Raw genomic sequence first — 117,589 nt, forward strand, 5'->3', positions numbered from 1 at the left:
ACTAAAAACACCCCTATTAACTCGGACGCCTGGAGGTGACATCAAGTGTCAACTAGGTTGTCTACGGGTAAGGATCAATTTAAGTGGGGTAGAATTTCTAGCAGACCTAGTAGTACTTAAGTCTAAGGGAATAGACGTGATCCTTGGAATAGACTGGTTAAGCCTACACAATGATCTCATAGGTTGTACTGACAAGGTGGTACACCTAACGAACCCAGAGGGAGTACGAGTGACCTGCCATACCCGGGGAAGTGGACCAGACCCGATGGTGTTTAGCATGGAAGCCAAGTCCTTGGAAGAAGTCCCGGTAGTAAACGAATACCCAGATGTTTTCCCTGAAGAACTTCCCGGAATGCCACCAGATAGGGATATAGAGTTTGTCATCGACTTTGTCCCTGGAACCTCTCCTATAGCCAAGAGACTCTATAGGATGGCAGCCTCTGGATTGGCAGAATTAAAGAAGCAACTGGAAGAACAGCAACTAATTGGCTTCATCAGACCAAGCTCGTCGCCTTAGGGAGACCCAATCCTATTTGTCAAGAAGAAGCAGGGGAGTATGAGGTTGTGTGTAGATTACCGGGCACCGAATGAGGTTACCATCAAGAATAAGTACCCCCTCCCCAGGATTGATGACCTTTTCGATCAACTAAAAGGAGCCAAATACTTCTCCAAGATTGATATGAGGTCAAGATATTTTCAGCTCAAGATTAGAGAAAGTGACATTCCAAAGACAGCTTTTGTCACCCGTTACGGGCAGTTTGAGTTTACGGTGATGTCTTTTGGACTCACCAATGCACCTGTTTATTTCATGAATCTCATGAACAAAGTGTTTATGGATGAGTTAGATAAGTTTGTCGTAGTCTTTATCGACGACATACTTATTTACTCCAAGAGTGTTCAGGAACACGAGCAACATCTGCGGGTAGTATTGGAAAAGCTGAGAGTACATAAGCTATATGCCAAATTCAGCAAATGTGAATTCTGGCTTGAGAAAGTAACTTTCCTTGGTCATATTATGACCGTAGAAGAAGCAACAGAGGACCCTGAGAAGGTCGAAGCAGTCTTCAACTGGCAGCAACTGACTAATGTTAGTGAAATCAAAAGCTTTCTTGGATTAGCTGAGTATTATCGAAGATTCATTGAAGGATTTTCCAAGATAGCCCGGCCCATGACAGAGCTGCTTAAGAAGTAAAAGAAGTTTGTTTGGACGGAGTCCTGCGAGAGGAGTTTCCAGGAATTGAAGAGAAGGTTGACAACCGCCCCAGTACTAACCCTACCAGATATTCATCGGGATTTTGTCATTTATTGTGACGCATCCCGACAAGGATTGGGTTGCGTACTCATGCAAGATGGGAAGGTAGTAGGTTATGCTTCCCGACTGCTCAGGCTTCATGAGCAGAATTACCCAACCCATGATCTGGAGTTTCTAGCCGTAGTGCATGCCCTCAAGATTTGGAGACATTATCTAATTGGAAATAAGTGTGAGATCTACACCGACCATAAGAGTTTGAAGTATATTTTCACCCAACCAGATTTGAACTTAAGGCAAAGAAGATGGTTAGAACTGGTTAAAGATTATAATGTGGAAATTCATTACCACCCTGGCAAAGCTAATGTGGTCACTGATTGTAATGACTCGGCCCGGGATAACGGTTAAGATCTAATATGTATGTTGAGTAAACCACACCTGCTAAATAACTCTCTTGTGCTTTCGTCCTCGCTATTTAAGCTGGTTCGATTCCCACTCAGATTTCAGTCTGGGACTAAAGGAAAACTGTGTCGCGTTGCTACAGTAGCGCATCGCTACAGTAACCCCGCGCTACAGTGGCCGGGAAAGTGGTCCGGCCCATCTAGCCCATGGGCCGTTCTGTTACACTGATGCCTTAAGCCGGAAATCTTATGGACCCAAGAATGCCCATCTATTGGAAGATGTCCATTGGGGATATCAAGCCGGAAGAGGTGCATGAAGGCAATGATCAAGGGGGAGGACCTTCCTCATCTACACCAAGCACCTCCACGGCGCCCCAAGTGGATGAAGATCAAGAAAAAGATGATCCACTACCTCAAGAAGATGTGCCAACACCAACACCCCAAGTCCAAGAACAAGAAGAGCAAAGTCTTCCACCACAAGCACAAGTCACCCATGATCCACCCCAACAAGCATCCACGCAAATACCGCTAGTGAAGCATGGTCGCATCTCCAAGGATTATCCAATTGGTCAAATCATTGGTAGTCCTTCCAAGGGAGTAAGAACTCGCTCTAAGCATGCTTCATTTTGCGAACATCACTCGTTTGTTTCTTGTATTGAACCCACTAGCATAGAGGAAGCTCTTGAGGACTCGGATTGGGTGATGGCTATGCAAGAAGAGTTGAACAGCTTCACCCGCAATGAAGTATGGGTCCTCGAAGTTCCTCCAAAAGACAAGAACATCATTGGCACAAAGTGGGTCTTTCGAAACAAGCAAGATGAACATGGGGTGGTGATACACAACAAAGCAAGACTTGTGGCAAAAGGGTTCTCTCAAGTCGAAGGTTTGGATTTTGGTGAAACTTTTGCTCCGGTCGCAAGACTTGAAGCTATCCGTATCCTTCTTGCTTACTCTTCACATCATAACATTAAGTTGTATCAAATGGATGTGAAAAGTGCATTCTTAAATGGCATTATTAACGAACTTATTTATATTGAGCAACCTCCCGGGTTTGAAGATCCGAGGAATCCTAACCATGTTTATAGGTTGCACAAGGCACTCTATGGGCTCAAACAAGCTCCAAGGGCTTGGTATGAGAGGCTTCGTGACTTCCTAATCATGCAAGGCTTCAAGATCGGGAGGGTGGACACCACGTTGTTTACAAAAGACGTCAACGGGGATCTTTTCATTTGTCAAATTTATGTTGACGATATTATCTTTGGCTCAACTAATGATTTACTAAGCCATGAGTTTGCTACCATGATGTCTAGGGAATTCGAGATGTCCATGATTGGCGAATTGACCTTCTTCCTTGGTTTTCAAGTCAAACAAATGAAGGAAGGGACATTCATCCATCAAGAAAAATATACTAAAGATATCTTGAAGAAATTCAAGATGGATGAGTGCAAGCCAATCAAGACACCCATGGCAACCAATGGGCATCTCGACTTGGATGTGGACGGTAAACCGATTGATCAATCCCTCTATCGTTCAATGATAGGGTCTTTGCTTTACCTTACCGCATCTAGGCCCGATATAATGTTTACTGTGTGCTTGTGTGCCCGCTTTCAAGATAACCCAAAGGAATCACACCTCTCGGCTGTGAATAGGATCCTTCGGTATCTCAAGCACACCCCTAGCATAGGCTTGTGGTACACCAAAGGCGCTAGCTTAGATCTCTTGGGATACTCGGATTCGGACTTTGCCAGAAGCCGTGTGGATCGCAAGAGTACCTCCGGGGGTTGCCACTTGCTTGGGCGTTCTCTAGTTTCTTGGTCGAGTAAGAAGCAAAATTCCGTGGCTTTGTCCACCGCGGAAGCGGAATATATAGCGGCCGGTGCATGTTGTGCCCAAATTCTATATATGAAGCAAACCCTTTTGGACTTTGGTGTAAAACTAGATAGGATACCACTCCTTTGTGACAATGAAAGTGCCGTAAAAATTGCCAAGAATCCGGTTCAACACTCTCGCACAAAGCACATTGATATTCGCCATCACTTCTTGCGTGATCACGAAGCCAAAGGAGACATATCTCTTCAAGGTGTGAGATCCGAGGAGCAATTGGCGGATATCTTCACAAAACCATTAGACGAGAGTACTTTTGTAAGGCTAAGGAATGAGCTTAATGTGTTAGATGCGGCAAACGTCATGTAAGTTGCCATGTCATATAGAAAAATGCATACATATAGGACACTTGTCTAACCATGGTAAGATAGTGATGAGCAAGGGTTTAGCTAGAGGTGGTGGTCCACTTATTTTCCTCTAGGCTTGTAGAAAGGCTCATCATGAAGAAGCTTCCCGTGGGTTCAAACTTGACCAGTAGAATTTAAATTCTTGCTATGCAATTCTTGTCATATTGATGTGCACTTCATGTTTACCTTACTTTCACATGTGGTTGTAACTTGCATTATCATTGCATGCATAAAGGTCACAAAGGAGATCACTTGATGAAAATGAGACTTATTTCATATACAAGATCTTAATTCATGAAAAGTGAAAAGAGCAAAGTGTTAGGTGCGTTATTTGCCTAGTGAGCAATGTCATGATGAGTTTGAAGCTTTCTATCTTCAATATTCCTATGACATGGCTCATACATTTTATTTGGCGCTTTGTTTCGCTTTGCGGCTTTTCCTTGTGTTTGAAAAGAAATTTATTTAAGCTAGTGAGCTATCCTATTTATTTTGAGGGGTAAAGTCGCCTATGCAAGTCCATTAACTTGAGTTTATTTGAATTTTATAAGTTTATTGGACTTAGCATAGAAGAGTGAGCTGAGTGAGGGGTTTTTGGCTTCACCGGTTAAACCGACGCTCAACGGATCTATACCCATCGGTTTAACCGGCGTTACTAAGTTGTGTCTCAGCTCAGACAGTTTCAGGCGTTCAACCGGCGTATACAAAAGTGACAGCATCGGATCAACCGGTGAACGTAACACAGATCAGTCCAAACAATCAACCGGTGTTAGCATCAATCAATCGGCACGAACAATTTGCACATCATCGGTTCAACCGGCGTTCAGATGGATCTCCGCAGAAGTCTCGGGTGAACTAAACCGACGCAATCAACCGGCGTTCAAACCCTATGCGTCGGATCAACCGGCGTTAAAGAAAATCGCGGGCCCACATGTCATATATGTCTCGTGCCCGCGCTGCCGGCCTCTGTTTCCTTTTTCCCTCTTCACGCCGCCGCGCCCCCGCTCGACTCCGCAGCCGCCAACGCTGATCTCCCACCGCCGCTCGTCCACCTTGCCGTCGCCGCTTCGCACCGTTGCTCCACGCGCCACACGCCATACTCGCCGCCGGCCAAGGGCGCCGCCACTCAGCCTACGCCACCACCCGCGCACGCGCTCACGCCGCCCGCGCTGCTCGTGCACCGCCGTCCGAGTGCCTCTGCGCCGCCACCACTGCTACTCCACGCCGTCGCCGCATTCTGAGCTGCCGCTCCCACACGCCTTGCCGCCCACGCAGCCGCGCCTCCACGCCATTCACGCCGCAGCCGCAGCCGATCAGTGCACGCCAAGTGTTCGATAGTTTGTCTGATCAAGATGGGTCGCGAGAAGAGGAAGGGAAAGGAGGTAGTTGTGGAGAAGCCAGTCCGCAAGAGGACTCGCGCAGAGAGAGAGAGGCTGAGAGGGCCGAGATGGTGGCCAAGGCCGCCGAGGAGCAGGCGTCAGGCCGTGCTCGCCCGTTCGGGATCAGGGATCCGCCAGCCAGGGGCAGGGCCAGAGGCCGAGGTATGGGCCGTGTCAGAGGTGCCAGGGCCACCAGAGCCACGACGGAGGCAGCAGCAGCAGAGTCAGATCAATCAGATACAGCTGCAGATTCAGATTCAGAGGCAGAGCAGTCTGAGCAGTCTCAGGGGCAGAGCACACATGAGTCACCGACTCTACGACGGTCAGGCCGCACACGGCAGACGTCCCCAGCAGTAGAGACTTCGCCAATGACCGAGCGTCGCACTGGACCAAGGACGCGAGGAGGTCACCAGCCATAGGAGCCTCGCAGGTCCGCAGCAGCAGTAGCAGCAGCAGATCGTAGAGCCGAGGCCCTAGAGGCCGAGCGCGCAGTGTTCCGTATGGACATTGTTGTGCGTCTGGAGCCAGGTGTGCTGCTCCAGAACTTGACCAAGGCCAATGCGGCGAAGGTCAAGAGGCTCAGGTGGAGTGTTCAGGAGGAGGACTGGTTCCCCATGACCTGTGACAGCAGGGTCGACCGTAGGTTCTGGACGCTTCTTCAGGCCAGTTTCTACGAGACCTACCAGAGGCGGGGCCACATGATTTTCTCGCACAGAGTGCTTGACTGGGTGTCACTGAGGACAGCTGCAGGGGGAGCAGACGTCAGAGAGCACTTCGCTCACTTCAGGGGCCTGCCCAGGTTACTCCAGATTGAGCAGAACAGATATATCGAGGACTGGGTCAGAGTCTTCTATGCCACGGCCTGGATAGCTCCCGAGCGTAGAGCAGTACACTTTGTTTTTGGAGGCCAGGTCTTTGGTCTGTCGAGAGCGACGATAGCAGGGATACTTGGTGTTGACATGGTTGACGTATCCCTGCACGAGATGGTATACGGAGACGCAGATCCACCGCGCAGAGCTATGATTGGCGGGATTGCACCTTCACACGAGGCGATCTCTCAGTGCTTCCGCTAGCCGTTTCCAGCGTCGTATGCCAGAGTGCCCAACTTGCTGACCCCGGAGGCGTACGCAGTTCACATGGCCCTCCGGAGGACGTTGTTGCCGAGGAGTGGCTACCCAGAGGGGTTTACTGGTTTGCAGCAGCTGTTACTTCTTCACATCCTCACTCACGAGCTGTTCGATATTGTTGACTTTATACTGGCTGAGATCGAGGATGTGATCACTGACGGGATGGGGGTCGTGAGGCAGTTCCCCTATGCACACTGGATCAGCTATATTTGTTCGATGATCGTGCCAGCTGAGTCACCCGTCAGTGCCGTCTACCGTCAGGACGAGGCTCCCCGGTTCCCAGTTTACCGTCCGACAGCACCACAGGACCGGAGGAGAGGCAGACATGCCGATAGAGCTGCCATGGCACAGTTGTCACCAGAGGCACATGCCCGTGTGGCACAGGAGGACGAGGCACTGCTAGCCGCCGAGGCACAGCTTCCCGGAGGAGAGGATGAGATACACTGGTCTGAGCTTGAGTCAGACTCCTCCGAGGACGTGGAGTACTTCCCTGCAGCAGCCCCAGCTAGTCACGACCACGATGCAGGGGGGTCCAGAGAGCCAGCCCCAGAGTCAGCCACTGCTGCTACAGTCTCTGAGTCCCAGGTGTCTCAGCCGTCCGAGCTCACCGCACTACTACAGCAGCTCGTGACTCAGCAGAGAGATGACCGGCTTGCACAGGAGGAGGCCAGGAGAGCCCATGAGGCTCAGCTTGCTGCTATATAGAGGGAGGCCGCCCGAGAGCGGGCTGCGACCGAGGAGCGTTTTGTCGGGCTTATTGACAGAGTCTCAGAGGATAGACGCTCAGTTCCAGCAGATGCAGCAGGGCATGATGGCGATGTTCGGGATGATCTCACAGCTTTACTCTCACACCGGACTCGCCCCCGCAGCAGCCAGGATAGCCAGGCCTTCAGGGTGTTGGAGCACCTCAGCTTGCCGTTACACCAGCTCCAGCCCCTACTGCAGCTCCAGCTACCTCAGCGACACCGGAGACCACGTTCTCGATGTCAGCACTTCTTGGGTCTGCTGGTCGTCCACTGTTCTCGCCACTGCCAGCGACCACACTCTTCCAGGACTCACCGTCGACAGTCGCTCTCCCCGTCTTTCCACAGACACTACCTTTAGGGGGAGGAGGAGAGGGGTCCTTACTTCAGCAGTCGACACAGCCGGCAGCTTCAGCACTCACTACGTCAGATGTTGACACTTCTTCTGCTGAGCCGGTTACCACGTCTATGGATCCTCTCCCAGGCAGTGCTAGCACGAGAGCCTCTACCACAGCTACACCCCCAGTCACTTCAGATTCAGCAGGCGGTTCTGACCAGCAGCTCCCGTCCGTCACCGAGGGTTCACCGTCCGACGATGACGACGATGACGATGACCCGGACCACTTCCTCGCCGTGCCGCGACAGCCGGACCAGTAGCTCGCATTTTTGGTGCTTTGATGCCAAAGGGGGAGAGGGAGTGTTGGAGTCAGGGGGGTAGAGTTAGAGAGAGCTCGTAGTTATCAGGACTTTGATATTTTGTATCACATTTGGTGTTAGTTCATGGATATGTACATTTGTCGCTTGAGTATGCCGTGCTTTGAGACATATCTATGGATTTCGTTTGAGCCGTTGAGCTCTTTGGTCCTTCTTTCGAGTTTGCTTGTGTTTATCCTGTTTTATCTTTCTCGCTCTCTCGTTATTTATATTTGTGTTGTCATCAATCACCAAAAAGGGGGAGATTGTAAGCATCTAGGCCCTCAAGGTATGTTTCGGTGATTAATGACAACCATTATTGTGACTAATGAGTTTGTGCAGCTTAATAGATCATTATTGCTCATTTGGTCATATGACAAAAGAGGCTCCTCAATTTCGTTATCCAAAAAGGCGATCTCGGTATTCAACTTATATATATATGTCAAGACTAAGGATCTTTCTAGTCCTAAGTGTCATAAGGTTGAGAAGGACACTTAGGTTAGTATAGGTTTTATAGTTTTGTAGTGATCGCACTATTAAGAGGGGTTAAGGCTAAGTAACTTGAGCATGGACATGGTCATTTGAAAATGGATGCACACTATGGTCACTCAGGTTTCTAGAAGTTCAAATAAGTGGTTCTCAACTTATATCTCAAGAATATTTGGATTTCATTCAAGACTCAAATCAGAAAAGGCAAAATCAGAAAAAGTCTTTAACACCGGTTTAACCGACGATTCCAAATTTCTATACGTCGGTTAAACAAAGTCAGCAGAGTCTGGACAAGTCAATACACCGGTTAAACCGACGTGTTTGAATTTAACGTCGGTGCAGTAGTCCAGAGTTGGTTTTTCCAGGGTATTTCAAGTTCTATACACCGGTTAAACCGACGATGTTTGAAATGGGACTTCGGTGCAATTGACCAGTGAGATGGTTTTTCTAAGGATTTCAGAAGTTGTACTCACCGGTTAAACCGACGAAAGGTTTGAGTTAACGTCGGTGCAGTTGTCCAGAGACTTGGTTTTTCAGTTGATCAGTGGACAACTACACTCACCGGTTAAACCGATGATATGTCGGTTAATCTGCCCAAGTTGTAACGGCTAGTTTTCAGAAAGGGCAGTTTACATTCATCGGTTAAACCGACGATGACTATTGGAGGTACGTCGGATTAACCGGCGCTACGCAGTTTTCTGGCAGCTTTTCTCCAACGGCTCTATTCGTGTGAGCTGCCTATATATACCCCTCCAATGGGTCATTTTGCTACTCTTGACACCAGGCAATATCCAAACACTCATACTATAGTCAAGAGCCACCTTGAGCTTTATCATTTCACATACTTGTTCATTCAATCAATCAAGAAGCAAGATTTAGGACTTGAGTAGAGAGAAGCTTGTGTGCATCCGTTCTTGGTGATCGGTTCTTACTCAAGTGAAGGCCTTAGCTTGTTACTCTTGGTGATTGGCATCACCTAGGCGATCTTGGTGATCGAGGTGTTTCTCGCGGAGCTTGCCAAGGATTGTGGGAGCCCGGAGAAGAAGATTGTACATGGCTTGATCTCCACCACGCCGGGATGGTGAACGGAGACTCTTAGTGAGCGCCCTCGTCTCGGTGACTTGGGAGGTGACCAGACTCTTTGTGAGTGTCACAACGTGGATTAGGGGTGTGTACCAACACATCGATACCACGGGAAAAAATCCGGTCGTCTCTTGTCCACTCTCTTTATTCAAGCATTTTCTTTCATGCAATTTATTCATGTGCTTGACTTAGAGATCATAACTTAGCTCTACCTTGCTAGGCTTTACTTCTCTTTTTATCTCTCTTAGCTTGTGTAGGTAGCTTAGTTATCCGGTTGGTGAATTGGTGCCTTACTAGCATTGCATAGGTTAAGATTGCTTTACTTTGTTTTAGAAATTGAAAAAGGCCCAATTCACCCCCCTCTTGGTCCATCGATCCTTACAAGGGTACTCGAGACAGAACACGTGACAATAGAAGCGATAGATTTGTGGCCAGACCTGCGATACTAGGAAATACCGGTCAAGATACTGGACAGTTTCACTAGGAGGACAAGAAACTCCGAAGTACGGATTTGCAGAGTTCAGTGGGGCAGATACGGAATAGAAGAAGCTACATGGGAGAGTGAAGATGCTCTGAAGAAGGAGTTTCCCCACCTCTTTAGAAGCCAGTCGAATCTCGAGGACGAGATTCATTTTAAGTGGGGTAGGTTTGTAACAGCCCGAAAATTTACCAAAATAAATCACGCGCTAAAAATGTTTTTCAAAATCTTTCCATCGCTGAGCTCAAATTTTTTATGGCGGTTCGCCGTCCTGGCACCAAAACTCAATTTCCGTTCCAATACCAAAAATCAAATCTCCGTCCCGACACCAAAATCAATCATCGTCTAATTTTCCTGTTCTCCTCGACGCCACAAATTCCGCCGACGCCTCTTTTTCTTTTTCTCCTTTTCCTTTTTTTCCCTTTTCTCCTTTTCTTTTTCCCTTCTCCTTTCTTCCTTCTTTTCCTTCTTTCCCAGCCCACGCACGTCCCTGCTCCCTGCCCACGCGCGCACGCGTGCCCCTGCTGCCCACGCGCTCCACGAGCCCGGATGCTCGCCACGCTGCCCGTCGTTCAGCACAGCGCTGCCCGCCCCTGGCCGACCTGTCCCATCGCCACGCCGCCCGTCGCAGTCGTACCACCTCGACGCTTGCGCTTGCCATGAACCGAGCCCGCACAGCACGCGCCGCAGTAGCAGTGGAGCCAAGCTCGCACAGCACGCGCCGAGCAGCACAGCGCCGAAGCCGCCCCTTCCTTGCGCCGCAACTCACCTGGACGAGCCTCTCCCGCTACGCGCCACCACCTTTGCACGGCTGTCACCTTGCCCTCGACGCTCACGCCGCTCAGCGACGACCGCAAGTGGCCGCACGGCCACAGCGTCGCCATTGATGGCGAGCGGAGGAGCGTTGGCACAGCACGCCCCCTTCGGCCTATAAAGGGCGACGCCGAGCTGCTCTCCATCGCCATCCCCAGCTCGCTGAGCCACGCCGCTCCGCCAGCTCCTTGTCACTCTCAATTTCTCTCTCCGCTCCACGAAACAGAGCCACCAACGCCATCGTCGATCTCCTCTGCGAGGCCATCACAGCTCGATTGCTTCGACGGTGAGCAGCCCCACACCCTCCTCTACCTCTCCCAAGCTGCGCCTATCGCTATCGTTGCCTGAGCAGAGCTCCCCACGAGCTCCCGGGACAGCAACCATGGCCGCCCGTCGCGGACCACCTTCCAGCCCCTCTCTCATGCCCGGAGTCACCGAAACGGAACCCCCTAATCCTCCTCTCTCTCCCCATGCCCTCGGATTTGGAAACGGTGGACTACAGCTCGATTCCGGCGACGCTCCGGCGAGCTACCACTGTGGGAGCCGGCGGCGCTTCTGTTCGTCGTCTGCCCCGTGCGCCCTCTTCCATCCGTTCCCTGGCTGGGCCGCGAAATAAACAAAAACCAGTAACCCATCTGCTGGTCCGAGAGGCCCAAGGAAATCAACCAGCCCAAAAACAACCATGTGCAGCTCCTTTCATTTTAATTGATCCATTTTCGGAATTAATTAGCATCCAAACTCTGTACAGCCATATCTCAATCAATTCAACTCCGTTTCATCTGATTCTTTTTCCTAAATTCCTAAAAACTCATATACTATCCATTGTACCTATTTTCTAGGGCAGCCTTGACACTTCCAGAAATTCTAATCAAAGCCTTATTACTCTCAAAAATATTTAGAAGGTCCCGAGATCCTTGTTTAGCCCCTAAACACCTCTCTTTAACCTATCATTTCATGTGTCACACATTCCCCGTTTTCCCTGAAACTTTACCACGCCATTCCTAACATAATTTCAGCCGTGCCATTAGAAGACCACCCAAAAATATTACTCCTATCTCTTATCTTAGTTGTGTCCGATTCGAGCTCAACGATAAAACCTTTATTTTCTTTTTATTTATTGTGTGCTTGTTGTGTGCATCGTAGATCACGGTGTGAACGAGGGAGAACCCGTCGACGAGCAGTATCGCGAGGACCAGTTCCGCGACCCCGAACCCGAAGGACAACACCTCGATTAGGACTTCCCGGAAGACTTTGAGAATGACAAGTTTTATGCATATTGGCCTGTTTTACATATTTGTCCCAGTTTTATAAACACCTTTGATGCATATTTGTCCCAGTTTTATAAACACAATCTATTGGCCTGTTTTACAAAACTGCATATGTTTTGACTGCTGAAAACATGATTGGATGGCCACCCCTTGATTTGTTATAACCATTCCTTGACCACCTAGATTAATGTCTGAATATGATTTATTCTATTTGGATGTTAATCGCTGCTAGAACGCTTAGGACCTCAAACACGGTATCACTTGTTTGATAAAGGAAAAATGTGTGTGTGTGGGAAGGGAAAAATGTGGAATTTCGAAAGATGAGTTTAGACGGTATGGATGACACTTCTGTGTGAATTGCCGAATGGTGTGCTCGTACCTGTGTGGTAGAGCAAAGTAGGGAGATATCCATCTTATCACAATTAAGGACCGAGTTCGTGTGTCATCTTGCCTAACTCTACTATCGTGCAAACCACTCGACCGTTGTATGGGCAACGGCTTAGCATAAACCCCACTAGTTAGTCTGATAACCATCAGGAGAGCTGAGAGCAACGGGTGATCAAGGAGAAAGAATAAGCTTTGTGTGACTTATGCCCCGGTTAAACATCGGTGATAGGTCGACGACCCTTTGGTGGATCCCGTGGTGGCTAGTCAGGTCTAGCCAAGGTGGGTAATGGCTTTGTTGGGATCTGCACCGACACTAAGGTGATCGTGCTATGGTACCCCGCTTGTGGGTAAAGTTGCACACCTCTGCAGAGTTAAAATCTATTCGAATAGCTGTGCCCACGATACTGGGCGAGTTACGGTTTGGTCACACAACTAGTGTTTCTTCTGGGAATGGATGGGTTGGCGTGAGTTGTTTTAAGTGTCCGGCAGTTGTGCCGTGTGCTACGGCGGATGAGGAGTCCGGTAGCAATCTAAAACTTGGATCCTGTGTGGGTCAACCCTACGAGTTACTCAGTGCAAGATAATGACTTTTGAAAACCCCTTTCTTTCAAATAAACCCATGCATAAAAAAATTAGCTTTTCGCAAATTAAATCATACCCTTATCCTTGATTTACCTTGTGCATTATATTCTGTTTATACCCTCCCCGTGGGTGTGGTTGGACTTGCTGACTACGTTTGTACTCACCCCTTTCCTAATTTTTACAGAGGAAGACCCAGACTTCGTTCCCGAAGACGTTGAGTAGGGGTTCCGTCCTGCACCCAACCTTGTCTGTGGATAGGGTCACCCGCAGGAAGCTCCGTATGGCGCAAGACTCTGATGACCTTTTCGTAGTTAATATCGTTGTGTGGGTTTTAGTTGTTATTCTCGCGATAGTGGCGCTTCACTGCCCATTACCGCGTAGAGTTGTACGGTGATGTACCATCTGATGTAATAAATGTGTTATCAGCCTCCTGGAACTGATATTTGTATCATATTTAAGTCTTTTTTTATGAGGGGACGCTTCATGGAGCCATCTTTGTGTGAACTGAAGTAACTGTGTCTCCCTTAGTTGTGTCTCTTTTGATGTTCAATGATTGCTGTAATTAAATATGGCTATGGTAAAATGTGTGATATTTTATTGCTTGATAATCAACTTGGGCTGCTGAGGTTTTTTTTGCCAAAAGAGAGATTGAGACTAGTAGTTTCGTTTGTTGTGTTATTTTTGCTTTTTTGAATCATATATATGGGTCCGCCCCTGGGGGTAGATTGGTTGCTTAGGGCAATTCAAACCCTTAGTGTCCATGAGTAGTGTCTAAATTGTCATATCATCAAGACACCATTTTTATAAACTACACTTTACAACCCATGATGTCTTGGTGTGGATTCCTAGTAAACTATATCACTTTTCTCCACCAATCAATTTGTTCTCCATTTATTATTAAGACACTAACTAACTCCTAAGGCCAATCCCAATGGGTGGTTTCATTTTGTTGTTTTCAAGAGTGCCACATCACCAAAACACAAATAAAACCATGGATGATACCCACCCCCATAATGCATTGTTTCATGTTTGCTATTTTATAGGTTCTCATCTTATTTGATTTTAAGACTCATCAAGCACTGGTAACTGTGCATACATGGTTTCATCTAGATGAAACTCATTTCATCTCTCTCCTTATTAAACCAGTGCCACATCATCTAAAATGATGATATGACACCCTATTTAATGTGCATGAAACTCTCATGAAACCTCCATTGGGAGTGGCCTAATGCACAATTTGTAGTGTCTAGTGTATTGGTTTATGTGTTAACACTAGGTCTTGCATGAGGTCTAATTTCTTCCTTCTTCACTCTCTCCCATTTATTATGATGCCACATAAATAAAAAGTTTTATGTGATAGCATATTTAATACTATGGACATCATCCTACGTGGAGTGTTGTGATGCCCTTACGAGCTCAAGCTCCAAAGAAAATCAACATGCGTGGATACGATAGGATACTACTCCATACGTCTAGAAATATAAGATATTTTGATTTGTTATAAGTCAAATCATTTTATGTTTGACCAAATTTATAGAAAAATGACTAAATGTATAGAAAAGAGTAATAATATTTTGAATATCAAATTAGAATAATAGACCTATTATGAAATATATTTTCATAATTTAGTTATTCGATATGTTAGTTGCTACTATTCTTCTCTATAAATTTAATTAGATTTGGGCTACTTTCATTTAGGATAAAATAAAATATCTTATATTTTTAGGAAGGTGGAAGTAGATAATTAATGATTTGTGGGGGAGAGAGAGAGAGTCAGTCTTGCTTTCACATTTAACTCGCACCCTTCCAAATTTCAAGATTACGATGGCGGCCGTGTAAAGAGGGCTAGATGAATTTAAGCGCTTACTTTGACCCAGGCGTCAAACTTTCTCAACCACTTGCTCCAAGTATTTTAGACCTAGGATACACGGCAATGTACACTTGAGATATGTTACAGTATATTTCTTTGCTCCGTGCTTCCTAATTAATCAGATCAGGTCTTATCAAATGGAGACCGTATTATCCGCATTTCTGGGTGAGATTGCCCAAAGATCAGTATCTTTCTTCATCGGCAAACTCTCCAAGGAGGCAACCTCTTTACCCTCTGACGAGAACCTGCACCGCAAGCTGCTGAGGATTTGCATCATTGTCGAGGAAGCCGAGGGCCGGCAAATTAGGAACCAAGCCATGCTAGAGCAACTCAAGGTTCTGCGAGCAGGGATGTACAGAGGCTACTACGCGCTGGTGTCACACCCTGAAATTTTTGAATTTCAGGATGTGATTAAAATTAAAAATAAAACAACAATTTTCTCATAATTTTAAAATTTTCTCAACATTTATTTTTCTTCACAGAGAATTTAGTGTAAAAGAAAATAAATATTGGTTGTTTTTCAAATTAAATGATGTTGTTCTTCTGGTGATGCATTCATGTCACATGCATAGTGTTGTTGAGTGTAACAACCTTTCAAAACGTGTTCTATCATCAAAAATTCTTCCCGGGAATTTTCCGGATTTTTCTGGATTCTTTTCCCATTTTCCCTAGAGCAAACTCTAATTTTTAGAGGCTCTTCCAAATCTTCTCATGAGCTCCAAATATTTTATTTGAGTTCGTTTGGTCCCAATATATTTCTAGGATTTTTCCTAGAATTTTCGGGCCATTTGGAATATTTTTCGGACTTTAAATATGAATTCTAGATTTTTCTAGAATTATTTTAATTTCGAAAATAATTAATTCCGAAATTTTAAATGGGCTAAGTCTATCAAAAGTGCATAAATCCCTAATGGACCTCAAGGGCCCATTCATGTGTTCCCTAATGGGCTAAAGGCACGTAAAGCCCATTAGCATGGGAGGGAGGTTTAGTACCACATTGCTAGTTGATGTGGGATGGCGAGACTTTTCTCTCTATATATTAAACCAACCTCTCATGGCAATTCCACACAAAAATATAGACTACCCGTAGGGAGGCTCCTTGTTTGGGAATCCCTAAAATAATCTTTTCCCCAGAATCCCACCATCCTCCGCATCCGTGCATCTCCGGTGAAATCCGACGCCACCCCAGTTCTCAGCTCGTTGTCCTCTTCGTCGTGGTGTCTTCCTTCTCGTGAGTCGTCGCCATTTCGCCGTCGACCCCGTGCCTTCTTCCTCGACTCCGACGATTTTCTTCTTCTCCGGTGAGCAACTTCCTCCGTCTTTTCTTCCCTCTCTCTCGCTCTGCTCCGCTCGGTCTTGTTCGCCGTCGCCGCCATCCGCCATGCGCCGCCGCGAGCTCCGCTCCGCCCGCTCTAGCTCTGCGCCGCCGCCAGCCCACCCCAATCCACTCCCGCCGTCCGATTTAGATCCAGCGGCCCAGATCTAATATGACCCGAGTCAACTAAACCAAATACCGTTCAACCGTGGTCATTTTTGCAAATAAACCCCTCCGTTTTTCCAAAATCAACCCTCCGTGCATCGCAGTTCAAAACTATTTCTGTTTTAGTCCAAATCTTTACAGAAAACACCCTGAGCTTTTCCAAAATAGAACCCACCATCCTTAGTGCGTTGTTTTGCAAGCTAGCCCCTGTATCTTACGTTAAATCTCGTTTTAGTCCCTAGTTTCTTTAGAGCTAGCCCCTGAAAGTTTAAATCTATTGCAAACAAGTCCCTAGAATCTTGTTTTAGCCATATCTTCTTCGTTTTAGCTCCATTTTTTTTATCGATTCTTGCGCTCACGTGATCCTTGCAACGTGTGCGATAGCTTTGTGACCTTGTTATCCTCTGTGAGCACAGTTTTCTGTGTCTTGCAAATCTTTCCGCTAGCTCTTAACTCTTTAGTTAATCGCGACTAGATCTCTGAAGCACCGTATATTCTGAAGAATCGCCGTTTTAGTTCCGTTTTCCGCGTTTCTTGCGCTCTCGTAACCATAGCAACGAGCCCTATCCTTTAGTGCGTTCTTTCAAAGCTTTTATCTTGTTTGGTGTATTGTTCTTAGTTGTATCTTTTTGTTTGCTTTGTATGGTTGCTCGTTGATTGCTCCGAGTAGAAGTATCGATGTTCGAAGTTTGAAGGTCAAGTTTTCCATGCAAGCAAGAGCTGAAGAGCAGTAAGAGTAGCTTTTCGTTGGAGAAAGGCAAGTGACCCTAACCATCTTTCTATCTATGCTTTATTCACAAGATGATATGATTTAATTGGAACATGGAGAACCACCCAAGAAAACCGTACAACCACAATACTAATGGGCTCTAGTCTTGGCTAAGTAATTAGATGAACTATATGTTGTGTTGGGGTTGTTCCGCTTGGTGGTTATGAGTTTGTGTTGTGGAGCGGGTGAAGGAAGCTGCGTCTTCTGAGGGACCGCACGGCAGGGACCAACACATACATATAGGAATTCTTTGTAAAGGCCTCGTAGCGTCCCTATGAAATCACACCTCGGAAGTGTGGTATTGTGCCTGATCAGCACATATGCGTGGTTGGGTTCAAAGTTCTTCGGAACTTTTACGCGAATTGTGGTGAAAGTGTACAACCTCTGCAGAGTTAAAACTAACCGGTTAGCCGTGCTCACGGTCAAGAGCGGCTTGGACCCTCACATGATTAATAAACTTAAAGATGGATATAAATCACATTCTGGTTATTTCTTGTGGCCTTGCTGAGTACCAACCATAAGTGTACTCACCCTTGCTTACTGCTGCTCAGAAGAGAAAGCTGTTGTGAAGAATTTTGAAGATGATGCTGAGTTCTAGGCGTACGCAACCCCCAGTCGATTGCCTGTGAAGTTTGGAGCCTTCGTTTCCAGGATAAGCCGTATAACTCTGATAGTCTTTTAATTGTTTTAGTTTCTCTTTTTCGTGATACTGTTGCTGATTATTCACTTATGATGTCTCTATATGTATGAAACTTGATCCTGGCATACATATAGTTATGCATTCGGTTTTGTCCTTAAAACCGGGTGTGACAGAAGTGGTATCAGAGCTGTATCGACTGTAGGACGTAAGCTTAGATAGCAACGGTCGCTTCCTAAGATCTATTTTGTCACAAAAGCAATTCTTATTTTACCCTTGACCTCTTTGGTGAACATTCTCACTCCTTATCTATTTTCATTTCTAAATCAACCTTGATAATTCACCTTCCTCACCTGACTCTCTTTTCATTTGCACTTCATTATTTTGCAAATGTTAGATCCTCAACCCTTGACTATTTATTTAATTTTCTGGATCGTTCCTTGATTTTGATCATACCGCTCTCTTGATGTATGATTTTCCAAATTTCATCCAGCTCACTTCCTTTTGACACGCTGGTGAAATTGCTCCTTGAATTTTTTTTCTTACCTTTCTGGACCTATCTCGCCTTGCTTTATTTTTTTAAGTATCTAGTTTCTCCCTTATGCCTCTCCTTTCTTTCTAAATAAATGTCACTTTGGATTCGCCCCTTGACTTGGATTCCAAAGTATCTCTTCTGTTTCAAAATTATTTAGATTCGTGCCACGTATCCTAATGCACGTCCAAGTCATCTGAAGGTTTGAGCTGCCAGTTCATCATGAGGAGTCAAGTCGAAGCGATTGAAAATAATACCATCTGCTCACATTCCTGCTCATGTTGGATGGAGAATTCAAAGCACTACCAAAGAATCAAGCCTGAGCCACATGGTGGCACTCTCACCACTACTGCAATCAGGATGGTGGAGTCAATGCTAGACAAGTTGAAGGAGGCATGTGTCATCACCAATGAAGCTGGAAGATATAACCATGTTTATGAGTACCCCCTTATAGCTCTATTAACAACGTTTAGCATCGTTTTGACTTTATTGACTGGTGGAATTCAGTGTTTGCATGATGATGTTGTCTTTATGACCTTGTCTGTTTCGTTTCTTTGTAATGATTGTCGGTGTATTGTGGGTCTTCTACCTACAATAACATCGGTTGCCTAGATGGGTTCTTATGTACCTCCCACCTCCTTGTTATCTTCTATCTTTCTACCTAATCATTTAAAGGATGTCAAGAAAGAAGTTCATGGCAACACTAGTCTACAATGATCAACAAATGAAAGAAACTGAAGACAAGAATGCTCTCTTTCCCTTTTTGTTACCCCCATGTCTTCCCCCCTCTACCTTGATTTATTTAAGTTGCGACCACCAAGAGTTGGTGAAAAGGATGATGATGATCAACCCAAGAACCGAAGCTCCAATAGCCATACACTCGGTCAGACATCATCAGTTGATCCCCTTGCCAAGACGGATGATCAGGATATCTCTGCCAAATGAGAATGTCGTCAGTCTCCAATTCTCATGCCACCACGAGTCGCCAAGATACTAAACCAAGAAAATCATGTTTCTACAACGCAGTGGCTGCCTGAGGATGTATGAAAAGATCTGAACTGTATGGTTGGCTTATCTTCGTCACTTCACTTGAAGGTTATGAGATGTGTTTGTGGACTTGAGAAGTGATACCATATACTCAAGCCAGAAAGAAGCAATCAAGCTCTATTCAAATCACTTTATCAAGGTACAAAGGATTTTCTTCAACAGATGGGTCACCGAAGTCGAGAAAAGAATGGGTAGTTACAAACGGAGTTAGACTGAGTATCCATACAGTGATTTGTGAGTTACCAGGAATCAAGGATTATGTTTGAGGAGACATTGTAAGAATGAATGACCTGGAAGGAAAGTTATATGTGTTGGATGCTACCCACCTAAACCTTTGTCTCTTGCTAGCTTTGTGAATCTCGGGACGAGATTCCTTTTAAGGGGGGTAGTTCTGTCACACCCTGAAATTTTTGAATTTCAGGATGTGATTAAAATTAAAAATAAAACAACAATTTTCTCATAATTTTAAAATTTTCTCAACATTTATTTTTCTTCACAGAGAATTTAGTGTAAAAGAAAATAAATATTGGTTGTTTTTCAAATTAAATGATGTTGTTCTTCTGGTGATGCATTCATGTCACATGCATAGTGTTGTTGAGTGTAACAACCTTTCAAAACGTGTTCTATCATCAAAAATTCTTCCCGGGAATTTTCCGGATTTTTCTGGATTCTTTTCCCATTTTCCCTAGAGCAAACTCTAATTTTTAGAGGCTCTTCCAAATCTTCTCATGAGCTCCAAATATTTTATTTGAGTTCGTTTGGTCCCAATATATTTCTAGGATTTTTCCTAGAATTTTCGGGCCATTTGGAATATTTTTCGGACTTTAAATATGAATTCTAGATTTTTCTAGAATTATTTTAATTTCGAAAATAATTAATTCCGAAATTTTAAATGGGCTAAGTCTATCAAAAGTGCATAAATCCCTAATGGACCTCAAGGGCCCATTCATGTGTTCCCTAATGGGCTAAAGGCACGTAAAGCCCATTAGCATGGGAGGGAGGTTTAGTACCACATTGCTAGTTGATGTGGGATGGCGAGACTTTTCTCTCTATATATTAAACCAACCTCTCATGGCAATTCCACACAAAAATATAGACTACCCGTAGGGAGGCTCCTTGTTTGGGAATCCCTAAAATAATCTTTTCCCCAGAATCCCACCATCCTCCGCATCCGTGCATCTCCGGTGAAATCCGACGCCACCCCAGTTCTCAGCTCGTTGTCCTCTTCGTCGTGGTGTCTTCCTTCTCGTGAGTCGTCGCCATTTCGCCGTCGACCCCGTGCCTTCTTCCTCGACTCCGACGATTTTCTTCTTCTCCGGTGAGCAACTTCCTCCGTCTTTTCTTCCCTCTCTCTCTCGCTCTGCTCCGCTCGGTCTTGTTCGCCGTCGCCGCCATCCGCCATGCGCCGCCGCGAGCTCCGCTCCGCCCGCTCTAGCTCTGCGCCGCCGCCAGCCCACCCCAATCCACTCCCGCCGTCCGATTTAGATCCAGCGGCCCAGATCTAATATGACCCGAGTCAACTAAACCAAATACCGTTCAACCGTGGTCATTTTTGCAAATAAACCCCTCCGTTTTTCCAAAATCAACCCTCCGTGCATCGCAGTTCAAAACTATTTCTGTTTTAGTCCAAATCTTTACAGAAAACACCCTGAGCTTTTCCAAAATAGAACCCACCATCCTTAGTGCGTTGTTTTGCAAGCTAGCCCCTGTATCTTACGTTAAATCTCGTTTTAGTCCCTAGTTTCTTTAGAGCTAGCCCCTGAAAGTTTAAATCTATTGCAAACAAGTCCCTAGAATCTTGTTTTAGCCATATCTTCTTCGTTTTAGCTCCATTTTTTTTATCGATTCTTGCGCTCACGTGATCCTTGCAACGTGTGCGATAGCTTTGTGACCTTGTTATCCTCTGTGAGCACAGTTTTCTGTGTCTTGCAAATCTTTCCGCTAGCTCTTAACTCTTTAGTTAATCGCGACTAGATCTCTGAAGCACCGTATATTCTGAAGAATCGCCGTTTTAGTTCCGTTTTCCGCGTTTCTTGCGCTCTCGTAACCATAGCAACGAGCCCTATCCTTTAGTGCGTTCTTTCAAAGCTTTTATCTTGTTTGGTGTATTGTTCTTAGTTGTATCTTTTTGTTTGCTTTGTATGGTTGCTCGTTGATTGCTCCGAGTAGAAGTATCGATGTTCGAAGTTTGAAGGTCAAGTTTTCCATGCAAGCAAGAGCTGAAGAGCAGTAAGAGTAGCTTTTCGTTGGAGAAAGGCAAGTGACCCTAACCATCTTTCTATCTATGCTTTATTCACAAGATGATATGATTTAATTGGAACATGGAGAACCACCCAAGAAAACCGTACAACCACAATACTAATGGGCTCTGGTCTTGGCTAAGTAATTAGATGAACTATATGTTGTGTTGGGGTTGTTCCGCTTGGTGGTTATGAGTTTGTGTTGTGGAGCGGGTGAAGGAAGCTGCGTCTTCTGAGGGACCGCACGGCAGGGACCAACACATACATATAGGAATTCTTTGTAAAGGCCTCGTAGCGTCCCTATGAAATCACACCTCGGAAGTGTGGTATTGTGCCTGATCAGCACATATGCGTGGTTGGGTTCAAAGTTCTTCGGAACTTTTACGCGAATTGTGGTGAAAGTGTACAACCTCTGCAGAGTTAAAACTAACCGGTTAGCCGTGCTCACGGTCAAGAGCGGCTTGGACCCTCACATGATTAATAAACTTAAAGATGGATATAAATCACATTCTGGTTATTTCTTGTGGCCTTGCTGAGTACCAACCATAAGTGTACTCACCCTTGCTTACTGCTGCTCAGAAGAGAAAGCTGTTGTGAAGAATTTTGAAGATGATGCTGAGTTCTAGGCGTACGCAACCCCCAGTCGATTGCCTGTGAAGTTTGGAGCCTTCGTTTCCAGGATAAGCCGTATAACTCTGATAGTCTTTTAATTGTTTTAGTTTCTCTTTTTCGTGATACTGTTGCTGATTATTCACTTATGATGTCTCTATATGTATGAAACTTGATCCTGGCATACATATAGTTATGCATTCGGTTTTGTCCTTAAAACCGGGTGTGACAGCTGGACACCTTCAGGTACCGATCCTACAAAGAAGATGAAGGCGAGGATGATGATGAGGTGAGCCACTACTATTCCTTTGCCATCTCCAAGTTCAACCCTGCCAAGCGCATTCAGTTGTGTGGCAGAAGCAGTAGTCAAGGTGGAGAGAGGGAGCTGCATCAGGTGCTTGGCTCCCTAGATGTAACCATCACTGATGCAAGGGAGTTCCTCATGTTCCTGAAAGATTGTCCCCCATTGTACCACCGTTTGTACAACACCTACATGGTTTTGGAGAAGTGTATGTTTGGCCGCCATGCCGAGATGGAGCACATCATCAACTTCCTTATGCAGAAGTGTGCTCCTGGCTCTACCGGAGATTTCGGTGTCCTACCGGTTGTCGGTCCAGCGAAAGCCGGTAAGAGCACACTTGTTGAACATGTATGCAATGATGAAAGAGTGCGTAGCGCCTTCTCCCGGATCGTGTTCTTCGCAGAAGGCGACCTTGAAGGAAGGATTGATTGTGTCAGGGATGGTGGCAAGGTGAAGTATCAAAGTCATGCCTCAGAATGCAGAGATCAAAGTGTTTTGGTTGTTGTGGAAGTGAACGGGGACATCAGTGAGGCTACATGGAGTAGCTTATGTTCAGCATCCAAAAGGTGCGCTACAAATGGTGTCATCAGGTTCATAATCTGCAGCCGGTCCGACGAGATTGTCAGATTTGGAACGACGAGAGCTCTCAAGGTAGAGAATCTTACTCAGGAAGCGTTCTGGTACTTCTTCAAAGCTCTTGCGTTTGGGAGTGTTGATCCCCGGGAGGAACCGAAGCTCGCGTCAATGGCTATGGAGATCGCCGCGTATCTGAACTGCTTCTTCATAGCAGGAAACACCATAGCCAGGATGCTTAGAGACAATCTCAGTGCAAAGTTCTGGCGCATGGCTTTGACAAGTTTCAGAGAAGTCGACCGGAGATACCGCTTCTTCATTTTTGGCGCGCAACCAGCAAATCCTTCAGAAAACAGAAAAATGATTCGAAGGTTAAATGGCTCCAATGAGTATTGCTCGTTTTTTAATGGCTACCATACAATTTCCTCCTTGGGTGAGGCTCCGACGACGATAACTGTTCAAGAGGTTCTGTCAGGGAGTGTTGTGCCTCGTGGGGAATTTCATGTCCTGGGATGGAGATCTCCCATACCACCTTACCATAGCTACACATTTAGGTGTGAGATTCATGAGATAGCAGATTCATGAGGCATCGAGAAGAAGACGGTGTTCGCAAGACACAAAACCAAGCCTATATAGGCTCGAAAAATAGATGGCTCTGTGTCGCGTTGTACCCAAACCTTATATGCTTTCTATAAAAGTTAGGTGATCTTGTTCTATTGACTATTTCACGAATCTAATAACCAGAGTGTTCGTAAACACTAAACGGTCAGTATGGGTCTGTGCAGCATGTAGACCGTGTACACGGTGTGTGTATAGTATTACACGTTTTTATACTATATTGACAAATATTTGTATAGTAACTTGTATATATATGCTTAAAATAACAATAATAATGACAAAGTTAAAAATAATTTCAAGTGAGAATGACTATTGGAGAGTTTTGCATCCACTTTTACATGAATTAAAATTGAATCTTTAAGCACGATCTTTGATCAATGTGTTCTTTGTCCTAAACATTATGCTACTCACCCTAAACGGCATGGTACTCACCCGTTCAGAACGTTTTTTTTCCATGCCGTGTAGCCTTTTTTTCCGTGTCATGCAGCCCATATACACACCATGTAACCCGTGTAATACCGTGTAAAGTGTAATATACCGTTTATGGTCTACTCCCTCCGTCCCACAAAGAGTAGTTTTAGAAAATTTCAGACACATTACTCATCCAAAGAAATGACTTTGTTACCCCTAATTATTTCTACCAATTGTGATTGTAAACCGTGTTATTTATTTGGTTTTCTGGATCCTCAATAAATGCATATGCATTGAAACTAGAAAAGTAATATCTCCTAAATATTTAATTGGCTCTATACGTTTTACTATGCAATGCTTTCTTGGTACTTGGTATTGCTTTAATTAGATGGGTCTCATTACAAGTTAAAACTACACTCTTTGTGGGGCAAAATTTGAATACCAAAACTGCACTTATTTTTGGACCGAGGGAGTAAACTTCACGCTTACCCATCAAGTAACATTTACTCCCTCCGTATCTGAAAAGAAAGCCGTTTAGGACATGAGTACGCATACCAAGGAGTGATTAATTAGGGTAGAGTTTTCCCTGTTTACCCCTATTAAATAGGGTCGCGGGAACTCTTAGACCACAAGCAAGTCCGGCTTCAAACTGGTTGGCACAAGGAGCCTCAACGCAAGAGGTCGCGGGATCGACTCCTGGCGGGCTTGTTTTTTGCTGGGGGTCCGTTTTTTTGCTCTTTCGCTGGATGGTGTTCGTGCGTGCGTTGATTTTTTTTTGCTCGTTCGCTGTGCATGGCGCTCGCGCGCGCTGGGCGTCTTTTTTTTTTTTGCTCGTTCGCTGCATGGCGTCTTTTTTTTTTTGCTCGTTCGCTGCATGGCGGTCGTGCGCGCGCGCTGGGTATCGTTTTTTTTTTTGCTCGTTCGCGCGCTGGGCCTCGTGTTTTGTTCGTGCGCGCGCTGGGCAATGTTTTTTGCGCCGTTTTTTCCCGCGTAGCCGGCCGCTCGGATGCCTGCGCTATTTAACAGACCACCACCGAGACTTGAGCTTACCATCCAGCACGAACAACACATTCCAGTGCACACACATGGATCTCAACATTTCTTTAGAGGAACAAGAAAACAGCAATGGTAGATTTGATCTCAACATTCCCATACTGGAAGATGGTGAAGACGTCAATGGTAATCCATTCTCTTATTAGTTTCCTTTTTGCATTTGATTTGTTTTCGTTTCCTTTCTCATGTCATTGTTTTTCTATAGGATTTGGCGCCCCTGTAATGCAAGATGGTGAAGACGACCTTGTACTGGAGGACGCTGAAGACGCCCTCGACGTCAACGCCCCTGTGCTGGAAGATGGTGAAGACGCCCCTGTAGTGGAGGACGTTGAAGACGGCCTCGACCAGAACGTGTTTGATCTAAACCTTCCACTAGATGAGTTCGGCGCGGTGGATTTTGATTTCGTTCAAAACAATCTTGGTAAGTAAAACAAGCCGTGCATGCAAGTAACTTTAGTGCTGCAAGTAACTCAATGTCTTTTTTTTCATTTTGCAAGTAATAATAACGTGCTGCATGTAACAAGCCGTGCAAGTATCTGTAGTGCTGCAAGTAACTTTAGTGTTTTTTGTTCATGTAGAACAAGCCGTGCAAGCTCCAGTTCAAGCAAACCGAAGAAATCTAGACATGTCAGATGAGCTTAGAAAGCAAGTTTACCAAGCTTTATTAGCTAGAAGCAAGAATGGGCATCTAGGCAAGAAAGATACAAGAATTGTTGCCGAGCATTTTGGGGTACACATTCAGGTCGTCCAACGTTTGTGGAAGAGAGGTAAAACACAACTTGCAAATTTCATTCCGGTTGAGGTTAGCAGTAGAAAGAAGGGTAGATGTGGTCGTAAGGCAATCCCTGTTAATTTGGAAGCATTGCGCAACATTCCTCTCAAGGATAGAATGACAATAGAAGATGTGTGTAGCCAACTTGACATGAGTAAATGGAAGATTCAAAGGTTACTGAAAAAAGGATTTATTAGGCGCCATTCTAGTAGCATAAAGCCATACCTCACTGATGCTAACAAAAAGGCTCGGTTGAAGTGGTGTGTTGATATGATTGACAAGGACATCCTTGATGACCCAAGATTTAGGGATTTGTTTGACATTGTGTTCATTGATGAAAAATGGTTTTACCTCTCTAAAAAATCAGAGAATTATTACTTGCTACCCGAAGAAGATGAACCCCATCGCACTTGTAAGAACAAAAATTACATCCCTAGGATCATGTTCTTGTGTGTTTGTACTCGGCCAAGGTTTAGGGATGGAGAGTGTATTTTTGATGGCAAGATTGGTTGTTTTCCACTAGTTACTTATGAACCGGCTCAAAGAGGTAATGAGAGAACCGGTCGTGTTCGTGGAGACTTGATGGTAAAGCCTATAGCTTCGATCACAAGAGATGTGATGAGGGACTTCATGATCAACAAAGTTTTACCGGCAATTCGAGCCAAATGGCCAAGAGAGGATGTGGGCAAACCAATCTACATTCAACAAGATAATGCACCTTCCCATATAAAATTGGATGATCCAATTTTTTGTGAGGCTGCAAAGCAAAATGGCTTTGACATTCGCCTAATTTGTCAACCACCTAATTCTCCGGATTTTAACATTCTTGATTTGGGATTTTTTCGAGCTATTCAAGCCATTCAATACAAGAAAAATGCAAAAACAGTTGAAGCTCTAATTCCAGTAGTACAAGAGGTAAATTCATCAATTCTCTTCATTTTAACATTCTTGATTTCAGGTTTATACTCACTGAATTTTGTCAACACATGTAGGCATTCATGGAGTACTGTCCACACAAGGCAAATAGAATATTTGTAACCCTCCAAACTGTTTTGATGGAAGTCATGAAGATTAAAGGATGCAACAAGTACAAAATTCCTCACATGCAAAAGGAAAGATTAGAGAGAGAACAAAGACTTCCCTTGCAGATTTCTTGTGAGCCATCGTTGCTAGCTGAAGCCATAGGTAGTCTAGATGCATGAAACAAATAGAACTCGATTAGTACTAGATGATAAGCAATGGTTGAACAAGAACTCGATGAGCAATGTAATCTTACTGTTTTCATCTTGCTGTTTTTACTTTCTCCTACTTGTTGTTCATGTTCCTCCACGACTGCTCAGCTTCCTCCATCTCGCGCTTCACGGCCAGCGCAGCAGTGCAGTCGAACTCGTCGCGGCGAAGCGGAGACGACAGCCAGTAATCCATGTGGACGAGGCCGCAACGCACGCATGGATATAACAACGAGTGCGCACGATTCCATGACTCGCGGTCTTCATGAACAAGATGGCAGCGAGGACATAGGAAAGCGCCCGGCGGCAAGGAGTCCGGCACCGTCGTCTCCGAGGCCGGCGGCAAGGAGTCCAGCGCGAGGAGCTCCTCCGACTCAGGCGCGTCGTCGAGCTCCAGCGCGTTGAGCTCCGACTCCGGCGTGAACTCCATGGCCGGCTTGCCGGTGCTCTTCCCCTTGGCCGCGGCGGCTGCCTCGTCGGAGGAGGACGAGTAGCTCGCGAGCAGCTCCGGCGCGACGAGCAGCTCCTCCGAGTCCGGCGAGACCAGCTCCTGCGTCTCTTGCGTCGACGCCGCCATGCATGAACTCCTTGGAGATCGAGTAGCAGGTTGGCTCGTGTTGTGAGTTGTGACCGGCTCGAGGGGGGGGGCGTTTTGAATGGGAGCAGATGGGAAACGCTGCGGACGCGCACGCGCGGCGGACGGACGGGAACCGAGGCGAGGACGGGAAATGCGGACGACTGCAGTTAAGGAAGGGCATTGGCGTCCAAAATCACGCATGCGTGGGTAAAACGTCGTTCTTTTCGCAATCGTGGCAACGGCTAGAACGGCGTTCTTTTCAGATACGGAGGGAGTACACAGCGTATACACCAGCCGTGTAACCCATGTAGCCCGTGTGCACTGCCAATAACTACAATTGATAAGCTTTGACAAGGGGTGAAACTTAGACGATAATAACTGCTCAAGCCGTTCTCGGAGTGCTGTTGCCATGTGGAAAATTTGGTGTTCTGGCATGGAAATCTTCGGTACCACCTCATAACTAGTATCTTTTTACTTGTAACTAACCAATTTTTTTTTAAAAATGTTGTTGCTTATTCAATAGTTTCCCTATTTTGTTTATCATTAGAAGCCATAGTTTCCCTTATTCAAGAAAATTAAGGAGCTCTCAGCCTGTTTTTCTTTCCTGTGTGCAGCTCTTGTTTTTATTTCCTTGGTGTGCAGTTTTTGTACAATTCACATATTATATACCTCTCTCTCAAACACAGAAGAGTGAAAATCAACATAAAACATACAAGAGTGAAATCAACGATGCCGCTTAAAAATGTGCTCAATCATTTAACTGCAGGATCATGGTGGGATAGCCACATTTTGTCTACAATATATTGTTGACTTTTGATTTGCCTGTGTTTAGACTTAAAAACTAATAACATAACTTCTAATGATAAACAAAATAAGGGAAACTATTGAATAAGCAACAACATTTTTTTAAAAATTGGTTAGTTACACAGGTAAAAAAGGTACCAGTTTATGAGGTGGTGGTACCGAAGATTTCCATGCGAGAACACCAAATTTTCCACATGGCACAGCACTCCGAGAACGGCTTGAGCAGTTATCATCGTCTAAGCTACACCCCTTGCCAAAGCCTATCGATAGTAGTTATTAGATTCATGAATTAGTCACAAGCGACATTTTCCAAAACAAAATCACCAAGCTTTTATAGAAAGCATATAAGGTTTGGGTACAGCGCGACACAGAGCCATTTATTTTTCGAACCTATGCTTGGTTTTAATCTGGTGTGCACCTGCGAACTGGTGTGCACCTGGCCCCGTGTTCACCCAATACTTTCCCTTTAATCTGTGTCCCGCAGATACCGCCTTCTTCTCAATGTCTCATGAATCTGCTACCTCATGAATCTCACAGCTACAAGTGTAGCTATGGTAAGGTGGTATGGGAGATTTCCATGCCAGGACATCAAATTTCCCACGACGCACAACACTCCCTGACAGAACCTCTTGAAAAGTTATCACCGGAGCATCTTCCTGGGAGGAAACTTTTTGGTAGCCATTAAAAAACGAGCAATACTCATTGGAGCCATTTAACCTTCGAATCATTTTTCTGTTTTCTGAAGGATTTGCTGGTTGCGCGCCAAAAATGAAGAAGCGGTATCTCCGGTCGACTTCTCTGAAACTTGTCAAAGCCATGCGCCAGAACTTTGCACTGAGGTTGTCTCTAAGCATCCTGGCTATGGTGTTTCCTGCTATGAAGAAGCAGTTCAGATACGCGGCGATCTCCATAGCCATTGACGCGAGCTTCGGTTCCTCCCGGGGATCAACACTCCCAAACGCAAGAGCTTTGAAGAAGTACCAGAACGCTTCCTGAGTAAGATTCTCTACCTTGAGAACTCTCGTCGTTCCAAATCTGACAATCTCGTCGGACCGGCTGCAGATTATGAACCTGATGACACCATTTGTAGCGCACCTTTTGGATGCTGAACATAAGCGACTCCATGTAGCCTCACTGATGTCCCCGTTCACTTCCACAACAACCAAAACACTTTGATCTCTGCATTCTGAGGCATGACTTTGATACTTCACCTTGCCACCATCCCTGACACAATCAATCCTTCCTTCAAGGTCGCCTTCTGCGAAGAACACGATCCGGGAGAAGGCGCTACGCACTCTTTCATCATTGCATACATGTTCAACAAGTGTGCTCTTACCGGCTTTCGCTGGACCGACAACCGGTAGGACACCGAAATCTCCGGTAGAGCCAGGAGCACACTTCTGCATAAGGAAGTTGATGATGTGCTCCATCTCGGCATGGCGGCCAAACATACACTTCTCCAAAACCATGTAGGTGTTGTACAAACGGTGGTACAATGGGGGACAATCTTTCAGGAACATGAGGAATTCCCTTGCATCAGTGATGGTTACATCTAGGGAGCCAAGCACTTGATGCAGCTCCCTCTCTCCACCTTGACTACTGCTTCTGCCACGCAACTGAATGCGCTTGGCAGGGTTGAACTTGGAAATGGCAAAAGAGTAGTGGTGGCTCACCTCATCGTCGTCCTCGCCTTCGTCTTCTTTGTAGGATTGGTACCTGAAGGTGTCCAGCGCGTAGTAGCCTCTGTACATCCCTGCTCGCAGAACTTTGAGTTGCTCAAGCATGGCTTGGCTCCTGATTTGCCGGCCCTCGGCGTCCTCGACGATGATGCAAATCCTCAGCAGCTTCCGGTGTAGGCTCTCGTCAGAGGGTAAGGAGGTTATTACCTCCTCCTTGTTGGAGAGTTTGCCGATGAAGAAAGACACTGATCTTTGGGCAATCTCACCCAGAAATGTGGATAAAGCGATCTCCATTTGGTCAGACCTGACCTGATGATCAGGAAGCACGGAGCAAAGAAAGATACTGTAGCATATCTGAAGTGTTCATTGCCATGTATACCTGGTCTGAAATAGTTGGAGTGAGTGGTTGAGAAAGTTTGACGCCTTGGTCAAAGTAAGCGCGCTTATATTTCCTCTAGCCCTCTTTACACGGCGGCCATCCTAGTCTTGCAATTTGGAAGGATGTGATCAGTTAAATGTGAATGCAAGACTCCCCCCACCCCAATCATTAACCTATGTTAATCAGGATTCAGAAGATTCTATTCGGTTTAGGCTAACAAACTCGTCGTGATACAGGCTTTTCCTTTCAGGACGAGACACGAAATAGTGTCAAGCAACACCCAAAAAGTTGCTTGGGCAACGGCAGTACACCCAACTTTGGCCTTGTTTGGATTCATTCTATAATCCCTAGAATACCCACTTCTAGCTAGGAGATGCATGGAGGGCTAAATGAAGTCTATTTGCGAAACTTCTTTAGGAATGAGTGTAACTTTTCGCGACGAATTTAATGACGGTAATTAATCGATGATTGACTGTAGTGATGCTACAATAATAATCATTCTCTAGCCACGCGGTCAAAGACCTCATTATATTCGTTAGGGTGCGGGGTTCTAGAGTTGGTTTTATAAACTGTCTTTGTTTGACATTCCTAATGGGTAGTCAAACCCTCTTCTAGAAATTCCAGAAGACAAACCAAACAGGGCCAAGATGTCCATGAGTCCATGTCCTCTGAATGATCAGGTTCGTAAGCCTAACATGTTAACATTACAACGCCTTGCTAAAAGCTACAAAAAAAAAGAACTGCAAAATATCCTATATATCCTTCCATGGAAAATCGAAGTCCTCGACATGTGCAATGTCTGAAAACATGAGCCGGTGCATGACCTGCCAGCAAGGAGTTGAAAAGAAATTTCAACAGATTTGAAATCTAGCTTTGGAAGCTTTCCAGAACATTTGACTATAAAAGAGTTCAACGGCAAGTTTAGCAAAATTTAGTAGTACATCTGGTATGTGTTTTCTCATATATCCTTTTTGTACTCATGAACGTGCATCCACTTTGTCGCTGACCATTTGTTGCCTTTTACCACCGGATTCGCACCTAAATAAAAGGAGATTAAGTTTAGTACAGAGGTGAGTGTACTATGGCATGACACTTGTTGAATGAAGAACATGTCATGGCATCAAAGATTGAGTAATCTCATCGTGCAGGCTTTTGGGATCAAGGGACACTACTACAAAATTCTATTTTGCGAGGCACTTAAAAAAAGCCTCGGAAGCAGACACTTTAGAAAACCGCCTCGGTTAATGACTGCGATTAACCGAGGCGATCATTTTCAATTAACCGAGGCGGTTATGACAAACCGCCTCGCGAAATATATTAACCGAGGCGGACGTCATAATACAACCGCCTCGGTTAATCAGGCCCAGCCCGATAGCCCAAGAAGCCCAATTACGGGAACATCTATATATACATGACTTAGGTTTCCAACGCATCCACTCCCCCTCCCCCTCTCTCACGCCCCTCTCTCTCTCAGTGAGCCGCCGCACCTCTCCATCTCCCCCCCTCTCTCTCTCCTCCTCCTCCTCCCTGAGTGCCCGCGCCCGGGGCTGTGCTCGCGGCCGGCGGCAGCCATGGCCCGCCCCCTCCTCCGGCGACGGCGGCACGCAGGGCCTGCTCCCTCCATCCCGGCGCGGAGGCCGCGGCGGCCGGCGCAGCACCGGATCCGCGCGTGCGGCGAGCGGCTACGCGGACGCGTGTGGCAGGCGCGCTCCTTCCCCTCCACGGTGGCGGCGCACGGCATCGGCGGCAGATCCGAGCTCGAGCAGACCGGCGGCGCACGGTTCCTCTCCCTCGAGCGACGGCGGCGGCGGCCCCTCTCCCTTGAGCTCGAGCTCGGCCGGCGCTCGGGCAGGCCGGATCTAGCCCCGGCACGAGCGGATCCAGCGGCGGAGTACGGCCGCAGCGGCGCACCCTCTCACTCGAGCGACTGCGGGGCGAGGCTGCGGTGGAGCGGGAGAGGCGGGACGAGATGTGGCGCCGCCCGGCATCGGCGGCGGATCCGAGCTTGGGCAGACCGGTGGCGCCCGGCATCGGCGGCGGATCCGAGCGGGACGCGGCGGCGACGACCGATGGGCTCGGCGGGCCCGTGATGGGCTCACCGGGCTTTTTTTTTACCGAGGCGGGCACCAAACCGCCTCGGTTAATACCCCATTTACCGTGATGCTTGTTCGGAGGCGTTTCTGCTGCCCGGCTCAGAAAACTGATTTTGACCGCCTCGGAAAATGTTTTCTGTAGTAGTGGGATCCATCAGGCTTGATGTTCCAGAAAAGTAATGCATCTCCCATCTTTGGTTTAACAGACATACCCTTCTTTGCAAATAGTTTAAAAAGAAAAAGTGATGATCTCCTCTTTGCTTTTGCCAAAGGGAACACGGTCTCGCCGCCATCTTCGACATCAGAACTAGAAAAATAACAAATTGCCATTCATGCATGAAAAAGAATTGATTCCAGATTGATTACCAGGGATGCATATTCAGATATCAATACTAAACAATTTTATAAAACATACAGATACATAAGAAAAGTTGTTTGGCGCGGGCCTCCATTTTTGGCAGTGTAACCATCTTCGGAGGTATCAAAGTGGGGGTCGAATTTCTGTCCAACTTCATAGTGGAGAACTTGAAGGCCCTCTCCATTCTCTGCAAATTTACCAGGAAACAATAATAGAGAGATCAGCGGTACGGTGCTGGTGGCACTTGAAGTAATGGGTTACTATTTTTGCTGTAATGTGTTATTACTATTTCCTATTTTTTGAAAATAGTAATAATCAGCAGCTCTCCCGCTTGGTTCGTTTTTTCTTTTTGGTTGTTGTGGTGCCCAGTCTAGACGTTGTTTCTTATTTTTTAATATATAATCGGCAGCTCTTCTAGCTGATTTGTTTTTTAAAAAAAGACATATAGTTGATACTTGTTTCTTGAGGCCCCTTGTTTACCTCATCATATGAGCACTCAGTAAATATATATGCCTCCATAATGTATTAAAATGTAGAATGTAAAACTATGTCAAATCATCTGCATGTAGTGAAACTGGTCATGTAATTCCTGTTCTAAAAATCTAGCTCTCGGAGACGCAGTTATAAGTGCACAACCAGTAGTCCAGTACACTCCAAAAAAAAAATCAACAGCATACAGTTTTCACACGTACTCCAACATGTATTAAATCTACCGTGACACCACACGTTTTACAGATTGTTTTAATAATCTTTCCAAGTACAGTAAGTCATGTACCATCTGGTGATTCAGTGATACGGTTAAAGAAGAAGAATTCAGGACTTCGGAGCAGGCAAACACTTCAACTTTAAACCCATGCATGCCAAATAAATAATACCACATACCTACAGGTATGGAGGTGTAATCCGCTATCCTTTTCTCGATCCTACGAATAACCTTGTCCTCGCCTCTGTGAAAGAACATCCCTGAACTTGTCCGCGCACTGCAACACAATTACAACCACCATCAAGCAAAATTAGCATAGAGAGCAGGCGGGCGATGCATGCAGAACATCCCTGAAACTAGAAGCTGGGGCAATGTTCAGACCTGCTCTCCATGGTCTCTCCGGCTCAAAATCTGCTACTACCGACTTGGTCATGCGAGGCTTGGCCTGCGAGATCAGATGGTCGCATTCCTCCTTGGACTGAGAACAACATCATGTGCACGTGTGAGCTAAGATTCAGTCACAAAACCGCCTGCAGCAGGGTTCTTGGCGAAGCAAACTAAAAAGTGTAGCAGAAAAAGTCTGGCAGTGTACTGCTGAGATGGGAAGGATAATGGATTAATATCGCAGAGGACTAAACCAGATTCATTCGGTGGCAAAAGTGTGAGCAAAAAATAAATTAACGGCCTGGGGTTGCGTCCGTTGCTGCTCGACTAGCTAAGATAAGATTTCGACAGAACCGAAACAGGAGAAAACCAAGCAAGAAACATTGTTATTCGAGATCTCCTGACCATAAGCGTGATCGAGCAAAGCTAGCTAGATCGCATGTGGGAGCACGACGACTCACGAGGAAGTTGTGGAACAAGGAAGCGCGGGGCTCCGACGAGAGCTCCTCCGTCCAGGGCTCTCCTCTGCCCCCGCCGCCGGGCATCCCCTGCGTAGGCGAGTACAATCGGTTTTACGAGGTGATGAATCCCTATCCCTGGACGTCATGACACATGGCCTATACATATACAAGAGTATAAGCCGCTAGTACATACACATAACACGTGGCTTGGCTTGGAGAACCAAATTATTCCAGCAGATTGCTTATCTCTCATACCCTATATATATTTTCTCTCTTCATCACCAATAATATTTTTTACGTTTTTGTTAGCAAGTGTTGTAGCAGATTACTCGAAGAATAGGATAGAGGGAGGAACCCCTTACATTTGAGCAAGAGGGAGGTGTGTTTTGGCTATTGCCAAATTTTTTTTGGTATTAGCGATGAGATTGATAGTCTGTTGGAGCACCTCCCATTACCAAAAAAGAACAAATTTTTAGTAGAGAGAGGAATAAGTAATTTGGTGGAGATGCTCTAAGAATTTGTTGTGGAGAGGAAAAAGGCCAAGGCGGGAGGGGGGATTGTTATCCATCACTTCAGGCGGTTCCACGCAAACCATCACCTGAAGTGCATGTGGTTCGTGCGGTAGGCACATTAGTTTAGGCCGACCCATTTATTGTAGGATTGTTGCGCATGTTAAATTGTTGACAGCTAAACAGAACATAATCTGTGCATGCATGTTATACAATATTTTTTAAAAATATTTTAATACTAAATAATTAATTTTGGGAACAAATATTTTAATAGCATGAATAAATAATTATTTTCTAGAATAAAAAGTTAAAGATAATGAACAAATAATAATGTACCACGAACAACATATTACACATCACAAATATTTAATTGTATAGAATAAGTGATAAAAAATAAATATTACAAACAAATGGGTCAACATCACGAAATAATTTGGTCTACCTCGAGAAAAATAATTTATCATTGTGAACAAATTAGTTAAACGTGGATAAATAATTTTACATGACGCGTACCCAATGAGTCAGTATGGAAAACAAATTAGTCAACCCTTTTTCACCATGGCACACTCAAGGAGAGCATATTCTTAGGGACAAAAGTTTTTAAATCACACATGCGATGTATAATTATTCAATAAGAGCATATGCTTAGTGAGAAAAAGTTTTCAAATTTCACGTGCAATGTATAATTATTCAATAAGAGTGAACAAAACATATTCGCCTGCAATCAAATCAAATCAAATATTTCGAAAAATATATTCCAAATGACAAAAAACATTAGTTAAAATTAAAATATCTACATAGTCATGAAAATAAAAATAAGAATACAAAATGAATATAGTAAAAAGGAGAAGAAAGTTATGAAGGCTCAGAAGAAAAGAAAAAGGAAGGAGAAAGAAGTCTACCAACGGACTTAGTTAAAGATAACTAATAAAAAGATAAGAAACGTTAACTAAATAAAAATAGTAAAATAATAAAAATAATAAAATAATAAATAAAAGAATGGAATGGAAAATATCATATAGATAATAAGGGGCAAACCATAAGAAAATATAAGAAAAGAAATATTAAGTATTACTACATTTATATCATTCATTGACTTAGTCCATAGAAAAAAGAAAATAGAGAATAATGGAGGGAAATATTATAAGAATAAAACATAAACAATACAGAAAATGAAATGAGAAAGAAATATCTACCAGAGCACAATAAAAAGTGGATAGGAAGGTGTCGTTGCAGGAAATGGCCAACTACCTGCCCTTGGAAATGGCTATTATTTTGGTGGGTGGGTGACGCCATCGCCTGCCACCATAAAATTGCATTTTTAGAGGCAGATCATCTGCTACATTAGCTCTGCTCTATTTGTAGGAGTGGATCATGTTTTGACCCATCCCTGAAAAAACAGGGCGTTGTTATAAATTATTTTTGCAGTAGTGGAGATCTTATCTTAATTTGAATAACGGCACGGTAAATTAACGGCGATTTACACTCCCAACACGTCCATCTCCTCTGAAAGATCAGGTTCGTGAGCCTAATAACATGTTAGTGTCAATGACGACTAAGCATGCCTTGCTGACAGCCACAAACAAAAAACTGCAAAATACCCTATCCTCTTTGGGTAATTGATTGAAGCCACAACTAAGCCCTCCAGGAGTTGAATATAGAAACTCCCGCAGATTTGAATTGTATCTTTCAGAACTGACCAGATCAGAGACACTTGAAGTCTTGAACATATATGGAGCACATGGAGTCCAACAGCATTTTAGTTTTGCGGCAAAAATTAAAGTTGATCAGTACACCTCAGGCCGACTTTGTACTCATGGACGTGCATCCACTTCGTCGCTGACCATTTGTCGCCTCTTATCACAGGACTTGCCCCTGATGATGAAGGAAATTTGTGGTTGAATACACGTCATTTCATTGCATTGTACAGTGCCACACTACACTTCACTACTGAAAAAAAAACATGTCATGTCATCGAGATTGGCTGAATTGAGTGATCTCACCATGCCGGCTTTTGGGATCACTGGATCCATCAGGCCTCATGCTCCAGAAGAGCAGTGCGTCTCCCATCTTGGGTTTGACAGATAAACCCCTCTTTCCACGTCCTCCATGCGAGGAGCCGCTCTTTGCCATCGCGGAAGGGAACACCGTTTCGCCACCATCTTCGACGTCCGACCTAGAAAATGACATTTGCCATGGAAAAGAAAAATGTTAATGCCAAATCCAATCATATTTATAGAATTAATACAAATGTTGTAATGATACATACAGATACATGATAAGAGTCGCTTGACGCGGGCCTCCATTTTTTGTCACATAACCATTCTCGGTGTAATCAAAGTGAGGGTCGAACTTCTGCCCAACTTGATAGTGGAGAACTTGGAGACCCTCTCCATTCTCTGCAAAAAAAAAAACAGTAAATAAGTTGACTTTGTGATTTTGTCTTTAACTATTCACAAGTCATCAATGAGTCTTTACCCCTAGTCAATGGTCAAAACAGAAGCAAATACACAAAAATTAAGGGTAAAATCACAATGATTTGTAAAAAAAATGCAAAGTCATAAAATTAAAAAAAATGAGGGTAAAACCGTAATTGCACTCCAAAACCAGAGCAAGAACACCAAAAAAATCTAAACAATAATAATGAGATCAGAGGTATTTGAAGTAAATGGCACCAGGCACTAATGGTGGAAGAAAGACTATAGTTGCACTTGCTGATGGTTGTTGTTTACATTTACAGATTGTGTTAACATAGATCTTTGTTTTTTTAGGTCAAGGTTGGCCGGCTCTATTCATTCACTCAAAAGTTTAGAGTACACAATTCTTTGGATGCAACTAGGGATACAAATGCTGGAAGACCGAATAAGCCGATTGCTCACCCGATCGACATTAGCCACCTCATTTGCACAATTGCACTACGACTTCGAGTAGGCAACCACTTCAGCTTCGATTTAACCCATGATAAATGCCACATACCTAAGGGTATGGATGTGTAATCTGCAATCCTTCTCTCGATCCTACGAACAACCTGGTCCTGCCCTCTTTTCAGAAACATCCCTGAACTTGTCCGCACGCTGCGTGTAACCACCGTCAAGCAAGATAGTCAGCATGGGTCACAGGTGATGTAAAACATCACATCCCTGAAATTAGAAGGAATTGGCGTTGCTTGGGCAATGTTCATTGTATGCAATGTAACCTGCTCTCCTTGGTCCCTCCGGTCTCTGCATCGACGACTCTCGACTTCTTCAGGCGAGGCTTCGCCAGCGAGATCAGATGGTCGCATTCTTCCTTGGACTGAGAAAGTACAAGATACCACAACATTCAGTCAGAATCATAAATTAAACTAGCGTGTTTGCATCTAATACCTAGATTCTGGTAGACTGCAACGTGTGGAGTGCTCACGAGGAAGTTGTGGTACAAGGAAGCGCGGGGCTCCGACGAGAGCCCCTCCGTCCACGGCTCGCCTTCGCCGCCGCCGCCGCCGGGCATCTCCGGTACGTGATCACCGGCGGTGTAGTTCAACGTGGTCGTCGACGGATTTCTTGGCGTCACCAACTCACGATCTGTGTTTCGACTGTTTCGCGCACACGTGGCTTGGAGAAGCAAAGAAGAGTATCGGCAGGTTAATTAACACGTCGGGACTCCAACTCAATTAGATGATTACAAGGAAAAAAGGAGGAACGGGAACGAACAGTATAGTAAGATGGCTCGATGAGTCATGAATCTCGGCCGGATCGGCGCCGGCGGTGGAATGACGCCCTCAAGGTTGCGTAACATTTCCTTCCTTCTCTTGTCTAGCTAAGCCTAGAATTCATGTGGATTTTGAAATTTACCTTGTTTAGATCGAAATTTTTTTTTGACCAAAACGTCACATCGAATATTTAAACACATACATAAAGTATTAAATGTAGACAAAATAAAAAAGACAATGGCATAATTCGCGTGTGACTTTCGAGACGAATCTTTTGAGACTAATTGCGCCATGATTTGACAATGTGATGCTATATTAAATATTTGCTAATGACGGATTAATTATGCTTAATAAATTCTTCTTGCAGTTTACAGGCGGAGTCTATAGTTTGTTTTGTTATTAGTCTACGTTTAATACTTCAAATGTGTGTTGGTATGCTTAAAAAACTTTACATCTAAAGAACTAAACAAGACCTTATAATAGAAAATTAACTAGTGCAACGTCAGATATCACTATTTGTAACATGAGAAAAAATGACATGTTAAAAATGTAGAGACATGGGGAGGCTACACTAGTGCAACAATAAATTTCTACCCCAGGAACTGCTGTTATAGATCATAAGATTACCACTAGACGCGTGGGTGTGGAACTTCTTAAACGCGTCGGTGTAGTGCAAATGGAAGCCGGCAGTGGAGTTGTGAAAACCTCCTCGTGCGCGGCTGATCCTTGTGCAGCAGATGCAGCCCTCCTAGATATCCACACATACGGGGAAGAAGCATCGCTCTCTAGACTGATAGGTCCACGAGGACAAACGTAGGCACGGACGCGAGACAGGCATGATAACATGCATGTTAGTGCCTATGACGCCAAAGCATGCCTTGCTGAAATCCACAAAGGAAAAACTGCAAATTAAAATACCCTATGTATCCTCTATGGAGAATTATTGAAGCCACAAACAAGCCACATGAGTTGAATAGAAACTCCAGTAGATTTGAATTGTATCTTTCTTCAAAAAAAAAAAGGAAAACACTTCGTGCCCGCGTGGGTAGGTTCGAAAAGTCGATTTTGTTCCAGGCAACCGCGAGTGCTTCAATCCTGTCCGCAAATGCTGTACCGAGATCTGTGCATCCTTATCCTATATGATTGTATTCCTTTGTATTCTATTTTTTTCACTCACGTATTTCTGCTATACACAGAGTGAAGGACAGCATCACGTATTTCTGCTATACACAGAGTGAAGGACAGCATAGATCCGAGAGAAAGCCTGTCCGTTCCTGCCAGCCTCTCTGCACTTTTTACCGTTAACTCTCCATTACTTATTTTTTTTACCATTTTTCACACATCTAGGCAAGACTATTTTGTACTGCAGCTCCTGCCAACAATAATATTTTTTTGGTAGCATGCTCATTAACGAGTGGTCGTGGTTAGCCGTTACTAATATTTAATTGTTTTATTATTTTTCTTGGACTGTAGTTCCTGCCAGCGATAATATTTTGATGATAGTGGGATAAGCATGTACCGGTTGATACATGCTGGTACCTTAATATCAATGAATTCATGTTCTAGCAGGTACTAGAAGACTATACTAGTATCATGTGAATAAGAACTCGTTTGTAGTGTATATACAAAAAAACATCAATGAATTAACTATCCATTGAGCAGATTCTTTAGAGCATGTATACATGCTATTTATTTATGTACCATGATGTATATGCAGCATATTATTCAATTAACCTAGTACCACCAGCACCCGAGCCTAAGCACATTGATTTTTTAGGGATGATAAAGAAACGAAATAGCCAGGATTTTCTAAAACATGGTCAAAGAATATCAAAGTGCCACACAAGAAATATTTTTAAAACTCAAGAAATATTTTTATAACTCGAGTAAAGATAAATATAGAAAAAACTCAGTACATGTGTACCACTTTATTTAAACATAAATATTAGCATGTACTACTACATCAATGCATGTAGCAATAAGCACAAATATTCTGAGACCTAAAAATGGGAACTTGAAAACAGGCAGGATGTATTTACACATCAGAAGTTTTTGAAACAAGTATTCAGGAGTGAAATGAAGCAAATGCAGATACAGTAACCTGCAATCTAGTGTAGTTTGATTATGTTCACCATCCAAATAAAACCGAATTGGCATTTGGTCAGTCACTACTCACTACTGAAGTATGTAAATGCAGGCCCATTGAGCACATTTGAAGCAATCCCATTAAACAGAGTCTAATTCACATGCTAAGAAAATGGAACCCATGCTTCTAAAGAGAATCATAACAAAGAAGCAGAATGCACTCATATTCAGTCACGAAGCCAAGCCCTGATAGTTTCGATGCCTCTAGTCCAGCAGTACGTCCTGGCACCACATCGACATTTGCTATTCAGATAGCATACCCAGGTTGTACTGCCTTGTCCCTCATAGCACACCTAAGAAGCGATATAAACGTTGAATTAGCAAAAACAACAATAAAAATTCATCTCAAAAGAGCAGATTAACCAGTTAAATAATGGCATGCCTTAATCATAGTGTCACGTCAGTTAAGAATGCAACAAACCCATATGAGAATCATATGTATAGTCTTTCAAAAAAGATAATACACCGCTAAATTCGATTTTTTTTCTATGCAATTGATTGAATCGGTTAACCTTCAACACAGATAACTCATTTTCAAAGATAGATAGAGTCAATCTACACTTGGGAGCTTGGTCACACCCTGAGCATCGGCTATAAATCATGCATGATAAGCCCTGCTAGCCAACCATGGACTTTGCACATACCTTGGCTCCCTCCACAACCTATGCCGCAGGCACTACGAAGCAAGAAAGGCTTGCCTCAACCACGGGCTTTCTAAGCCTAAATCCACATGATTTGTAACACGGCAACACCTCCTTGCTCATATACAACAATCTACATGCTACTGCCATCAGATATAAGATTTCAGCACTACTATCTAATTTATGATGCACTTGCTTTTAGATTGGATTCACATGAAAAGAAATCAAAATGGAGAAAATCATCATCTACCAGACTCATCTAATTGCATATGATACTGTTTATCACATATTGTTGTAGAGCCAAGGCCCTGATTTATGCAATAAAGAAGTTATAGCCTTATTGAGCAATACAAAATTCTCAGCAACTAAAATCTAGGCATCAGCTAACAAAATCTGACTCATAATTTTAGCACAGCCATAATAATTTTCAAATGACTTTGACAAGCTTTAGAATAACTGCGTACAAACCTGCACAAGGTCTACCTGTCCGCTCCGCTGGCGGCAAGGCAAGGGGGCTACGAGCGTGCGCAAGAGCCGGTCAGCGTCGGCGGCTGTGACACTCGCGGCGCCCGTGCCGTCCCGCCGCGACGACTCGCTCGTCGAGAAGCAGGATGGCGTCACCGCGCCATCGCGCACACCAAGGAGTCGCTCCACCGAGGTCCTTGCATCTCTGAAGTGTGAACTGAATTAATGCATGGTGCTACATACAATCGCAGTGTCAATGGACTAATGCACTACTAATGCACCGAGGTGGGGTTCCACCCGGCCTAAGAACAAGGCGGAGAGACGAGATGGGAGCGAGAGCCTTACTTGGAGCAGAGCAGGCCTAGCGACTTCTGCTTGCGGCTCTCGGCGTGGTGGCGGCAGACCCGCGCGACGCCGCTCCCGCCCCCGCCTCGCACCCCAAGAACACCGCGACGACATGACGACGCGTGGCCGCCGTCGCCTCCGAAGCCGGTGAAGGCGTCGAGCAGCAGCAGAGAGAAAAGGGTAGCCGAAGCGGCAGCCGCTTAGAATCAAAACGGAGGAGAAAAATTCGAGAACGACAGGAGTTAGAAGGCGTACGGAATCTAGGGAGCCCGCCGTTCATCGCCGGGAACCGCCGTGGCGGAGCTGGCGAAGGATGAGGATCTCGCGCGCCATGAAGCGCACGCTCTCCGGCTCCAAGTTGTCGAAGCGCACCTTCTTGAGCGCCACGATCTTGCCACTCAGCGAGTCCCGCGCCTTGTACACATTGTTGTACGTGCCCTGGCCGATCTGGGAGTGCCCTGGCCGATCTGGGAGAGAGGAAAAAAAGATGCAATTTTTCACCTCGGCGTTCGCGCGGCATGCATCACGGAGCTAGGGAGGCGGAGGAAAGGGTGCACCTTGTCGATCTTCTCGAAGGAGTCGGCGCGGCGCAGGGTCCAGCCATTGATGGCCTCGCCGGCGACGGCGAAGAGCCAGGCGGGCCAGCCGGCGGCGACCTGCTCGCCGCGCGCCTTGTTGGCGAAGCTCCCGCCCAGGCGCACCTCCGCGTGCGCCGCCGCGGCGGCGGAGCTCGACGACCGCGACCGGCGCTCCCTCTTCACCTGCGCCGGCTTCTCAGGCTTCTGGTCGGCCTGCTGCTCCGGCGCCGCTCCAGCCTCCGCCGGCGCCGCGGCGGCGTCGGAGGAGTCGACCCCCTCCTGCTGCGGCTGGGAGCCCACGGGGTGGTCCCGGCGGCGGGAGGAGGTGACGGGGGCCGCGGGGCTGGTGGTGTACGGGCGGCCGTGCATGCAGCCCATGGCGCGGGGCCGAGGTCTCCGGCGGCCGGGCAAAGGGCCCGGGAGGCAAGCGCCGCCAGCCACGGGAACCGCAGGATCTCGGCCCGCCGCCGCCGGATCCGGCCTTGCCGGCCCCGGATCTGGGCTTCTCCGGCGCGGGCAGTGGAGAGGATGGAATCGCCGCCGTCGCTGCTCCGCGAGGCGCGTGGGGGGGGGAGGGGACGGGAGAGACAGATCAGAGGTGTGGTTCAAATGATTTTGAAACGGTGAGAGAGCGAGTCGCCTGTTTTATTGTGTATAGATATTCGTATACATAAAGTGATATACAGTAGAAAGTACATGATACAACATAAACCAGAATACTCTGCTATCGGTACAGATCTTGAGAACGAACATTGCTCCCATGGATGGACCAGGGTTTTGAATCCCGACCGGTGACCGGTAACCGCCGGCCTCCGGTTCTAGTATACCGGTCCGGTTTGGCCGGTTACCGATCGGAACCGGTGAAATTCAAACGCCCAGGTTCAACCGGTTCCGACCGGTATACCGGTCGGTTTGGCCGGTATACCGGCCGGTTTGGATGGTAACCGGCCGGTTTGACTGGTAACCTGTCAAATTCAATTTTTTTTTCTTTTTGGTTTAAATTCAAATGCCCACAAAGTATACTAAATAAATGTTTGTATAACATATTTTAGTCTAAATGAACCATCCAATCTTTTTTTATACTACTTTTACATTGTATTTGTATACTTTCGTATGCACGTTTTTTTATTTAACTTATAAATTCCGCAAACCATATTAAATGAACGAATTTTTGAGAAAATTTGACATCATTAGATTCTTTGCACCTTGAAATATTTTTAGGAATTTTTTAGGATTTTTTCATTTTTTTGAATTCAAATTTAAATTTTAAATTTTGAACGGTTTCATACCGGACCGAACCGGAACCGGTCCGGACCGGTTTGACCGGTACCCTGCTCCTAGAAATCTTCATTCAGGGTAGGTGCCCTCACCCAGCTCCGTTAGGCTCTGTTACCCTCCACAGGGTGTTTCCAGAGTAGCGCTTGAAATAGAGAGAGAAGGTTGAAGCACTACTCCCCACACTGCAAGTACCGATGCCCAAAGCTAGAAATTGGGGAGCGGAGCAAGTTCAGGCTTTGGTTCCAACTTACTAAAGAATATATATTTGGATGTAGTAGAGAGAGAAGTGAGAGAGACACAATACTGATCACCGAAGAGAAAAGACTGAGGCTGTGTTTAGACGAGGGGAGGAGGGGGAGAAAAAATCACATCAGTCACTATAGTATACTGTAGCACTTTTCGTTTGTTTGTGATAAATATTGTCCTACCATGACTTAACTAGGCTCAAAAGATTCGTCTCGCAACGTACATCAAAACTATGCAATTAGTTTTTTTATTTAACTACATTTAGTACTCCATGCATATGTTATTTGCTATATTTAATGTTTTAATGTGATAGGAGATGTGATGGATGTGATGGAAAATTTGGAAATTTTGTGGGAACTAAACACACCCTGAATATGCTGGACCCCCCAGTGATTGTGAAGGCCCTGTTTGGTTGTGAGTAGCACAAGTAGTAAAAAAATTTGACTAATAATTAGAGGTATTAAATAAAAAGTAATTTGTAAAACTAACTCCACAGTCCTACGCTATTTCGCGAGACGAACCTAATGAGACTTTTGACCGCACGATTAAAGTTTGGTTACTGTAGCATTACTGTAGTCAATCATCGATTAATTACTGTCATTAGATTCGTCTCGAAAAGTTACACACATCCGTGAAAAATTTTTGTAAATAAACTTCGTTTAGTACTCCAAAATTTTGTAAATAAACTTCGTTTAGTACTCCATGCATTGAAGATTTTTTTCTCGAAAATCGTATGTCGTAGTTGTGATACGAAACCAACAGGACCCTAGTGATGCCCTCCACTGCAACATAGCAGGAGTGACTTTTATTATCAGGTGTGGGGCCCATTTACCTGGTTTCAGGCATCGCCACGCTGTGGAGGGCAGCCGTCTTCTTGTTGTCTTCTTTTTGTACCGTTCTCTCTTCTCCTGGTGCTATTCTTTGAGCTGAGCACTCTTTCTCCTGGTGCTCTTCTATGAGCTGAGCACGCTCCAAGTTGTTGTTTTAACTGATTTACATAGAAAATAGCTTATGTCCAAACTTGATAGTGAAAGCAATTTTATTTTAGAAATAGGTTCTGTTCAAATTTATTTCAAATTTCAATATAGACTTAAAAAAAACTAATCCAAATAACCAACAATCTGACACAATACTGTTACTACTCTTGGATTGGTTTGTCCGGAAAATAGCTTCTGTCCAAATGGTTACTAGCATTTTATCTTGAAATAGTTTCTACCGTACCTAATTTACACATTTGTTTTGTCACCTTGAATATACACCTTTGAAAAAAAACATTCTGGATTGAGTCAAGCCCACCACCATCTGACTCAGTGTGTCAGAGCGTAAGATTTCACTTCCATTTGCGCATAACGTGATATAACAATTTGATAACAAAAGGTAAAATCTTTTTTGAAGGATAAACCCAACTTCCCGTCGCCGACGCCCACCAGGCGTACTCCGAGTACTCCCCATCGCCGCCCGCCTGCACCTGCGACTCCAGCAGCACCTCCGGCCTCTGCGGCGTCGGAGGAGCCGCGGCCGCCTGCGGTGCCAAGTGCGGGCGGAGCGTGGCTCTGACCTCCTCCGCCTGCTGCCTGCTGGCCGAGTCCCTGTGTGCCACGATCTGTCTCTCCCGCTGGAACAAGTCCTCCTCCCAGTCCCACCTCGTCTGCGGGAAGAGGAGAGAGGAAGAAGGGGAGGCCGCCATCCTTCGCTCGAGCTACAGGCCTGCAGCGGCTCGTCCATGGTGGTGGATGTGGATGTGGTGGTAACCACGGGTCCACGAGCAGCACAGGAGCCTCCTTCAGCCTGTTCGGTTTGGATAGAAGCCAGCGCTGGTCACCAGCCACCACCATGACAAGAGATGAGGCCGCCTGTAGCTAGCCAGATGGAAGTGCCCAACTGACGCCGGTAGTCTCCGTTAGCACCCTATGTTTAATCTATATCGGTTGAAATGCATTTGACGGTTCATATTCAAGTGGGCACATGCCCACGTGGGCATAAAATCCGGTCTAAAAAAAAGATTCGAATTTTATTTTCCAGAGTTGACCAGATCAGAGGCACTTGAAGCAGCAGGAAGGGGGATTGAGGTGAAGAACGGGGAATCGAAGCAGAGAAGCAATTGGGGATGGAGAGAGGACAGCTTGAACGATGCGTTCAGCGTTTGTTTACACGTTGTCTTCCTCACTCCCGTTTCCTCTCCTCGAAAGCACACGCAACTCGGCACAGCTGGACACACATACACGCCCATACATGGACTATTCCCAGTCCGGCCCAAGCACTCGAGTGTTGGGCTTCCTTGCACGGGTTCCACGTCGCCGCCGCCCATCTTCTTGCAGGACAGCATCAGACGAAGGCGATGCAGCAGCAGCACTGACATAGACTTTGAACTCATGGACGTGCATCCACTTGGTCGCTGACCATTTGTCGCCCTTTATCACTGGGCTTGCACCTGATGATGAAGGAAATTCAATTTGTGGTTTGAATACACGTCGTCATTTCATATTGTACTGAATTGAGAAAAGTCACAACACTTGACTACTGAGGGGAAAAAAAACATGCCATGTCATCGAGGTCGACTGAATTGAGTGATCTCACCATGAAGGCTTTTGGGATCACGGGATCCATCAGGCCTCATGCTCCAGAAGAGCAGCGCGTCTCCCATCTTGGGTTTGACAGATACACCCCTCTTTGCAGGTCCTCCATGCGAGGAGCCGCTCTTTGCCGTCGCGGAAGGGAACACTGTTTCGCCACCATCTTCGACATCTGACCTAGACAATGACACATTTTGCCATGGAAAAGAAAAAAAAATGTTAACGCCAAATTCAACCATGTTTCATAGAGTTAATACCAATGTTGTAGTACATACAAATACATGAGAAGAGTTGCTTGACGCGGGCCTCCATTTTTGGTCACGTAACCATTCTCGGTGTAATCAAAGTGAGGGTCGTACTTCTGCCCAACTTGATAGTGGAGAACTTGGAGGCCCTCTCCGTTCTCTGCAAAGAAAGAATAATGAGATCAGCAACATTTGAAGTACACCAAGGCACCAATTAATAAATAAAAAGTCAAAGTTAAGCTGTGGAAACTGTGTCGCTATCTAAAACGACATTCTTTTCGAGTATGGATGGAGTATATATTTAACCCATGGTGAGCACCAACAATATACATACCTAGGGGTACGGAGGTGTAATCTGCTATCCTTTTCTCGATTCTACGAATAACCTGGTCCTGCCCTCTTTGCAGGAACATCCCTGAACTTGTCCGCCCGCTGAGTACGTGTAACCACCGTCAAGCAAGATAATCATCAGCATGGCCTGTAATTAGAAGGAATCGGCGTTGCTTGCATTGGCAATAATGTTCATGTACTAACCTGGTCTCCTTGATCGTTCCTCCGGCCTCTTCATCGACCACTGTCGACTTCTGCAGGCGAGGCTTCGCCAGCGAGATCAGATGGTTGCATTCTTCCTTGGACTGAGAACGTACAAGGCCACAAATTAAAATTCAGTCAGAATCATCAGCTGCTAGCGTGAGCAGAATTGCATATATCTAAGCAGCTAGCTAGATTCTATGGAAGACTAGCAGAACATGTGGAGTGCTCACGAGGAAGTTGTGGTACAAGGAAGCGCGGGGCTCCAAAGTCAGAATCATCAGCTGCTAGCGTGAGCAGAATTGCATCTATCTAAGCAGCTAGTTAGATTCTATGGAAGACTAGCAGAACATGTGGAGTGCTCACGAGGAAGTTGTGGTACAAGGAAGCGCGGGGCTCCGACGAGAGCTCCTCCGTCCACGGCTCGCCTTCGCCTTCGCCGCCGCCGCCGGGCATCTCCGGTACGTGATCGCCGGCGTATGTTCAACGTGGTCCTCGACTGATTAATATTCCTTGGCGTCACGATCTGTTTCGACTGTTTCTAGGAGAAGCAAAGAAGAGTATCGGCAGGTTAATTATCACGTCGGGACTCCAACTCAATTAGGTGATGATTACAAGGAAAGGAGGAACGGGAACGAACAGTATAGTAGGTTGACTCGATGAGTCTCAGCCGGATCGGCTCCGGCGGCGGAACGACGCCCTCAAGGTTGCATAAGGACAGTCCCAACCCAGACTCTACCATGAAGTCTAAGCTTACTATTTATTGTGTTTTGCTGATATGGCAGTATATTTATGGAAGAGAGAGGGAGAGAAATCAAGACTCCAAGTCTTATTTAGACTCTAAGTCTTCACGCAAATCAAGAATGAATGTGAAAGAGACAAGTGGGCCATATAAACTAAAGTAACACATTTTGCATTGGGAAGCATAGTTTCTTGTGATAGAGTCTTTGAGACTTAAACTCTATGAGTAGAGTCTGCATTGGGACTGCCCTAATAACATTCCTTCCTTCTCTTGTCTAGCTAAGCCGAGAATTCATGTGGGTTTTAAAATTTGATTTAAATTTGACTATGTTTGCATAAATTTTTTAAATAAGATGACCGGTTAAACTTAGAGTAAAAAATCAAATGAATTATAATTTGAAATGGGGGAGTACAAAGTAGAGAAAGATTTAAAAATCAACCTAATATACTGAAATGTAATTGATAATTATTTAGATTCTCAATTTCTATGGGTATGCCTTATCTATCTCTAAAAGACGAAAGCTGACCCTGCACAAGCCAAAAATCGAGCGCACATAGCGCCACGTCTACATCAGTTATGATCCATTCGATTCTGAATAAACGGCTGGACAAAAACTAGCGCATGGGTTAGTTTCCTGAAGCTTTCTGAACTCATGCATTACTACTCCAGCAAGGTACCTAGGGACGTTTCCCCTTCTGCATCTCTAGGAACTTACCCTGTAGTGATCGGGCCAAAATCGAGCGCATGACGACCCACGTCGCCGGCCGACCGGAACACGAGCTAAATATTTTCTATTAGTCAAGGATTAAATCTCTAGATTTTTCCAGATCCCATCCCAAATTGATCCATGGTGCAATTTTGTAAATTTCACAAACTTTGCCTTCTATTAAAAGGTGAGCGGTCGGTCACCTCATTTAGCAAAAAGTCGGTACACACGACTATTTAAACGGTTTTTTAAACAGTCAAAGCAGTTTTGTACGATTTTACACAGCTAATTGACCTACACAGCTATCAATCGAGTAGCATTTACATACCGTGAAAACGATATAAACGGCCGTGTAAGCAAACAGTACAAATTCCTTCCCCCGTAGGAAATAAATATTCTCATTGAGCAAATCGAGAGGGCAACACCCAAAGGCCCGTACGTTCGATCTCTTCATCCCGCTCACCGTTTTCGTTGTGTTGTTCATCGCAGACGATGCGGCCTCGCGCCGACCAGCAATCGGCTCCGCCGGCCACTTACCGAGATCCCAAGCTTGCGTCTCCAATGTGTATAGCTCTGTAAAAAAAAAGACCCCAATTCACATCCAAAAAGTGAAACAGTACTCAACATTTTCCCGTTTTCCCACCGTATAACACTGGCTCACCTCACCGGAGGTCGTGGCAAAGCCGCGCTAGGTTTCTAGTCTATACCTATTTCTAAAGCACGTAATATTTTCATCTAAATTTTTGGTTTAATCCGCCTTATGTAATTGACAAGTGGGACTTAGTCCATCCCGTATTCAAGTTGGATCATCCCTTCGTCCACACGACTCGATCACGTAAATCTCTATAAATTAATATATGAGCAATTATATGTATCCAATACTTATACAAACTTTGTCCATAGCAACGCACGAGTATATTTGCCTGGTCTATACCTATTTTAAAGCATCAAATATTTTCATCTAAATTTTAGTTTGATCCGTCTTATGTCATTGACAAGTGGGCCTTAACCCTAAACTCTAACTCTTCGTACATGACTCGATCATGTAGACCTACAAATTAACATATAAACAACTATATGTATCCGATACTTATAGCAATTTTGTTCGTAGCAACGCATGCAAATATTTGCCTCGTAATATTGAACAGTTTTGCGTAGAAAAGGGTAATGACACATACAAGCACAATTAACACATTGTTTGGAATCAACATCATAAATTCGTGACTAGAGTCCAATACTATAACTCAAATAGTCACACGCTTAGAAGATGGGAAGTTTGGTAACCATGCAGTTAGGATAATTTGCTTTACTAGGTCGAGTCCATTTTACAGAAAAAAAACAAACAATAAACCAAAAACACACATGATAGTTACTCTCTTTTGTTTCAAATTACAAGACATATTTCAGTTTGCTAGGACAAGAGGGTTTTTTTTCCGGGTGAATGCTAGGACAAGAGTTTGATCGACATTTACTCAATTAATTTATCACTACGTGATATAAAGGTCATAACCACAAGTATAAACACAAAACTTATAACATCAAAATTGTTTCACAAAAAATATGCATTAACATATAGAATAGTTATGAGTAAAAGTCTTATCTTTGTTAAGGTAAATATGCCTTGCAATTTAAATGGATGGACGATTCATCCCAAAACCCATCATAATGATGAACATCCATATATAAATACAAGTTCAGTTTGATTTTAATTTTGTTTCGATGTTAAGCTCTTGTCTTTCATTCATCATCCCTAAGCTCGGGTCTAATCCCATCCAAATGATAAACACTCACATATAAATACAAGTGCTAAGATTTGACGCACACACTCACATCACACAAGTATGTGGTGTGCACCACAAATCCTTGCTTTTTCACCACTCAAAAGCATGTGGGTGTGAGCACTCGAGCTCTAATCCAGTGGGCAAGATCTCTCATAAAATTATTACCGACCATTGATTAAAAGTCTATCTATTGTCCAAATGCTTCTAAAAAGTGTGCAAATGGTGTATCAAATTAGGACCCATTTTCACTATTTTTCTTATAAGTATCATTTTGAGCCACCATTATCTCATTAATTAACCAGATCTTTTCTTTCAAAAAAACTAATTGCTTTTCAAAATCTCTTTAACCACGCCTTCTTCTACCCTTAACCCCTCTGGTCGCCGTCTTCTCCCCCCTTTCGCTTTCACTCTCCCCTCCATCCCACAAGACTCCGCCGCAGCCGCAGCCGCAGCCATGCGCCCGCTTATCCGAACCGCGTGCTGCTGCCTCCTCCGCGCGCGTGTTCGCGCCATGGCCACGCTTCCCATGGCGTCCCCGGCCGCCGCCGCCGCTGCCGCCATCTCCTCCTCTTCCACCCGCCCCATCTTCTCGTCACGGCCCAATCGCATCCTCCTCGCCCGCTTCTTCCCCGCCGCGCCGGCGCCGTCCGGGGCGAGGGGGCTCCGGACGTCCGCGGCTGCGGCGGCTGCGGCCGTCGAGGTGGGCGGCGTCAAGATCGCGCGCGACGGTGAGTGGGGGGCTCGGGTCTCAAGGTGTGATGCAAAGGTGGGATCTTGGGAGGCAGGGTTCTTTCTGGGTTTTGGGCTTGATTACACTGGCCAAAAAGTTAGCATTTTTTTTTGAAGATTAGGAAGTTCAAACTTGGTTAGCTGTGTTATCGTTTTGGGAGGTTTCATTCATAGGTGGTCCTCCGGTGACATTGAAATGTTTTAGTATTCTTGCTGTATCCTGTGGATTCAAGTTCCTGAACGGTTGTTTGCATTCTTCAGTAGCTTCTCAGTAGTGGAATCGCCGCGACAATCATTGCATTGCATTGTTCGGTGTGTTGCATTCTGAGACCCTCAATGATGTTACATCGCGTCTGTATTTATACTGCAATTGAATCTCACAATGCACAGCTTCTTTTTGTGAAATTAGTATAGCTTATGTTTTCTCTGTCATGAATTGATTCATTTCCGACTGCCTTTTCAGATGTTGTAAAGGAGGATGACCCGACAAACAATGTGCCAGATACTATCTTTTCGAAGATTGGACTGCAGCTGCACAGGAGGGACAACCACCCTCTAGGGATTCTGAAGAACACTATTTATGATTACTTTGACAAGAACTTTGCCGGGCAGTTTGACAAGTTTGATGATCTTTGCCCTCTTGTCTCTGTCAAGCAGGTACGAGTTAGAACTTTAGATTTTGTTTAACTGCACTGAATGGATGTCCCATTCTGGAATTTTAGGTAAGGACCGACTATAAATCATGATATAGCGCTAACCTACTAGCAATAGTAAGTAAGCACACAAGATTTTTCCAGAAACTAAAAAGATCATTAAATATTTAAAAGGAAAAAAGTACTTGAAGTGGAAAAGAATGAAAACAATAATGCTGCAGTTTGAAGTGTTATAGAGTCAATTGCTTGTTTCTTACCTCTCATGACATCTTCCCTTATGATAGCGAACTGAGTACTAGAAGGCGCTGCGTGTCCTTTTCCAGACTCAATCATTTTTAGTGAAAAAATAGAATTAGGTGATTGTTGGCTTGTTTCTGACCTGGAAGTGTTACTTCCTGCAGAACTTTGATGACGTGTTGGTCCCTGCTGACCATGTAAGCCGGAGTTACAATGACACATACTATGTTGATAGTCAAACTGTCTTGCGATGTCATACCAGTGCTCATCAAGCAGAGCTTCTAAGGGATGGACATACACATTTTCTTGTAACTGGGGATGTTTATCGTAGAGATTCTATTGATTCAACTCACTATCCTGTCTTCCACCAGGTAACTTTGTTTTGCTATATTCATACATATTTGTCAAGAATATTGTTTCTGATTATCTTTAGCACATGCAGATGGAAGGCTTCCGTGTCTTTTCTCCAGATGACTGGTCAGGTTCTGGCATGGATGGGACAGCATATGCAGCTGCAGACCTCAAGAAAACGCTGGAAGGCCTGGCAAGACATCTTTTTGGTAAATTACTTGCATCCTGTTCCTTGTTATTGAAAGATATGATCAAATAGATCCACATGTCAGCTAAATAATATAGACAAACATGTCTGCAGGTGCTGTCAAGATGCGATGGGTTGACACTTACTTTCCATTCACCAACCCATCCTTTGAGCTTGAAATATATTTTCAGGTATTACATTGGATGTTCAGGTATTTTGAGGGTCAAGTATAGGTAAAACATGTCGAACAACATATGTCGATATGGTGGGTTTCTGATTAACTTTCTCATCTTATAAGGATGATTGGTTGGAAGTTCTGGGATGTGGAGTCACCGAGCAGGAAATTTTGAAAAGAAATGGCAGGACAGACCACGTGGCATGGGCCTTTGGACTGGGCTTAGAACGCCTCGCAATGGTCCTTTTTGACATTCCAGATATACGACTCTTCTGGTCAAATGATAAACGGTTCACATCCCAGGTATTGCTACTATAGTTGCTCTTGGTTACTATCTAACTACTTTTGTAGTTATATTTTGTGTTGCCTGACAGTGAGTCATTTACCCTTCACGTGAAGCTTCAACATCTGCTCAATCTAAATTACTTTTCTGCAAAACTCACTCTTTAGCACACTTCTTTTTCTATCTCAATTTTCGAGGGTTATAAATTACTCCCTCCAGTCAACTTTACTTGGCATTTTGGACAAGGGAAGCAGCTTGTTTCCTTGTTGTCTGAACATAAGTTTAATGAACTGGTGGTAGTATGATTTATGGATTTAAAGCTTTGATTCTCAGTTGAATGAAACCCCCCTTACGTTGATTTTAAGTGCCGGTAACAATTATTGACTTGTTATGAAATCTTTTGTTTCCTAATGCAATTTACAAATGCTAACTGATAAACTTGGTTTTGGCAATGCTAAAAAATGTGCAACATGATCCAATCTGTGTGACTGCACCAAAAAGTTATGTAATATGATTTTTGTGTATAATTAAGCTATCCAATGCATTGACTTAACACTGGATTAATAAGAGGTGCCGTGTCCATCTTGGTTTGTATTTACCCTTATCTACTTTAGTTTCTAAGACATTCTTGCTACCCAGTTCTCAGAAGGCAAGCTTGGTGTCAAGTTCAAGCCATTTTCAAAGGTAAAATCTCTATGTTTCTATTTTGTGTTTAATTTACGTGTCATTTGTTGAGAAAATAATTTTCATCTTGTTGCCTAATTTGTGCTGGCTTACTGTTTATTCTTTCTATAGTTTCCTCCATGTTACAAGGATATGAGTTTCTGGATCAATGATGCATTCACGGAGAACAACTTATGTGAAGTTGTCAGAGGAATTGCTGGAGATCTTGTAGAGGAGGTATGAGATCAGTGCTTTTGATGCATCTATTAAGATTCAGGCACTTGCCTTAGCTTAGTCATTTCAAGTTTGTAGGACCCTTCACCTTTCATGTTGTAATTTTGTGTAATAAATGAGATGAAACAATGACTGTAGCTCTATGTTACAGTTTCAATACACTTTGATGAACTGACTCCTTTCATACATGCATGCATATTGGAAAACTCTTTTTGAGGCATGATAAGATCTTTTGTTCTTTATATTTTGAAACACTAGTATCCATGTGGTGAATGTTAGGACTTAGGAGCCTAATTTGTGCATCTAATCCACAATTAGTAGTTTAGTCATATAATGGAATTTAGAGGTTCTTTGGAATGTTGTGCGATGAAAAAAAAATTGTTTGCAGGTAAAGCTCATTGATAATTTCACCAACAAGAAAGGCATGACAAGTCATTGCTACAGAATAGCCTATAGGTCCATGGAACGTTCACTCACTGATGAGGAGATTAACAGCCTGCAGGTAACATTCGACGACTCCCACGTAAAGATTTTAGATGCTATCTTTAATTTTGAATCTGATCATTTTTGCATTTCGACTGCAGTTGAATGTCAGGGAAACCGTGAAAAATAAATTGAATGTCGAGTTGAGATAGAAGGACGCTAGTTCAGATGTTATACTGGGAACTAATTTTTGCCTGTCTTATTTGTAAATCCATTGAAAATGTAATTTTCTTTTTATATATGGAGAAAATGGACCATTTGGTTCTGTATTGATCACGGGTAGAGAAAAAGTCCCTGCTCGAATTGTAGCTTGCAGCCACAATGATTAAGAAGCATTGTACAACGCTCTCAGTTTTTTTGCCAGTAGTTTACAATAAGATGGCTATTATGTTTGTAGTAGTCAGAAGTACATGCCATTGTTGGCATTGTCCATGTACATATTTCATCTGATGATCTGAAGGCAGGCCGATGTCTTAATATTGTTCAACACACACCTCAAGGAAAAACAGAAAGCTGCATCTCAGAATTTGAGGTAGTTTCCGAAGTCTGTATTGTTCATGTCAATTTAGATTCTGAATCCACTGGATATTATGCAAAGCAAAAGGAAATGTTTATATATCAGCCTATCCACAATAACTTACCTGCACGTGTTTACCTGATGTTCATTTTGAGCCTGATGTTCATTTTGAAATTGTACAGCCTGCAGTCGGTGTTGCTAATGATTTCAAAAAATTGCTCATTTTTGTGTTTGTACGATGAGTTCAGTTTCATGTTATTCTTCATTCTGTGTGGCAAAGTGGACACTAGATGCTGACAGATCACAGAGCCGAACGAATGTCCCGGTATGAATCCAGTGGGCTTTTATGTACTATCAGTGGCATGTCGCTGTACACAGGATCTCATGATCTGACTGCACACTATTGGTTAATGAAGAATAATCCGACGCAAGAATCCCGAAGCACATGTATAAATAACTGTTTTCAGATGATAGAGCTTCAAGTTTTCGCTAGAACACCAGAAGCACAGAAGAACATTCTCGGTCCATATGCTGTACGGCAATTTCTTGATAAAAAGAAGCGTCAGGTATGTCAGGTATATAAAATATACCGATATACACACAGTTTACACCATTTCAAAATTTTGAATGCAGTAATATAAATCTGGAAGGAGTTTGGACTTCCCAAGCCTGAAATACCCTATGTGCGCTTATCTTCTCCCTCTCTAAAATACCTGTGTGCTTATCTTCTTCCCAAGCCTGAAATGTCTAAAATACCTGTGTGCTTATCTTCTTCCCAAGCCTGAAATGTCCTCCAACTGTTGGACCAACGAATATGCAATTTTAGGTGGTATTACATAGCAGTCATCCCTGCTAGTTCACGCAATTTCTCACACACGATGAAGGTGATCGTTGTCTGAGGGCCTAATCTTGCAAAGGTGGCAAATCCACTGAAAAATATAGAAGAGCTCGTCAGGACGTCAGGACTGAAGGAGAGGAAGTTGTAAGATTAATGCAAATGGCCAGCTAAATCATACAATAAAGCACTTTCAATATAAAGATTAATAACCAGCATGAGTACCACCTTCAATACTCGAAGGTTGAAATAGATCAAGATGAACACAGCTTGATAAACAATAAAACCTCTGAACAATCCTGAATAAAGACAAAACTATTACTGATAATCTGCAAAGCATTATACTGAACTATTGATCTTTCATTAGCTCAGTTTTCTAAATATAGTGGTAAAGCTAGCAAGGTTCTTTTTTGGATGTTAAAAGCTAGAAAGTTACAGATGAAGACAGCACGTTCCAAAAATCAAGATTCCAAGTAAACATGAATTGTCATATATGATTGATTGAAAAATATATAAATGCGACCATGCAGGTCTCACCCTTTATAAAGTGATTTTACGCCCTCTGTCACAACAACCTGCAAACCATGAAAAGGGAGTTAAATATCAGAAGAAAACCTTAATATTGTTGACTTGGTGCTCAACTTTATTGCATTTTCCACTCTCCTATGTTATGACATTCCTTTTCTGATCTTATGGAAATAGCTCACACATTCCTTTTCTGATCTTAATTAGTAGCTTAACATTTGGCAGCGCCTCCAGGCACTTTTAGCAAGCAAGTAACTTTTGCGGTGTTTACCCAGGAGTAATTCCTAATATCACACACATCAAAATGAAAGGTTAAAATCAACACCTGGTAAGCACAATGGAACCCATTCCTGTATACTCTGGCACCTTTGGTCTCCCGTTGCAGCATTAGCCGTGTTTTGACCATGTCTACAGGTGCGGTCACAAGAGTACCAGCTGTTCCAGCTATGCAACTCGAGCTTCCAAGCAGATAAAGATTAACAGTCCATTCATTTCATATTTTCATTGAAGGATAGACATCAAAATGTAGAATAGAGACTTCACTGTACATGAGATGTAGTTGAAAACCTTCTTCAAGAGGTGTCCACTTCATTAATGCCTATATGAATACAGATGAAGAAAGATCTTACAAAACTTATGTGTTGAAGTACAAATTTATTCCTTTATAACAAATATGACACAAATAATAGAAACCTGCTTGGATTCATCGTAGGTTGCCATTTGTGATGCAGTGAGGCAGCCTGCTCTTGCCATTGCTGGACCAACTCCTTTCCAAAGTGCTTTGAGCCCTTCCTGTGCTAAAACTTTCCTCATCTCCCCTATTGTACCGGTACTGCTTGTACTCATCTGCAACCTCACCTACAGAATGTACTCAGTTCAGATCCAGCAAACAAAACAAGTCACACCTCTGAAGTGAGTTCAAATCGAAACTATATACCTTTAAAACCTCCATGGGATTTGTTAAAGCAGTTGCAAGGGCCCCAGCAATGATTCCAGATGCAAATTTAAAAGCAAAGTTTGTTGAACCAAATGCATAACTGCAGACATGTTTGCAGGGCTCGTACAGTCCTAATCGAAGGCCACCATAGACAACAGATCTTGTCAAAGCTGGTGCAAGTCCCAGGTAGAGTGACCGAGGCCCTTCCCTAGCGACCAGTTGTGTAAATATTGTCCCCTAGCATAATTCATAATACAGATATAACTACGAATCGAATTTACATCTGGACAAGCAATGAATAGGAAACCTATAGGTGCTGTGAGTACCATTCCAACTAAGTTTCCTCTTTGCCCAGCATGCTGCATTTGAAGCCTAACTTTGATAACATCTGCAGGACGAAAATGGTGGTGGACGTGGACCTATAAGAAGAGTAACTTATTTTCTGGACAAACAAAGTATATGTTCCTGTTACCAAATTGGCAGCAGTGCAATGAGCAGTTAGTTTCTACACAAGTCAATTTAGAATATTCTATGTCCTCAAGTCTTGGAACAGGTGCGCCAGTTGTCAAATACCTCTGAAAATTCATTGGATGGACAGGTCAAATTTTAAAAACGGACTCTTTCAGGATGGATATCATCAAAATTTCCTGAGCAACATCTTTAACATTAGTCAAACGTACTACGTTTAGTTTGACAATGTTTTCCTCCATATGTGGCTGTTTGTGTTATTGACATGACTGTTATTTACTACAGTCCAGATAAAGCGACCATTTGTCGCATTCTTGGAATTGGGGATCAACCCATAAGAAATGTTTGAATGGCCGAATCTGTCAGGGACCAATATAATGTGAATGCTCCTGTCCCCCCCCCCCCCTACTGGATGAATAAGCATTAGCGTTCCATGAACAAGCACTATCATACTCATACCTCACCATACAGCAATCCACAAAGGCATTTGTCCAAAGCAAATGAGTTTAATCTCTTTCACCTTATCCATGATTATGCTGTGGAAAAACCTATTTAAGTCTTATTTCCCAATTACTGGATGCTGCAACATTATCTCACCGGTCTCATCTCCACTAGCAGCAACTCCCTAAGCAGATAAGATTCGGAGTGCACGGCAGTGGAACTAAACATGAATTCTGAATTACTGTAATTTCCCACCGAATCTCTGTTGTTATTCATACTAATACCCAAGGCAATTCAAGAAGAGCAAATTACTCGATATGAGAGGAATAGCAGGTAGCTGACCGAGCGGGTGGGTGGCGGCGGTGGCAGCGGCGACGGCGGAGCCGCTGGTGCCGAAGTGGTAGAGCGCGTAAGACCCCGGCGCCCGCTCGTCTCCGGCGCCCGGCCGCATCGCGGGTCCTCCTTAGATTCCCTGAAAGAAAGAAACCGAACGCCGGCGAAAGGCGGGAATGGAGACGGCGGCGAAGCGGATCCACGGGAGAAAGGTACGAGCTCTGGGATTATGAATCTGAAATGAAGATAGGGGCAGAACAGAAGCAAGGAAAGAAGAGTTCTTCAAGAAGCTCTTTTTTTTTTTTGATCGATTCAAGAAGAGGAGAAGAGGAGCAAGAAAGAACTGGAAAGCAAACAACCAAATCGAACCAGGAACCGATTGCGAGAATAATATGGAGAGAGACCGAAGGGGAAGCTTTTCAAAAAGGATAATAAAAAAAGTAGAGACTGAAGGGGGAAGACAGCGATTGGATGGATCTTGACTCTTTTTTTTTGCGATAATTTTTTACCAACCTACCACACGATGATCAGTATCTGGCAAGATTCATCTGCTTCTATTGCTGCCCAATACCGTGATTACGATATAGTGTTTGATTGTCCAAGCGAACAACTGTCCAAACTGATATGGTTCATGGGCTGTTGCTGGATTGTAGATATGTAGGCCTACGTACCTTCCGGAAGACAGTGCCCCCATCTCGGACAACATCGACTCGTTCAGGTAAAAAAAAAAGAAGAATCTGGATTGTAACATTTCTCCAGGCCCCTTGTGTTCTTGTTTTTGGTACTGATGATTCTTCTCCGACGTGTGTTGCTGTTCGTTCTCGATGGCTGCATCGCATGGCAGGTACGGCACGCCACCCCATGGCGGCTTCGGGGTGGGGCTGGAGAGGGTGGTGATGCTCTTCTGCGCGCTCAAGAACATCAGGATGGCCTCGCTCTTCCCGCGCGACCCGCACAGGCTCAGGCCATAGCCGCCGCCGCAAGCCGGCGAGCTTACGACAATGTTGAGAATACGACAGTACGATGCCTGTAGATTAGGGCTATCTAGCTAGCTGCTCAACTCTGATTTCGGCTTTTGCTACGGTGCTGTCGTCAGTGAACTCTGCTTGGAACTGAATAATCCAATGGGCCATCACTCGTCTCTCCGTTCTGCGTGAAACTGAATCCAATGGACCATGGTTTTACCTCTTCAGTCTTATTAACAAGTCACACACGTTCCAGGTGCATAATGTTTGGACAACCTAACAGCGGAACCCAATGGCAATGGGTTAGTATTTCCTCTGAAGTCTGTTTTGATTCGTTCAAATATACAAACATGACAGCTCGAAGCATCGAAGGGCATTTGGTCTAGTGGTATGATTCTCGCTTAGGGTGCGAGAGGTCCCGAGTTCAATTCTCGGAATGCCTCTACCCTTGCTGTTCGGCATCTCAGCATCGCCGTTTCCTTTTTTTTTTCCCCTCTCTTTTTCCAATATCCGCATCCGATCTGAAATCTCTGCAAAAGATAAGCCGATACTTGCATTGCAAGTTCTGACGCTGTTGCAATGGTCTTTTTGCAACATCGGTGTCCGATCTGAAATCTCCACAAAATATGAGCCGATACTCGCATTGCAAGTTCTGCCGGTAGAACACTGCTAACAGTCGCAATGACATCTATGAATTGCAGCTGCTCCAGCTAAAGAAAACTGCGATTTTCAGTCAGCTGACGTCCCTGGATTTTACTTTCATCACGCAACATTTCGCTATGTTTATTAAATGAGAACATAATGTATCCGCTACAAAACTGCAAGAAGTAGCATTTCATGAATAAAGGGAAGAATCAAATCTGCCGCTATTTTGACGGGTGCAATGGAAGAGGCTTGTTTTCCATGACTGCATCTAGTCTAGTGTACTAAAAGCGACAAGGCGAGCTGGGTATGCCTGGACGCCTAGGTGTGACTGTCGCCCAAGGCGAGCTAGGTCGCCCAGATGCCTAGGCGACGTCTTTGAAACAATGCCTGCATCATATATTTTTCTATACACGCACGCGCGCGCACACAAATGTTTCAGTCCGGAACATCTGATTTATACTGGCTGAACGGCGAACTGCCTGCTGAATCCAAATATAGAAATGAACCCAAAAAAATTGAAGGGCCACCAAAGCATGGATGAATCACTCACAGACGAGGCTTCATGGTGTTAGGGTTGTCCAGCGAACTTGTAATTGCTCTGAAGTTTTTGTTGTCAACTGGAAATATAAAAAGGGTCAGTGATTTCCAATTGGGACAAGTAGAATATGAAACTGTACATATTGTGGCCTAGCAAAGTTCATATAAACATGTATAGAGCTGAAGCACAAAAGGTAGCACCACTTGCACCCACCCAAAGATTAAACAGGTTCTTCAATCTTGATGAGAGGAACAAGGACGCATGGCAATTCTGAGGTATAATGTATTGTATGTACCCTATTATTCTTTCCTGACCAACAGGCAAATTGGGAATCTCGGCAAAATGCACTCACTACACTGAATCTTGGAAAGCAGGGGAAACATAGGGTGTGTTTGGTTGTTATACTAGACCTAGCCTGGCTGAGATTCTAAGCCTGAGCAGACTAAACCTGGATAGAACAATGCAATCGCACCGTGTTTGGTTCCCTGTATTAGCTAAGACTGTACAGAATAGCTGTTGTTTGGTTGGGTGCGTTGCATTGTATAGAATGACCTTCTTCTCCAAAAGATGAGGTTACAGCAAGCTACCTATCTCCTCTTCCCAACGTGCTCTAGTTCTACCCCCTGATAACCCATCCAACATCGAAACTGGAGACGATGTCGCCGGCGGCGAACCAGCACGCCATTGTAAGCCCCTTCGCAAAAGAACTGGGCAAGAAAACTTGCCAGCTCCGCTCACACCAAGTAAAAGTAAGGAAGACCTTAGCCTGCCCCCTTTTGCCCTTCGATTTAGATGATGTAGGGGAGTATGGTGGTGGTGGCAGCTGCTTGTGGGGCACGTGCCAGAGCCACTAGCGCCCTACTCCAATCCTCTGGCCTGGCTAAGGTCCTTGTACACGCAACCAAACGCGCAGAAGCTGTATTAGACTAGCCTAGCTTGGAGTTAGCCAGTCAACCAAACACTCCCATAGAAAGATCAAACCTAAATCTGCACCCCTATTCAAGAGAGTGGTTCCTAAAAGTTTGGATGGAAGAGAAGGTTGATATACAACTGGACCCAATGTTACAGAAATTTAGATGGAAGAGAGGGTTGCTCCTTGGACAAACCTTACTATGTCTTTGTCAGAACAATATCACGTATCAGCCTATCTGGAGCTGTAACGGCAAGTCATACAAGAAATAATGTAAGATGTACTAATTACTATCGAACATAAGGAAAAAGGACCCCAAAATAGTACCTGGCATGCCCGTGAAATGCTCAAATTGACCCATTGCTTGTCTTATAAACATTTCCAGACCGCTAACAACTGTGGCTCCACATTCTGCAGCTTCACGGAGAAGTCTGGTCTCTTTTGGCGTGTAGATAGCATCAAAGACAACGGCATAGGATTTCAGTGCTTGCTGCAAGGTTATGATTTGTCAATTTATGAAGCCACAAAGGAGGAATATAATTATCACAGTTGGCACTCAATTAAGGAAGGAGGGTTGAAGACCTTAGATAAAGGAGTTTCATTGACATTTGGATGCATTCCGATGGCTGTTGTATTTGCAAGAATCATCCCTTCCTCCGGATGGTAATTTTCCAGATCCGCCAGAGTCAATGCAGGTCCGCCAATTAAGTTGGCAAGTTCTTGAGCACGTGCTGGAAAATTGAATAAACTTTTGATTTAATGTTACACATATTTCTCATACACGATTTTACAATAACGGCACAACCAGTCGGCAGGAAAAGTTTCAGAAAAAAGAAAGATATTCTGTTACTAGAACACAATTCAATATTCCTAGATGTAATGCAGTAATCATAAATAAGCATATTATCTGTAAGAAAATATATCCTAAATAAGCATGCAGTAATCATAAAAACTGGGAGAAATTGCTAAGTTTGGAACCAAAAACACTCATGGCAACAAGATTTCAAGTACAATCTCCATTATCTGTAACAAAATGCTGTCAGTGAAGGCTGATTTTTTGAGATAGTGGACAACATATTTGGAACAATTTGAATGTTTTCAAGCAGTATATTTTCTAAGGATCAAAGAAATGTAAAAAATTAATCTGATATGTTTAAGTGTTTTCATTTAAGAAAAAAAAATAACATGCGATCTGTGCAGGTCTATGATAAAATCTGTGCAGCAGAAGGCCAGAAGAAGTGCATACCAAAAGTACGGTTTGCAATTACAACTCTTGCTCCCTTCTCTTTTGCACCATATGCTAGGGCTTTGCCCGCACCACCAGCCCCAATAACAACGAAAAGTCTTCCAGCAAGTGGGGAAGTGGTTGGATCTGTTAGTTGACATGCTGCAAATTGTCCCAACAGACAATTAGATTCGAATATTGATTAGCAATAATACAAGACTACAGCATAAGGGAGTGCAGAAACCTCTTATTCCATCCTCAATAGCAGAAATAGCACCGACATAGTCAGTATTATAGCCAACAAGTTTTCCATCAGGTCTTCTCACCATTGTGTTAACCGCTCCAATGTCCTGAAGAAAATGTTATGCTTCCAAATGTTACTCTGGGTAAGCTAAAGGGTTAAGCAAACCAATACACTATGAGCAAAAGACATAGAAATTAAATTACCCTGGCAATAGGATCAACTTCGTCACAGCACCTAACTGCAGCTTCCTTATGGGGAATTGTGCAACTGCAGTTCAATCAATTGGATGGAAAGAATAAAGGTCTGGTCACTTATGGAGAAATAGACTATATAGAACACAAAAACTGTTGCAACAGACTATTTGGCTCAATACATTAATTACCTGAAGCCAGCAAAGTCTGGTGTAGAGTATGTATTAAGAAATTTAGCCAGGTCATCCACCAAAAAGGGCACATACACAGCATTGAAACCCACAGATCTGAAAGCTTCGTTATGCAAAATTGGGCTCTTACTGTGACCAACTGGCTTCCCAATAATACCAAAGACCTTAGTGTCTGGGCCTATTTGCCTGATATTGTACAAGTTAATCAAGTCTGCTGCTGTTGGTTGTGCAGGTGAGGATTCTTTTCCTTTTTCGAGAGACCCAAAAGTAAGGAATGCACCATATTTTGGGCAAAGAACTCGGGAAATAAAACCTCTCTCATTCATTACCAGCCCAATGATTGGCACCTGCTTTTCCTAATTACAATACAAAGAAAAAATCATGTGAAACTGGAATCATATTAAAGCAGCTGACAAATGAAGTATGGCCACGAACACATAGCACAAACGGATACCTGTGCAGTAGAAGTGCTGTTGTGTTAAGGGCTATGAGATCACAATATACTATCACTTATGAAAGCTGTACTCAAATCTATTTATACCAGAAAGAAAGCACCATGAAAATGGTCTCAAACTTGGGGACATGTCTAGCTCTCCACTTATAATTCATTTTACTCGCCAGAAGTAGCAGAAATTATGTCCTAGTATAGCTTACTTGATAGAGACTGAGTTTGCCAGCAGGCTTTAAACTTAGCCTAAAAGAGCTATATATCTTTTTTTACAACTAATGCTGGAATATGCCGACAAAAGCTTATATCTGACTAGAGCAGCCTACACATTGATTGCATTATCTTTGTAACCCTAAGCAACGATTCAATAAAAAAAAGCAAGGTGGACTGAACTGTAAAAACAAAAGGAAATTTCACAAACTAACACTTGCATATATAAAACTTGAAAAGATTCAGATGGTAAACTTACTTGGCAATGTACAAGTATTTGAAACATTCTTGCCACATCAACAATTTCAGTGGCAGTGGTTGCAATTTTCACAATATCAGCCCCTGTTGCTTGTATCTGAGCCACCAAATCTGCAAGCTCCTCTACCGATGGAGTATTCTCATAGTTATGGGATGAAACGATGAGCTTACAGTTTTCAGGTTTCTTCCCAGCCAAAAGTCTCATAAATTTGTTGGCAGCCTGCACAATTATATGATTATAGTGACTGACTGCTGGCAGATCCACGGGTTAAGAAGACAGACCTAATTAGCATAAATATGACACATGATCATCAAATAATGATCGATCAACTCTAGAATCAGAAAGGGTTTATCTTTCTTCTGTAAATGTAAATTGAAGTTAGGAATTTCATTGCGTGAGAGTAAATTGCACATAAATGTCATAAAAGTCTCTGGTATCTAATTAACTAGTATTGTCCTATGTAGCAGACTAGCAGTAGCATACAAGTTGTATTAGTCATTTCTCTAATCTCACACAAATATCAAACAAAGATAATTCCTTTACAAATTATTCCTGCAGAAGTGCAGATCAGCCTAGCCTCTAGTTATTCAGTGCCTCATCAAGTGAAAAGGATAGGGAGCAGAGCAAACCTTGAGCTCCATATCAACGTATTCAGCTCCCAGCTCCATTGCCAGCATCAGCGCCTCGAACCGCGGCTCCTCGTCGCCTTCGTACTCGCCACCTTCCCACTTGGGCCTGCGCGACCAAAAATCAAGAGACATGCTTACTTCGCTTGGGAACGCAGCAGAATCGAAACGTCTGTACAAGACAACCGAATCGCCCGTTCAAGGTGGCAGCCAGCCAGATGGATACTCCCATTTTTTGTCCAGCTCGATTACAGCGAACCGAAGCTAAGCCTCTGGAACGCCACGATTCCCCGATCCAGCCCAGAAATGAAAAAGGCCAGAAATGCTCTCTCCGGCGGGGCGACGGGGCCAGCCAACCTCCGGCAGGCAGCCTGGGGAGCGGGACCCACCTGTAGGTGACGAGCGCGGGGAGCGGGCGTGGCTCGGCGAGGATGACGGGGAGGTCCCTGCGCGGCGCGAAGCCGGCGAGGCGGTCGAGGCGGAGCTCCGCGAGGTCGGCGCCGAGCGCGGCGGCGGCGGCCAGCTCGGCCGCCATCTCGCGGGGCGCCCGCGCCGTGGCCGGCACGCAGACGAGCGTCCGCGGGCGCGCGACGGCGGCGGCGGCGGCCGGGGACGCCGACGACACCGACATCGCCGTGGCCATCGCGGCGGTTGGTGAGGGCCTGAGGGGAAGGGGGAGGAGAGGGTTTAGCAGCTGCCGACTGGACTCTTGGTTGGTTGGTGGCGGACTTGGGCGGCGGCTGGTGGTGGTGGACAGGACTGGGCACCAAAAACCGAGAACCGAGGACCAACAACAACATAATCTTTTTTCCCAATCAAATTGGAGTAGACTAGAGATGAAACCCGAAAGAAATAAATTCAAGGTTCAGGCACATTGATAGCTAATCTCTAAGCACTCCTATCCAAAACTATCTCTTTAGAGATATTCCAATCCCTAAGGTCTCTCTTAACCAACTCATCCCACGTCAGTTTAGGTCTACCTCTACCCCTCTTTACATTATCGACCCGCTCAAGAACCCCATTACGCACCGGCGCCTCAGGAGGCCTTCGTTGGACATGTCCAAACCATCTCAGCCGATGCTGAATAAGTTTCTCCTCAATTGGTGCCACCCCGACCTTATCCCGAATAACTTCGTTCCGGACTCTATCCCTCCTTGTGTGCCCGCAAAACCACCGCAACATCCGCATCTCTGCTACACTCAGTTGCTGCACATGTCGCCTTTTTGTAGGCCAACATTCAGCACCGTATAACATCGCCGGACGAATTGTTGTTCTATAGAATTTGTCTTTTAGCTTTTGTGGCACCCTCTTGTCACAAAGGATGCCAGAAGCTTGCCGCCATTTCAACCAGCCAGCTGAAATTCTATGTCTAACATCTTCATCAATGTCGCCATTCTTTTGTAGCACCGATCCTAAATACCGAAAAGTATCCTTCTGGCCACCACTTGCCCATCTAGACTAACGTCTCCCCCCTCATGCCTAGTTGCGCTGAAATCGCATATCATGTACTCGGTCTTGGTTCTACTAAGTCTGAACCCTTTCGACTCTAACGTGCATCTCCACAGCTCTAACTTCCTATTAACCACTGCCCTACTCTCGTCAACTAGCACCACATCATCAGCAAAAAGCATACACCAAGGGATCTCACCTTGTATATCCCTTGTGACCTCATCCACCGAGAACCGAGGACCGAACCGAAAAAATCGAGAACCGGAGCCGAACCGAACCGAAACCGAGAATTTCGGTTCCTAGTTCTCAGGAACCAAAATAGATCAGTTAATTCGGTTTCTGAGCTCGGTTAACCGAACTAACCGAAGCCCAACAGCAGCGCGTACAAAGAGTCAAAGACCCATCTTGAACTCTAGCTGACCCCCTCCCGGCCTCCCCCAACAACACACCCGCCGCTCCACTCCCCAATCCCGCCGCCTCCACACAGCGCGCACACCCGCCACCTCCACTCCCCCCGACCACGACCGCGGCGCAGCGTCTCCGGCGGTCCAGCCCCCCGCCCAGCCGCCGGCGCGACGGCGAATCGACGGCGCGTGGCTGCGGGAGGACGCAGCGCCCGGGCCCTGCGGCCTCCGCCTGACCGCCTCCAGCCTCTCTCCTCCCACGGCTAGCCTGGAGGCCAACGCCGTCGCTGGCTACCCGTGGCCGGGCCTGAGGCATGCGCCGCCGGCTAGCTCCTCCTCCCTCTCCGACTCCGCCTCGCGTCGCCCTCCAAGCACGACCGCAACTAGCACAGGCCCCCGCGCGGTGGATCCCCCCATGGCGCCTCCACCTCCAGCCGGGACAGGGGCCTCCGCCGCCTGCTCCTCCTCCCTCTCCGACTCCGCCTCGCCCTCCGCCGCCCCCGCCGCGGCCCCGGCCACCTCTTCGCCCTCCCCAGCCGCCGGCTCGCCCTTCCCCGCCCCCGCCGCGGCCCCAGCCACCCCTTCGCCCTCCCCGGCTGGCGGCCGCCGTCGCAGCCCCTGCCGCTGCCCCTCCGTGTCCCCGGCCACCTCTTCGCCTTCCCCGGCCGGTGGCCGCCGTCGCGGCCCCTCCCTGTCCCCGGCAGGCTGCCGCCACTGCCCCTCCCCGGCCGCGGGCCCGTGGCTCCGACCTCCCGGCGGCCTCCAGGCTCCAGCAGCAGACCTCGGCAAGCCCCGTGGCGGTCCTCGACAGTCCAGCGCTGGCGGCGCGGCCGTCCCTGCGCCCGCAGGCAAGCTGCCGTCGGCACGCGGCAGCGCCGGTCCTGGCAAGAGATTTTTTTTCCTTCTCAACAATTCGGTTCTATCGGTTATAACCGGAACCGAACCCGAAATTTCTCGGTTCTTAGTCCTGAAAAGAACCGAACGGTTCCCTGTTTTTCAGGAACCAAACTTCTTTAAGAACCAAACCGATCGGTTCGGTTAGAACCGAATGCCCAGCCCGAGTGGTGGAGATGCGCCGGCGTGGCGCTGGGCCCACTTGGAAGCCGTGGGGGAGGGGGATCCCACGGCGCGTCCCCCATTGGTCTGGAGTCTGGACCGTGGGACGGTGGGAGCGTCGCACATGACATGGAGGAAGCGACCAACAACGCCGGTAAAAAATGCTGAAATCCAGCTGTTGGTTTTGGAAAAAAATGTTGGTATGTTAAAATGTGGAATATCAAAATGCGGGTACATTAATTTTTTTTTATTAAAGTCTTGGCAAGTTTAGAATAGCATTTGGTTAGATTGTTAACCTTCAACCCAACAGGTGCTAAAATTTACGGGCTTGCCCACATTTTGGTATGACGCAATTTGGAAGCATGCAAGATACGAGTGATTCATTAATATTTAATTTTTTGTTTGAAAACAGGGAATTCTTTTAAATTTTTAATAAAAAGTAGGTATTTTTTATGTGGAGTGGAACACATGGACCATGATCTCTAGCACAACAATCACAAATTCACAAGGCACAAGGCACGCTTCTAAACTTTCGATTCCTAGGTGACCCGGCGTGGAAGGATGCGTGGGCTAGAAAACCAATTTCATGCCAAATACCATTGCTCAATAGTAAAGCTTGCTAATCATGTCTATTTGCAATACACTAGGTAATTATGGCTGTGCGTTGCTACGGACAAAGTTGGTATATGTATTGGATACATATTGGTGCCCGTGTATTAATTTGTAAGAATCTATGTGATCGAGTCGTGGACGAATGATGTTGGTTCGACTCGCATACGAGATGGACTAAGGCACACCTGTCAATAACACAGACGGACCAAACCAACGTACCAAATAAAAATTTTGGGTGGAAACCTTGCTCACTTTAGAAATAGACTAGCATTTTACCCGTGCGTTGTTACGAATAATATAAAATTTACCCATAAATATATGAGCCCAATAATTTTTTGGGTGAAAACTCCATGTACAACATCTACCGTGACCACGTGAGATATTAATTGTCTGGTTTTCGATTGTATTGGGATTCATATTGATTTGTTCGAGTTCCTATTAAGATTCCGATTGATTTATTTTGATTCCGATTAAGATTCCGATTGATTTATTTTGATTCCGATTAAGATTCCGATTGATGGACCGTGAGCCCACCTGTCAATAACATAGGCGGACCAAATCAATATACCAAATAAAAAATTTAGGTGAAAACCTTACACGTTTTAGTAATAGATATAGATATAAATATAGATATGAACATAGAGTTGCTAACAAGACTTTTTAGGCATCTTGGTCGTTAGCTGGAACATATACTCCGGGTGTGCATGTTTTTGCCAAACTAGCAAAATGGATTTTAAAACGCCCGCCATTTGGTTCATTGCCTTCTTTTTGGCTCATCAAACTCAATTTTACTGGACAAAAAATCGTGGGCCAGCAGTTTGGTGGCAAAAAATTCGCCTTGGAAGAAAATGACAAACTTGATGGACCAAGCACACCCTCAGTTTCGACATGCCCTGCCATCTGACACCAGAACACAAAGCCGCGTACTAAATGAAGTCTATTTACAAAACTTTTTGTATGGTTGGGCTGTAAATCGCGAGACGAATCTAATGAGCCTACTTAATCCATGATTTGCAACAGTGATGCTACAGTAACCATCTGCTAATTACTGATTAAACATGGATTAATTAGCATCATTAGATTCGTCTCGCGATTTACAACATATCTATGCAAAAAGTTTTGCAAATAGACTTCATTTAGTACTTCAAATGGCCTCTTTACATCTTTACACAATTTTGCAAAATGAACTAAACACCCCCAAAGTCTCCAATTTTATTTCACATATATGTTAGTGAGAATTGAATATACTATCTACAATTTTGCATGTAATGATGTTTCACTACGGATTTTTACTGTTCTTTTTAATACACTTCTGGCTGGGGAAGCTGGAAAAAAGAGGAAGTTTTGAGACAACAAAACGTTTCAACGCAGGCCATCCCTCATAATCAAGCCTTTTGTTACAAAGGAGGAAACGCCTGAATGGCGAACCTATCCTGAATCCAAGGATTTAAAAGGACACAACAGCCGCCATGTAAGTATCTCTCACAAATGAGGCTTCATCATGTCTAGGTTGTCCAACGAATTTGTAAGTGCCCCGAATTTACCATCATCCAAAGAGCTAAAGAGAATTATTCTGACAACCGTACATATTCGTTGGCCAAGCAAGTTTGTCTCTAAGCTATAGAACTGAAGCTCAAAACGTAGCCTCATCTGCACCCATTCAAACATTTAACAGGTTTTGCTCCATGGATGAAGTTTATTCGATCTTTATTGAACATACCAATCCAGATATTTCACAGGTCGGTTTTGCTTTTGCAGTCTGGAACAGAGATAAAAACTATTTACAATGTTGAACAAGAGCTTATTATTTATTGAACAGGTGATGAGGCAGCAGGAGAACACACGATAAGCAAGATGAAACCGGCTTCTCCACCAGTGTTCAAGGCAGTGGTTTCTGTATCGTTCAGGACCAAGCAGGTAGGGGACCTTGTCTTCCGTAGAAGCATTAGTGTGTGTTTGTCAGAATAGCATCACGCATCAACCTTTGTGGAGCTGTAAGGTGAGTCATTGGACTATAAGGGTTTTTGAGCGACAATAAGACAATGACTATTGCCCAAATCATGGAATAAGAAAAGGCTGAAAAAAGTACCTGGCATACCCCCTGTGAAAAGCCCAAATTGAACCATCACAAGTCTTACATCTCCAGACCATCAACAACTGTTGCTCCACATTCTGCAGCTTCTCAGAGAAGTCTGGTCTCTTTTGGAATGAAGACCACATCAAAGACAACGGAGTAGTTCCTAAGAGCTTTCTGCAAGATTATAATTTATTTCCTATTATGTGAAATTTTAAAAAAGGATGTATCAATTACAGTTGTCGCTAGAGTAGCTAATCAAGTTTCAGACCTTAGATAAAGGAGATTCATTGACATTTGGATACATTCCGACTGATGTTGCATTTGCAAGAATCATGCCTTCCTCCGGATGGTAGTTTTCCAACTCAGACAAGGTTAAAGCAGTACCCCCAATTAAGGTGGCAAGATGTTGAGCACGGACTGGCATGTTGCAGAATGTTTGACTTATACACATAATCAACATATTTTTGTCATATCAGGATAATCAGGGAGCCAAGGAAAGTTTCAGAACAAAGTCATGCTACAGAACATGACTGACCACAATCAAAATTTCAAAACCCAAGAAGCAACATATTAAATATGCATGTTGTCTATAAAAGAAAGGCTTTAGGGACTGAGCCCCTGCCTTAGGAATAATCGTTATGTTTGGATCTATAATAGGTTAAAGCCTTCTGCCAGACCTAACCTACCATGACATAATCTCATTTAAGAAACAAACAAAAGTTGTAATAAAGGAACTCTAAGGTGAATGCTTACATTTCAGATACAAGACAATGCACTTAGACAGCACATGCTTAAAGGATCAAGCAATATCATCTGTATTCAGTGCAGTAATTTAAGTGCTTCGTGTGCATGTCTAGCATGTAAATCAGAATTTTTTTGGAGGAGCAAGAATACCAAAAGTACGGTTAGCAATTACAACTCTCGCTCCCTTCTCTTTTGCACCATATGCAACTGCTTTTGCTGCACCACCGGCGCCAATAACAACGAAAAGCCTTCTAGCCAGCAGTGAAGTGGTTGGATCCGCTGGTTGTGATGCTGCAGATTATTGGTCCAACGGGCCGTTAGATTGAACACCAATCAGAAAACCAGAACTAAGTAGTGAAATGTACAAACCTCTTATTGCATCCTCAATAGCAGCAATAGCACCAACATAGTCAGTATTATACCCTACAAGTTTTCCATCAGGCCTTCTAACAATTGTATTAATAGCTCCAATGTCCTGGGGAAAATGATTTTTTTTTTGCCAGATGTTACTCTGGCTGCTTTGAGAAATCCAATGAAATTACAAGAAAAATGAATGTGGCGTGAAATTACCCTGGCAATAGGATCCAGATCATCACAGCACCTAACTGCAGTTTCCTTATGGGGCATTGTGCAACTGCAGTACAATTAGTTGGATGAAAAAATATGTAGGCCATGTAATGTGAGACATGGGGAATAGACTACATAATTGAATTCCCGCAAAAAAAACATAATTGAATCTTTATAATTATAACAAATTACAAACATCATTGCAAGAAAACTATTATTTCACCTGGTCATCTGACAAAAATGGCAGAAACACAGCATCGAAACCCACTGATCTGAAAGCTTGATTCTGCACAATTGGACTGTTACTGTGGCCAACTGGATTTCCAATAATACCAAAGACCTTTGTATCTGGGCCTATCTGCCTAATTTTGTACTTATTTACCAACTCTGCTACTGTTGGTTGCCTGGGGGCAGATTCTTTTCCTTTCTCAAGAGATGCAAAAGTAAGGTATCCACCATATTTTGTGCAAAGAATCTGAGAAATGAAACCCCGTTCTTTCATCACCAGCCCAATGATTGGCAACTGCTTTGCCTAGTTCATTATTTAAATAACAGATGATGAGAACAAGGAATCATGTTAAGGAAACTGGAAAATGAAGCATGAAAATCAAGTAATCAACGCGTAGGATAATATGTCAGTTGTGCTTCCCTGGTGCAGTCCTAACTATGATTCATAGAAGAAATCTTCCTGCATTTGTTTAAAGTGAAATATTCACTAGAAGAACATATGTGGTTCAATTGCTAGTATCACTGGCATAATTTGTTTTATATACAAGAACACTGTGGTAGATGTTCCTCTATAAAAGAATGATCTTTGAATTCGATGATACCAAGTCAGAAATTTCGTACAACAGTGTGGAAATTTGAGCATTCGATCAGAGTAAATCTAAAGGGGTGCAATTGTAGTCTAGGTCTCCAATTATAATCCATGTTCAATCATCAGCAATCTAATGGTTCTACTTTGATCAATTGATCCTAGCTAGTAAAATTTTACTTGATCAAAACCGAAAATTAACAGCTTGTCTTAAAGAGCCCTAGGAGTGCTATAGACAGCAAAAACAACATGATATTTGTAACTCTAGAATAAGGTTCAGCAGCAGATATCATGCTATGAGGCAATAAACTGCAAGAGAAAAAAAAACTATCACGAGCTGACACTAGCAAGTAGCAAAGAAAGAATTTACTCAAACAGTAAACTCACTTTGCAATGGACAAGTACTTGAAACATTCTTGACACATCATCAATTTCCGTAGCAGTGGTTGCAATTTTCACAATATCAGCCCCTGTTGCTTGAATCTGATCCACCAAACTCAGAAGCTCCTCTACTGATGGAGTGTAGTCATAGTTATGAAATGAAACAATAAGCTTACAGGTTTCTGGTTTCCTACCCGACAAAAAATTCATAAATTTGTCGGCAACCTGCAGACCAAAAAATACTGTTACAGCAATCAAGTGCCAACATGAAAACCAATTTAATGTCTGTTAATCTTTATACAGAACTGATCTTAGTGTCAGATTCACTTAACGTTAGAGAACTTTAGTTAGGGAATTAAGTTGGACACTTCACAGCCCAAGTCTAGATTGCAATCCAACTTTCTCAGATATATATTGTATTTATCATTCCAGTGAGATTAAAGCAGCATCTAGATATCAAATGAAAAGAAAATTCACTTCCTTTTAAAGAAAAAAAATCACTTCCTTTGTCTATCAATCTAAAGAGCAACCTTGTAACCAATTTGGTTCCTCAGACCAATTAGAGACGAATGAGGACGGAGCTAACCTTGAACTCAATATCCACATACTCAGCTCCCAGCTCCATTGCTAACAGAAGCGCCTCAAACCGCGGTTGGTCTTCGCCATCGTATTGGCCCCCTTCCCATTTCGGCCTGTGCTACCAACATCAAGCAACATACATACTTAGGTTAGGAGAACCAAGAACATTCGTAACTGTTCCTGTTATGCTACCATAGAAACGCAACCTAAAACCTTTTTTTCCCCATTCAGTTGTACTGAAAGCAGTCAATCCTCGGAGAATGCGACAGGAAGAAACAAGAACCTGTAGGTGACGATGACGGGGAGCGGGCGGGGCTGGGCGAGGAGCACGGGCAGGTCCCTGCGCGGCTGGAAGCCCTCGAGGCAGCCGACCTCAGTGGCGGAGCCAGAAATTCATGATTAGGTATGCCATGTGTAAAAAAATTCAAAATCAAATACGAAATATAATGGACAAAAAGTTATAATAATAATAACAAATTCACAATAGTGATCCAAGTATAAGTTGTAAACATGAATAATTAAATAATATTATAAAATAGTGGTCCGAGTAGGGCCACCGGTCGAAGAAGGGTCGCAGAAGGTGCGCCGCTTGCTCGCATCTTGGGCGCCACTGCAAGGCCGACAGTGCCCAGTGCCCCAACGGGCCGGTGGTCGGCACCTTCCGTCCTTCGCAACTTGCGTTAGGAGGAGAGGACATGAGTCATGAGTGATAGCTGATGGGGGTAAGGACCCGAGGTCACAAGACTGTCAGGTTGCCGGAGTGGGGGAGGAGCCCCTGAGCGGGGAGCCACCGTCTCACTGAATGCTAAATGGACGGGATACGGAGATCAGGCCATCAGGGGCGGACGCGACACGCAGAGCAAGACTCTCTATATCTTTCTTCATAGCTAGGAATAGAGATTTTGATGGAAAAAATATCCTCCAACAGCTTCTCTAAGTGGTTATCCAAATGTAGCCATCCTCCATTCCGCGTTTCTCGCTAGTCAAAGATAGATAATGAAAATAACTTTTTAGAGTGTACACAAGATATAGAAAAACTTTTAGAGAGTGAAAACATATAGAATACGATTTTTGTGCAGAAGACTATCCAAATAATAATTTAGAGAGTGTAATTTAGAAAGACTCTTAGAGATACTTTAAATCTGTGTATACTTAAAAAAAAACTCTACCCGGGGGAGGAAACGGCCCCACCGTTTTTTCATTAAGAGGAAGCCACACCGGCTTACCCGGGTAGAGAAAACCCCCGAACCCTGGCCCATGCCCGAGAGGGCCAAGCCTCGTGGCGAGCACAGCGAGGGGTTTTTTTTACCCCAACAACCGGAAATTCGCTTCTGATGAGAATCGAACTCAGAACCTGTTGGAGCGCGACGCTACCGGACCGGGCTAGCCAACTGGCCGCCCGGCCTTTCGCAAATCTGTGTATACTTATTAGTATTTTTTCCCAAATCTTGGGTATGCAAATACAGGGCCATACCCCTAGCTCCGCCCATGGCCGACCTGGAGCTCCACCACGTCGGCCCCGAGCGCTGCGGCGGCGGCCACCTCAGCCGCCATCTCCTGAGGCGACCGCGCCGTGAGGGACGCGCATACCAGCGTCGTCCCCCGCGGCGCTGCCGGCGCGGAAGCCGCAGCGGCCGCCATCGGCGCCCGGTGCAGTGGCTGGCGGGAGGGGAGCGGAAGGCCGCGGGTCGCTCTGCGGGAAGTAGAGAACACGTGGCGCGCTGGGCTGGGTGGTACACATATGTGAATGCCGCCGCCGGCCGGCGCTGCAATGTCCCCTAGCTCATGGTCGCGGCGGAGTGCGACGGCGTGGGCTTTCGCCGCCGGCCGCCGCTGGCAGTTTTGGCCGGAGCCTGCAGGTGGGACCTCATCCGTTCGTTTCTTAGGATGACTGAAATAATCCGACGTGGCGTCTCATGACTTATTTTTGTAGATTTGTCGATATTTAAGTTTTTTGTCCTTCTCTGGGAAATTTAGGCTTGGGCTACCTTTTTCTTCAGCCCCCTTCACTTGAGATGGGCGGTAAAATTTTAAAGCAACTCTAAAAGATTCTCTGAGCAACATCCTATCTCAAGTTTACATGATTAAGGCCCTGTTTAGTTCCCAAAAAATTTTCGGTACCCGTCACATCAAATGTTCGGATACATGCATGGAGCATTAAATGTAATTGAAAAAAATAATTAATTACACAGTCTAACTGATTAGCACGAGATGAATCTTTTAAGCTTAATTAGTCCATAATTAAACATTGTTTGTCAAGTAACAACAAAATGTGCTACAATACCAAAACCCAAGTTTTTTCGCGAACTAAACAGGGCCTAAATAAAAAAATTGCGCTTCAGCAGACCCCTACTAAACCCTCTATTTTAGAGAGGACTTTACACATCTAGGGATCTCTAGGGAGCCCTCTATTACAAATTGGTATTGAGGGTTATTGCTGGAGTTGAAACAAAATTTGAAGTTCCTAAAAATAGAGACAACTCACATTTAATATTTGGAGGGTCTGATTTAGAGGCTATTTTTTTAAATTGCTCTTAGAAGAAGTTTATTTAAAATAACTCATATAGAGAACTACTTGAATAGACTTTTGAAAAATAATAATTGAAATAAGTTCTAATAAAAATCATCTTAATAAATATTTCAACAAAATTATGTGAATAAATTTTTTAATGTGTTTGATGTATAATTTTATTTAAAATTTAATAATAACTTGTTTTGGAAAATCATTTTTCAATAAAAATGTGAAAAAGGTCCACCCACCCACTTATCGTGGTTGTTGCGTCGTTCGTCGAGACGCTCGATTGCTCTTCACACAAATCCGCCACTCACATAATAATAACGTGGGAATTGTATGTACAAAATCCATCTCAATCTGGTGTGTGCGTGACGCAAGATCTGAGTCCGTGCGAGCGGTAGCCTGCAGCCTTTTAATATTGTAGCAGAGATTTGTTATTTATTTAGTAGGCCCGGCTAACGTACCGCAGACCGTAATATAAGTTAGCCGTATGGCCGCCCCAAATTTGGAAACCCAATTGGTATCGGTGGCACGTTTGGCACACTTTCCTATCTATTCTATTGGATTTATACTGTTGTATTTTCCTTTTCCGCACGGCCGCAACTTTTCCACCTATGTCCAGCTACTCCCACTCCCACCAGACATATTTGCCAAAGCTCCCAACTGATTTTCCAAGGCTGCTTAAGAATGGCACAAGCATCATTCAATTAACTAGCAAACACAAAGCTTTTATCAGGCATCATTCAGTTATCTAGCAAACACAAAGTATTCATCGGGCGTCATTCATCACCAGGTATGTGGTTTAGGCAAATAAACATCATCATCAGACATCTTAGAACACAAATATCAGGCCGGCAATAGACAAAATTCATCAGGCAGTTCTAAACATACAATATCAAAACCCATCTAAAAAACAACACATAAATGACATGCATCATCCTACTTCTTAGAGCACATATTTCATACATGCAAAGTTGTATATTTATCTGCTTACAGCTTTTCATTGGAAACTATTTGAATTAGAACAGCAAAATATACTCAAATATGTATTTTCCAACTGCTAAATACATTTGCTTCTAACTACTCAAAATACCTTCCATTCTGCATTCATGTTCAATACTTTGATGCCCTGCAATGTAATGATAGAAAACATAAAAAAAATCAGAGAACATTTAACTATGTAAGTAATGGAGGTAAAAAAACATTCCCTAATTAGTAGGTTGAAGAATTATTGTTTGTCTTAGCACTCCTGGTAGTTGTATCAACTATTTACTGAAGGCAGCCATAAAAAATGAATTGTAAGATACTCAAACAAAATTGCTTAACAAAATATATTGTTATGACTAGATAGAACAATATTATTGTTTATTGGGAACCAATATTATTGCCTCTATAGGATAAATTAAACAACTATTCAATTCACGACCAAAAGCAAGCAAGTCATGATTAAAAAAAATATAACCAGCAGTTGCATCACAAAGTTAAAAGCATATCATAATAAGCTCCAAATTAATTTAGAATAAATGTAGAAGTAATGTCTTGCCATCTTCTGCTTGATTCACCGAAACTGCTTAAAACAGCATAAACAATAAAAAAATGAATTGCGAGATACTCAACAAAATTGCTTAATAAACTATATTGTTATGTCTAGATAGAACAATATTATTGTTTACTGGGAACCAATATTATTGCCTCTATAGAATAGTTGTATTGATACTCAACATTGAAATGCCTATACGAGACTGAAAAAAGACATAGCTAACCCAATTAAAAAGCTTATGAGTCTTACCAAAATGCTAGTTGATTTAGCCTAAGTTGCCTAGAAATAGAAAATGCAAAGGCTCGACTATGAACAAAGCAAAATGCTGCTAATTTTCCGTCTCAAAGCAATAGTTGAGCTGTAAATCTCTAATTCAGAACGTAAGCTTGTGGCGCTCCAGACTCAAACAAGAACCAAAAATAATTGTATTCAACTATGTTTAGCAACGCTCCAGACTCTAATGTACCTAAAATGACTAGTAATTTGCCAAAACATTGGAGCAACAAGGAGAAACGGAGTTGGGAGGCAACAGCAACAAACCCCAGCTTGTGGCGCGGAGTAGGTAGCGAGTAGGTTGCACCAGAAGCTGGTGGTGCTCGCCGCGCCGGGCAAGAAGATGGAGAGCGGCTCCATGGCGCCCTGCAACGCCGCCATCCCAGCTATCCTCGCCGTCCTCCTTCTCACTTGACTCGCCCACCCCCAAACCGCAGAGGATAACGAACGCCATCTTCGAGTAACCACCGTTGCCATGGCTCCGCGCCCCGCCATCATTGCCGCACGCCCGCACACCGCTGCTGCCCTCCTGCACACCCTCACGCCGCTGCCTCAGCTCCGTGGTCCGTGCGGCACCGCCATGGCCCCGCGCGCCGCTATCGCCACGTCTCTGCACCCCTGCCGTCGTTGTTCCGCTCGCACGCCGCGGCAGCCGCGGCTCCGAGCGGCACAGCCGCGGCCCCTCGCGTCGCGGCTATATCTCGAGAGAGATGGGAAGGGAGAGAGAATTTGGGGGGAGGGGGAGGGAAGGGAGGGAGAGAGAGGGGACGAGGAGTAGATGGAGGAGACCTCACCAACACTCATCTCGCAGCTAGCCATCAGAGCAGAGTCGCCATAGATCTGGAAGGCAGAGCTCAGAACTCACAGAAGGGAGAGAAAAAATGGATGCGGGATGAGAGGAGCGAGGAGGACGGAGGGGAAAAGCAAAGTGGGCCCCACCATGTGATGAATGAGTAGAAGCGTTTGCATGCTCGCAGCCTGTGCGTATAGAGCGATAAAATACGGCCGTCCGTCGGGTAGTCATTACCTATTTAGTATATATGTTAACCGTAGCGCGAAAGCTTTTCTGTATCAAAACGGCTGCCGATACGATATCAAAATTCCATTTCTAGAGATGGGCGACACCATCATGTGTTTTTAGAAATAAGGCTCATTTTTAGAGACGGATAATATCGTTAGGTGCACCAGGTTTTTTTCCCAACCGGACACCCCAAACCGGACCGGTTTGACCGGTTACCGGTAGAAACCGGTCAAATTCAAATTTGAATTCAAAAAACTCAGTTCAACCGGTTCGTACCGGTATACCGACCGGTTAGACCGGTTTACCGGTCGGTTTGAACGGTTTACTGGCCGGTTTGACCGGTTTGAATTCAAATCCAAATTTAAAATCGCATGTGTAACCGGTTTGGACCGGTATACCGGCCGGTTAGACCGGTTTACCGGCCGGTTTGACCGGTTTATCAAGTGGGCCTTAATGGCCGCCTCATTTTTTTTCCTTTTCTTTTTTTAACTTTAAATGCCCGAAAAGTATATTAAACGAACGAATTTTTGAGAAAATTTGACACCATTAGATTCGTCGCACCTTGAAGTATTTTTAGGAATTTTTCATTTTTTTGAATTCAAATTTGAATTTTGAATTTGGGCCGGTTTGGTACCGGCCCAAATCGGAACCGGCCCGGACCAGTTTGACTGGTAACCGGTCAAACCGGACCGGTTCCTACCGGTAAGGGGAACTCTGCCTAGAACTACCCATAAAAATTTGGAAGGAGCCTTCTTTCTTCTTCCTAACAGCCCATTACTACTCAGAGGAGGTGCTGCCCAAAAATAAAAAAAAGAAGTGAATGTTTTAAATTTGATTTCCTTCAAGTTGGGAATTGTAGGAGGTAAATGGATGCTAATTTCATATCATTTCATAACTTTTTTTTGTTAGTTTTAAAGCTCAAATGGAGCTCTCTTTGCTAATAACTAGATCTATATCTCTATATGTGCTTTGCCATTTGAGGCTCTATTTGCCTCTACGGTCTGGCAGTGCTCCCCTCTGGCCAACAACAAATGAGGCCATGACCCGCCCCAACAAATGCCACCATTTTTAGAGGCGGTTCATGGCATCATCCGCTCCTAAAAATCCTCTTTTTAGAGGCGGGTGATGCTATGAACGGCCCCTGAAAATGATGCTCATTTTTAGGAGCGGGTGAGGGGTGTCCCGCCCCTAAAATGCTTTTCTAGGGCGGGTCGGATGCTACAGTAATCCCGCTTTATTTATAGCAACAGGTGACATTTTAGTCTGTCTATAAAAAAATTGAAGTGTTCCTACAAATTATTTTTGTAGCAGTGCATAATATTTTATTTAAAGAATTATTATATTTTATCATAGTTTATTGAAAAATTCTCTCAAATCCCACAGCAATGCGCGGAAATCAACTTGTTGCATATAATTACGGGTTGACCTACAATTCTCCGTCGGGGCTGGAGACAATTTATCTATTCGATCGGGGAATTAATTAAAAGCACAACGCAGATTAGATTCTTCTAGTGTTTGCCGCCGCAGAACCAGAACTAGCTAGGTAACCAATGAATGTATGACGTACGATCCCTTGTTCCACTCTTTTACGTCTAGCATCAAGAGCACGCATATCGCCATTTAACAGTACGTCACCTGCTGGTTGCTGCCCATGATATTTAGAGTTGCACAGCATTCTTAGCAGCAAATCCGATGGAGCTGCCCGTTGGCTAGTGATGGTTTTTTTGTTTTTTTGGAAAGAGTATATATATACTCACTCTCTTAATTAGTCCTCCAACTCGATTGTCAACAAATCTGCTCGCTCATCAGTCGTCTTCTTCAACGTAGAAACTTCCACCAGATAATAGCAGCAATGGCTCCTTCACAAATGAATCTCTCTGCCGTCCTCCTAGTCGTCGTCCTCGTCCTCCTACCCGTAGTCATGGCAGCTGGTGGTACGTATGCATGATCTAATTAAGTATAGCTTGCAAGCAGCTGCGATGTCATTTGATTAATCTTTTGCATGCTAAAAGTTGTTTGCTTGATGCACGTTGGACATTTGTTGCAATTGCAAACATGTCGATGTGCCTGGATCTGAACAATGCATGCAGAGTCGGTGTCCGCTGATTGCCACGAGCACCTGAGCGGCAACTATAAAGGGGCATGCATTGGATGGATACACGACGCCGCCTGCAAGCGTGTATGCATAGACGAAAGCAGCAACAACTATGACGGCTCATGTTACCTTTTACAATGCTGGTGCAAAAGCAGATGCATCTCTGAGGCTGCTGCTGCTGCTGCTGCTAGCGCTCCGATCCCCCACTGATACAATGATCCCTGCCTGAATAATAATCCGAACCTTCCAAGCCCTCCTGTAATAATACATGTAACATTGTAGGCGCGGTGGTACCTACCGGTTGCTTACTTATGTTGTAACAAATAAAAGTTTTTCCCATCTCAAGTGACGACCTTGCTTTTGTTTCGCTTTTATTTGGCTTTTGGTCATCTGAATGAGTTCTATTCTGCTTTCGAATCATCTTTTTGTTTGTGGTGTCAATGCACTCATCAAGGGGGAGATTGATGAGAAGACCAAGTTGAAATGTGTCTTGGTCTATAGTTGTGATTAGTTATTGACTAGATGAGATTTAAGGCTTTTCTGGGTTACTTCATATTTCCTATGTGCATGATTGTGTTAATGGCTAACCAGTGGTGTTGTGTTGTATTGGGTGCGTTGTGTTGTGGTGTGTGTACAATGTAACTTGTGTGTTGTGTCTCTTGGCTCGTGATGTGCAGGTGTAGGATGCGATGTGATAGTTGATAACATACAGTGAAGGTCAATTCATGCCAATGGACCAAGGACGGTGAAGGATGGATGTGAGTACGCTTGGACTAAGGGACCCGAGCTCGAGGAGTTCGAACGGAGTCATGGTTGTCCACATGGTGTACCGAAGAGCAGGAGATGGATGAAATCAAGGAGGAAGGCTGCTCGTGCGGTGGGAGTGTGAAAGACTTGAATGCATACCGGCTGAGCAGGTATTTCGCTAGTCAGCTGGACCTTGAGCCAGGAAAAGCTTTTTGTCCCATACCTGGCTGAGCTAGTATTTCGCTGGTCAGCCGGACCATCAGGCGGAAAAAGCTTTCTGGTCCCATACCGGCTAAGCTGGTATTTTGTCCGAGTGAGCCGGGATTTCGCTGATCCTTCGGTGCTTTCTCTCAACCTTTCCGTGTTCACTTCTGGTGTTCTTGGGATTGCTTCTTAGCTTGATTCTAAGTCTAGTAGCTCTTCCATAGCTGCATATTCTTGATCTTGCTTGAAGGGAGGGTTATCAGGGTTACGTTGATTCTAGGATATAGGCTACAATTCTTGTCGAGAATCGACAAGAATTTTTTAGGCTCCCCCCTCTAGTCACCATTCTGATCCGTCATCCACAGCCGCACCAAACGCCCTGCTTCATCACGTGCTTCCGCGGGAGGTTCTAGAGCCCTTTTTGTGGACAGGCAGATGGAGGGGGCTGAGAAAAAAAAATGTGGCTCCGCCTGCTCCAGCTCCGGCTCCGCCCTCACGTGGAGCGCTCTCAAATGGCCCCTGAACTAGCTGATGATCGTCCAACTTGTGGGACCGAGGCAACCACTGGGCTGAGACGTACGCGCGTGGTTCATTTTTCGGGGCAATCGTGATGATAATGTTTCATTTCATAATAGCTCGTCTCACGACCATTTCCTTTTGTTTGTTTTGCGAAACTAACCATTTCCATTTGTGACTGAAAGGTACACTGTCTAATTTCAACAGAAAATCGAAGGTCCCGAACGTAGTCTCTTACCATTTTCAACGATATAGCATCGCTAAGATGATACAGGCTACAGAACAGGCGGCGGCCATGCCCAAGTTGTTGGATCCACAATTCCAACAATTTTATTCCTCACAAAGTAAGTACTCCCTCCGTTCCATATTAAATACTATTTGCGATTGACTTTTGCTTACAATGTTTGATTGTTTGTCTTATTTAATAATTAATGTAAGTATTGTTCATTTTGTTTGCGGTTTACGTTATCCTAAAGGTACTTTAAGTATCATTATTTATCCTTTCACATATTTGCACAAAAAATTCTAATAAGAAGAATGATCAAACGATGTGAGAAAAAAGTCAACAGCGAATAGTAATTTGGAACGGAGGTAATATGCCGCAAGGCAAATATTATTTTATGTCATTATTGTACAGATGGAAGCCGGCTGAACAGGAATAGGAACCCTTTATTTGCAGCATGGCAGCGACAATCTCAGAGTGAGCTACCGCTCATGTGATTGTTACTCCCTCTGTTTTTATTTACATGAAGCATTAGATTTGTTAAGTTAAATTTGACAAAGTTCTCTGACCATATATAAAGAAATAATAATATTTTTTACAATATCAAATTTGTTTCATTGAATCCACCATGAAGTATATGTTTTTTTTCGGGTATCATGAAGAATATGTTGATAGTGCATATATTGGATAGTAAAGTTGCTGTTATATTTTTTAATAAACTTGATCAAAGTTAGTCAAATATATTATTTTATTATTTGGCCAACAAAAGGAGCCTCTACGTTCGCTTTTAAGGTCTACAAATTCCCACGTTAATTGAAGAAAAAAATGAAAATTACCCACCGCTGCCATTACGATAAAAATTAGTCTAAAATATCCCTATGTTAATTAAAAAATATCCACTATTATCATTACTGAATAATTAAAATAAGAATATCAGTAGCTAGAAGATTTTGTATTGATTTCGTGAGTCACCTAGCTAGGAGACAACACTGTATTATCACGTGTCCATATATATATATATGAGATATATTTACTTATTTTAAATATTTTGGTGACATCAGTGGTCGCGTCTCGACAGTGCAGTTTTGTCCCAACCATGTGGAACCAAGCAGGACATCCACAGCCGCCGTGGCGATTGCCGTCCGAACCACTGCTGTTTGATCAGTCGTGATTCCTCGAAGCTGTTTCAACCACACAGCCTCTCAGGTGCTTGATTCTGGCATCTTGAAGTCATAGATTGATTTCTCTTCGACGCCTGCATCTTGCAATCATTGGTTGATTAATCTCCCTAACATCTTCCAGTCTTCAAAAAAAAGTGTAATCTTATATATCAAAAAAGTAGCAGAACAAGTAACAAATAGAAAAAAATAAAAAAAATACAAATGTAACACTAGAGATGGTAACATCTAGCCGCACAAATGCGCGGGTGGCCTTCCTAGTTTAACTTAAAAAAAATCTAATACGTTGTATAAATAAAAAAGGAGGGGGGTAGAAGTATTCACGGATTGATTCGATTCGCCTACCATCCTCCGCCGGGGGCGGGGGACAGGAATCTATTTGTTACTATTTGGGGAATTAATTGAAAGCACAGCACAGATTATTCTTCTAGGCCGTGTTTAGTTCCGTTGTAAATTTTTTTTACAAAGGAATCTTATTAATTTGAAGTACTAAATGAAGTCTATTTACAAACTGTTTACACAGATGGGTTGTAAATCGCGAGACGAATCTAATGATGCAATTAATCCATGATTAATCAATAATTAGCGAATGATTATTGTAGCATCACTGTTGCAAATCATAGATTAAGTAGGCTCATTAGATTCGTCTCGCGATTTACAGCCCATCCATGCAAAAAATTTTATAATTAGACTTCATTTAGTACTCCATGCATGTGTCGAAACATTTGATGTGATGTTTTTTTACTTTTACAGGATCTAAACATGTCCCTAGTGTTTGCCGCCGCAGGAGCAGAAACTATATAGCTGAGCCTAGCTAGGTAAGCAATCCCTTGTTCCCCCACATGGTAACTCTCGTTGCGTCGTCTAGCATTGAGAGCTAGCAGGCATCGCCATGAACAGTACGTCACCTGTCACCCTGCTGCCCATAATTTCAAGAGTTGTGCTCAGCATTCTTAGCAGCAAATCCGATGGATATCTGCCCCTTGGCTGGTTATAGTTTTTTTTGGAAAGAATATATATACACTCACTCTTAGTCATCCCGTAGTGCAAACTCGATCTTCAACAAATCTGCTCCCTCAGTCTTCTTCAACACATACTACTAAACTCCACCAGATAAGAAGCAATTAGGGTTTCGAGTTTAGGGTTTAGGGTGCCATGACTACTAAACTCTCCGCCATCCTCCTAGTCGTCGTCGTCCTCCTCCTACCCGTCGTCATGGCAGCTGGTGGTATGTACGCGTGACCTAAATGTTGCAAAGCAAGCTGCGATGTCATTTATTTGATTGATCTTTTGCTAAAAGTTCCATTATTTGAAGCACCTTTGACATTAATTTGTTGCATATATACATGTCGATGCATGCCTGGATCTGAACCATGCAGAGTCAGCGTCTGCTGGGAAGTATGTTGATTGCCACGAGCACCTGAGCGGCAGCTATCAAGGGATATGCGTTGGATGGATACACGACGCCAAGTGCAAGCGTGCATGCCTAGCCGAAAACAGCAACAACTATGACGGCTTCTGTAACTTTTTTCAATGCTGGTGCTTAAGCCCATGCACCTCTGAGGAGGCTGCTGCTGCTGCTAGCGCTCCGATCAGGCATTGATACAGTGATCCCTGCTGCCTGAACAATAATCACAACCTTCCAACAAGCCCTCGTGTAATAATAATACATAATATTGTATTCTCGCTGGTTGCTTGTGTTGTACTCCCTCCGTTTCAAATTATAGTTCATTTGACTTTTTTACTCCAAATTTGACTACTCGTCTTATTCAAAAATTTGTGCAGAATATCACTTCTTTTGTTGTGGCTTGCTTTATCAATACAAGTTCAAGAATGACTTAAAGTTGGCAATATTTGCATAATTTTTTTGAATAAGACAAGTGTTCAAACTTGGGATCAAAAAAGTCAAAAGAACTACAATTTGGAACGGAGGTAGTAACAAATAAAAATTTTTTGGACTTGAGCAACAAATAAAATAAATTTGGATTCTCTCGTGCACATATACAGCTCGTTGTTGATGACCAAAATTCGCACCTCAGAGAAAACAGGAGCATGCACTGTTTTTTCATCAACACAATAATAATAAAAGGGGCGCACATTTTTCATTGTTGTTTGGGATGAATATCTGACTAAAAATTATTATCACACCGATTATGGGCAGACATGGATCAGAGCCCTAGCTACCATTTTTTTTCAAGACTATAGGTTTTTCAGGACACTGAGAGGAAACAAGGTTTTTGCTATCTAGCTAGAGTACCATATAGGTGACGTTCTTGGGTGCGTGTCACTTATTATATACAAAAAGTGACGGGTGGAAAATAGTGTTGGCACCTACCATAAAGGTAGCATGCATGCTTTGGAATCGTAGTCAAGGCAATCTTAATTTGGTTATATCCTGTCCTAATTGTTTCCGGGAACTTCTGCTTCTTCTTGTGCGGTGATCTAGTATTTTTCACCTTCCTGCTGCCCTTGACGGTGGATCTTAGGGCAGGAGAAAACCATAATTTTTGGAGTTTCTTTCTCCCCAGCATGTAGAGTCGGCGTCCGTTGGGCAATCTATTTGCGGCGAGCACCTGAGCGGCAGCTTTAAAGGGATCTGCATTGGAATCATACACGGCGACGCCTGCAGTAATGCATGCATGAACGAAAGCAGAGACAATTTTGACGGCTTTTGCAAGTCTTTGCAATGCTGGTGCGAAAACAAATGCACCTCTGGGACTGAGGCTGTTGCTAGCTCTCCGATCCGGCAATGACACAATGATCGATCTACCCACCTGAACAATGACCCGATCCTTCCTAGCCCTCGTGTAATATAATATAGGACATTGTATACTCGGTGTACCGTGTACCAACCGGCTGATTACTTGTGCTGTGAAAAAAACAAAAAATCACCGCGGATTTGCCGGTCAAAATAAATTTTTATTTTCTTGTGCAAATGTTGTTGGCGACCAAAATTGGCATGTCAGGAAAAAACCGGAGCATCTCTCCCCAAATTCAAATTGGATTTCTCCATTGCGGAGCTTGTGTCGAACCATCAAAACGCATATATGGATCACTGGATTTAGTCTTGGATAAAAGAGTTAGGCTAATATGAAATTTGTACCAAGGGGAAAACCGGATATTCCGGTTTTTATTTTCAGAATCGAATCTGAGCCGATTCTGAGGGCCTCTCTTGATGTATTCAAATTCTTCACGAGGCAAGACCTCTCCAGGCTAAAATACTAAGGGCCATGGCCGAATGACGGTATCTAATCGATCAAAATCACATCTACATTACCTTTTCCTTTGCCCTACTTTTCCAAATCCTAAATTTTATGTTCTCCATTTTGCCTCGATGACATTTGAAGGTGCTCTAGGTGGCTTACTAATCCTAGAGCAATCCAAGGCATGCATATGCTATGATGGGCGGGGTCCCTTCTAGGTGAGAGTTCATTGATCTTCATCAGGCTCTCCAATGAAACCAGACCATATATGGTTTTCAAAACCGGAACTCCAGTTTTTCGCGGCATTGCTGCAAGTTACGCCCTGCTTTCTATTTCTGCTGCGTAATTTTGCAAGAATCCACTTACTAGCTATTATGTATGCTTCATAGTGGTGCAGCGCAGGCAAGATTGGCGTTAAAAAAATGTTGCATGAGAATGCGAGGGGAGGACTAATCAGTAACCAATGACTAGGAACACAATTACACAACACACAAGGGGTTGACCAATATGCTTGTTCTCTGCTTGGTTCTATGGGAAGAAGGCTTTGCCAATCTAGTTTAGATGCCAAAACTTTGTTATGCGCATGTCGGAATAAATAGGTTTTGTACATTTTGGTGTGTTGGTATCTGCTTAGGGCGATGAGAAGGCTTTGATCAGTACCACCAGAGCGGCAATTTTAAAGGGCCATGCTGGGGATTGTTTACCGTCCCCACCTGCAAGCGTGTATGCCTAGCCGAAAGCAGCGACAACGATGATGGCTTCTGTTACTTTACAAAATGCTGGTGCCAAACCAGATGCACTGAGGGTGTTGCTGCTGCTAGCGCTCCGATCGGGCAATGATACAATGATGGTCCCAGCTGCCTCAACAATGATCCGATCCTTCCAAACCCTCGTGTGATGATAATACTCTATGCAACATTGCATGCTCGGTGGTACCCACCGGATGCTTAGCTTACTTATATATGTTGAAACAAATAAAACTGTTGTGGACTTGCGCAGCAAAATAATAAATTTGGATTTTGTCGTGTGTGCACATATTGTTGACGACCAAAATTCGTGCATCAGGGGAAGCTGGAGCATCTAGCTAGTTTCCTAAAACAGGAATATACAATTTTGGTGAAATATATTGAAATTAAATAAAATTGCATTACAGCATTTCGTAGGTCATGGTTCAGCCTGGTGGAGCCCACAGCATTGTGGCCCGCTAGTGGCCTACCGGTGTGGCAATCTCGGCGCGATCGAGCGATCAGGAGTGTTTTTCACACCACATATGTCACACTCTAAATTTTTTGAATTTCAGGAAGTAATTATAAGAAAATAAAGCAACTATTTTCTCATTTTTTTTAAAAAATTTCCATCATTTAATTCTCTTTAGACGAAATTTAGTGTATATATATAATCGGCCGTATTTCTAAATTAAATGAGGTTGTTTTGTTTGTCTTGCATTCATGCTGCTTTTGCTTTGTTTTATTGTTTGTTGTTCAATTTGAATTTGAATTTCTTGAATTTGAGTTTAACTTGAATTTGTTTGGTTTGATTTCAAATGTTCAAAGCCCCCCCTCTCTCTCTCCTATCTTTTTAGCTCGGCTCATCTGTCTCTTTCCCTTCCTCTTCCATTTTCTTCAGCCCCAAACCGGCCCAGCTTCCTTTTCAGGCCGCCCCGACAACCTCTCTCCCCGTCTCCTCTCACTGCCACCGCCAGGAGGGCCCTGCCTGTCGGGGGCTTCCCCTTCCTCGCGCTCGATGTGGACTCACGTCGCGTTGCATTTCCCAAGCCAAGCGGGAACAGCTATGTGGCATCTCCCGCCATGGCGCTTGGTGGGAGTGGGGCCTTCAGCCAGCTGCGTGGCCACATTGGCCAACGAGAAGATGGTGCGGCGAAGATCTTCCCGGGTCGAGCGAGGACCCAGGAAAGCCTGAAGCTGGCACCCCAGACGCGAGCTGCCGAAGCCGCAGCGCTAAGGGTCCGCGGTGGCACCTTGCTCCCGATGACAGAAGCGAAGGCGCTGCAGAGCGTCGGTGACAGCGTCGAGTCTGCCAGAGCGCGCGGGAGTTTGGATTCGCTTCAGTCCCCCATCGATGGTGATGATGAAGTCCAGGCACTCGAAGTGCATGAGCGCGCTCGGGGCCCATCATCTGGCGTGGTTGGCCATCCGTAGCCTGATGAAGACGTGTGACGCGCAAGAACCCCTTCCTGGTGCGCCAACTATCGGCATTCCGTATCGCCGGCGAGTAGATTAACGTGTGCGTGTCACAGGACCGGATGGTAATGCAAGGAGAGACACAAGGATTATACTAGTTCGGGCAAAATGTCCCCACGTCCTGTTCGAGTCATTCGTGTTCTTGCACTCAGTCTGTAGTAGGGGGTCACAAACGGTCGAGAGAGGGACGAGTTCCCAAATCTCTAGCTGTGCGGATGTGTGTGTGGTTCGGTTCTGGTTGCGTGGAGTCGATCGGTCCCATCAGGGATACCCCCTCTCCCCTTTATAGCTCAAGGGAGAGGGAGGGATCGGATACAAAAAGTGAGTGAAATAATATAAGGAAAAAGCCTGGGTTTTGGATGAAGTCCAGCCTCTTTTCCCTCAGTTGCTGGCTCCTGTGGGCCCCACTGATGGCGACGCGTGTCGTGCGGCCCCATCCCTGGCACTGTGTAGGCCGTGGCTACCCGAGATGGGGGATTTGACTGTTGATGATGTTTCCGTCCAGTTGAGTGGGCGCTCTGTCCTGTCCCCGTCGCGTCGGTTAGCGCGCTTCCCATTGCACGCTGTGGAGTTGTGCTCCATTGCCTTCCCTGTCGTCACGATCCGTACAGGGTAGTAGTTGCCGTCGTGGGCGGTCGCGTTCTCTGCTATCCGATGACAACGACCGCTCGGTGGTGGACACTTCATTGACTGGGAGGCGTCCCCCTCTAGCCTGGGGTCGGCTGATCGCTACGTGGCTGCCGGGCCCCCTCCCGATCGCCGGACGGAGCGAGGTAGCTCTCGCAGGGTCGGGCGAGGCGGAAATTCCCCCGCGGGAGTCGGGCGAGGCGATCTCTCCCGTAGAGGTCGGGTGAGCCCGCTCCTCTCTACTGGGGCGTGGGCCCTCTGTCGGAGTTGGGCCACCCGTGTTTCTTTGGGCTGGCATTTGCTGCCTTGTTTTAGGGGTTGGTTTGCCAATGGGGATTAAGCCGGTAACTGGTGGTTAAGTACCACCGGTTACTTTTATCCTCATCACGTAGTAGTGAAAATCCGTGCCATAGACCTTTCCTAGAGTGACAAACATCTGATGCTAATCAAGTAGGCATTCAGATCGAGTATCTGAGATCCACCGCCATTCTTGCCCACGCGCCTTTCGCTAGGTCCTCGTACACATGTACAGCATCCAGGACACTGGTGTCGAAACAAAGGCGATGGGCTTTGGTTGTTCCTGAGTTCCCAAAAAATGACAAATTGATGCGTGCCCATGATGAATGATCATAAGATATATTAGGGAATCATGTACTTGCGCTTCTGCGGTGGAAAACACTAGGGGATCCCAATCCTGCCGGGAGCGAATGCTCCTACTACCTAGTGTCCAGGTGACGCAGGGAGCTACTCTAGCATCTGGCCTCCCATCCCGTGCTTTAATATTTTCCCAGAAGAAACAGATGCCTGCTGCCTCTCTGACGGGGGATCATAGGACAGCAGTGTATATATATGGCCAACTTCTCCATTGCATAGTACCAACCTCCATTGAAAAGCACGAAGCTTGCCTTCAGTCAGAGGTTTAGTAAATCCATCAGCAACTTGATCATCTGTAGAGATGATCCGAACTTGAAGTTGTTTGTCAGCAACCCGTTGACGAACAAAATGATAATCCACCTCGATATGCTTAGTACGAGCATGGAAAACTGGATTGGCTGACAAATATGTAGCACCGATGTTATCACACCATAGACTTGGCACCTTCGGCTGCGGAACTCCTAGCTCACCAAGAAGAGATTGAACCCAAATCAGCTCAGCTGTAGCATTAGCTAGCGCCTTGTACTCAGCTTCCGTGCTAGAACGAGACACTGTGGCCTGTTTCTTAGTAGTCCATGACACAAGATTGTTTCCAAGAAAAATAGCAAACCCACCGGTAGACTTACGATCATCAGAACAGCCGGCCCAATCAGCATCAGGTCGGGCACGATCTCAAACTTCTAGGGCTAGGGCGGCAAGGAGATTCCTCGACGAGGACTAGTGAGGCTATAGTACTGACTATGCATAGGACTACAAAGGTGAAAAGACAGGATGTATTCTGACGAAATGCCTTGGATGTGATCGGCAAGAGAAAGATGGAATTTGGTATAAGGAAGGAAATCAAACGCGTTGTTTGAGAAGGAAAAAGGGTAACTAGAGAAAAAAGAAAAATAGGCTCTCCCTGGACTCTACGCAGGACTTCTTTCTAAGCCTCACATAATTTGAATTTCTCTGACATTCCATGTTTCCGAAACGGATCCTATAAAATATTTCACTTTTTCTATGATCATCTCTATTTTAGGTATTCGGGGAATCCTCCTTAATAGACGAAATATTCTTATTATGTCAATGCCAATTGAATCAATGTTATTAGCTGTCAATTTGAACTTTTTGGTATTTTCCGTTTCTTTGGATGATATGATGGGTCAATCATTTGCTTCATTAGTTCCAACAGTGGCAGCTGCGGAATCTGCTATTGGATTAGCCATTTTCGTTATTACTTTTCGAGTCCGAGGGACTATTGCTGTCGAATTTATAAATTGCATTCAAGGTTAAACATAACTACAGGAGAGTTACCAAATACAAAGTTCTGTTCTCCTTTCGTTCTCTTCTTTCTTTTCTTTTTATTTTTAGATATTTGAATTGGATTTTCTATGCCTAATTTATCTTCCATTATCGAATCTTAAGCAGAACATGTGATGCATGGTGATTAAAGATGCGCATGCCATTAGTTTGTTGTATTGTCTAACACTTTTTTTAGTAGAAATTTCCATTATGTCCATCCCATAATCTCATGTAAATACTGATGCAAATTGGAACAATTGCTTCCGTTCTTTTCTTTTTTTGAAAATTCACTACAGTGATGCCTTTTTTTCATATGTAGTTCTTTACTTGTCAGATTATTATGCAACTTTTGATATCTAAAGGAGTTGTGTATCTCCTGCTCCCTTCTGACAATGATGGCTTTACACAGAATTTTTACAATATCAATGTTCGAAAGGTCATACTGATGGGCCTACCTCCTGTTGGCTGTGCACCTCACTTCCTCTGGGAGTATGGCAGCCAAAATGGGGAATGCATCGAATATATCAACAACGTTGTGATCGAGTTCAACTATGCCCTGAGATACATGTCCAGCGAGTTCATCCGCCAGCACCCAGACTCAATGATCAGTTATTGTGATACTTTCGAGGGGTCTGTGGACATACTAGAGAACCGTGACCGCTATGGTGAGCAAATGCATCATAAGTACTACATTCAGATTGCCTGCTGTCCTTAGGGAAGCACTCACATTATGATCGAATTACAATGCGCAGGTTTTGTGACCACCACTGATGCTTGCTGTGGGCTGGGCAAGTATGGGGGCCAATGAAGAAGGTACAAAAGTCAGCCCACAACCAATAGTTCCATGGACATAGCGAAGAATCCGTTTCACGGCCGTATAATGAGCTGTCGTTGGACAATGCAAATATTGACAGACTTTGTTGACAGCAAAGGCAATATCTGGGCGTGTGAGTGTCAAGTATTGAAGACCACCCACAATGCTGCGATATCGAGTAGCCGTAGCAGAATCAAGAGGATCACCATCTTGTCGAGTCAATTTTTTTGAAGTAACCATAGGAGTTGGAGCAGGCTTACAATCTTTGAGACCAGCCTTATGAATGAGTTCCGTAGCATACTTGCGTTGATGAAGGACTAGGCCACCAGAAGGATAGGATAGAACTTCCATACCAAGAAAATAGTGAAGCTGTCCAAGATCTTTCAAAGCAAAATCATCACGAAGCTGTGACGAAAGCTTGTCCATTGCTTGATCACTGGAACTGACGACAATTATATCATCGACATATACCAAGAAGTAGATCGTGACACCTTGGTGATGGAAGTAAATCAGTGAAGTGTCGGCCTTGGATCCACGAAAACCGAGAGCTTGAAGTTTGGTACTTAACTGAGAAAACCAAGCCCGTGGTGCCTGTTTGAGACCGTAGAGCGACTTATCCAATTTGCAGACATGATCAGGAAGCGTATGATCAACAAACCCAGGTGGTTGTTTCATGTAAACATCCTCCTCTAGAATGCCATGCAAAAACGCATTATGAACATCTAACTAACGAATACTCCATTGCTTGGTGACAGCAAGAGACAAAATAAGACGGATGGTGGCAGCTTTAACAACAGGACTAAAAGTGTCCTCATAATCTAAGCCGTACCTCTGTTTGAATCCTTTAGCAACCAAGCGAGCTTTGTAGCGATCAATAGAACCATCAGGTTTTTGTTTAACTTTGTAAATCCATTTGCAATCAATAATATTCCTGCCAGGCTGAGGAGGAACCAAGTGCCACGTCTTGTTGCGAAGTAGAGCATCATATTCAGAATTCATGGCAGCACGCCAATGATCGGAGGCCAAAGCATCATTAAGCGAAGATGGCTCTCGGACGGCAGCATGAAGACCATATCTGACGGTTCCATCAGTGTAAGTCTTGGGCTTGCGTATATTGTCTTGTAACCGAGTATGAGGGCCCCGAGGAGATGGTCTGATCGGACCAAGAATTGGCCGTGGAGGTCCTGGGGGTGGAGGAGGGAGACGGCGCAATCCAATAGTCACAGTAGGGACAGAAGATCTAGACGGAGCCACATCTGATTCCTGTGGCCTATGTTGCTCGGTAATAACAGCCATAGAAGATCCCAGGGAGGGGGAGGCAGACACGTCGAGGCAGCCTGCACAGGTGGCGGGGTGGGAGCACTGGCACAATCTTTAGCAGGATCCGATCCCGAATCAGCTCCGGGTGTTGTGTCTGTGGCGGACTGAAGCTCAATTGGGGTAGCTGACGTCAGCGGATGGGCCAAAAAAGGAAAGGACACCATATGAGGTGTCGCAGCTGCACAATCATCTGGATTTGACCCTGAAACATAAGAAGACGCTATACAAGGCTCGGGTGAAACATTAGTTGGGTCAGCAAAACTAGAAATCATACCTCATCACAATTGGTTAGATGTTTCGGTAAAAGAAGGAGCTCATGTTGAAGGCGTTTGCCGGCATCAGGATGAAGTTTGGAAAAGGGAAACACATTTTCATCAAAGACAACATCACAGGAGATGTAAACCCGACCAGTTGCAATGTCAAGACACTTGTAGCCTTTATGCATGTCACTGTAGCCAAGGAAAGCACACTCCTTGGATCGAAATTGGAGTTTATGCTTGTTGTATGGGCGAAGGTTAGGCCAACAAGCACAACCAAAGACTCGAAGAGATGAATAAGAAGGATTTTCATTGAACAGCTGATTTAGAGGGGTTGAAAAATTGATGACACAGCTAGGAGTACGATTGATAAGATATGTAGCCGTTAAGAAAGCTTCATCCCAAAATTTAAGAGGCATGGAGGCTTGAGCAAGAAGAGACAAGCCAACTTCTACAATATGACGATGTTTGCGTTCAGCAGATCCATTTTGTTGATGAGTGTGTGGGCAAGAAACGTGATGACTTATACCAACTTTATGAAAGAAGGAATTAAGTTTTTGATATTCACCACCCATTCGGTTTGCATTGTTATAATTTTGGTATTAAAGCGGCGCTCAACCCATTGTTGGAAGTTGAGAAAGACTTGATAGACATCGGAGCGATTCTTAAGAAGGTAAATCCATGTAAATTTACTGAAATCATCAATAAAACTTACATAATATTGATAATGACCTACGGACATAGGAGACGGGCCCCAAACATCCGAGAAACACAAGTTGTAAAGGAGAAGAAGACTCACTGTCTGACCGTGAGTAAGGTAATTGGTGGCTTTTAGCTTGTTGACAAGCACCACAGAAAGACTCAATAGGATCTCTAACAAAATCTAATTTGTTTTGACTAATGACACGACTAACAATAGCTGGAGAAGGGTGTCCTAAGCGATAATGCCATCGAGAGGTTGAGGGCTTTGTAACATGATGAACTTGTGACTTGTGCGGCAAGGGATAGAGACCATCATGACATCTACCTTGAAGAAGAAGGTTCTTCGTGGCCAGATCCTTAACATAGAAAAAAGAGGGGTGAAATTCCAGATAAACATCATTATCCGAGGTGAATTGATGTACGGAGATGAGGTTTTTAGTGGCAGAGGGAACATGCAACACATTGTTAAAAGAAAAACTGCGATGAGGTGTATGAAAGCTAGATTTGCCAACATGACTAATGTCCATACCTTTGCCATTAGCAGCGTGAATCTGATCTTGACCACCGTAGCGCTCACGAGATGTAATACGGTCTAGGTCATTGGTGATGTAATCCGTGGACCCGAAATCAAAATACCAATTTGTATCAATTCCATATGAAGGAGTCGCAGACGAGGCAGATTTCTGAGGAGCAGTCTTGATCGGCCATGCACCACCATCACGAGGAGCAACATATTTTTGTTGAAACGAAACCAACAGTCATGTACCGTGTGGCCATACCTTTCACAAAGTTGACACAAGGGGCCATCATCAGAGTCCTGTGTGGCTGATGTACCCTGGTTGCGAGGGAAGGATGGAGCATTACTGCCAGAGCCACGTCCAGAGCTCGGACCGCGACCCCTTCCACGAAATTACCACGACCATGTCCTCGGGTGGCATTGTTGGCCGAAGAGTAGAAGCGCCCTTCATCTGATCGTTGTTGCTGTAAACGTGCTTCATAAGAGAGGAGCTGAGCATAGAGATCTCCTAAGGACAATGAGTCCTTGACTGAAACTGATGATATGAATGGATTGTAATCCGAGTCTAGTCCATTCAGGATATAGCTAATGAGATCATCATCATCAATCTTCTTGCCAACGGCAACCATCTCGTCAGCAATTCCCTTCATCTTGCTATAATAAGCTGATGCAGAAAGGTCGCCCTTCTCTCTGGACAATTGAGACCGGAGCTGCAAGATCCTGGAGCGCGACTGAGAAGAAAACATCTCTGTAATCGCAGTCCAAAGTTGAGCGGCATGATCACAGGAAGAAACTTGCACCAAGATTTCCTTGGTCATTGAAGATAGTAGATAAGCAACCAATTGCTGGTCTTGAGCAATCCATGCTACATAGGCCGGATTCTCAGTTTCTTCAACAGTTTTGTCAGGCTTCTCGACGCGAATAACTTCAGATGGTTGGGCGACGGTCCCCGTAAGGATACCCATAAGACGCGATCCGCGAATAGCTGGAAGAACTTGTGCTCACCACACAAGGTAATTGTCACGGGTGAGTTTCTCCGAGACGGAGATGTTGAAGATTGAAGCCGCCGAGCTCATCGATGCCATGATGTCGACGAAAAAAAAAGAGAACTCGCCTAGATGGATTTAGAGGAGGTGGCTCTTATACCATGTGAGATATGATGAATCGGCTTGACCCCAAAGGGTGCCAGGTATTCTCATTATATAGGACCAATAGATCGGTACAAGAAGTTGAGTCCGTGTAGGACATCTAGGAATATTACAAGTCTGGAATAGAACTCTAGTCCTAATACAATTGTACTTCTACATCCCCCCTCAATCACAACTCTTGGAAAGATTGAGATTGCTCTGAAAAGCACGAAGCTTGCCTTCAGTCAGAGGTTTAGTAAATCCATCAGCAACTTGATCATCTGTAGAGAAGATCCGAACTTGAAGTTGTTTGTCAGCAACCCGTTGATGAACAAAATGATAATCCACCTCGATATGCTTAGTACGAGCATGGAAAACTGGATTGGCTGACAAATATGTAGCACCGATGTTATCACACCATAGAATTGGCACCTTCAGCTGCGGAACTCCTAGCTCACCAAGAAGAGATTGAATCCAAATCAGCTCAGCTGTAGCATTAGCTAGCGCCTTGTACTCAGCTTCCACGCCTCATAAAAATATTATATTTTTTGTTTTGAATATTTTTTCAAAAAAAAGTGTGTCTGTTATGTTATATTTTTATCCAAATTTTGTCTCAACTTTTTTCTCCATTTCTCAGCCAACTTTTTGTTTGAATTTTCCCCTAAATTCTCTTTGATCGATTTTTTTTGCTTCTATAAACTTGTATTGTATAAATTTTCTTATATATATTTTTTCTAGGAAATTATTTTTGTATAATTTTGTTACACAATTTTTTTATTTATTTCTGTTTATAAAAATTATTACAAAAGTTTTGCGTATAAAGTTTTTCTGTACCATCTTTGATGATAGAGAATTGCATTGAGGAGCGACAGATTTTGTGCAGGGTGGGGCGCTGTCACGCCGTAAAATGAACGGGAGAGCGTGCGAGCTGCGTGGGACCCGTGCACAATAAAAACGGGATGTCGGACAATGCGGGACGGCGCTGGTTGGAGATCGACAGCTTCGGGCCAAGTTACGGGCGACGGTAAATTAGTTTGAGGACGTCCTAGGTGGTCTGCCTAGTCTAAGGCAAATCAAGGTGTGTCTGTTCCGACGGGTCCCACCTGGATGGGCATTCGTTGGATTCTCGTCAGGCTACTCGACGAGATCGGTCCGACCGGTCCACCATACTGGTTGGTGTTGCGGCGCTTCAAGATGCGCTGCTACTGCTCGCCGCACGTCCTAATGCATTCATGTGCAGAGGCGAAGCTCCCCATGCGGCGCGGTGGGGCAGCTGCCCCAGCTACCGACGGAGCCGCGGAGCAGTCTCGAGCCACTTGCGCACGGCGCGGTGCGGGTTTCGGATCTGCGCCGCCCACTTGCCCCACGGCCGCCGCCGCACGCCATGGTACTTGCTCATCCTCATCCTCCTCCTCCGCTTGCCCACGCCTCCGGTGGCAACGTGGCTCGCGGAGCACTCTCCCCCATCCTTGTTGACGCTGCTCGACCCAATCCCCGCAGCGGCGAGGAGCTCGGACCTGCCGGCGTAGTGGCGCACCTGTCCGCTGTCCGCGCCGCACCCGGCACACGCCACGGCAAGAGCGGGAGCCGGAGCAAACACGGCCGGCGGCACCACCTCCGCGGCCGGGAGCCTTGCCCCTGCCCTGCTTCCTCTCCCGCCACAGCTCCGTCTACTGCCTCGCGCAGTGCGCTCGCCGCGCTGCCGGTCTGATTCATGGAGGGGGAGGCGGAAGAACAAGGGGGCAGCGGCGGCGGCGACCCGCGTCAGCGTCCGTGGCGGCCGGCCTCGTCTGCGCCACGGTGCGCAGGAGGTGGCGGCGGGCCGCGGGTGTGCCGAGGTTGGACGGGTCGGGCGGTGAGATGGGCACAGCGACGAGCCCCGCGCGCTGGCACGCGAAGATGAGCTTGACAAGGTTCATGTGTTGGCCCCGAATCGGTGTTAACAGATTGTTCCTGAGTTCCCAAAAAAAAATGACAAATTGGTGCGTGCCCTTGATGGATAATCATAGGATATATTAGGAAATCATGTACTTGTGCTTCTGCGGTGGAAAACACTAGGGCATATCCCGGTCCGGCCGGGACCGAATGCTTCTACTGCCTAAGCATCCAGTGACGCAGGAAGCTACTCTAGTCTCTCTGGCCTCTATCCCCTGCGCTAATATTTCCAAGAAGAAACAGAGATGCCTGCAGCCTCTCTGACGGCAGATCATATGACAGGAGAAATATATGATACTACGCCCCGTCGGGTAGTCACAGATTTTTCCCTTGTTACAAGAGCGTATATATATGGCCAACTTCTTCGTTGCATAGTACCAAGTTCCACCAGAAAACACGAGCAAACAATGGCGCCCTCACTTAAGAATCTCTCCGCCGCCGTCTTCCTGCTCCTCGTCGTCACGGCCGCCGCCCGGATGGATGCAGAGTCGTCGGCTTCTATTATTAGGGATTACTCTTGCGGCCATCACCTGAGCGGCAACTATAAAGGGACGTGCTGGTTATGGATCAACGACGACGACTGCAAGCGTGTCTGCGTAGACGAAAGCAGCGACAACAATGGCGGCCTCTGTGTCTATTTCCAGTGCTGGTGCCAGACCGGATGCACGTCCGAGACTGCAGCTGCTGCTAGCGCACCGATCCGGCAGTGACACAAAGATATCCCCGCCTAAACAATGATCCAATGCTTCCCGGTCCTCGTGTAACAATACTGTAGAACTTTGTATGTGTTGTGAACTTGTGATAAATAAATAAATTTTGATTTTCTCGTATATATACCAGGAACATGCTTTCGGTAACATCAAAATCACCCTTGTCAAACAAAATCGCGGTAGGAACTGGAGGTCACTGCAGTTACGGTTTTGTTGTTGGGATTCCCATTGGGCTATTGAGAAGATGACTATCTGTAGAAGTGGTGTGTTATACTAATGCCAAAACAAGCATTAGTGCTGGTTGGTATTATTACCGGGAAATGGTGTGTTATACTATGACGACCCGGTAGGCCGGTACAAAAGGGTCCTTCATGAGTGAATTCAAGAGGAAAGCATCTCTTATCCACCACAAATTTGTTATAGGGGTGAGATGGTAAGAAAGTTACAAACGAGGTGTGAGGTCGTTGGTTTCAATCCTACCACTAGAAGAAAAATGACCTTTCATCCCTGCATATTAATACCGGTCATAATTTGGTTAGGTACTAAAGCCATTTTTGTACCGGCTCCAAATTTGAAAGCTCCCAGAGCCAACACTAGTACCGGTTGGTGTTTTGGGTTGGTGTTTTGGCTCCGTACTAAAATGGCTCGGTCATTTATTACCAGCCGATGACACCGACTAGTACTGAAGGGTGATATTTAGTACCGGTCGGCGTCTTGGCCCGATACTAAAATGGTACTCCATGGATTACATAAAAAAGAAAGCATCTCCCACCCAGTCACATATGATGCATAGGTGGAACGGTAACAAAGCTACGTGCGAGACCGGAGGTCATGGGTTTGAATCCTCACGACCGCACACACGCATTTATGTGTGAAAAATTCACTTGACTTGTGACTACCGCGGTTCGTCAATTGTTTTTATTTTTTGAGCGTAAAACCATTTAGTACTGGTCCGTGTTACCGACCGGTACTAAATGACTCATTTAGTACTAGGTATTTTGGTCGGTACTAAATTATATCTCATTTAATATCGAAGAACCGGTACTGGTTGGGCGCCCATTACTAAAAGAGGTTCCTACAAATGTCGACTTCATTCTCAAAATATCTTGTGTAGCCTCCCCCATATTCAAAGTATTTTTTTGATTGTGTAGGTGCGTCGTTACAGAATTTAAGGGTTGATTGTGCACAAAAATAAGGTCTGACGAAAAGTAAGTGCTGGAAGTCAGGTATATAAAGACATAAGTTAGATAGCCACCTAGTAACTTCCCATAATTTCCCTAGGGCTTTACGAACTAGGCACCATCCTTAACGAACCAACGTATTTTGCAAATGCAACTGTTATGGTCACATTCTCCGGTGCAAGCTTTGTTCGGCTCTGATACCAGCTGTGGCAGCCCCGCCCGACATAAACCGGCTTAAGTGCGCTAACCATCATCAAAACGACAATCAGGGTTAACACGCACTTAAAACGGATCAATCCGGCAGTGCTGTCGGGTAAATTCCCGATAAAACCACTTAAACCTGGATCGAACAAAGCAGCATCACTCACGCGAAGGCGAGTCCAGAGATTACAACAATACACCATATGTTACAACACAGAGTTTAACTTAACAGTAGAATTACAAACCAAGTTCCAAATTTAACAAAGTACTTTTCAAAGCCAACACATAAGAAGTTCCACAGAGTCCTTTATTTTAGCGGAAAGTAAACACGAGAGCTAACGACGAAAGGGGTGTCACGATGAAGCCCGGTTCGTGACATCGCTCGCTCTTGTCATCGTTGGCCGGGGACGGGTCCCACTCCACGGACCAACCAGGCGGGACAGTGCAAGGCCAGGTTAAACTGGCAATCATGTCCTCAAAAGTATTTCCTAAAACAAAATGAGCCACAAGCAAGGCTGAGTATTCTAATACTCAGCAAGGCTTACCCGGCTGAGGGTATACTTAGCCCTTTAACTAGACATGCAAGACTTTTGGCTTGAGGGGTTTGTTTTGCCGAAAAGCAGTACAGAGTAGATCCTTAATCTTAGGTTTTAACTTTCTGGTTCTAGTTCAATTAACCACTCTAGGTGAGCATCTATCCAATAGCATACATGGTGGAAACAATTATTTTTCATCTATCAACCATATTCATCATCATCATCTTTCACTTCTTACTCTATGTAGCAGAAGGGTTAAGCAGTCCCAAACCGTGAGAAACGGACGATTCGAATCGAATTTGTTAACCTGGCCAGGTAGACCTAAACACACGTCACGTGGTTACTCACAGAGTCACACGTGCAACTTTTCCCTTCAATTCCCGCTTCACGGAACAGGCCCACCACCCTCAAGTACAGCAGTACGATGACTCTGTACTCGCCATTAGCTAGATGTGAACGAGTTCAAGACGGTGGGGAGTATATTCCGGCTGCGGTTCAATCCAGTACTTGAGCTTACCGATTACCATATTCTCGGCATGTGATTAGTACGTTCAAACGCTTAACCACCACTACCACACACTGCGGCCTTATCACTTTTCACTAAACAGACGGGGCATCCAGAGTATCACGACCCCGCCCGTAGACCTTATAGTGGTAGCAAGTAGTAAACAACCAATTCTTATAATTTCTCGCGAGTGACCGGAAATCACTCGACTTCTACCGAACCATTAGCATAGCTAACTAGCGACCTACACATACTGGTGTTCAAGCATCGGTACCTAGGATCATGCAACTAAGGTTTCAGTCAAATCCTGTAACTTAAATGCACAAGTAGATAGGAACAATAATAAGTTGCATAATTTAAAATAGAAGGACATGCTCCGGGGCTTGCCTTCCCGGGCGTAACTGGATCTGGGTTCTTCCGAAATCGGGTTCGGGTCTTGCGCAACTTCAGTTAGATTAACTTGAGCTTCACGCTGCTCACTCTCGGACTCGGGCACCAGCTCGTATGTTCCGTCAGCGAGAGTAGTAGTATCTATATGAGATGCAATGCACATGGGTAAGTCGTGGTGATGGTAAAAATTATGAATCATTTCACAATAAAGGTGTAAAGCAAACAAAACCCGAAGTTAAAGAATGAAACACTTCCATTCATATTTTACTGGGCAATCGTTTATAGAGTAGTAACTCAACATTTCTAACTACGCAAGACATCATGATCAACATCACAAAAGAACTATACTAACTTCACCAAGCATGTTGAAGTGGTTTCCTATAACACGTAAATCACGGTTTGCTAATAAATAAACAACTCAACACATAGTTAGTAACAAATTCAAAAAAAAATCACATGAAACATAAGATAAACAGAACTAGCTATCCTGCAAAAATTCATCCCAAAACCTGTAGCCAATTAACCAGAACAATTCATGTAATCAGACAACTCCTAGAACAAGATTGAATTACACAGGTTAGACCAGAGTATAAAAGAAACTAAAACTTTAACAGTAGGTATAAACAGGGATGAATTAGCTACTGTGAATTTTCAGGATTTATTATGCACAGAAATAAATAGGAGAAAATAAACAAAACATGCATCAGTTCAACAATATTAATTTTTAGATCCTGTTATTGTCATGAACTGGAGTTCAAACTTCATGGACCAGCTAAACTATTCAAAAAGAACACTCAGAAATATTTTCATGATTTATCATCAAAATAAACTATTTATCATAATTAAAGTCTACTAAACAAGGATTAAATCAAAGAATCAGCTACACATGAGAACTGACCACGAAATTTTTATAGCAACACTAGTGTCACATGAACAAACGACCATAAAAATTTCAGAGCATAACAAGGCTTCAAGAAATAATTAAGAAAAAGAATAAACAACTAGCCTTTATGCACCTAGTAACATAAATCTAATTTTCCAGCAAAAAGTTTCAACTAACAACCATCATATTATGATTCTACTGCATAGAGATTTTCATAAGGATTCCAGAACAACTGGGTTTTCTATTTTACGAATTTTCTACGAATTTCTATTGAATTTCAAAGTTTACAGCTAAAAATTACAAAGGAGTTCCTACAGCACTATTCATCTGAGTCACAGTCTATTCAAACAACCCCCTGGACTTTCTTGAATTTCAACCCGAGGTCCTTGGCTGGGGTTTGAAACAGGGGAGCTTCGGGCGGCCGGATTTCGGCGCTTGGGGTCGTCGGCGGCGAGGGCCCGGTGAGGGAAAAGCAAGAGGGGAGCGAGCTCTACCTCGGGGGTGGCCTCGGTTGGGGCTGGGATGGCCGGAGCGGGCGGCGCCGCGGAGAGAGGCGGCCGGCGGTGGACTGGGCTTGCGGCGGCGGCGTTCCGGCGGGCTGGGGCGGCGGCGAGTGGGTCGGGGAGCACCAACGGAGGGTGGGGGTGCTAGCTGCGGGGTTGGATGGGCGCGAGGAAAGCCGGAGGAGGGAGCTCCGCGGGAGCCTAGGGATGGGCGGCACAAATGGCAGGCGGCGGCGGCTCTGGACGCCGCGGAGGGCTCGGCTCGGCGCGTGGAGCAGGGAGGCGAGCAGAGGGGGAGGGAGGAGACCCGTTTGTGCATCAAGGGGAGGGAGGAGAGCCAGGCGAGGGCGCGAGCGGGTTGGGGAAAAGGTGCACGGCACTGCTCGGCTCATTCGTCGCCGTGGCACGCCGACGGCAGTCCTCGGCGTGCGTGCAAGGAGATGGCGCCGCGTGGAGAGGCCGAGAGGCTTCGCAGAGGAGCCAAGGACGGGGCGCGGGGAGAGCACGGCGCGTGGCCGGCGGCCTTAACTCGACGGCGACTTCGGCTCGGCAGAAAACAGGGGAGGAGAGGGAGAGCAGAGAGAGAATAGAGAGAGAGAAAAAGAGATTTGATTCAAATTCGAATTTTTCTCAAAAATTCCTTTTGAAACATGGAAAACCTTGAATACAAAAGTTGTAGAGAATTTCAAATTCTATACTTTTCGTTTCAGGCACCAACTTGTTTGAAACTCAAATCAAAAGTTAATTTGAAATTACAACAAAAGTACGTTATTAGTCGATTCACGTTTGAATTCAAATTTTCTTCAACTTTTGTATGGAAACTCGAAAATATTTGAACATGAAAGTTGTTTCACATCGAAAATGCTACAACTTTGGTTTTGGGCAGAAATTCGTTTGAGCTACGAATCAAAAATCATTTTCAAATCACGTTTGGTAAAACTTGAATTTATTCAACATTTCATGTGACCTTCTTCACTTGGGATTTAATTTTTCATGCCCAAAATTCTAACATCACCTATAAAAGATATTGATGCATTTTATTTTGCATTTCATGGTGAGTATGAAAAATTACACTACTACCCTAGATCAGATGTAACCCACCCAAAGTACAAGTACACACACATACACACATTTATTTAATGCGACGCTTCTGGGTTAGGGGTACATGGTTTTGTGTTAACGACCCTGGTTTGACTAATTAAACACCTGGGGTGTTACACTACATGCTTGACCGGTAGAAAAAGGAAGACCAGTGCTAAAGGGGTTCTTTTTTGACCGGTCGCCGTGCTCGAGTTTTGTAAAGTGCTAACTCTTTTGTTCTTGACCGTCGGGCACTTTTTTTAATATAGTGGGCAGCTCTCCTCACTACTACAAAAACGATTTCTAGGAATGCTCGAATTTTTTCTAGAGGCAAGTACTGTAGCAACTGACCAGCCTCTAAAAATACATTTTTAGAGACGGATCACCTCATCATTCGCTCCTAAAAATAAATTATTTGTAGGGGCGGGTGATGGGATGAGCCGCCCCTATAAATGTCATTTTTAGAGCGGCTCACCTTTATCACCCGTTTCTACAAAATTTGAAATGAGCGAGCGGCAACGATAGGAAAAAAATAGCATGGGCGGCGGGACGGGGCACGGGGCTCGTAAGGGCCTGATTGGTTGGCCGCCCCGCATATGGGCCAACCAGGCTCCAGAGGTGCGAGGCATCCGTGATTGGTTACCAGGCCCAGGTAGCGGGCCTGCCCCGCGGGATGCAAAGGGGCACCCCGAGCCAGGCTGCCCAGGTACGCTCGAATCGAGCGTTTCCTCGGAGCCAGGCGCTGGCGGTGCGGCAGCACATGCACGGGCGAGCGCGCTGGCGGTGAAAATGGCTGCGCGCGTGCTGGCGGGAAGATTTCCAGTTACCTCCCACCTTTCGCGCCATTCCCTGGCTCCTCTTCTTTGCTGAGTCGCCATTTTCGTCCAGCAGGTGCTGTCTCCCCTTCCTTTCTCCTTTCTATTTCCCCAAGATTTCCTCGGTGATTCATGCAGGTCTTAATCCCCTTGCCATTCATGGTCTGCAGTTGTTTGGTGCTGAGGAATCTGTGTGGCAAAGCAAGTGATTTCTCCCTGCAAGGCAAGTGATTTCACCCTTTCCCTTTCGATGTCCCTTCGGTTCTTCACTGGAAACGCTAGATCCGGTCGATTTATGCATGTTTCTTAGCATTTTGGCTAGATCCCGAAGGTTTAACTCATCTATTTTTTTGTAGGCTTGTAAATCTGCCTCCCCTTCCTTGCTTCCCCTTTGATCTGTGCGTCGAGCGACTTCCTGGTGCTCCAGTTGCGGTAAAAAATGCATTACCCCCTCCCCTCACTTCCTGTCCACAAATCTTGTGATTCCTGATGCATGATGTTGCATATTTATGGCGGGCTCATTATTTTAACATGGAGCATTTATGATGATGTCATGATTTTTTTATTATCTGAGCATAGTAGTTTCTGCCAATGATGTATTTTATCTATTAATCTGAGCATATTTGTCCATGTTAATGATGTGTTTGCTACAAATCTGAGTATACTTGTCCATACCAATGATGCCATTGCTACAAATCTGAGCATACTTGTTGGTTGATCCATCTTTTGTACAGTGAGCTCCTAATGGCTTATTTTGTGCAGTGAGCTCCTTGTAGCTTTTGTGCAGTGACCCTGCTGATCTGAAGTTGGCTCTTTGGTGCAGTGAGCCTTGTTGTGCAGTGAGGATGATTCACCGGTGGCCCCTTTTGTGTATAACAACTCTTGCCTTCACTTTGTGCAGTTGATCTCATCCTGCACTCTTTTGTGCAGCTGACTTGCTCCTCTAATTTGCTAGCTGTTGCCGGTAGTTAGCAATTGACTATACATAGAAAAATGCTGCAACTGTCTAGTCCTGGAATTGTAACTGAGATGTGCATGAGACACTTCCATGGATCAACCATGATGGTACATTTGATCATGTTATTATTATCTGAGCATGTGTCCATTGATGTGATGTGTTACAACTATTCTGAGCATATGCCCATTGTCAATGATGTTGTCTCCTTATGCAGCTATGGCTGGTTGCTAATTTCAGTTATAATCCAATGATGGGTGATAGGGATTATAATAATATTATTAGAGGCTGCAATAATATTAGTTCAAGCTATAATCGTTGTGTTCTTAGTTTGAAAATTTATGCAATAGATGCTTCAAGTATGCTGTTATTTGACCTCATGGACAAGCAGTGGTAACCTCACCATCTGCATGCAAAAGGTGGCTGCAACAGCTTGTATCCAGGCAACCAATCAAACTAGTATTGCATCTCCTATTTGAATTCTGTGTGCAACCATGCAACCAAACACCATCTTCCGAGAACCTTGCTGACCTAGGAAGGGAACCAATCATACCCCTCTTGCATGCATACAACCTAGCCCTGGCCGGCCTGGCTCCCTGGTGCGAGCCCGGCTCTGCGCGGAAGACAACCAATCAGGCCCTAAAGTGTGTTTAGTTGGTGAAAAAATTTGGATTTTGGTACTGTAGCACATTTCGTTGTTACTTGATAAATAATATCCAATCATGGTCTAATTAGACTTAAAAGATTCATCTCGTGCTAATTAATTAGATTGTGTAATTAATTATAGTTTTTAGCTGTATTTAATATTTCATGCATGTGTCCGAAGATTCGATATGACATGTACTATGCAAACTCTTTTGGAAACTAAACAGGGCCTAAGAGCATCTCCAACCAAACTCTTATTTTTGGCCCCCTATTTCTCCCATATGAGGACCTCTCATCCAGTTTCTCTCTCCTACTTCAAAATGAACTCCAACAAACCCCTCATGTTTGCCCCCTAACTTTCAACTCTCTCATATTTTATTGACATGGACCAACTACCATGAGTATAGTTTTACATAAACATTTTTTGATCATATTTTGCAGGAAATAGTATTTTGCAACAGTTATATTTTCAGCGGTCGGATCTGTTGCAACGGTCATATTTCGAATGGTTATATTTGAAACGGATTTTTTTTGCAATGGTCATATTTACAACTGCTATTTTGCAACGGTCATATTTCAAACGGCCATAATTCCAACGGCTATATTTTTCAGCTCGCTATATATATGCATGTCCACCCTTCTGGTTCCCACACCAAGTCATTCTTCCCTCCCCTACTGAAATGAGTTCTTTGTCTCGCTTGGACTCCTCCTCGTCGTCGTCAGATGACGATGACGAACTCATTCTTTCAGCATTACACATAGCACACACACAATACAAAGCTAGAAAGGTCTTCGGAGATGAGTACTTGAGATCTCCAAACGAGCATGACACAGCTAGATTACTTGCAATCGGTGAGAGTAGAGGCTTTCCCGGAATGCTTGGGAGCATAGATTGCATGCATTGGGAGTGGAAAAATTGCCCAACAGCATGGCAAGGGCAATATACAGGTCATGTTCATAAGCCCACCATCATTCTCGAAGCCGTTGCTTCTCAAGATTTATGGATTTGGCATGCTTCCTTTGGTTTGCCAGGGTCCCACAATGATATCAATGTTCTTCACCGTTCACATCTTTTTGCAAAGCTAGCTGAGGGTGAAGCCCCACAAGTTAACTATACAATCAATTGTCATAGTTATACAATGGGTTATTATCTTGCAGATGGCATCTATCCTAAATGGGCAACATTTGTGAAGAGCATGAAGTCTCCACTTGGGAATAAGAAGAAATATTTTTGTCAAGCACAAGAAGCCGTTAGAAAGGACGTAGAACGGGCTTTTGGAGTTCTACAATCTCGTTTTGCTATTGTTCGTGGACCAGCTCATTTTTGGGATAAAGAAACCCTTAGAGAGATCATGACAGCTTAGTATCATAATGCATAACATGATCGTTGAAGATGAGCGAGATGGAAATGAAGACTTCCGCTATGATGGTGTTGAGAAGCTTGTTAGACCTTCACTGAGTGAAGAACGTAATCGCACACATGAATTCCATGAGTTCATGCAAGCTCATCATGCTATACGAAATGTGCAAACTCACTCTCAACTTCGAGAAGATCTAATCGAACACCTCTGGCAACGTCATGGAGACATGTATTAATTATTTATTACATATGGTTGTATCTCCCTTATGTATGTAACTGTATCTCCCTTATGTATGTAACTCATGTATTTGGTACTATCTTATGATATGTACTCAGTTTATGTACTCAATTTTGGTACTCTCGCTTGATAGTCCACACATGATAGGAACGACACTAATTAGATTAGATAGTCCATACATGACCAACATAAGAGTACATAGTCCACACATGACAGGAATAACACTACTTAGTCTAGATAGTCCATACACGACCAGCATAAGAGTACATAGTCCATACATGACAGGAATAACACTACTTAGACTAATAGTTCATACATGACAGGAATAACACTACTTCAACTAGATAGTCCATATCATCTTGCAGTCTGACATATTGCATGACAACCTCAATTGGAGCCACCACCACCAAAGTGTTGAGCAATGATCAAATCCTGCATTTTTTCATAGTAGAGGTGTTGTCGGTCACTCATACCAGTAAGGTCCATTTTCATTATTTTATCATCTTCTATCCTTTTTTTTAGTTCTAGCTCTTTTTGCTGCAAATCACTCCTTTCCTTCTCTACTTCCATTTTTCTTCTTCTATCCTTTTCCTTAGTTCTAGCTCTTCTCGCTGCAGATCACACCTTTCCTTCTCTGCATCCATTTTAACTTGAAGCCTTTTCATCTCTATTGCAATTCTCTCATCATTGCGCTCCTTTTTTTTCAACTCTTTCAGCTCTTCAACCTCTTTCTTCTTAACCCACAAATTCTCCATTGCATCCATGTAAAGATTTTCTCCAGGAGACATGGGATTTTTACCTTTGCGTTGCCGCTCTTTCTCCTTCTTTCTACCATCTGGCCTTGCATTGGAAGCATATGTAGACTGACTGGCACCCTCCTCTTGAGCAGGAACACCACTTGAATTGGAGGATGTCTTTTGTTTCTTATTAGCACATGCCTCATGCCATTTCTGTTCATGTTTCAAGATATTCCAACAATGCAGCAAAGTGAATGATTTCTCTTCCTCATTTTTGAATACATCACAAGCTTGCAGTACCTACACAAGTGGTACATGTGTTAGAAATTGTACAGAGCCCATATTTATTTTCAGCCAATCGAAAGATTCTAAACAAATTTATACCTTATCTTGCTCTGTCATTCCGCTTTGGGCCCCTCTTTGAACTTGACCATACCATCCACAGAATTTGTTGACCATTTCTAGGATAATACCCCAACGGTGAGCGAGAGAATTGCAGTTGCGGTCACTATCAAATTCCTTGTGCAAATGATAGTAGTCATGAATTCTTTCCCAATGGGTGGCACGAGGCTAGTCAATGCCTTGAACTGCATCCATGCTAATTTCTAGCCATGCTGCCACTAACAAATTGTCTTCTTGAACACTAAAATTTCTGGTTCTCTTCTTGTTACCTTTCAACACAGGACTAGCTTCCACCTCAACCACTGCTTCCTCCACCACCATCTGGTCCTCTTGTGGACTTGCAAATTGAGTTTCATCCCACTCTAGATCAGCACTACTGCCCACTCCATTTTGGTTCAACAGGTCCGACAAAAAATCCATCTTCCTTTCTACATTGCAAACACATAACGCATTAATCAAGTTGGTAGACTATCCTTTTCAGCATTGCAAACACATCATGTATGAATCAAATTAGAATAGCCCAGCTATCAATATTTAATAGATCACTTGACATTGTGATGCCTCAAGACACCAGCCAAAGTTCAGAAAAAAAAATTTTCCTTCTTCTCCTCTATCCCACCTCCCTCCCTGCTGGCCCCTTCCTCCCTCCCAGCACCACCACCAGACCCGTTCCTCCCTTCCTCACAGCGCCACCACCAGGCCAAACGCCGGTAGCAGCAGGCGCTGAGCCTCCCTCTGCGCCCGGCCTCCCTCCCCCCGCCTAGCCTCACGCCTGGAGTCCGGGGCCAGCTGCAGTGCCGCCCAACCTCCCACCACGCCGGGCCCTTCCTCCTCTCTCCCCTCATGCGCCGGCTGCAGGGCCCCCTTCGGCGCTCAGCGCCGGCCGGCCGTGCCTCCCTTCCCCCATCTCAATTTCACAGAGGACGAGCAGATCCGCACGAGGGGCGAGACGTACCCGCAGATCCGCGCGCTGCACGCGCGTATGAGCTCCTGGCCGCCTCGTTCAGTGCGGGAATGGCCCCAGGCGGCGCCGGCAGAGGTCTGCCCCTCTCTCCCTCTCCCTAAAATCTACATCTATGGCATGCGGTAGCGCTGGAATTGGAGCACAAGACCATGGGGAACGAATGCGTACCTAGCGGGAGATCTCCGTGCCGGTGCGGGAGAGCCGGCAGCTGCGGCAGCCCACGGATGAGAGAGTTGTTTCTCTCTCCTACATGTGGGAGGTCGCCCTGTGAAGATGAGGGCTCTCTCATCCATCGGGGGTGGGTTGAGGGTGTCGTTGGAGATACTTTTTGCGTTTCGACCCTCAAAAGTAGGATGAGGGAGCACCTAAGGGTTTGGTTGGAGATGCTCTAAGTTTGTGGTCACGGGCGTCCCTATCTACTTGTACTCATCTCTCTTCTCAAGAAAAATTTCCCCATCTCTCTCCTCTATCTGTCCACCTATCCTCCTGCTTCTCTCTCTTCTGTCTTTCTTCTGGTGCATGGCGCGGTGTGCAGCTCCCTCCCGCGGCGGCCTCCCACGTCGCGGACGCCTTCCGCGTCTGCAGCTGCCTCGTACGGCAGCGCCAGCGTGCAGCTCCCTCCCGCAGTGGCCTCCCGCGTCGCGGACGCCTTCCGCGGCTGCAGCCTTGGGTCGCGGAGCAGGCGCGGGGGTGGAGGCGACAACAGCGTCGTACGTCCCCGACCCCACAACCGTGGGACGGCAGCAGCGGGAGCATGGCCGTCCTCGACTTCTACGTCGCCGGGATCTCGTCCAGATGCATCTAGCAGGGCAGCCATCTAGCAAGGCGTCCACTGGGAGATTCCGCAAACATGGCCAAATTTGGTTTGGGATGGAAAAAATTTCACGAAAACTTTTTGGATTTTTTATCACTAATTTAGAGTATTAAATAAGTCTAATTACAAAACCACCTGCATGACTCTTGGTAAATTCGCGAAACCAATCTAATGTGGTCTTTGACTGCACGATTAGAGGATGGTTACTGTATCATCACTGTAGCAAATCATAGATTAATTACTGTCATTAGATTTGTCGTGAAAAGTTACACCCATTTTTGAAAAAATTTTATAAATAAATTTTATTTAGTACTCCATACGGATATTTATCTTTTTGTGTAATTTTAATGTGACTGGTAACCAAATAAGGCCAAATGTGGTGCAAGGCTGCGAGGACAAGCTCGTGGTGGCAGGAAGTCGAGTCCAGGAACAGGAGCAAGGCGAGGTGGAGTAGCGGCAGGAGGCGACGCGCAGGAGAGGCAGGGGGTCCGGCCAGCGAGGAGCTTCAACAGCCCGTCGTGTTGCTCTGGCGGCTGCGCCCAGGAGGCAGCGACGCGGCCGGGCGGAGCTGCTGCCGCGGCGGTGGGGTGTGGCTCGCGGCTGGCATTTTGTTTTTGTTTTTTTGTTTTTTAAATCAGTTTATAGGGGCGGCTGACCCCTACAAATGGATTTCTAGGAGCATGTGAGGGGGCTACCGGCTTCTACAAATCGATTTCTAGGGATGAGTGAGGGGATAGCCCGTCCCTAGAAATGAGTTTTTAGGGGCGGTTTTGTTACCCGCCCCAGAAAAAAGACATTTTTAGCAGCGAAAATTAGCAATAAGTGCGGCATCCGCTTCTAAAAATATGTTTTTACCCGCCCCTACAAATATTTTTCGTAGTAGTGCTTGCTAGTTCGTTTTAAAAAAAATACATGTCTGACCGGTGGCCGGCTTGCTGCTTCGGTGCTCTGCCGCACCACACCAGTTATACCAGTACTACATATGCAAGGTAGGCACGGCGGCATCACCAATGCAAGGGGCAAAGTTGAATGCCCTCGGGGACTTCTGTTCCTCACCACACCAGTTATACAAGTACTACATATGTAAGGTAGGCACGGCGGCATCACCAATGCAAGGGGCAAAGTTGAATGCCCTCGGGGACTTCTGTTTCTCGCTTGATTGGAATTCTTCCCAATCGCAAAGGAGCGCCCCTGCCACTACCCTCCACTGCCGCTAACCAAGCTCGCCATTGCGCCGCTCGTCCACTGCCACTGCCTTCTCCTTGCCCCACCGCCGGCCACTGCCCACCGGATGTTCGACCCCGGCTGGCCGGTGGTGCTCCCACGCCGCCTCGCCCATCGGGCTGCCACCACCCCCGGCCCCCTCCTCTAGGGCCACCGACCACGGAAGCCCTAGCAACCCCAGAACAGGGGTGGTGATCGACCACGTGCGGACAGCTGTTAGCTGGTGGCGCTGGTGTGCGCAGATGGCGTCGCGACTTGTTGACGGGCCTGCGTTCACACAGCGGCCGTAGTGCGCATGGTTAGGAGGCTGCGCGGCAGGCTAGCCCAGGTGCAGGCACTTTCACGACGGTATCCATGTGCGCAGGCGTGCAGGCAGTACGACGGCGAGCATGCCACCATGAGGATGACATCCTGGGCAGTGCGGATAGGTTGGCGACTCTGGCACAAGCGACAGCCGGCTGACTGCGTGCGAGTAGGACAAGGGGCGGCAGCGGATGGTGGTGGGAGGCTGGGAGCGGTTGCGAGGTATCCTGGTGGTGCCTTGCACCCCCCCCCCCCCTCTGCGCTCCACCTTCTCTTCTCCACGGTGGCAATGCAGATCTACATGGTATTTCGGTGCCGCCATGGTGGTGGGTCTGGGATGGTTGGTGCTCGCTCATGGCACCGAGGTGGTGTTGCAAGCTACCACAGGCCATCCTTCTAGCACAGGCTTCGCGGAGACGATGGGGAGCGAGGGGCTACCACAAGTGGCGCATGTTAGTGCGTGGGCCGGACATGTGAAGCAGGCTTGGTGGAACGCTTCAGGTGAAAGCTTTTTTCCAACGCTCTTGCCGGTGATGATGATGGCGGCGCCCACGGGCATCGTTTCTCCCCACTAGGGGTGCCATTGTGGAGCCTCCGTACTTGATGTATGGCATGTCTGCAGGTGAAAGCTCTATCCAATCTTGGACGAGCGACAACGGCGCCATTGGTGTCACTCCCTCCTTGGAGGTGTTGCTTCTCGAGACCCGGCTGAGCTTGCGGTGTTGCCATTGGTGGGGGTTGGCAGCCAACGGTGGTGGTGGCTCGATGGTTGTGGTGGTGGCAGTGTTGGTGGTTGCCTGCGTGTGGCATGTTGTGTTGTTGTGCTCTGGTGTCGGCCCAATTCGACTAGCAGAAGGTGGAGAGGCTCAAGTCAACGACCCAATCCGGCCGGGCAGAGGGAGTTGTGGCCAGGGCCGATGTCCCAATTCGACCTAGGAAGAGGTGGTGGGCTGTGTCTCTGGAGGCTTTGTGTCCGTACTTGTGATGCAGTTGTGATTCCAGTGACAGACACAACGAAGGTGAAGTTTTTGCAGCGGCTCGGTGGCGCTATGGCACTACCGACGGCAAAGAAAATCTGGATCCTTGGCGTGTCCAGCAACAAGAGTGGCGAGACCCATGCGCTTTAAAGTGGTGAATCCGAGGAGTGGTGTGCTGCGGTGGATGTGGAGAGGCCCCCACACGTTTGTGTTGTCTCAGAGATCCAGGATCTGGCGTGGCACTTCATTTGTTTTGGTGTGCATGTTGGTGTAGCGTTACTTCGGGGATGGGCACTGCATGGCGGTGGTCCTTTCGGTGTGCTGCAGTGGGTTTCTCTTCTGATTTTCTGCCAACTTGGTCGGGTCTGGGAGATCGCCGATCGCGGGTGCATGGTGGAGGAGTTGTGGTGGCTACTGGCTAGCAGCGGATTGCGGCGGCTAGTCCTGCATGGCAGCGGCTAGTTGGTGTAAGCCATCGTCGGAGTCAACGACGCTTGTGGAGGGCTACTTGTCGGATTTTCCTGCTTTGTGGTGGTTTGGTGGGGTTTCATGTTGAGTTTGCAGCAGATGCATTGATGTCTCAATCCAACTGGTTGTTGTTGAGTCGGGTTGACTGGAGTTGTGTTGATGACCCCATCCAATTGGTGGGTGGTGTTGTTGTTCGCTGTTGCGCCCAGTCTGGGCATTACCTCTTCCTTTTAATATAATCGACAGCTCCCTGCCTTATCCGTTTCAAAAAAAAAAGTCAGCATTCTTTTCCAACAATTAAAATATTTGTTAGTAATCCTATCAGGTAGGAAATGAAAAAAAAAAGTAGCCAAGGGGGTCCATAGTATCTGCCTATCTGGTTCACTCAAAATGACGTCCCTGATGACGGAGGATCTATAACTGTCTAAGATTCATAGGATAGGAGAATCCCCCTGACGGAGGATCATATATATATATTTTATTTATTTATAGAATAGGAGAATCCCGTACTTTCTTTTGTTCTTGCTCTCCTATATTCTTGAAATGCAGGACTCCGCCAGTCTGGTAGTGATTATTTTTTTTGTGAACTACAGTATATATATGATTTTCTCCAGACTTCTCCGGACACTCTGCTCGCTCATTCTTGTTCAAGGTGCCTGCCAACTTCCACCAAGAAATTTAACAAACAATGGCGCCTGCTTCGCCAAAGAATCTCTCCGCCACCGCCGCCGTCCTCCTAATACTCGTCATCCTGGCCACCAGCCGTAAGTACTTCTGATTAATCTTTTGGCCAATTGTTAACGGTGATGCTTGCATTTGCATATAGTACTCCTCTGTCCTAAAAAAATAAATCATTCTAGGATTCAAATTTTCATAAAAAAATAAGTCATTTTATCCTATTAAAAAGTGCATATGTATGTAAGAATCAATTAGTGTCAAATATGGATAATAAATAGAAACAAATATGATCGTTTTTTTTAATTTGTTCTAGAATTTTTAGAAAAGCTTTTTCCTTTGGGAACTGAGGGAGTATATTCATACCGGCATTTCTGCAGAGCCGGCGTCCGTTGCGGAACAAACGTGCAGGCACCTGAGCGGCAGTTACAAAGGGATCTGCGCTTACAGCCTCAGCTGCTACTTCGTGTGCACAGACGAGAGCGAGGAAAACATAGACGGGTCATGTGATTTCTTACAATGCTGGTGCTATACCAAATGCCCCTCTGATGAGATTGTCGCTGCTGCTGCTGCTGCTAGCGCTCCCATGATCCAGCCGTAATACACTGATGATCCCTGCCTAGCTTTCCGGCCTTAAGACCGTCCACAGCGATAGGAGTAAATGGAGGAGTAAATCTACTGTTTGACACTGTAGATGCACTGTTTGGCACTGTAGACAGAGAGGGCGTGGGAAACGAGGCAAGAGCAAATTTGCTCTTGCTCTTGCCATTGTGGACAGCCTTAGGTTTGCCCGCTACGTGCTAGCTACTGTAGATGCTGAAAAGAAGTTGATCCCTTCCGGTCCCTCATGTAGTATGCTACTTATGTTTGCCCGCTACGTGCTAGCTACCTGCCGGTGGCTTATCTGTGTTGCGACAAAATAAAAAGTGTGGACTTGTGGATCAAAATAAATTTGTGTTTTTATATATCTTGAGCACACACTATTTGTCCCACGGGCTTGTTCTTATCACCTCCCACTACTGGAAAACGGGTCATCTATTCAGACCAAAAGTACCGACCGTTGTTGCAGCCGATACTGCAATGGTGTGAGGTGCCTCGAGGACCTTCGGCACTGGGTCATGCATTAGCATCGGGTAGAATCCCCGGCCACGAAGATCGAGAATTTCATCTCGGTCTCCTGGTACCGGTTGGAGAACGAGACTGAAACTTGGTTCCAATCAGTACTGAGGAGCTTTTTCCAGCAGTATTCCGTTTGTGGCGCCTGCTGAGTGGTTGATTGCTTCTCATGTATAGTTTGATATCAATAATTAAAGATGAGTTCCGACAGCAACTCCTTGCAAAGTCAGCCTTCCAGATTCTACACACAGTGCCGCTGTCTCTCAAAGACATGTCGCGGCACCATCGCCCATCCTAATTGGCGTAAACACAGAAGAAGAGTACACTGCATGCGTTGTTGTCCAAGAAAACATGGGACCTTCACTACTACACAGCCCCACACCCATGGCACACACTTGCGCAAAACCTATTTATCGCGCAAGCTACTGGGTGCGATGCTATCGCTGAAAGCCTTTCATCTTCTTCCCCAAGCTATGGGAGGGGGAGCGACTGCCAGCGAGCTTGAGGGAGGGATGGGGCGGCATCCGGCAAGGACTGGGAGGGGGGAGCGGCCGGCGGCGGCCTAGGTGGTGGACGAGGCAGTGAAGCTTTAGAATTTAGGGTTACTAGTTTGGGGGTTTCAATGGCCTGCAACTATAGAAGAGGAGGGGACCGGGGCAGCGGAGGACAGGCAGTAATGATGGTCCGACCGGCGGAGGGCGAGGCGGCATAGTCACACCGCCAGCCGGGCAGGGCAGGACCTCCGGTGGGTGGTGTGAAAGTGCATCTAGGCCTATAGTGGGTTTGGGTGGAT

At 45.0% G+C, this 117,589-nt stretch overlaps 11 protein-coding genes, 1 long non-coding RNA gene, 2 other non-coding genes and 1 pseudogene across 22 annotated transcripts; 4 read left to right on the plus strand and 11 right to left on the minus strand.

Annotated features, from left to right (window-relative positions):
* Positions 1-14,865: 14,865 nt before the first annotated feature.
* Positions 14,866-23,879, plus strand: LOC120699655 (putative disease resistance protein RGA3). Its single transcript, XM_039983672.1, has 2 exons — positions 14,866-15,164; positions 22,340-23,879. The coding sequence occupies exons 1-2, from the start codon at positions 14,928-14,930 to the stop codon at positions 23,561-23,563; spliced, it is 1,461 nt and encodes a 486-aa protein (XP_039839606.1). The 5' UTR covers positions 14,866-14,927; the 3' UTR covers positions 23,564-23,879.
* Positions 23,880-24,502: 623 nt separating this feature from the next.
* On the plus strand, positions 24,503-27,116 carry LOC120699654. Its single transcript, XM_039983671.1, has 4 exons — positions 24,503-25,186; positions 25,266-25,481; positions 25,639-26,747; positions 26,825-27,116. The coding sequence occupies exons 1-4, from the start codon at positions 24,754-24,756 to the stop codon at positions 27,032-27,034; spliced, it is 1,968 nt and encodes a 655-aa protein (XP_039839605.1). The 5' UTR covers positions 24,503-24,753; the 3' UTR covers positions 27,035-27,116.
* Positions 26,886-27,700, minus strand: LOC120699656. Its single transcript, XM_039983673.1, has 2 exons — positions 27,109-27,700; positions 26,886-27,022 (listed from the first exon to the last, which is right to left on the minus strand). The coding sequence occupies exon 1, from the start codon at positions 27,636-27,638 to the stop codon at positions 27,138-27,140; it is 501 nt and encodes a 166-aa protein (XP_039839607.1). The 5' UTR covers positions 27,639-27,700; the 3' UTR covers positions 26,886-27,022; positions 27,109-27,137.
* A 1,248-nt stretch (positions 27,701-28,948) lies between these two features.
* Positions 28,949-30,415, minus strand: LOC120701050 (putative disease resistance protein RGA3). Its single transcript, XM_039985223.1, has one exon. It carries the CDS (start codon positions 30,413-30,415, stop codon positions 28,949-28,951), a length of 1,467 nt encoding a protein of 488 aa, XP_039841157.1.
* Positions 30,416-31,458: 1,043 nt separating this feature from the next.
* Positions 31,459-34,583, minus strand: LOC120701051 (annotated as a pseudogene).
* Positions 34,584-36,785: 2,202 nt separating this feature from the next.
* Positions 36,786-38,497, minus strand: LOC120701052 (probable prolyl 4-hydroxylase 3). The gene is made up of 6 exons (XM_039985224.1): positions 38,411-38,497; positions 38,205-38,302; positions 37,985-38,082; positions 37,278-37,407; positions 37,012-37,184; positions 36,786-36,883 (listed from the first exon to the last, which is right to left on the minus strand). The coding sequence occupies exons 1-6, from the start codon at positions 38,495-38,497 to the stop codon at positions 36,786-36,788; spliced, it is 684 nt and encodes a 227-aa protein (XP_039841158.1).
* Positions 38,498-40,713: 2,216 nt separating this feature from the next.
* LOC120701541 lies at positions 40,714-42,078 on the minus strand. Its single transcript, XR_005686149.1, has 2 exons — positions 41,954-42,078; positions 40,714-41,137 (listed from the first exon to the last, which is right to left on the minus strand). It is a non-coding gene; the product is annotated as an uncharacterized LOC120701541 (long non-coding RNA).
* A 4,353-nt stretch (positions 42,079-46,431) lies between these two features.
* Positions 46,432-48,202, minus strand: LOC120701053 (prolyl 4-hydroxylase 5-like). Its single transcript, XM_039985225.1, has 6 exons — positions 48,113-48,202; positions 47,750-47,850; positions 47,550-47,647; positions 47,246-47,375; positions 46,975-47,147; positions 46,432-46,828 (listed from the first exon to the last, which is right to left on the minus strand). The coding sequence occupies exons 1-6, from the start codon at positions 48,200-48,202 to the stop codon at positions 46,635-46,637; spliced, it is 786 nt and encodes a 261-aa protein (XP_039841159.1). The 3' UTR covers positions 46,432-46,634.
* A 3,154-nt stretch (positions 48,203-51,356) lies between these two features.
* Positions 51,357-55,586, plus strand: LOC120699659 (phenylalanine--tRNA ligase, chloroplastic/mitochondrial-like). Its single transcript, XM_039983678.1, has 10 exons — positions 51,357-51,703; positions 52,168-52,361; positions 52,759-52,965; positions 53,037-53,154; positions 53,247-53,323; positions 53,431-53,610; positions 54,230-54,274; positions 54,386-54,490; positions 54,876-54,989; positions 55,072-55,586. Exons 1-10 carry the CDS (start codon positions 51,430-51,432, stop codon positions 55,120-55,122), a joined length of 1,365 nt encoding a protein of 454 aa, XP_039839612.1. The 5' UTR covers positions 51,357-51,429; the 3' UTR covers positions 55,123-55,586.
* Positions 55,587-55,993: 407 nt separating this feature from the next.
* On the minus strand, positions 55,994-59,534 carry LOC120699660 (mitochondrial substrate carrier family protein ucpB-like). 6 transcript variants are annotated; one of them, XR_005685531.1, is made up of 9 exons: positions 59,036-59,534; positions 58,111-58,172; positions 57,785-58,021; positions 57,541-57,705; positions 57,396-57,445; positions 57,173-57,305; positions 56,860-56,897; positions 56,244-56,416; positions 55,994-56,200 (listed from the first exon to the last, which is right to left on the minus strand). XR_005685531.1 is itself a non-coding variant. In XM_039983680.1 (9 exons), the coding sequence occupies exons 1-9, from the start codon at positions 59,142-59,144 to the stop codon at positions 56,391-56,393; spliced, it is 891 nt and encodes a 296-aa protein (XP_039839614.1). In that variant the 5' UTR covers positions 59,145-59,386; the 3' UTR covers positions 55,994-56,390. The 6 variants fall into 6 exon arrangements, 4 of the variants coding, with proteins under 4 accessions (XP_039839614.1, XP_039839613.1, XP_039839616.1 ...); XR_005685530.1 differs by having other exon boundaries at positions 55,994-56,207; positions 56,249-56,416; positions 59,036-59,533; XM_039983680.1 differs by adding an exon at positions 56,551-56,621 and having other exon boundaries at positions 55,994-56,416; positions 59,036-59,386.
* An 828-nt stretch (positions 59,535-60,362) lies between these two features.
* TRNAP-AGG lies at positions 60,363-60,434 on the plus strand. The gene has a single exon. It is a non-coding gene; the product is annotated as a tRNA-Pro (tRNA).
* A 314-nt stretch (positions 60,435-60,748) lies between these two features.
* Positions 60,749-66,239, minus strand: LOC120699658 (bifunctional 3-dehydroquinate dehydratase/shikimate dehydrogenase, chloroplastic-like). 4 transcript variants are annotated; one of them, XR_005685529.1, is made up of 11 exons: positions 65,868-66,152; positions 65,482-65,587; positions 64,853-65,071; positions 63,936-64,291; positions 63,757-63,820; positions 63,554-63,659; positions 63,331-63,471; positions 62,667-62,815; positions 62,412-62,522; positions 62,281-62,328; positions 60,749-61,253 (listed from the first exon to the last, which is right to left on the minus strand). XR_005685529.1 is itself a non-coding variant. In XM_039983675.1 (11 exons), the coding sequence occupies exons 1-10, from the start codon at positions 66,119-66,121 to the stop codon at positions 62,285-62,287; spliced, it is 1,602 nt and encodes a 533-aa protein (XP_039839609.1). In that variant the 5' UTR covers positions 66,122-66,239; the 3' UTR covers positions 60,749-61,253; positions 62,281-62,284. The 4 variants fall into 4 exon arrangements, 3 of the variants coding, with proteins under 3 accessions (XP_039839609.1, XP_039839608.1, XP_039839610.1); XM_039983675.1 differs by having other exon boundaries at positions 62,412-62,574; positions 65,868-66,239; XM_039983674.1 differs by lacking the exon at positions 62,281-62,328 and having other exon boundaries at positions 62,412-62,574; positions 65,868-66,211.
* A 4,411-nt stretch (positions 66,240-70,650) lies between these two features.
* Positions 70,651-76,030, minus strand: LOC120699661 (bifunctional 3-dehydroquinate dehydratase/shikimate dehydrogenase, chloroplastic-like). Its single transcript, XM_039983683.1, has 9 exons — positions 75,659-76,030; positions 74,445-74,533; positions 74,169-74,274; positions 73,589-73,807; positions 72,190-72,295; positions 71,971-72,111; positions 71,345-71,493; positions 71,089-71,250; positions 70,651-70,991 (listed from the first exon to the last, which is right to left on the minus strand). The coding sequence occupies exons 1-8, from the start codon at positions 75,800-75,802 to the stop codon at positions 71,182-71,184; spliced, it is 1,023 nt and encodes a 340-aa protein (XP_039839617.1). The 5' UTR covers positions 75,803-76,030; the 3' UTR covers positions 70,651-70,991; positions 71,089-71,181.
* A 20,497-nt stretch (positions 76,031-96,527) lies between these two features.
* Positions 96,528-96,663, minus strand: LOC120701659. The gene has a single exon (XR_005686222.1). It is a non-coding gene; the product is annotated as a small nucleolar RNA Z247 (small nucleolar RNA).
* A 12,594-nt stretch (positions 96,664-109,257) lies between these two features.
* On the minus strand, positions 109,258-110,708 carry LOC120701542 (glutathione S-transferase T2-like). The gene is made up of 2 exons (XM_039985549.1): positions 110,238-110,708; positions 109,258-110,153 (listed from the first exon to the last, which is right to left on the minus strand). The coding sequence occupies exons 1-2, from the start codon at positions 110,310-110,312 to the stop codon at positions 109,677-109,679; spliced, it is 552 nt and encodes a 183-aa protein (XP_039841483.1). The 5' UTR covers positions 110,313-110,708; the 3' UTR covers positions 109,258-109,676.
* Positions 110,709-117,589: the final 6,881 nt, after the last annotated feature.

This window comes from Panicum virgatum, chromosome 3K, assembly GCF_016808335.1.
Source record: "Panicum virgatum strain AP13 chromosome 3K, P.virgatum_v5, whole genome shotgun sequence".
NCBI lineage: Eukaryota > Viridiplantae > Streptophyta > Magnoliopsida > Poales > Poaceae > Panicum > Panicum virgatum.

Excerpts from the sequence above, each read along its gene's own strand:
- LOC120699655 (XM_039983672.1), top strand. The coding sequence starts at position 14,928 with ATGGAGACCGTATTATCCGCATTTCTGGGTGAGATTGCCCAAAGATCA. Across the intron at positions 15,165-22,339 it reads ACAGAGGCTACTACGCGCTG|GACACCTTCAGGTACCGATC; the intron begins GTGTCACACCCT and ends GTGTGACAGCTG.
- LOC120699654 (XM_039983671.1), top strand. The coding sequence starts at position 24,754 with ATGGTGTTCGTGCGTGCGTTGATTTTTTTTTGCTCGTTCGCTGTGCAT. Across the intron at positions 25,482-25,638 it reads TTTCGTTCAAAACAATCTTG|AACAAGCCGTGCAAGCTCCA; the intron begins GTAAGTAAAACA and ends TTGTTCATGTAG. Across the intron at positions 26,748-26,824 it reads TAATTCCAGTAGTACAAGAG|GCATTCATGGAGTACTGTCC; the intron begins GTAAATTCATCA and ends CAACACATGTAG.
- LOC120699656 (XM_039983673.1), bottom strand. The coding sequence starts at position 27,638 with ATGGCGGCGTCGACGCAAGAGACGCAGGAGCTGGTCTCGCCGGACTCG.
- LOC120701050 (XM_039985223.1), bottom strand. The coding sequence starts at position 30,415 with ATGGAGATCGCTTTATCCACATTTCTGGGTGAGATTGCCCAAAGATCA.
- LOC120701052 (XM_039985224.1), bottom strand. The coding sequence starts at position 38,497 with ATGCCCGGCGGCGGCGGCGGCGAAGGCGAGCCGTGGACGGAGGGGCTC. Across the intron at positions 38,303-38,410 it reads CCTTGTACCACAACTTCCTC|TCCAAGGAAGAATGCGACCA; the intron begins GTGAGCACTCCA and ends GTACTTTCTCAG. Across the intron at positions 36,884-37,011 it reads TGATCCCAAAAGCCGGCATG|GGGCAAGTCCTGTGATAAGA; the intron begins GTGAGATCACTC and ends CTTCATCATCAG.
- LOC120701053 (XM_039985225.1), bottom strand. The coding sequence starts at position 48,202 with ATGCCCGGCGGCGGCGGCGAAGGCGAAGGCGAGCCGTGGACGGAGGAG. Across the intron at positions 47,851-48,112 it reads CCTTGTACCACAACTTCCTC|TCCAAGGAAGAATGCAACCA; the intron begins GTGAGCACTCCA and ends GTACGTTCTCAG. Across the intron at positions 47,376-47,549 it reads TTACACCTCCGTACCCCTAG|AGAACGGAGAGGGCCTCCAA; the intron begins GTATGTATATTG and ends CTTTCTTTGCAG.
- LOC120699659 (XM_039983678.1), top strand. The coding sequence starts at position 51,430 with ATGCGCCCGCTTATCCGAACCGCGTGCTGCTGCCTCCTCCGCGCGCGT. Across the intron at positions 52,362-52,758 it reads CTCTTGTCTCTGTCAAGCAG|AACTTTGATGACGTGTTGGT; the intron begins GTACGAGTTAGA and ends TACTTCCTGCAG. Across the intron at positions 54,275-54,385 it reads AGTTCAAGCCATTTTCAAAG|TTTCCTCCATGTTACAAGGA; the intron begins GTAAAATCTCTA and ends TTCTTTCTATAG.
- LOC120699660 (XM_039983679.1), bottom strand. The coding sequence starts at position 59,144 with ATGCGGCCGGGCGCCGGAGACGAGCGGGCGCCGGGGTCTTACGCGCTC. Across the intron at positions 57,446-57,540 it reads CCTACGATGAATCCAAGCAG|GCATTAATGAAGTGGACACC; the intron begins GTTTCTATTATT and ends GTATTCATATAG. Across the intron at positions 56,417-56,859 it reads GTAAAATCACTTTATAAAGG|TGGATTTGCCACCTTTGCAA; the intron begins GTGAGACCTGCA and ends TATATTTTTCAG.
- LOC120699658 (XM_039983674.1), bottom strand. The coding sequence starts at position 66,121 with ATGGCCACGGCGATGTCGGTGTCGTCGGCGTCCCCGGCCGCCGCCGCC. Across the intron at positions 64,292-64,852 it reads AAATACTTGTACATTGCCAA|GAAAAGCAGGTGCCAATCAT; the intron begins GTAAGTTTACCA and ends TATTGTAATTAG. Across the intron at positions 63,660-63,756 it reads AAGTTGATCCTATTGCCAGG|GACATTGGAGCGGTTAACAC; the intron begins GTAATTTAATTT and ends CATTTTCTTCAG.
- LOC120699661 (XM_039983683.1), bottom strand. The coding sequence starts at position 75,802 with ATGGCGGCCGCTGCGGCTTCCGCGCCGGCAGCGCCGCGGGGGACGACG. Across the intron at positions 74,534-75,658 it reads CCGACGTGGTGGAGCTCCAG|GTCGGCTGCCTCGAGGGCTT; the intron begins GTCGGCCATGGG and ends TCCGCCACTGAG. Across the intron at positions 73,808-74,168 it reads ATGTGGATATTGAGTTCAAG|GTTGCCGACAAATTTATGAA; the intron begins GTTAGCTCCGTC and ends TTTGGTCTGCAG.
- LOC120701542 (XM_039985549.1), bottom strand. The coding sequence starts at position 110,312 with ATGGTCAACAAATTCTGTGGATGGTATGGTCAAGTTCAAAGAGGGGCC. Across the intron at positions 110,154-110,237 it reads GAATGACAGAGCAAGATAAG|GTACTGCAAGCTTGTGATGT; the intron begins GTATAAATTTGT and ends CCACTTGTGTAG.